The sequence below is a fragment of the Podarcis melisellensis genome, assembly GCF_964234715.1.
Source record: "Podarcis melisellensis genome assembly, chromosome: 17".
In the NCBI taxonomy this organism is placed as follows: Eukaryota; Metazoa; Chordata; class Lepidosauria; order Squamata; family Lacertidae; genus Podarcis; species Podarcis melisellensis.
In genome coordinates, this window is record NC_138534.1 from 9,808,433 (window position 1) to 9,930,977 (window position 122,545).

Here is a 122,545-nt window from a genome sequence, read left to right on the forward strand (position 1 = left end):
TTTCCCCTCCAAAAATGAAGGGGAAATGTGTGTGCGTCCTATGGGGCGAATGCAGGCTTTCGCTGAAGCCTGGAGAGCGAGAGGGGTCGGTGCGCACCGACCCCTCTCGATCTTCAGGCTTCGCGGACTTCTCCGCAAGCAGCGGGAGCCAGCTCTGGGCTCCCACGGCTTGCAGAGAGCTGCCTGTTTGGGGGCTGGGGTCGGGGGAAGCTCGGGCCTCCCCCACCCCAGCCCCGTGCCTGGGGGAAAAATAATTTTTCCCCCTTTATTTCCCCCCAAAAAACTAGGTGCGCCTTATGGGACGGTGCGTCCTATAGGGCGAAAAATACGGTATATCCCGCCCTCCCCAGCTGAAGCCGGGCTCAGAGCGGCTAACAACAGTAAAATAACACAGCTTGCATAAAATCACAATCAATTAATTGAAATACATTCTAAAATCAATTCATTCTAATGACCTACTTCCCTGGGTTTTTCTTTGGAAACCAATGAGAATGGCTTTTTAAAAAATCACAAGACGCTCGCAAGTGGCTGCACATATAACATCCGTGTTACAACAAAACCAACCTGATAACGGAAAAGCGCACAAAATGAATATTATGAGCAATTGCCATCCCCCATGATTGGGCTATCCTATATGTAACAAATGGAGGCAAAATCCATAGGTTTAGCTGCACCCCAAGAGACCCTTCATTTATAAGTCGATTTTTTCCAGAAATAAGACCATCATTTTATGGAACTTTGTATTTAAAGAAAAACCCAAGGACACGCTTACACGCTTAAGTGTGCAAGGACAAAAGAAGTAATTATAATTTAACAGTTTTCATGTTACTCTATTTTATCAAAGCAACTAGAAAAAAATATTATGTTGGGAAGATCTCACACAGGTGAAGGGAAGCAGTGGGGAGGAGGGAAGGGTTAGGTTGAATTTGGGAAATAAAATAATATATGGGACAGCAAAGCATATAACAAATTCTTATAGAATAGTAATATATTGTAACCAGAATATAAATTTAAAAGGGGACGTAAATGTACTTTTAGTATTTTCATTATTGTAACAGTTGTTATTATTTCTTATCGGTAGAAGGCAATGTTAATTTAGGCTTCTTCGTTTTGCTGTCTGTATAATTTTGTTTTTTATGCCAATAAAAAAAATTAGAAAAAGAAAAACCCAAGGACTCCTTCCAGCCCAATGATATGGTCAAATGAGCTGCTATTAACAGAAAAAAATGGATGGCTGTATGGCAGCCATTTCTCCATACTTCTCATGTCCACACCTTAAGGAAGAAGATGAAGAAATGGCTGTCGTACAGCCATCCAAACACAGATCTTCCAACTGCGCTACCCAAAGCAAAGCAAATGCACCAGGCCTGTCGTTTTTCTTCTGTCAACCTGGGCACCCTGCCTGCAGTCCATTGGAAAACAGCTTTTCTGTCCCTCCCTCCCTCTTCCAGGGCCGGCCCTACTCTTAGGCAGGGCAAGGCAGGGGTCTCAGGCGGCAGATGCTGGGGGACTGGCACAGTGTGTTGGAAGAGGTGGGTGCACTTTCCTGCTGCCCTCAGGGGCAGTGGAGGGCACTGAAGGATTCAGCTGCCCTATATATAAACCAAAGGGGCCATCTTGCCCTCCACCGCAGGCAACAAAATGCCTTGAGCTGACCCTGACGTCTTCTTTTCTTCCAATTCTCCATGCAATTAATGTCCCAGAGAGACTGCCTACCTGGAAGTCACCCTTCTGATCTGGCAGGCCTGCAATGTACACTTAATAATAATAAAATTTTATTTATATCCCGCCCTCCCCAGCCGAAGCCGGGCTTAGAGCGGCTAACAACAATAAAAGTAACCCAGCGTTCTAAAATCAATTCATTCTAAAATCAATTCAAAATCAAATTAATGGCAACCATTGGGCTAGAATTCTATGAGGATTACCACAGTCAGACTGTGCCTTGGCCAAGGGTGCCCTTTGCACATGATCAGAGGAACTTATGCATGTTACCACCACGTCAAATATTCCAGGGCTTAGCCTGAGCACTGAGGACAGGCGAGATGCCAGAAGGAGCATAGAACGCATGGGCCTTGAATTTCAGTTCCCCTCGTATAAAGTTAGCAATAAATGTTGGAAATGCAAAGAAAAAGAGGGAACATTTTATCATATGTGGTGGGAATGTAAAAAGGTGAAAAACCTTTGGGAGATGATATATAATGAGATGAAAAAAATGTTGAAATATACATTTATTAAGAAACCAGAAGCATTTTTACTTGGCATTGTAGGAGATGATATAAACAGAAAGGATTGTAAGTTGTTTTTATATGCAATGACGGCAGCAAGAATATTATTGGCACAAAAATGGAAGCAAGAAGAATTACCGACAAAAGAAGAATGGAGGATGAAATTGATGGTCTATGCAGAATTGGATAAACTAACTGGAAGAATTCGAAACCTGCGGGACCAGAGATTCACAGAAGACTGCTGTAAATTTACGGACTATTTGAAAAGTAATTGTGATGACCAGATTACGTTTGTAGGTTTGCAAGAGGTTTTGTGAGGTAAATTATTTGAATTATTGCAAAAATGGTTAAAGAGGTGGATTGTGAGTTAAGATAATTAAAGGCAATAGGAATTTAAGAAATGCAGAAGAAATGATAAAAATGGTGGATCATCAGAGGTGCTGATGGAAGTCCAAAAAGTTTGTAAGAAGATGTGCAGTTCTGTGGAATGCATAAGTGGTATGTTGAAATTAATAAAAAGTATAGATGTAAAAAGAATTTCAGTCTCCCTCTGTGTAATGGCGGTAGAAATACACCCTTATTCCGGCAGTGCATCCTCAAAGAAGGAGGATTTCAGGAGAAACATCCAGGGAGGCGGATCCCTGACTTCCCAGCTTCTGCTCAGAGTTGCTGCTTTTGCTGCTGCTGCTTCTGTTGCTGCCGCCGCCACACAGTAGAGCCCACCCTTTATCTGCATCCTCCAGCCGGGAGCAAGGCAAGGGGTAAGCAGCTCTGACAACCAGATGCAGATTCGCAGAGCAGGTGGAAGGACACTTTTGGCGGGGAGACTCTCCTTCGGCCGTGCAAGCATGGAGCGAGGCTGGAGACACGCCGCTGCCCTCTGGGTCCTGGTTCTCTGGGCCTCCGGCTCGTCTCACAAGGGGCTTGGAAACCTGGGCGCCAGCTTCGACAGCAAAGGTACCATGCTTGAAGATAGGGCTGGCCACCTGGGCCCTGTCAAAGTGGGGGTGGGGATGGGGGTCAAAGGGGATAAGAGAGAGCAATTGCCAAGGTGGGGAGCTGGGAGACAAGGAGTGAAGAGAACTCAGGGAGAAGCTAAGAAACTGCCTGTGAATGTACTGTGTGTGCCCAACATGCAACTGGTCAGACAGAGTCTCTTTCCAGTACAGTGGTACCTCGGGTTACATACGCTTCAGCTTACACACTCTGCTAACCCAGAAATAGTGCTTCAGGTTAAGAACTTTGCTTCAGGATAAGAACAGAAATCGGGCTCCGGCGGTGCAGCAGTAGCAGGAGGCCCCATTACCTAAAGTGGTGCTTCAGGTTAAGAACAGTTTCAGGTTAAGAACAGACCTCCGGAACGAACTAAGTACTTAACCTGAGGTACCACTGTACTCTGGATTGCACCATATGGCAGTGGCGCGATAATAATAAAATATGAGGCAACCTCCGCAAAATCGATCTGATCTGATCTTGCCTAGTTTGTGTACTTCATCTGCTCCTCGCGGTTCTCATGTAAACTTTCTCTCTCTCTTCCTGAGCTTTAAGTGCGATGAAACACTGTTCTCAGCCGCGTTGAAAGCAGAAATTTTGCAGCTTGGCAGACATTGCTCCTTTAAAGAAAAAAGGAGATCTGAGGGGTTTAACTCATGGAGCAGGTCCTTGTAAGGCCTGGTGGATTCTTCTTGTAAATTTGAAGTCTCTCGGCTTAAAAAGAAAGAAAGAAAAAGGATCCATCCTTTAACTGTGGACACCAGTGTTGGGGTAACCTGGAAGGGGAGCAGGTTGAGGCAAACCGGGGGGTGAGAATTATTGGGTCTATTTCTGTTGAAGGTAGGAGGTGGCCAATTCAGAGATCAATGAAATAAGGCACCAATAAGACACCCCCAAAGTTTGAGGTTCTAAAGCTGCAGTATGTTTGTTTTCCTGTGGGAAAAAATATGTTTGTGGACAACCCTTGGTGCAGTCCTGGCCACACATCCCTCGCAAGTAGACCTGAGGGTGTATTAACAAAGCAGATGCAAAATTTCAGAGTGCACAATTTCCAATGTGGCAATTTTGACATCCCTGTTCCCCTCAGACAGCTGAAGTTCAGTAGTTAAAGCTCACAGGGTGAGGAAATACATTGTTGTTTCCTGACTTCACCCATGTAGTCATTAGATTTGTAAACCCAGTAGTTAGATGTGTGGGATTTACAATGGCGGCAGATGCTCTCTTGGAAAGTTGCAGACCCATCTACCCAAATGGGAAAAGTAGAAAAATAAAATGTGAAATGCAGATTTGCTTCCACTGGGAAGATTGAAATATGTGAGCAAGAAACTACTTTGACCCTGTTATTATTATTATTATTATTATTATTATTATTATTATTATTATTATTATTATTATTATTTTCTGGTGGGATTCCACATCCATAACGTGTGTGTTCCTACTTTGTTTAAACATTACTTGCCTAAATATTAAGATACTTGGTAATGAATGGCTGCTGTCTAGACTATAAAACACATGTGATTTAACAAGTCTGCCTGTGCTTGGCTTGTTTGCCTAGGGGAGTCCAATATAGTTCGTTCAGTTTACTTAAGGTCAATTCAATGCTTGCTCATTATTTTATGACTGCAGCATCTAGTGAGAACTCACCCTATAAAAATGAGTTTTTTTGAATGGTTCTTATTTGACTTGTGTCAAATTAAGGAAGCTTTGATTCTACCCTAGACCCCTGTTCAGTTTTGAGCTGCAAATTGCCAAGTGCAGAAAAATCAAGTCATGTACCATTGGGTGGGGGTCAGTCCTTCCACTTAAGACACTTTCCAATCCTATGCCTAAATCCAACAAGAGGAAATTTACCTGTTGCCTCCGTTTCTGAATGCAACTTTTCAACAAGGGAAGTGTAGGAGTGCAAAGGGCATTTGTTTGCCTGGGCTTTTACATCAAAGCCCTGACCAGATAGCTCAGTCCGTAGAGCGTGAGACTCTTAATCTCAGGGCTGCGGGTTCAAGCTCCACACTGGGCAAAAGATTCCTGCATTGCAGCGAGTTGGACTAGATGACCCATGTGGTCTCTCCTATGAATCTATAAGCTGTATTGCCGTAAGGGAAAACAACAAGACCCCTCCCCACAAGGTCCAGAGGCAGATTCTAGAACCCCAAGGGTTCTAGACTCTACTGGTTTTGGAAGTTCTTCCTGATGTCTAAAATCTAAAACCTCCCAGCCAGCTGCCGCTACACCATCTCTTCAGGTAATACGGTTTCTTTTGATCTGGGCTGAACCTATTTGGTTTTTGCAGCTTTGTGCATTTTCCACATTCAGGGACACACCAATCTCTACATTCTTGGAATAAGCAAGCAGCCATCCCACATCTTGTAGTTTCAGCAGAAGCAGATTTCATTTGCTTTTGTCCTCCCATTCCTGCAGCCTCCATTTCGATAACAAAAGAAGTGCAAACCTAGCCAACAACTTAACAACTGCTGTTCTCTGTTGTTGACAGTTTCCCAAGGGAAGCTGTTTCTGTAGTGCGGAAAACTGGGGATGGAGGAATAGGAGAAATAAGGAATTGTATTAACTCTGCTTCTGTTGCTCATCTTGAATCACCCCCCCCCCCCCATTTTGTCCAGCCCAGACCTTGTCTCCACGTGGCTAACTAAAAACCATTGGTCTGACCCCAATGGGTGAGGCTAAGGATTCCTGGCAGACCCATATAAAAAGTGGGTGGGTGGGAGAAACAAATGGCTGCCCCCTCCTCTTTCCTGTACTTTCTCCCGCGGCCTAGACTCTACTGGGACTGAGGGTGTGCAGCCAGCTCTTATCTCGGGGAAACAGATGCCAGAAGGAGGTGGCTGTAAAGCTTCTGTGTTTGTGTGCGTAACGTAAGGAAGAGAGCTGGGTCATAAAATACATAGCTGCCGATCATGTGACTTTGCATATGACAGTTTGTACTGTTTCCCTTAAAACAACAACAACAACAGTCCAACAAAATCTGGATTCTATGGCGGTAATGAAGTTGCTTTCATTAGCAGAAGCCTATCTGAAGGCATTTAAAGTAAGAAGAGCAAAGACAAGGATATCTTTGAGAGTACACAGAGTGCTGTCCCTTTGCTGCTGCTGCTGATTTATTCATTTATTACTGCATTTCATGCATTTGTAAGCCCCTTTCTCTGCAAAAAGGGCACGGAAAGTGGCATGCAATAAAGACAGCATGAAACGGCTGGGCAAGATTAAGAAAGGAATTAAAAACGGGATTTCTGTGCAGAAAATGCAGAAAGTTGCTGGGACCAGAATTCAGCTTCCTAAAGTTCAAACGTTCCATTATGAGCAGCATGTGGCTGTCACTAAACGGAACCTCATTTCTGTGAGCCCCAGGTGATGCTTAGCTAAAGATGGTAGGATAATATTGTACGAGAAAGTTCCCCTGCCCCTCCTACCCTTTCTGGGCTGAAACCTTTGAGGGGCGGAAGAACTTGGAGCAGAACAGCAACTCATCATTCATCTCCTTGAACAAAAATTTTGTAGAATCACAGGAAGGAGACAGAGGAAGGTGGCAGACCAACTTGTTCTTCATCCCTCATTTGGGTCTGAGAACCTCCTCAGATTTCATTTTTTTCATTAATATTTTTTTTAATAGCCTACATCTATGTTTCATATATGAAATTTAAAAAGAGTATGACAACCTGTAGTAACCCCCCCCCCCACAAAACTCCACACTGATAAAGGAACTGTACACCCAGGAATATTGCTTAGAAACCTCCCCCCCCCCAAGTAGTTAGACATCAGATATGGATTAAATTCCACTCTCACAAAATGTATTAAGTTGCTTTTACATTTTAAAGCTGTTTTAAGAAACTTTATGGGCAGGTGACCCACAAAATGGAAGAAACAAACAAAACGAAATCAGTGGTCACAAGGGATCCTACAGAATTTCAATTTTAAAAGCAAACAAGGTTCTAGTCCTTAAGGTCAGGGATGGGCGCTCCCTCTGCACTTCGGAGGCTTCGCGTTGCTATCGCTGAAGCCAAGGAGCCTGCATTCGCTCCATAGGACGCACACACATTTCTCCTTAATTTTTGGAGGGGAAAAAGTGTGTCCTATAGAGCGAAAAATACGGTATGTTTTTATATATGTTGGAAGACGCCCAGAGTAGCTGCGGCAACCCAGTCAGATGGATGGGACGTTGTTGTTGTTGTTGTTGTTGAATAGGACGTCCCTATTTTCTTTGGAGAAATGTTGGAGGGTATTTGGTAACGTTATGCCTGTCTGTCTGCTTTGCACCTAGCTGCGTATCTGTTGACGGAGGACCGTTCGGACCTCAAGTGTTTCACCCAGCAGCTGGAAGACCTGGCCTGCTTCTGGGAGACATTTGTACCCCCGAAGGAGCAAAACAACCAGAGCGTGTACAGCTTTGGATACAAATATGAGTAAGTGTGTGTATAAGCTGCACCAGAGCCAGCCAGTCTCAGAGGCTCAGCCTGATCTAGTCTACAGATCCTCTAAGAGCCTGAGGATGTTATGGGGGTTTCACCTAAGACTCTCTGCATTGTTTTCATTTTATGTTATATTTATATAGTGCCTTACCTCTTAGGCACTCAAAGCAGCAGCGTATATAGAATCATAGAGAGTTGGAAGGGACCCCAGGGTCATCTAGTCCAACCCCCTGCAATGCAGGGATCTCAGCTAAAGCATCCGTGACAGACAGCCGTCCAACCAACCTCTGCTTAAACACCTCCAAGGAAGGAGACTTCACCACCTTCCATTATATTCCCTCCATGAGGGCTACCATTCCAGTCTGACATAATCATTAGTAACAAATAGTTCCAACGTATGAGAGTATGCAGAATTAACTACACAATATATTTCAGGGACATTCAGGCTTAACATATTTTATCTTATTAAAATTTATCCTTATTAATTATTATGAAAAATATATATAAAAAAGGAGAAGCTAGTATTACAGTTTCGGTGCTAACAAGATGCCAAGGGAAGCTATACTTATATCGACAATCTGAAAACCTGGTCTGGTTTTTCATTATTGTTCCTGTACTATTGCAAAACCTAATACATAGCTTCCGTTTATTTTCGAAGGCTTCTTTGTATTTTGATGCATCTGTGCACAATACAGGTTTCCTTTTGGCAATATCTCTGACCTTTCCTAAATCTAGGATGCGTTACTCCCAAATTCTTCCCTCCCACATCTCTCTTTTGTTTTGAAGGACTCCTGGGAGATGCATCAAAGTGGTGTTAGCAGATCCAGCTGTGTAAAATATATACAGAAGTGCCAAAATAGGAAAGAGTCGGGTCAGAATGAGGGTCAAACCTGTAGTATTAGTCAAATAGGTTTCTGTATCCCAAAAGTCCCAGGAGCTTGTATTTTACCCTGACATTCCCCAGATGTTAGAAAACTGATTTTTATGTTGCATAAAACAATAGATCTTGAAATGTACTAAAGGATTCTGACAGTAAGTGCTGTTTGACAGTGGAATGGACTCTCTTGAAAGCTGGTGGACTCTCGTTCCTTGGAGGTTTTTAAGCAATGGTTGGAGGGCCACCTGTTACGGATGCTTCAGTTGAGATTCCTGCATTTCAGGGGTTTGGACTCGGGGTCCCTTCCAGCCTTTCAGTTCTACGATTCTATGATAAACATGCCTAAGATTGCTCTGTGAGTGTAACTACTCTGCGTGCAATTATCTTGAGTGGGCTCCTTTGGAAACATGGGAAGTAGAAAGAGGAGGCTGAGGTGGTGGAGGAGAGAGAATGGGCAGAGAAGAAAAGGCACAGAAATAGGAGCTGCTGAAACGAGGAAGGTTGACGTTCACATATTGATTTGTGAGAGACACATCGTCTCTCTACTTCACGAAGAAATTGTATGCCTCAAAGGTAACGTGACGAGGCCATTCAAAGGATGGATGAACCAAAACAACTTTAATGCAAGTGCTTTATGGAGAAGAAAGCTAGTTCCACAGCAGGCTGTTTCTTCAAATGTAGAACAGGAATTCATGTGCCTGAGAGCTGACTTGTATGGCAGGCCAGGAGAGCCAATACAGTACAGTTCAGTATGTAAAATTTAGTCTTATGCTGACTAGCATTGACAATGAGCTTTACAGGTCAAAACTGCCCTAAGGGACATTGGCCTTGACCTCGCGCTCCCCCCCCCCTAAATTCCCATCTTCTTCCTTCAACCCTCCTGGGCACAATGCTTGCAACAGAAGCTGCTTCCCAAACTTTAAATAATAATACAGTATTTCCCGCCTGCTTTCATTCAGGGATGACGACTCTTTGAAATGGTGTAACTTGACTGTGGAGTACACACCCCGGAATACAACACGATACACTTGCTTCTTTCCGAGGCAAGATGTTTCAGCCTTTTCCCCTCTTGAGATCAAGGTCTTTGATGGGCGCTCCCCCAAGAGCACTCTGTACAACAGAACGATCTTTGTGGAAAAACTACGTAAGTTCCCAATGCGCGCGGGGGGGGGGGGTGGATGGGCCTTGCAAGAAATGACCTCCAAGTCTTCCTAGAGTGGGTGAGTAGGTGGGAACCTGGAAGCAAGAAGAATGTAGATCAGGATAATAGAATCATAGATCCTGAGGATTTTACCCTGCAATGCAGAAATATGTGCAGTGGTACCTCTCAAGACGAAATTAATTCGTTCTGCGAGTTTTTTCGTCTTGCGATTTTTTCATCTTGCGAAGCACGGATTCCCTGGGTATTAACGGTTTTAAGAAAAAGGAAACAAACTCGCAAGACGTTTTCGTCTTGCGAAGCAAGCCCATAGGGAAATTCGTCTTGCGAAGCAGCTCAAAAAACGAAAAACTCTTTCGTCTTGCGAGTTTTTCGTCTTACGAGGCATTCGTCTTGCGAGGTACCACTGTAGTGGTCCCTTACGGGGATCAAACCTGCAACCGTGGCGGTAGAACTCTGGGTTATTTGCTATAGGTCAGCAAAGGTTTCTGACTCCCAGGGGATTAACGATCGCAGCAGCAAAACGATCCCTTTCCACATGAATTAGGCTATCAAAACGAAGAAAGCGCAAGAGGAATAGACTTTTGTGCAACAGAACGGTGAGCTCGGTTCTGTAAGGAAAAGAAAACAAGTTCAGAATGTGCTCAGAGGCACCCTAACCCACACCACACACTTAAACCAATTTAACAGCTGTGACTTCCCTCAAAGAATCCTGGGAACTATAGAATGCTAAGGGTGCTTAGAGACGTCCCACAGAGCTTCATTTCTCAAAATGCTCAACAAACCGCAGCACTTCCTCCCCACTAGTATAATCCAGGTTCCAGACTACCTGAGTCTAAGGAAGACTTGTGTTTGTGTGGGGAGGACTAGTAATGTTTTGTACTACAAGCCCCATCAGCCCCAGCCTGCTTGGCCAAAGGTCAAAGGTGATGAGAGTTGTATTATAACAACATCTGCTGGGTACCAGGTTGGTGAAGGCTACCTGCTGTGGGTTAAACCACAGAGCCTAGAACTTGCCGATCAGAAGGTTGGCAGTTCGAATCCCTGTGACAGGGTGAGCTCCCGTTGCTCTGTCCCTGCTCCTGCCAACCTAGCAGTTTGAAAGCATGTCAAAGTACAAGTAGATAAATAGGTACCACTCCGGCGGGAAGGTAAACGGGGTTTCCATGCGCTGCTCTGGTTAGCCAGAATCGGCTTAGTCATGCTGGTCACATGACCCGGAAGCTGTACGCCGGCTCCCTCGGCCAATAAAGCGAGATGAGCGACGCAACCCCAGAGTCGGTCACGACTGGACCTAATGGTCAGGGGTCCTTTACCTTATCTATACGTTTACAGTGGTACCTCAGGTTATAGGCGCTTCAGGTTACAGACTCTGCTAACCCAGAAATAGTACCTCAGTTTAAGAACTTTGCTTCAGGGTAAGAAAAGAAATCGTGCAGCCAGCAGCAGGAGGCCCCATTAGCTAAAGTGGCACCTCAGGTTAAGAACAGTTTCAGGTTAAGAATGGACCTCCAGAACGAATTAAGTTCTTAACCCGAGGTACCACTGTGCTACAATAGAGGCAGAAACTGGAAAGGTGAAGCTTTCTGATCTCCATTTTAAAACCTGTTCAATTCCTATATGTTTTACAGCTGTTAAAGTCACAGAAACATTGTTCAGAGTGAGTCGTAGTGGTCAGTACTTTTTCTGGGGCTTAAGGGCGCTTAGAGTGCTTTTCTTTTAAATGTGCTTGTGCACATTTGCTCACAAGATCACACTGAGTTCAATGGAGCTTACTTAGGGTTGCCATGTGTCCTCTTTTTCCAGGAAATGTCCTCTTTTTCAGGGGTAAAATTTCTGCCCAGGTGGATTTTTAAAAAATTGGCCAAAATGTCTCTGGCTATACTTTCTGGATGTGACATAGACATAACTGGTGGTTGCTTCTCTTCTTGTGCCCACCCCCACCCCATAGCGATAGATCACAGCTTCTATAGCCTACATACAGTAGGGGTATTTAAAATGAGAGTCGTTATAGTGTGCTCTTTTTTGCTATTCAAAATATGGTAACCCTAAGCTTACTCCCAAATAAACATAGCCTGTAGTGCCCAGCCAGCCAGTAGATCAGCTGCACTCTTTGCGACCATAAACTAGTTGGGTTTTTTTTTGCGGGGGGGGGGGGAACAAAGGCTAGCAGTGCAGTCAACTGGAGGAGGCAAGATAACATGAGATTGCTAGATAGGAAAGAGGGAGCAGTTGATGTAGGCTTGGCCAAACCAGTAGGCTTGGTCTTTACTCAAGATTGTCACGACAGGACTCCCACCTGCCACCAGGTGAAACAAGATGGAAGCCCCAAACAAAAGAGAACCCAAACTTTTATTAGCTGCTAATCTCCATGGTTTACCCCACCCAAACTACATCACTAGTACATCATGGTTACATCATGAAAGGGGAGGTCTGGTGGCAGTAATCTGAGCATCCTGGACCCTGCCCCATGGTTCCCCTTGCCCTCCACCAAACACCCATCAAGTGTAACAAAAGAGATATTTACATTTCCCTGTTTCCCAGCCAAGTTAATCACACCCTTTTGTCTTCATCTGAGTTTGGTATTTCTGGAATGGCTACCTGCTTGGCACTCAGGTATCAGGATGCCAGGAATTATCGCTCAGGCAGAGGGGCTGCTGAGTAGCTGAGCTCACACATCTATATGAATTTCTGAAGTTTTCCCAGTGAGGCAGTACATAGGTACATTTATCAGTGGATTGTTACATTTGGTATTGTGCAGCAGAGGCCCTTTGAGTAGATAGGAAGAAACTGTGATGAAATGTTTTGTGGGGACAAATCACAAGAGTCACAAAAGTGATTGTGCTGATTTTCGTAGTGGGCTGCATGTGCATGATATCTGCTGGAGGGGCAACCCCTCCCAACCTATACATAAATTCCTGCAACAGTGTAAAAAGAAAGAAAGACCTCTGTTCTGTCGCCAGTGGGCTGCTCTCACATCCTGCTCCTTTCCTCTTCCAGTTTTCCTGGACCCCCCCTCTAACCTGGCAGTGCAGCTGTTGGGACCTCCGGGACAGCTGAATGTGAGTTGGCAGCCCCCCATTCAATACATGGACAATAGCATCCGCTATGAGATGGCCATCTTCCATAAGGGTAGCATAGTCCAGCGGGTAAGTCGCTTTTGTCCTTTGTTATGTTGTTAACAAAAATCTGCCCTTTTCCCCCATGGGGTATCCAAGAGCCCATATAGAATCCTTACATAGGCTCCCTATTGGTAGGAGAAAATAACAGGCCAACCAGAGAATATTGAGAAGCAAAGCAGCTAGTAAGCCTGATCTTTATTGATCTGTTGCAACAGGGTCCTCACTCACCACACGCAGGAAGGAGGAGGAACCCAGAACAAAAGTGTGCCTGCCCTTATATAGACATTTTAATTTCCCTCCCTGGAGTCCAAGACCATCCCTAGAAACATCATATATACACCACAGAAGGGGTGTAGCTCAAGACCACCACCCCCCAGACACATCATACCTACATCACAGAAAGGGCGGTCTACAGCAGAAATCTTGATTGCGTTGTTTACCTCCTGTCTGCCAGGTTATCTGTTAATGCTTACTTGATTGGATACCCTGAGGAGCCTGGCCAGTGTTTTGTAATGATAAATACTTAGTTCCTGAGCCAGGTCACAGGCTCACACCCTTTGTTGTTGTTTAGTCGTTTAGTCGTGTCCGACTCTTCGTGACCCCATGGACCAGAACACGCCAGGCACTCCTGTCTTCCACTACCTCCCACAGTTTGGTCAAACTCATGCTGGTAGCTTTGAGAACACTGTCCAACCATCTCGTCCTCTGTCATCCCCTTCTCCTTCTGCCCTCCACCTTTCCCAACATCAGGGTCTTTTCCAGGGAGTCTTCTCTTCTCATGAGGTGGTCAAAGTATTGGAGCCTCAGCTTCAGGATCTGTCCTTCCAGTGAGCACTCAGGGCTGATTTCCTTCAGAATGGATCGGTTTGATCTTCTTGCAGTTCATGGGACTCTCAAGAGTTTCCTCCAGCACCATAATTCAAAAGCATCAATTCTTCGGCGATCAGCCTTCTTTATGGTCCAGCTCTCACTTCCATACATCACTACTGGGAAAACCATAGCTTTAACTATACGGACCTTTGTTGGCAAGGTGATGTCTTAAATGTGCCCTTAAGACAGGATTTGTGAAGGAAAAGACAATGGGGAGGCTTTTCCATTTTCCTTTGACCTTGCAGAGGAAACATTTGATCAGTTTGGGAATCAAAAATAGCTTCAGGTTGGTCTTCCTGTGCTGATCTATGTATGTGCTTGGTTGGTACACTTATGAACATTTAACATATATCTAAGACCTCAAAATTCCTATCACAGTTACCTAGCTTTCTAAACTCCCTCCTTCCCTCCCTCTGACCTCTGCTTTCCCCCCTTCTGCCTCCAGGTGGAGATTTCGAATGGGCAGACATATTACCTCCGGAATCTCAAAGGAGGAACCCGCTACACATTGGCTGTGCGGGCCAAGCCAAACGGAGTCAGCTTTGATGGCTTCTGGAGTGGATGGTCGCAGACGGCGTCAGCGATGATACCCAGCGGTAAGTGGTCTTCAGGCAATTTTGGCCGCAGCCATGGCGCAAGGCTGGTTGAAAATAGCCACCTAATTAGCATGGAGCGATGCTCATAAAACCATGAGAAGACGAGAAGCTGCTTTTAAGGAAAAATGAAACAAAAACCAAAGCAGCATTAAAATAAAATAAAATAGTGGGCACCTTATGAGAACCCCACCCCAAAATCAACAAGAACAAAAGCCTCAATAACACTGGAACCAAAACCCCAAGCCTAAGGAATCCAAAACAGAACACAATTCACTTTACATCTGTCCAGCACGTCCGTTTGAAGAGAATACGACCTATGCAAAAAGATAGGAGAATTCTCCCACCACTTTTCAATTCCCAACCTTGGCTTCTTCCAGAGAGCTATTTTCTGCCCAGATGGTGCATAAACCGGTGGTACTGATGGAAGACAGGCGATTGCTGTTGCATGTGTGTGTGTGTGTGTTAGATAGAACCACTGTAGATGGAAGAAAGTCCCTATTTCCCCTGTGTTTTTAGAAGACAATGGCAGCCTGCAATTCTTTTTCTTTGAGGAGATATCTGATTGCCCTGGCCCAACCAATAACAAAACTCAGATATCAGTGGGGACAAAAAAACCCCAGCTTGTTAAGCTTGTGGGAGTATTGTTGGGGGTGAACCAGGATCTGAAGTATCCAAAGCCATTTTGGTTCCCTAATACAACCCCGAATCAGGGAGAAATATAGACCACTTTGGAAACTGGTCTCTCCCGGAAATTTATGTTATAACAGTTAAAATAGTAAAAAATGAAACAGACATAGGGTTGCCGTATTTTGAAGCTATGACGACTCATTTTAAATACCCTGACTATATGTAGGCTACAGAACAGGCATCCCCAACATTTGGCCCTCCAGATGTTTTGGACTACAATTCCCATCATCCCTGACCACTGGTCCTGTTTGCTAGGAATCATGGGAGTTGTAGGCCAAAACATCTGGAGGGCCGCAGGTTGGGGATTCCTGCTATAGAAGCTGTGATATATCGCTGAGGGGGGCAGGAGAAGAGAAGAGGAAAACAAGTCTTCAACCACCGGTTATGTCTATGTCTCATCCAGAAAGGATAGCCAGAAACATTTTGGCAAATATAAAAAATCCACCCAGACAGAAATTTTACCCCTGAAGAAGAGGACGTGTCCTGGAAAAAGAAGACACATGGCAACCCTATCAAGAGTGCCCCTCCAGTCTCACTTCCACCCTGCTTGTGAGAGCCTTGCAGGGCTTTTAATGGGCAATGATGTGCGCGCGCACACACACACTCCACCAACTCGCCATAGTATTTCATAAGGTAAAGGTAAAGGGACCCCTGACCATTAAGTCCAGTCGTGACCGACTCTGGGGTTGCGGCACTCATCTCGCTTTATTGGCCAAGGGAGCCGGTGTACAGCTTCCGGGTCATGTGGCCAGCATGACGAAGCCGCTTCTGGCCAACCAGAGCAGCACACAGAAACGCTGTTTACCTTCCCACCGGAGTAGTACCTATTTATCTACTTGCACTTTGACGTGCTTTCAAACTGCTAGGTTGGCAGGAGCTGGGACAGAGCAACGGGAGCTCATCCCGTCGCGGGGATTCGAACCGCCGACCTTCTGATCGGCAAGTCCTGGGCTCTGTGGTTTAACCCACAGTGCCACCCGCGTCCCAGTATTTCATAGTTAGGGTTAAATTGAAGATCATAAACTATTGGTGCTGCTTGTCATTTTGCTAGACTCTGCTTGTACTTATATTTACCCCATATTCTTAGTAAATTTGCTATGACGTTATCCTTGTTTAAACTGGTTTCCAATATTTCATTAATAAAACTTGTAGATTAAATTGTCTTAAGAATGGTTCAGTTTTAACCCCAGTCATCTCTAGATTGTGTATCCATTCTGTTAACCATTTAAAGGCATTGGCAATATAAATATAACTTGGAAATTATATGCCACCCTTTTTTCTTGTCCAGCAATACAACCTATTTAATTAATTCTTGGCTGCTTCCTGTTCCATATAAATTGCACAACTAGGCTTTACCACATTTTAAATTAAGATTCATTTACTTATCTTGCCAAAGCCTGAAAAATCACATTTAATTGGGGCAAGATTATACTTTTAGCCATGTGGTCAAATCAATACGTTTAAGCTATTCCATTGTTCTGCTTTGGAACTTCTTTTCTTATATAATCTTCCCAAAATTATCTTCATAGAAATGCTTTCACTTTTTCTTAATATTAAACATATATCACACAGATCATTGGTGATCTAATTTTGTTCTTTTTTTAAACATCACTTTGTATATGTAAATATATATTGATTATTTCTGTTTTGTCCTTGTTAATTTTAAGGCAAACAAGAAGACCAATATTGAAAAAAGAATCTTCTCCAGCTACAGATAAAATTTACAGTCTCTATTATTGTTTAGGCATTGCTGTGAAGACAGTTACATACCAGCTATTTTTCTGTGTGCAGTTCCTTTGTTTTCTGCATCTATTACCACACCAATGTTTCTTATGCTTCTTAAAGGTTCCAAATGGAGAACAAATAATGAAAATGACAGGACATATGTGTCTTTTTCCAGTACTCAGAATGAATTTGATACTGTATTTGGTCATCAACCCCTATCCTTGCAGTTGGGCTGTTATTAATAATGTTAATCAAAGTAAATATTTTTTTCTCTAAAGTAAGCTTTTAATGTTTTAAAAAAGAAAATACCGTTATGTTATCAAAAGCTTTTTCTGCATCAAAACCATTAATAAAGGCTGTGATTTTACTTTCTTTACATGCATAATTGTGTTTATATTTTTCCATACATTATCCTTCAAATATCAGTTGGATATAGACCCCGTTAATCTCCTATTCCACTTCTCATCTGTTATTTGTTCTCATTTTTGCAATCTTTCATATTTCCCATTCTTCCCCCAAAATAGATTTTTCTTCCAGTCTATTGCCATTCATTTCTGCATTTCCTCCTGTTTGCCTTTTGGAGTCTCTGTTTCTCACTTTTGATATACAAAATGCTTTATCTTTTTAATATCACCCATTCTCAAAAAATATTTTTCATGCTTAACAACAAAAAACATCCAAAAGTATGGCCCTTTAATCCAGATGCTAATATTTCACTTTCTGCTTCACAATCAATATTGCATTTTACTTTGGGCATCAAACATTGCACCTTAAACAAGAATTATAATTTACCCACCACCAGTTTATTACATTCAGCCGGATAGCAGCTGTGAGAGTTTTACCTAATGGCTGCTTTTGTACAATACTCCAGTGAAAAATAATTCTATTATAAATACAACAGCAGATACTACCCAGAAAGTGCAGTACTATTTCACTATAAGCTCAGCCACAGATATTGCAGCATGTAGTTTAGTAATTTAGTACTTGCCAGTGAGAGAAATATAACTACTAAACACCTGGGATAGCTCAGTAGAGCATAAGACTCTGAATCTCACGTTTGTGGGTTCAAGCCCAATTTTTGCAAAAAAAAAGTACTACATTGCAGGGGGTTGGACTAGACCAGTGTTTCCCAACCTTGTGCCTCCAGCTGTTTTTGGACTACAATTCCCATCATCCCTTGCCACTGGTCTTGCTAGTCAGGGATGATGGGAGTTGTAGTTCAAAAACAGCTGGAGGACCAAGGTTGGGAAACACTGGACTAGATGACACTCATGGTCCCTTCCAACTCTATGATAATTATCTACTATGCATAATTACTATGTTTCTATGTTCTTGACAAGTTCGTTTATTGTTCAGCCCAAAAGATAATGGCCTTTATTAGTTAACAGCTCCACAGGATTTAGTTCATTAAAAGGTCCGGTATTATTTTATTGGAAAAGTAGAACTTCAGCAATTTGGCAATACTAAGTTCCATTGTTGTTAATGCACATATTTCTAGTCCAGGACTAGGCAACCTGTAGCCCTCCAGTTGGTCATCTCTGTCTATTGACCATGCTGGCCAGGCATGATGAAGCTGGAATCTACCTACATCTGGAGGGCCACAGGTTCTCCACTAGCTTCCTCTTCCATCCACCTTTTTCTATTTTCTTTGAGCAGTCTATTTACTTTTTTCAGTTATTTGGGTTAATCAGTAGCAACCCTGTATGGTGGGGGTGGATTCACCCTCCCCAAACCGGTGCCACTGCAACCTACCTGGACAGGCAGGACATGGTTGTGATGAGGTCAGGGCTGCATGGTTTGCTGGTGTGCCTCTATTGTCACCCAGCCATGCCTCAGCTCATTCATCTACAGTGACCCTGACATCAGGCTGAGTGGTTCCATCATATCACAGGGACCTAATGTTGAAAGAGCTCATTTTTCTCCACCTTCAGTCCCCAGTGTCTTCCACAAGCTACATCTGCAGCCTCTCCTTTGCTGTCTTCAAATGCCATCACCAAGCACAAACTGGACACCATTGCCGCATTGTTATGGGGTGGAAGCCTCCCTCAGTTGTTGTGGTTTCTTGCCCTTCCAACTCCCGGCTGGAGCAATAGCTTACCTTGCTCAAAGGTGGTTGCTGAAGGCAGGTGCAGCTCATAGTGCTTTGACAATTCTCACTGCACTACCTCTCCAGATAATATTTTCTAATCTTCATTATCTGGGCCAGGAATGGAGGGGTGGCCATAGAATGGTGGGAGACCTAGTGGTCAAGAAGAATGCATGTTAGAGCGCTCAGTTGACTAGATGATGTGATGTAATGACCACAGTTGGCCTACTCAGGAGATTTCAACATGGTGTTCTGGCCTTGTATGTCCTCTGAAGTATTTAACAGTCATGATTCACTATCTTTAAAAAAAAAAATTAACTGGCCAATCACATCAAATTAAATCACATCACATAAATTCCGAATTACAAAGCCAAATTTTAAATTTTGTTGGGGGGACCCATACTTCAAGATCCAAAGGGGGATTCTAATCATCTTCTTGCTACTGCGTTAATGTCCAAATCAGTCCCAATCAGTCCAAACAGAGTTCATAATTCTATCCAGTCTTATCTTGCTGTTTCCACATCATATCTTGTTCATATAATTTCTTTTTTTTCTTTATGATCTCTTCTGATAGTCTCCTTAAGCCGATAAACACAAATATAATAATCCTGTGTGAATTTCCCGTTCTTCCAATCCAAGTCCAGATGGTTTCCATATATCATCTCCTTCATAGATAACATCGCTCTTTCCACCATAATTTTCTTAAGTCCCACTGAGGAGTTTAATCCATGATATATAAACAGCTTTGTTTCACTCTTTCTCCTCCCAGACTCAAGACCTCCGACAGAGCTTCCCAAAATGGCGACGGCATTTTTAACTGCGTCATTCCAAAACTCTTATGCCTTCCAGATTCGTCTTGAAACATTGCTTTGGTTCGAAGGTTTATCTCCACACAGCCTTAAATCCACAGCTTAAGTCCTTAAAACGACATTTCTGACTCATTAGGGGAGGGGATTCTTGTTTAATCACATAAAAAGAAAGGAAAGCTTTCCCCCCTCCCCCCTCAGTCATTTGCTGTACCGTATCTTGACGTATCTTCTCATGTTTTATTCTTGTCTTATGTTATCAGAGATCTCTTTTGTCAGCAGTCTTTACTCCCCCTCCTTCCTTGAAGTATGTGCAATTCATCTCGTCCAAATTGTTTCTTTTGAAGTTCTTGCAGCTAGTGGCGCGGATCAGAGACGGCGTCCACGAGTGCCGAAATCCCACAGGAGGGCTTTGTGCCTAGTGCCCCCATCCCCACAAATTTGGGGGTGGTATAGGGCACAGCAGGCAAGAGCTGTCCCCCCCACAATCCTGGGGGGTTAAGGAGGCTAATTATCCCCATCATAGCCTCCAAATTACCTCGTGTGGGTCGGAGAGATGTTATTGTCAGCCATCTTCTGATGCGCCCCCTAGTGGCCCCGCCAGTCATGATTCACTATCTACCAGGACATTTGAAAAGAACCAGGTAGTAAGCTGAAATCCAGGCAAGAGCATATCACTGATTCATCCTACCATGTCCACTGCCAGAAGAATGTGCTTTCTCCATGTAGTGACTATGTAACAGAAGGTTGTTTGAAGGAGACTTGGGTACCAACCAAAGGGTTTTTATGAAGTGCCTCTCGCTAGGCTAACCTGTTCTTCTGACTTGCAGAACTGGACCCCCTCATCCTGACGCTGTCTGTCGTTCTGGCGCTGATCGTTCTGCTGTTGGCTTTCCTCACCCTGATGTTTAACCGAAGGTAATGCCCAGTTCATTTATTTTCCAACCCTCCTACCCACCAAAGGGTGGGTGGCCTTCTTGAGTACCGGGACCTTGGCCATCAGGTCTGGAGGGACTATAAGAGCATTTTCAATCGCAGCAGTTAGAGCCATGAGGAAATGCCCTAAATTGAGGAGTGGGACACCTGTGGCCCTCTCAGTGTTGCCGAACCACAATCAACACCACCGCTGGCCATTGGCCAAAGTAACTGGGGCTGATGGGAGTTGAAACATCTGGAAGGCTACAGGTGCCCCATCCCTGCCCTGGTTAGTTTTCATTACTAAGGTCAGTGCTTTTTTTCTTTTAAAAAATGTTTAGGGGTACTCTCATTTTCCTACTCATATTGAAATACTGTCCCTCAATGAGGCCAAACTCAGATTCACAAAATGTTTAGGGGTATGCGTACCCCTGTGTACCCCCAGAAAAAAGCACTGACTAAGGCAGGGGTTGTCAACCTGGTCCCTACCACCTACTAGTGGGCGTTTCAGGATTCTATGTGGGCGGTAGGGGGTTCTACGGCACAAGGTGAATCCTCCTTCCATCGAGCTCTGGTAGGCGGTAAGGAATCTTTACCATCAAGAAAGATGCATTAGTGAGTGGTAGGTGTAAAAAGGTTGACTACCCCTGGACTAAGGTGGTGATGGAGTGGGAATGACTTGTTATGCACACTCTTACTAAAGTCTGTTCTCGCCTATTATCTTCCACCAGGTTTTTGAAGAAGAAGATCTGGCCTGCAATCCCCACCCCAGAGCGTGAATTCAAGGACCTTTTCACAATTTACAAGGGGAACTTCCAGGTATTACACTGGCTGTAGTTCCTTGTCTTCATATGACTTCTCCCTCGGCTTCCTGTATTATGCTGTTGCAAAGCCTGGGGTGCTGAGGGTCCTATGTTTCGTCAGCTGTTTTGCAGTTGTTGTTTTTACAATCGATTTGTGTATACCGTATTTTTCGCTCTATAAGACGCACCTTTTCCCTCCTAAAAAGTAAGGGGAAATGTGTGTGCGTCTTATGGAGCAAATGCAGGCTGCGCAGCTATCCCAGAAGCCAGAACAGCAAGAAGGATTGCTGCACAGCGATCCCTCTTGCTGTTCTGGCTTCTGGGATAGCCGCGTGAAGCCTCTTCAGGGCAGGGGGAGCGTTCTTCCCTCTGCCCTGAAGAGGCTTTGTGTTGCATTCACTGAAGCCAGAACAGCAAGAGGGTTCGCTGAACAGCGATCCCTCTTGCTGTTCTGGCTTCTGGGATTCAGAATATTTTTTTTCTTGTTTTCCTCCTCCAAAAACTAGGTGTGTCTTATGGTCTGGGTGCATCTTATATTATGAAAAACACGGTGAATTTTATGAAATTAGTACCGTATTCCTCGCTCTATAAGACGCACCAGACCGTTAGACACACCTAGTTTTGGGAGGAGGAAAACAAGGAAAAAAATATTCTGAATCCCAGAAGCCAGAGCAGCAAGAGGGAGCACTGCGCAGCAATCCCTCTTGCTATTCAGGCTTCAGCAATAGGTGCACAGCCTGCATTCACTCCATAAGACGCACACACATTTCCCCTTACTTTTTAGGAGGGGAAAAAGTGTGTCTTATAGAGCGAAAAATACGGTAAATAAAAGGAGTGTAAAGAAGAGAGAAATATATAGTTTCTGAAAACAGGGTTAAAGGGAGCCAGGTGTGGCCTTCCTCACCTCCCACCCCTTGATGCTGATATTCCCCCTCTCTTTGCAGCTATGGCTGGGGCATCAGAGCACCTATCTGTGGTGGAGCCAGAACTCTCCTTACCTGGAGGAGCAGCCGTTTTTGGTGGAAATCCTGTCTGAATGCGATGTTCGCAAGGTGGATGGCCCTCCCGTTCCTCCGCTCCTTCCCCCCAAGGCACGTGGCGTGGGGGAATTCCCTCGCAACCCAGAAGTCTCCCAAGATGATTACCTGATACTGGATGAAGACTTGGTGCCCTGCTGCTTAGGAGGGGATGCTTCCCTGCTCTTGCTGGCCAGCAACAGCAGCGAGGGCACAGATCCGGCCCTCGACGCAGGAGTAGGGACACCAGACAACAGCCAGGCCTCTTCTAGCTTCGAGTACACTGTGTTTGACCCCAGCTCAAAGAGTCTGTCCCCACAACATCGCCACATCGAGCCGCAGCTCAAGAGCAGTTACCAGATGGTGTCTGACTCTGGGATCTCTGCCGACTATAGCCTGGTGGAGTCCAACGCTGGCCAGATGAGCTTATACACCAACCTCTGTGATGGAGGGCCACAACCATTCCTGCCCACCTACATTGTGTGCTCGTAGCAGCAGTGATCAGCAGGAGAACTGAGGCAGCGAGGTGCTATCCCAGGAGCCTGGCACCTCCCACTTCCTTCCTGGTTCTAGCAAAACGCCAGGGGAAGCCAGTGGACACAGCTGTGGTGCTCCAAAGCTCCAGTTGGGCCCAAGTCGCTCTTGGAGGAGGAAGAGAGGTTTGCAAAATGCACGGAAAGGTGATGAAGGACGTAAGAAGAACTCTGCTGGATCAGGCCCATCTAGACCAGCATCCTGTTCTCACAGTGGCCAACTGGATGTCTCAACAGGAAACCGTTGAGCAGAAGACGAAGCAGAACATGAGCACCACAGCACTCTCCCATCCCCTGGTTTCCAGCAACTGGTGTTCAGAAACATTTCTACCTCGCAACTGTGGAGGTAGTGCATAGCCAACCCGGCTAATAGCCCTTGATAGCCCTCTCCTCCATGAATTTGCCGGATCCCTTTTTTAAAAAGCCGTCCTATTTTGAATGAGGAAGGGGCAGGAGGCCCACGAAAGAGACTTGCTGTCCCCACAACAACCCTTTGAAGCAGTCCTTTCTATCATTAAATGTGCTGTGGCATCTTTCTTTCATTTGAACTCACCCCCAGGCAAGTGCGTTCTACAAGGCTGCGGATCGGGGACTTGGCCAAAAGCACACCTAGAGTTCTGGTGTGGCACATCAGGTTTGCAAGTAGCAGCGCAGACTTAAGGCTTGAGGTGTTTGTAGACTGATGTGTGGACTATTGTGGGCACTTGCTTGCTAGCCAGGTAGCTAACCTTCTCTTCTGATGAAACTCCTTCCCCTCTGACCCTGCTCTGTTCCTTTAACTACCAAGCTTTTTGGCCAGACATATTTGCCCATTATACTATGTGCCTAATGATTGCAAAAATATGTATGTCCAAATGTCAGAGTTGGAACTGGTGTCTTTTGGGAGTTGAGGGGGTACGACATGGAAGAGTGCAGAATGAAGGAGTCTCATTTCTGCTACAATGCACTGTGTGGTCTTTGCTTACCTTCCTGTAAAATGGGCAGGGCTTTTTTTCCCCCCAGCTGGAGCTCAGTCCTGGCACCTCTCAGGTGGGTGCCATTGCCATTATAAGAGAACGAGGGAGGTGTTCCCAGTGAGTCCCTGCACCTCTTTTTCTAGAAAAATAACACTGAAAATGGGGATTTACAAAACTAGGCGAACAAAATACCAATTGAAATGTTAAAAGGGACTGTCTTTCGATTTTGGCTTGAATAAGCGCAGTAACCCAAAAACTCAAAGAGAATTGCATGGCTATTCTGCCAGCTGTTTACTGCCATAGGGCTTGCATGTGGGGCAGAGAAAGGTGTGGGGACTGTACATGCCCTGTTTAGAATATTACTGTTATTTTCCTTGTGTCCGAACTATCCTTCGAAGGCACAGATCAGCATCAGGTGCTGGTGCTGGGAGGACTGTATAATATCTGAACTCTCACAGGTATGGCCACAAAGATTTTGTAATTATCCTCTTGAATTTGTGTATCAAAACAGAAACTGGATATATTTTTATATACTTTATATACTCCAAAGTGGTTTTTTAAAATAAAAATAAAAATATAAAAACAGTGTTTTTGCTCATTCTGACTCCCTTGTCCTTGTGGGAAACAAGATGATACCTTAACGTTCACCCAAATGTTTTCCCCATTCCCTTCTCTTCTTTCCTTTGTTGCCCGGAACTACTTTCCCCATTTCACGAGCACCAAATCAGACCTCCGAGTTAGGAGGATACAGGTGTGGGGGTGTGGAGTCTCACAGCAACTGGGGTGCTCCTGAAAAAGACTCCAGCTAGCCTGGAAGGAAGGGACGCGGGTGGCACTGTGGGTTAAACCACAGAGCCTAGGACTTGCCGATCAGAAGGTTGGTAGTTTGAATCCCCGCGACGGGGTGAGCTCCCATTGCTCGGTCCCTGCTCCTGCCAACCTAGCAGTTCGAAAGTACATCAAAGTGCAAGTAGACAAATAGGTACCGCTCAGGCGGGAAGGTAAACGGCGTTTCCGTGCACTGCTCTGGTTCGCCAGAAGTGGCTTAGTCATGCTGGCCACATGACCCGGAAGCTGTACGCCGGCTCCCTCGGCCTATAGAGCGAGATGAGCGCCGCAACCTCAGAGTCGGCCACAGCTGGACCTAATGGTCAGGGTAGGGCAGGAGAAGGGAAAGGCCATTCTCCATCCCCTCTGAAAACATCCCGTTGCCCTACAGATCACTGACAGTTCCACTGATGTTAGTCATACTCAGAATAGACTCAAGTTTCCTCAGCTCGTTGATTTCAATGGGTCTACCTCAGCACATGCCCTAGTTGGATATCACCCACTGGGTTCAATAGGATTTGCTCCCATGTGTGTATAGGATTGCAACAACAAAAAACTGGGTTTGGGGGCTAACTACAAGCCCTGAAGCTAAATAAAGAATTTGCCAAATAACAGGAAGTTTTTGAAGAAGGTGGAGCTTCTGATCTCCCCCATTCTCCCTCTCCCGAAACCTCCCTGTACACCGTAGGTAGGATTTTTAACCTTGTGGTAAACTGTTGGGAGATGAGAGAGCAATCAGGGGCTTAGACCAGGCAGGCAGCTGCTTGTCAACACTCAAGAAAAACGTTATGCCCAACCCTTACGCCCTCTGAAAAGAGCCCACCAGCACAGCAGGCCCAGCCCTGGCCTTGCTGCTGTGATAGGGCTTATCAGAGTGCCAGCAAGCACCTCTGTAACCGTTATCAGGGACGCAGCTTGCAAAAAGGGGCAGGAGACCAACCCACCGCTTGCTGATGTTGGGCAAGCTCCAGAACAGAACCAGCATAGGCCCTTGTTTCTGGGAGAGGGGAGGCCGTTTCCCTGAGATGCTTTTGGGGGGCTCATTGCAATGGTCCCCTGTGGCTCTGCTTTGAGCTGGTTCATGAGTCATGTCCAAACAGGCAGCTTAAGCCCAGCTGTGGTCTGTTGCAGCTCAGGCCTCACCTTCCAATAAGGTTTCCCTGGCCACCCCAATATTTTGCCAGAACTGCCTTTAGAACCGCAGGCCCTTTGAGAAAAGAAAATGGCTTGGAGCCAATGGTCTGTTGAGGAAGTGGAGCACACCGCAGGCAGCATGTTGTTTCTGGGAAAGCTATGGGGCTGCATCTGGTGAAGAGGGGTGTGAAACCTACAACAGTCCCCCTTCCTGTGTCTGTGGTTCCAGTGCAATGGGACACAGGTGGCACTGTGGTCTAAACCACTGAGCCTCTTGGGCTTGCTGAACAGAAGGTCGGCTTTTTGAATCCCCGTGACAGGGTGAGCTCCCATTGCTCTGTCCCAGCTCCTGCCAACCTAGCAGTTTGAAAGCACGCCAGTGCAGGTAGATAAATAGGAACCACTGCGGTGGGAGGATAAACAGTGTTTCCCTGCGCTCTGGTTTCCATCACAGTGTTCCGTTGCACCAGAAGCAGTTTAGTCATGCTGGCTGCATGACCCAGGAAGCTGTCTGTGGACAAACGCCGGCTCCCTCGGCCTGAAAGCGAGATGAGCACTACAACCCTATAGTCGCCTTAGTGGTACAAGTTTTGCTCCAAAGCCAACCGAGCTCTGGTTAGTGTAACCAACCGCGCCTGCCATGTGCAAACATGGCTTCTTTTGCAGCTTGCATTGCCTCCTGCTACCTTTGAAGGTGACCCAGAAACTACAACTAATCCAGAATGTGGCAGCTAGACTGGTGACTGGGAGTGGCCGCCGAAACCATATAACACTGGTCTTGAAAGGGCTCCCAATATGTTTCCAAGCACAATTCAAAGTGTTGGTGCTGACCTTTAAAGCCCTAAACAGCCTTGTCCCAGTATACCTGAAGAAACATCTCCACCCCCAACGTTCAGCTTGGACACTGAGGTCCAGCTCCAAGGGCCTTCTGGCGGTTCCCTCACTGCGAGAGGCAAAGTTACAGGGAACCAGGCAGAGGGCCTTCTTGGTAGTGGCAGCTGCCCTGTGGAACACTTTCCCAACAGATGTCAAGGAAATAAACAACTATCTAACTTTTAAAAGACATCTGAAGGCAACGCTGTTTAGGGAAGTTTTGAATGTTTGGTGTTTTCTTGTGTTTTTAATATGCTGTTGAGAGCTACCCAGAGTGGCTGGGGAAACCCAGCCAGATGGGCGCGGTACAAATAATGAATTATTATTATTATAGCTAGTTGGCAGTTATTTTGGGTGGTGTGGCTTACTGAGTCATGGTGAATGCCGCCCTGGAACTGTTCCCTGCTGCCTTGAAAGAGGTGATGGAGCTGCCACTCCTAAAGGAACTGGTCCTGGACATCTTAGACTGGGATAACTACTGACCAGTCACAAATACCTTTGGCTGAGAGAAGGTGGTGGGGAGACTAGTGGCTGGGCAGCTGCCAGCATGTGGCAAATTGATCCTGCAGATGGTGCTGCTCTACCCTGAAACACAGTGGCACTGAAACCATGAAGACAGGCACCGGGACCAGTGCAGGGCAGCAATATGAGCGGTGTACCCAAATCAAGCCCCATGTGATATATTTCACCCCAGGGGAGCACATTTACAAGAGCGAACAAACCCAGAGCGAACACAAGAGGGATTTCTCACATCGTGGTGCACTGAATGTGTGCCATGCACTAGGTCACAACTCCCTAGGAAGAGCATGTGCTTTGTGTACGCTTTTGACTATTCTGGGAAGCAAACATGAGACATGACAAACATACAGACAACACCGCACCACTTGTGTGCAATTGACTTGCACACAACTGCACATATGTGCCTTGCCAGGAAATAACTAATTCAATACTAACCTGGAATAGTGGGAGAGTCCTAGTGACTCACAAGGAGACCCTCCCCAGAGTCCAAAGTCCAGGGGAAAAAATGCTCCAAGGGCTCCAAAAAGGTGTGCAGGAGCTATCACTGCAACAGCTGCTGGGCAGGAAACTGTACTTACCCTGCTTATGTGCATTTCGCTTATGTGCATTGATGCTCAGAATGTAAGCCCCGCATAAGTGGGGAATCGCCTGTATGTGAAAGACCCAACACCACTTTCCCTATCTGCTGTAGTGTAACCAACATAAAATAGGTCAACGGGGGGATAGAGATCTCTCTCTCTCTTTATTTGCTCAAGGTAACACAGTGGGAAGAATCCAAGGGGCACTTTTGCTCACCCATTCCATAGGCAACTGTCCACATCTTCCCCCCAGGTCACGCTCTGAAAACCATTTCCCTCACACCGTACAACTGGATTTTTAAAAGACGAAAAAACAAACAAATCCAGAAGTGTAAGATTTAATCTCTTGGTGTTCTGTTTGCCGAGTCTTAGGGCCCTGTTTCCTTCCAGGGCTTTTCTCTGCAACTAGGAAAGCGAAAAAGGTACATTTCATGTTTGCGATCGGAGGTGCAGCCAGTCTCCGGTGTAAGCAGAGCAGATGGGGAAGCTGAAATGACTCTATAGGAACTTAGAGCATTGGAACTTGCTGCTCGCCAAAAAAAGGCAACCTCTCAGCCCAAAGCTGGGAGGAAAGAAACAACAAACTGGAGTAAGAAAGATGTTATCACCTGGGATGTGAATGTATGCGTTTGAGTCAGAGGTAGTTGGTTACCTGAACACAAAAATGACTCAACTAAGGACCACCAGAGGCCTAAGATTGGGAGCCGAGAAAAGGATGGGCTTAAGTCTCAGGGGGTCGATTGCTCTTTGAAGCTGTGCACCCATCAACTTCCCCTTCGCACGGAAGTAGAGAAATCCTCATGTCCCCTTGTGGATCGAATCTCACCAGCCATTCTTGGTCCTTAGTGCCCGGCTGGGAGAGACGTGCTCTAATCAGCTTGGTGATGCCCAGGCTACCTGAACCAGCAATCTCCTCTGTGCTCGGATGCAACCAGCACTGGGCTGGGAAGTAGCGCTCAATTGCCGAGAAATACTCCGCTTGTTCCCCAGCTTCTCCAGAAAGCCTCATGGAAACGACGAGCTTGCAGCCTGCAGCAGACTCCACGGGGAGCTTCTGGCTGAAATGGTTCGCCGTGTCCAGCAGCAAGGCCACAAGCTGAGCTGCCATCGCTGGGCTGGAGCAGCTGCCCAAGTATTCCTCCAAGCCATCCAGAACGACTAGGGAGAGGGAGCAGGAAAAAGTTTCATGTAGGGAGGCCACCAGCTGAAGAAGCTCCCAGAACGATGGCGGGTACAGGAAGTGGATTCTCTAGGGAAGGAAAGGGAAGAGTGTTAATGGCCAATTTGTAGGAATGAATAAGCCACACTACAGGCCAGGGCAGTGGTCGCCTCACTTGCATATTACTTTGGTAATATGGCCATAAAAAGGTAAAGGGACCACTGACCATTAGGTCCAGTCGTGACCGACTCTGGGGTTGCAGCGCTCATCTCACTTTATTGGCCGAGGGAGCCGGCGTTTGTCCACAGACAGCTTTCCAGGTCATGTGGCCAGCATGACTAAATCGCTTCTGGCAAACCAAGAGCAGCACACAGAAACACTGTTTACCTTACCATTGGAGTGGTGCCTATTTATCTACTTGCACTTTAACGTGCTTTTGAACTGCTAGGTTGGCAGGAGCAGGGAGCGAGCAATGGGAGCTCACCCCGTCGCTGGGATTCGAACCACCGACCTTCTGATCAGCAAGTCTTAGGGCTCTGTGGTTTAACCCACAGCGCCACCCGCATCCCTAATATGGCCATAGCTGTCAACTTTTTCCTTTTTTTAAAGGGCAATTCCCTTATTTCAAATAGGATTCCACACAAGAAAAGGGAAACGTTGACAGCTATGAATATGGCGCCCTGAGCAAGGACCAAATTTGGTGCTCCCCCCCCCATATTATTATTTTGCATTCCCTTGACTCCGTGCCCGGGGGGGGACCACCTGCACCCCCATAGCACAGAGTTGAGGGGATGCAAAATAATATTGGGGGGGCACCAAATTTTGTCCTTGCTCAGGGCACCATATTACCATATTTGTCCCCTGGTGCAGCAGTGGACTTCGGCCTTTCAAATTTCAATGGCACCTTGAATGAGGACAAAATGTGACACCCACCCCAAAAAATTTTTCTTATTTTCACAATAATTCACTTTGGTACAGCTGCTTTTTATTATTATTAATCTCAGTAGGGACCCACATAAATCCTGTATAGGTATTTTTGTTGTTGTTATTCACTCCCTCAGCTGATCGCCCCTCACCGCGCCCGCCCCGCCCTAAATCCGGTCCCGCAATCTGGCCTCACGGGTGGGCTGCTGGTCCACCTACCCACTCGCCCACCCACCTGGATGGCTCCGGCTCCGGCTGCATCTGCGCCTCCAGCCGGCAGGCGCTCCAGAGGCCGCGGCGCCAAGAAGAGCGCGCGAGCCCGCGAGGAGGAAGCAGCGCCCAGCAGCGCCGCGCGGAAGGAGAGCGCCGAGCGCCCCGAGCCAGCGGGACCCAGCAGCAGCAGCGCCGGCCGCGGCAGGAGGACGAGGAGGAGGCTAGCCGGGTCGGCGCCCGGAACCGGCTGCTGCTGCTGCTGCAGCGCCGACATGGCCGGAACCGGCGACCGGGTGGCGCGCGCGCGCCTTTGCCGAGGGGAAGCCGCAGAGAGTGGGCGCGGCGGAGGCGGCGACAGCCAATCGGAGGCGCAGCGGGTGTGGATTGCTCCGCTTTGGTGGCTGGGCTGGCTTCGCAGCCGCGTGGGAACGTCCCCTAGATGCTAGAGGCAGCTGGATTCGGGGGATCGGGGGTGGGTTTTTTTTGTTTGTCTCGTGCAACTGATCCTTCCTGAACGGGGTGGGGGGAGAGTTGTTGTTGTTTAGTCGTTTAGTCGTGTCCGACTCTTCGTGACCCCATGGACCAGGCACTCCTGTCTTCCACTGCCTCCCGCAGTTTGGTCAAACTCATGCTGGTAACCTCGAAAACACTATCCAACCATCTCGTCCTCTGTCGTTCCCTTCTCCTTGTGCCCTCCATCTTTCCCAACATCAGGGTCTTTTCCAGGGAGTCTTCTCTTCTCATGAGGTGGCCAAAGTATTGGAGCCTCAGCTTCACGATCTGTCCTGCCAGTGAGCACTCAGGGCTGATTTCCTTCAGAATGAATAGGTTGGATCTTCTTGCAGTCCATGGGACTCTCAAGAGTCTCCTCCAGCACCATAATTCAAAAGCATCAATTCTTCGGCCATCAGCCTTCTTTATGTTTCAGTTACAGATAGGTAGCCGTGTTGGTCTGCCATAGTCAAAACAACAACAAAAAAATTCCTTCCAGTAGCACCTTAAAGACCAACTATCTGAAGAAGTGTGCATGCACACGAAAGCTCATACCAAGAACTAACTTAGTTGGTCTTTAAGGTGCTACTGGAAGGATTTTTTGTTGTTGTTGTTTAGCCTTCTTTATGGTCCAGCTCTCACTTCCATACATCACTACTGGGAAAACCATAGCTTTAACTATACGAACCTTTGTTGGCAAGGTGCGGGGAGAGACAGGTCGCCAAATCGGGACATCGGCACCGCGCTCCTTTTACGCACGACCCGCCTCTCTTTGGATTGGGGTCTCTCTTTTTGGCACAACGGCGATCTCGCTGCTGCCCGCCCTTAAGGAGCTCCAACTTTGCTAATATGGCGCCCTGGGCGAGGCCAAAATTGGCGCCCTCACAATAATTCATTTTGGTACGGTAGCTTTTCTTTACGTATAAATATAGGGTGTTTGTTTGTTTTTAGTAGTAGAATTAGTAATAGTATTTTGCACCTGCTCGGCTTGGCACCCTGTGCAGGGAACCGCCCACACTGCCCTCAATCCGGCGCTGCCATTATTTTTGTTTATTCAGCTCCTAGCTGGTCTCACCAAGAATTCGGAGCAGGTAGTGGTTAGCTGCTAATACCAGGTCACCAAACCGAACCCCTATTTGGAGTAGCGTGTTGCGGCACCCGCAAGAGTTGCGCAGGGTCAAGGTCTGGTGAGCAGATGGTGCCTAGCTAGAGTTGGTCAGGTTCGCCCCCGGGACATGGGTGCAAAAATCGCACCTCTCCACTGGTTCATGCCTGGGCGGCGGGGCAAGGCGCACAGGCTTCGCGTGGGCAGTCGCAGCAGCCCTAGGGGACCCCCTTCCCAGTCAAGCCACAGCGCTATTTATTAGAAGTGCGACTTTTTTCGAGTTTCTGCACCATGGACTGTCCCAGACTTTCGCTGAGAGGTTTGGAGGCTAACTGATTGACGGCTTCCTAACGGCTCCCAAGGCAGGAGGAAAATACTGGAGATTGCTTCTGGCTTTCTATTCGTTTCTTTAAGGTGATATTCCATTTTCTCCATAAGAGATTAGTTGCTGTGAAAGTCTGCAGCAAAACTAACCCATTATTGTGGTGGGAATACAAGGCACAAGGGAGTGAAAGGCAAACCCGGATTTGAGGAATGTTGTCTGCTTTTCAGGTGCATTTATATATCTGCTTAAGTTATATTAAAGATGGTTGAAATGAGCTTGTAATGATTGTATGTATACTTGGTTGTTGTTGTTGTTGTTTTTAAAAACCTTGCTTATCTAATGGATAAATAATAAAGTTATAAACTACCATGTTCAGTATTGTTGAAATGAGCTTGTCACAATCTATGCACCCTCAAATAAAAAAAGAAATCTAAGAAATCCCAGCGGGAGGAGGTTGACCACAAACTTGACATGAGCCAACAGTGTTACGCAGCAGCTAAAAAAGCCAATGCAATTCTGGGATGCATCAATAGGAGTATAGCATCTAGATCAAGGGAAGTAATAGTGCCACTGTAGTCTGCTCTGGTCAGACCTCACCTGGAGTACTGTGTCCAGTTCTGGGCACCACAGTTCAAGAAGGACACTGACAAACTGGAACGTGTCCAGAGGAGGGCAACCAAAATGGTCAAAGGCCTGGAAACGATGCCTTATGAGGAACGGCTAAGGGAGCTGGGCATGTTTAGCCTGGAGAAGAGGAGGTTAAGGGGTCATATGATAGCCATGTTCAAATATATAAAAGGAAGGAGAAAGGTTGTTTTCTGCTGCTCCAGAGAAGCGGACACGGAGCAATGGATCCAAACTACAAGAAAGAAGATTCCACCTAAACATTAGGAAGAACTTCCTGACAGTAAGAGCTGTTCGACAGTGGAATTTGCTGCCAAGGAGTGTGGTGGAGTCTCCTTCTTTGGAGGTCTTTAAGCAGAGGCTTGACAACCATATGTCAGGAGTGCTCTGATGGTGTTTCCTGCTTGGCAGGGGGTTGGACTCGATGGCCCTTGTGGTCTCTTCCAATTCTATGATTCTAAGAACAAATTGAAAAGGAAGATTTGACTGGTTTCTTGACAGTAGAATTTTCCAAATTCTGGGGAATAAAGGAGGACGAAGACTTCAAAATAACAACGGCATTTAGATTGGGAAGTGTCACCAGGAAGGACAGACCAAGAGACTGCTTGATTATCCTAAGGACCAAACAGGAGAGAGACAAAATACTTGACCTTCATTTTAATAAATCACTTGAGATCCAGGATAGAAGAGCGGAAATTTATAAGGATATACCAAAACAATTACTGGATCTCAGGGCCATTTATACTGACCTAGCAAGACTTTTGAGAGGCAACGGAATACCCTATAGGTGGGAGTTCCCACAAGGCCTATCTTTTAAATACAAAGGAAAGAAGGTTAGAATCAAGACAAAAGAGGACAACCAGAAGTTCCTGCACGACCACGGAGAGGATCTTCAGAAGGGAACAGCAGTTCCTTGGCCTCCGCCACAGCCTGGATTGGAACCAATACCATCTCCCTCGGACCCAGATAAAAAGGAGGACACCCCATAGAGAGCAACAACAGATTGATACAGGATGTCTCTGCAGCTGTACAGTTGGAATATTAACGGCGCAAATTCCCCGGAAAAACGAAAAAGGATTTTTCATATTTTGAAAAAGGAAAATTTGGATGTAATTTGCTTGCAAGAAACGCACGTGACTAGGCTCCACAGGAAAGTACTAATTAACAAAAGATTAGGCCAAGAATTTGTTTCGTCAGACAAAGTAAAAAAGAGAGGCCTGGTGATCTACGTAAAGGAGAACCTAGCACCGAAATTTCTGTTTAAAGATGAGCAAGGGAGAATCTTGGCAATTGAAATACAATCCCAAGGAGAAAAAGTTTTGATATTAGGAATTTATGCACCAAATGAGGGGAAAGCAGAATTTTATAAGAAGCTGCACGAGACATTACTGGACTATCTGGACTATTCGAACATCATTATGATGGGAGACATGAATGGGGTAGTCTCCACTTTGATGGATAAGTCACAGAGCCAAAACTTAACTAAGGATGGCAGACTACCGAAAACCTTTTTTGAACTGACAGACAATATGGATTTGATCGACATTTGGCGGACAAGGAACCCCCTAGGTAGAGAAGGAACTTTCTTTTCTGAGGCCCACTTGTCATGGACGAGAATCGACCAAATCTGGACAACTAGAGGGCTGGCACCGAAGACTATAAGAGTGGAAATCTGCCCAAAGACTTGCTCCGACCATAACGCCCTGAAAATGGAATTGAGACTTACGCCAGCCGGATCCTTCAGATGGAAAATGAATGACACCCTCTTTAGAGATCAAGAGTTTGTAAAGAAGGCCCAAAAAACATTAAGGGACTATTTTGAAATCAACTTGAACACTTCAGTGGAAAAAAGAACAGTCTGGGACGCTAGCAAAGCTGTAATGAGGGGGTTTCTGATACAACAAAACACAATTAAGAAAAAACTCTGGAATGGGAAAAAGGATAAAATACTAGAGAAGATAAGAGATGGAGAGAAAAGATTGAGATCTAAACCAAAATCCAAAGAGATCTTGCGAGAGATCAAATTCTATCAGGCACAATATTTGAAATTGATAAACCAAGAAGTGGAATGGAAAATTAAACAAATGAGACAAAGATCCTTTGAGTCAGCAAACAAATGTGGAAAACTGCTGGCATGGCAGTTGAAAAAAAGACAGAAATTTAATTATGTTACCAATCTAGAGGTGGAAGGGAAAAATATCCAGAAACCAGGTGAAATTAGAAAGTGTTTCCAGAAATACTTCAAAAAGTTGTATACACAAGGGCCTGAGGAAGTGTCTGAGATGGAACGATTTTTGAAACTCAATGGTCTACCAGAACTATCCCAGGAGAAGAGATCAATCTTGAACTGTAAAATAACACAACAGGAAATTGAGGGTGCCATTCAGAATATGCAGTTGGGCAAATCTCCAGGCCCAGATGGGCTCACCTCCAAGTATTATAAGATATTAAAAGACTACTTAACTCTTCCATTAATGGAGGTTTGCAATCAGATTATGGGGGGAGGAAGGGCACCGGAAACGTGGAAAGAAGCTTTCATCACATTGATACCCAAAGTGGAAACTGAAAAGAATCAACTTAGAAACTACCGTCCCATCTCACTCCTAAATGTGGATTACAAAATATTTGCAGACATTTTGGCAAGTAGATTGAAAAAGGTTTTAAATGAAGTAATTCATAAGGACCAAGCAGGCTTTCTTCCTGGTAGGCATTTGTTTGACAATACTAGGAACATTATTGATATCCTGGAACTTTTACAAACAAATATTAACACTAAAGCAGTGTTAATTTTTATTGATGCTGAGAAGGCCTTTGACAATATCTCTTGGAAATTTATGAAGAAGAACTTGGAAGGGATGGGAGTGGGACGGGGGTTTGAAAATGGCTTAGAAGCAATTTATTCAGAACAAAAAGCTAAGTTGATAGTGAACAATGTGGTGACAGAGGAGTTCCATATTGAAAAAGGAACACGCCAGGGGTGCCCCCTATCCCCACTATTATTTATATCAGTCCTGGAGGTTTTGTTGAACATGATTAGGAGGGACCGGCAAATACAGGGGATTACGGTCGGAGTGAAACAATATAAATTGAAAGCATTTGCAGATGACTTAGTAATAACATTACAGGAGCCAGAATCTAGTACAAAAAGAGTTCTGGAATTGATACAAGAATTTGGTCGGGTGGCAGGATTTAAGTTGAACAAACAGAAAACTAAAGTTTTGGGGAAAAACTTGACGCCTTTAGAAATAGAGGGGTTTCAGAAGGAAACAGAGTTAACTGTGGTCAAGAAAGTGAAATACCTGGGGGTAAACTTGACGCCTAAAAACTTGAACTTGTTTAAGGACAATTATGAGAAATGCTGGTCAGAGGTTAAGAAGGATTTGGAAACTTGGTCGAGACTGAAGCTTTCCTTGCTGGGCCGAATTGTTGCTGTTAAGATGAATGTTTTGCCAAAAATGTTGTTTCTATTTCAAACCTTGCAGGTCGTGGACAGAGTGGAATGTTTTGGAAAGTGGCAGAGGGATATATCAAAGTTTGTCTGGCAGGGCAAAAAGCCCCGAATAAAGTTTAAAATACTAACTGATGCAAAAGAAAGAGGGGGGTTTGCCCTGCCGGACTTAAGGTTATACTATGAGGCGGCAGCCCTCTGCTGGTTGAAAGATTGGATTTTATTAGAGAATACAGATGTCCTAGACCTGGAAGGTTTTAACAATTCGTTAGGATGGCATGCGTATTTGTGGTACGGCAAGGTAAAAACACATGGAATGTTCAAAAACCATATTGTCAGGAAAGCAATCTTTATGGTCTGGATGAAATATAAAGACTTATTGGAAAGTAAGACTCCGAGGTGGCTATCACCAGTGGAGGCCAAGGCGCGGAAAAAACCCAATATGGAGGTCGGTTGGCCGAAATATTGGGAATTAATAGAAAAAATTGACGACAATTGGAGGTTGCGGAGCTTTGAAAATTTAAAAGATAAGGTGCAAGATTGATTTCACTATGCCCAAATTAACGAAGTTGTTAAGCTAGATAAAAAAACAGGATTCCAGGTGGAAAAATCGAAACTTGAGACAGAGCTGTTAGAACCAAAGACCAAGGTATTATCGAGAATGTATAACTTGCTGCTTAAATGGAATACACAGGATGAGACAGTTAAATCAGCCATGATAAAGTGGGCTCAAGACATTGGTTATAATATCATGTTTGAAGACTGGGAAAGGTTATGGACCACCGGTATGAAATTTACGGCATGTAATGCCTTGAAAGAAAACATCATGAAAATGATATACAGGTGGTACATGACCCCAGTCAAGCTTGCTAAGATATACCATTTGTCTGATAACAAATGTTGGAAGTGTAAGGAAGCTGAAGGAACATTTTTTCACCTTTGGTGGACTTGCCCAAGAGTGAAGGCCTTCTGGGAAATGATCTATAACGAGTTAAAAAAGGTGTTTAAGTACACCTTCTCTAAAAAACCGGAGGCCTTCCTCTTGGGTATTGTCGGCCAAGGGGTGTTAAAGAAGGATAGAACGTTTTTTATGTATGCCACCACGGCAGCAAGAATTCTGATCGCCAAATATTGGAAGACTCAAGATTTGCCCACACTGGAAGAGTGGCAAACGCAACTGATTGACTATATGGAGCTGGCCGAAATGACTGCCAGAATCCGAGATCTGGGAGAAGAAGCAATGGAGGAGGACTGGAAAAAATTTAAGAATTACCTGCAAAAATTTTATAAGCTATATGAACTATAAAATGACGCATAATTTGAAATGCTAGCCCCAGTAATGAGTGTGCAACATTTATGAAATTGGATAACATTATTGAAAGAATCCAAGTTTAAATGTTAAAAATGATAATATGTTTTGTTTATAGAGTAAACGAGCAGTAAGGGATTTAAACTTAAACTGCAATTGAAAGTACAAAAGAAATACATGAAACAAGGTTATAATTTGCTGATAAATTTATTGTTAAGAATGCATTGAGCGGGAGATGTGGGGAAGCTCGATAGAAAGTTGAAATAGGTTGTTGAAGGGTTATGAATTTTCTATCTTCTTTTGGTCTATTTCTTGTTTTTTCTGTGCTTCTTTTTTCTTCCTTTTTTGTATACGTCTGAAAAAACACAATAAAAATTATTTAAAAAAAAAATAAATTTAAAATTGTAGAATGCTTATACATTGCATTGATCACAACCTTTCTTTTTTGCTCTGAACATCGCAGGGGGAGGGGTTGTTGAACCCACCCACCCACCCACCCACATGTACCCTTCATAGGAAGGAGCCTTGTCATATGGCAAGCAATGCAGGGGGGGGGGTATCTCTTGCCCAACAGGGTCCTAGAAGAGAACACACTCTTTTCGCACGCATCCCTATGATGATTTGGGTGGAGGCGTAAGTCACAAAACAGGCCCATCATATTTATTTAACGCCAGGACTTAGTTTTGGGATGTATAAAATAGATTTATCAGGATCAAATGAAGCTGCCTTAGACTGAGTCAGTTCACTTCTAATTTGATAGGCAGCTGTTCTTCAGGCAGAGAGAGCAGGTGCAGAATTCAGTGGCCAGATTGATTGGGGCAGGGTGGTCCAAACACCAGTTCTGGCATGACTGCACTGGTTACTAGTTAGTTTCTGGGCTCAGTTCAAATGCTGGTTTTGTCCTAAAGCCATATGTAACCCCAATACCTTCCACTGTAAGTGGATTCAGTGGCATTTATGTCCTGGTTCTGCAGGTAGTAAATAGCTCACGGGGCTGGTAGCCATCGTTGGGCCTTACCTAATCCAGCCTTTCTCAACCTGGGGTCCCCAAATGGACTACAGCTCCCATCATCCCTAGTTAGCAGGACCAGTGGTCAAGGATCATGGAAGTTGTAGTCCAACATCATCTGGGGACCCAGGATTGAGAAAGGGTGGTCTAATCTAATCTCAGTAGATTTTCCGAAGTTGGTGACCATCATGGTATCTTTTTTATTTTATTTATTATATTCATCTCCCAAGCAGCTCAGGTTATTGAACATAGTTCTCCTTACCATTTATCCCCAGAAGAATATTGCGAGGTAGACTAGGGCTAGTAGCTGGCCCAAGATCACCCAGTGAGCTTCCTGCCTCAGTGGGGATTTGAACTCTGGTCTCGCAAGTCTTAGTCTGTTGCACCACACTGGCTCTCAATAAATCAGCTTATGTGCTATATAGAAAAAGTGCTTATTTTTATCTCTCCCTGAATCTTTTACCATTCAGCTTCAGTGGATGGTGCCAGGTTCCAGTACAGTGGTACCTTGGGTTACAGACGCTTCAGGTTACAAACCCCGCTAACACAGAAATAGTACCTCCGGTTAAGAACTTTGCTTCCGGATGAGAACGGGAATCGCGCGGCGGTAGCGGGAGGCCCCATTAGCTAAAGTGGTACTTCAGGTTAAGAACAGTTTCCATTTAAGAACGGACTTCCAGAACGAATTAAGTTCTTAACCTGAGGTACCACTGTATTACAGGAGAGGGAGAAAAACACTCAATTTTCTCCATGCCACAAAAAATCTTCATGCATCTTAATCATGTCCAGTTACCTTTTTTAACGAACTAAGAAGCCACAAATGCTGTAACCAGGTTTTCCCCCCCAGCTGGAACTCACGGGAACTCAGTTCTGGCACCTCTCATGTGGGCATCATTGCCATTATAAGAGAACAAGGGAGGCATTCAAGGTGAGTTCTAGCACCTCTTTTTTCTTAGAAAAAAAAGCACCGGCTGTAACTCTCTTCTCACTGGGGAGTTGCCCTCGAGTCTGCAATTCCTTGGGATTTCTCCTTGCCCCTCTCCAGGCATGCAGGCTTCCCTCCTGCACAGATACATAGTTCACCTGTCTTCATTCTGACTTTGTGTTTCAGAGGTCATTTTGAGACATGAGGGGCAGGCAACAAGGGGCTTAATTAAAACATTTAGCAGTTACTAAATGCTGGTGCTTTCAGCAGACTGGTGCCACCATCTGCTGCATGCTTGGCAGTGCTGAGGCATGGAGATGCATGCAAACCCTCACCATCTGTCGAGTGCGAAAGGCGTGCATGAGGACGGGGAGGGAGGGCTGAGGTTCCTCCCGCGCACGGCAAGGTAGGAGCTGGATTCTTCTTGGTGCTTGACTTAAAGGCAGGTGTGATGGCCTGGGAATCTGATTCAGAAGCTGAATCTGAGGAGTCCCAGCCTGCACAGGAATCCCCACCTCCAGGGCCGGCTGAGCCGGGGCAGGGTCTTGAACCTGAAGGGCCTTCACCTGTGCTGGATCCTCAGGAGCAGACACCAGCTGAATCCGCTCTAGCTCCGGAGGTGATCAAGGACCCGTTGCCTGCAGGTGCGCCTCTCGCAGCCCTGTCAGGGGAAGGTGAAGCTGCCCCTGGGTCCAGTAACCCTCCAGTCTCTCCTGAGCTGCAGAGGCTCAGGGCAGAGAGGCGGAGGGAACTGGGTTCTCTCAGGAGCAGTGCTCGCCTTAAGGCCAGGAGAGGCGGGTCACCTGTGGGCCAGTCAGCCCAGATAAAGGCCAGTCAGCCCAGTCCCAGGTTGCGGGAGCAACCACGTTGGAAACCTGTTTCTGCCAGCACCCAGACCTGTTTCTCCGGAGTTCCTGACTACGCCCGGCTTCTTGCTTTGGACCCCACTTCCCCCTTAGTGGCAGTCTCCAGACCCTCGGCCCAGGACCGGACTTTGACCATGCCTCACGGTAAACTCCCCCAGGACCAGCACAGCAGGTGGGGGAAGAGTCAGGTCTTCTTGCGTTAGATACTGTCCTGCTAGATCCTAGGTACAGAGGAGCCATCTGAGATGTCAGCAGCAGCTACCGCCATATGATGGTAGCTCCGCTATGAGCGAAAGTTTGGGGGCTTTTTAGTTGAAGAAGGAGAAGAGTTTGGACTTGATATCCCGCCTTTCACTCCCCTTAAGGAGTCTCAAAGCAGCTAACAATCTCCTTTTCCCTTCCGTGGTGGGAGTGAGGCTGAGAGACTTCAGAGAAGTGTGACTAGCCCAAGGTCACCCAGCAGCTGCATGTGGAGGAGCGGGGAAGCGAACCCGGTTCACCAGATTACGAGTCCACGCCTCTTAACCATTACACCATGCTGGCTCTTGAGAAAGAGAAGCAAGTAAGGGAGGCAGAAGACAAAATAAGCAGCCCTTTGATCCAAATTCTCAACTTACCAAGACCCAAGAGTTCAGTTGGGTCCAACTTTCTTGCAAGTGCTGAGGTTCTTCTCTGCACACGAGTATTTTACTAAATTGTTTTAAGTGTGCACTACATTATTTTAGGGACGCGGGTCATGCTGTGGGTTAAACCACAGAGCCTAGGACTTGCCGATCAGAATGTTGGCGGTTCGAATCCCCACGACGGGGTGAGCTCCCGTTACTCTGTCCCTGCTCCTGCTAACCTAGCAGTTCGAAAGCACGTCAAAGTGCAAGTGGATAAATAGGTAGCGCTCTGGCGGGAAGGTAAACGGCGTTTCCGTGTGGTTCACCAGAAGCGGCTTAATCATGATAGCCACATGACCTGGAAGCTGTACGCCAGCTCCCTCGGCCAATAAAGCAAGATGAGTGCCGCAACTCCAGAGTCGGTCCCAACCGGACCTAATGGCCAGGGGTCCCTTTACATTATTTTAAGTGTGCAATGTGCTACAATGTAAACCTAAAGGTGCAATACGGATGTCTACAAACACACATATCATATAAGTCTGCTTGGTTAGGGAGTGAGGATTGATGGACAGGGACAGATCTAGGTTTGCCCTGTGAAATCACCCTTGGAACAAAAGGTCTGACCAAGTCACAAAAGCTTCTGAATCAACATCTCACAGCAATGGGGTCGGCAGGCATATTGTCAACTCCCAGAAACTGTGGTTGCCCAGATAACATTTCCAGCTATTAAAAAGGTATGTGGGGGCGGGACCCAGGAAATGGGCATCATGTGCTATATGTGTGATTACCAGAGAAATGTCCTGGGTGTTGTGTCTATGACAGCAGCACTGCTGTCTTTACCAGGGCTGCCATACATTTGGGTTTTCCTGGACATATCAGGGAATCAGACTGCAAAATAAATAAATAAATAAAAAATCTAGGCGGGTTTTTGCTTAATCAGCGAAATGTCCAGGAAAACTTGGACGTATGGCAAGTAGGGAGATTTTTAAAAACATCTCTGGGGAGATGTTCCCAAATAAAGCTCAACAACTCCCCACCCCCAAAAGGCTCAACAGTTTTGTGCAGATTTTCACTATTGGGAATATGGCAACCCTACCTTTACTGACTTTGCAACGGGTGCAAACAGCAGCCGTTTGAAACAGCTGCAAAACTGTGGAAGCTTCTTCCAGAAGAGGCATGGAAACCTATCTCTTTGTTGAATTTTTGAAAAGCATTCTACAACTTACCTTTTAAAAAAGAAAGCTTCGATTGAAGTGCTATTTCCATGGCTACACAAGTGATTCATATTCTGTTTGATACGTGTGTGTGTGTGTGTGTGTGTGTGTGTGTGTGTCTTTCTCTCTGTGTCAGAGAGAGTGTGTGTGTGTGTTTGTTCTGATGTAATCTGCTTTGAAAGTTTGGGGAAAGCAGTATGCAGGTATTCAAATAAAGGGATAAAATGAAGGAATTGGAGGCAAGTGAGAGGCGAAGAGGCATTAAGTGGAAAATAGTTTGTATAAGACATCCTTCGTGTTGCTAGATGCACTTTCAGACTCTACAGAATCAGCCCAGGGAGCAGTTTAAAGCACAAAAACCTTTTAAATTGCTCATATCTTCAGAACACTGCGCAGTCTTATCCAACTGATGGCCCCTCATTGCAGGAGGCTGGTGGACTCCTAAAAAGGACAAAACATTTTAAAGACTGTTTTGTATTCTATAGCTTTCCTATTTACTTTATATTTACCCAAACAATATTTTATGTTATTGTACAGTGCATTTGGCTTTGCTATGCCTTTGGTGGAAATGGCTGGATGATAATTTTTTTTAAAAAAAATAATAATAATAATTTTGCAACACAGCACTCAAAAGTATTTCAGTGATTGTCCTGAAAGAGATAATATTTCCAAGGAGGAGGCGGCAATTGTTTCCTCCCCTGAAGATTTCTCACTTTTCCCATTTCAGTCCCCCCCCCCGGGAGTGAATAATATTGCCACTTTCCCACTCTGAATTTCCAGTTCCCTCTCTCCCGCCGCCAGCCCTTCAAATCTTTTATCACTTCATTGTGACCAAGACACGCATCAGATTATTTTGATGGACATGTCATTAACTAACAAAATGCTTTCACCTACCCACACAGGCGAGTCCCTTTGCTCCACCCCCTCCACTCACAGCTGCAAGTGAGAGAGACCAACATCTGGTTTCCGTTCAGGGTGGGGGCTATGATGTAGCAAAGTGCTGCGGCTTCCTTGGTGGGGGTGGGGCAGGTCAAGTGCAGTTTTCTAGCCTTGCCTGTCAGAGCTGCCAATCACCTTTAGTGCTGCCCAGCAACCACGTTGCCTAGTGACTGCCGATCTGGTTGCCAGGTTACGCAGAGAACTCCTTTCAGGGTTCTGATGGATAGACTTTTATAGTTAGGAAACCAGCACCCCACCCCCAACCACCACCCAATTCCTATCATCAACCCACTTAAAAGGTTATATTATCCCTTAATTATATTTTTTCTGCAAATATAGATGCCACAGCTCAGAGGCAACCAGTAGGATAGAAAGCGAAGCTGTGTGCCTCTTAGGGTTTCTGGGTGGGAAATATAGTGACATAATTCCACTTTCCTGAGAAACGTATTCATTCCACAACACTCCTCTCCCCATCACTCTGTGTGTGTGCTCGTGTGTGTGTGTACATGTATAAAAGAGGTAAAGGTAAAGGACCCCTGGACAGTTGAGTCCAGTCAAAGACGACTATGGTGTTGCGGCACTCATCTCGCTTTCAGGCCGAGGGAGACAGCTTTCCAGGTCATGTGGCCAGCATGACTAAACTGCTTCCGGCGCAATGGAACACAGCGATGGAAACCAGAGCACACGGAAACGCTGTTTACTTTCCCACCACAGTGGTACCTATTTGTCTACTTGCACTGGTGTGCTTTCAAACTGCTAGGTTGGCAGGAGCTGGGACAGAACAACAGGAGCTCACCCTGTCATGGGGATTTGAACTGCCAACCTTCTGATCGGCAAGCCCAAGAGGCTTGGTGGTTTAGACCACAGCGCCACTCGCGTCCCACTGTATGTGTATACACAGAGCTCACACCACAGACTGAAGACACATGAATGGCACCAAATCTATCTGGACATGAGCAAACACTCCCATGTCATTTCCTAATATGAGCACCCACTAGAGTAGTCAATCAATGATCAATCTATCTCTAGATAAAATACAGTGGTACCTCGCAAGACGAATGCCTCGTAAGACGAAAAACTCGCAAGACGAAAGAGTTTTTTGTTTTTTGATTTGCTTCGCAAGACGAATTTCCCTATGGGCTTGCTTCGCAAGACGAAAACGTCTTGCAAGTTTGTTTCCTTTTTCTTAAAAAATGCATTCCTATGGGAATCTGTGCTTCGCAAGACGAAAAATTCGCAAGACGAAAAAACTCGCAGAACGAATTAATTTCGTCTTGCGAGGTACCACTGTATAAAGTAGCCCTGATTTTGCTGTCAGATGTGTATGGTATCTTTTGAAGAGTACAGCTCCAAAGCTGGCAAGTGTGGAAGGGATGACATTGGACTCAGAAGGTGTATAATCTGCCTCAGATTCTATAAAGAGTAAGGTTACCATAACTTCCGTCATAGAGCTTCAGTATGCTAATGACAATGTAGTGTTTGCACACTCAGAGGATGACTTCCAGAGCATCCTAAATATCTTCGCAGAAGCTTACAAAAAGCTTGGCCTATCACTCAACATCCAAAGTGCTGCACCAACAAGCACAAAGCAACCCCTCTGCAGCGCCACAAATCCAACTCAATGGTGTATCATTGGAAAGTGTTGGTCACTTCTCCTACCTGGGCAGTTATCTTTCCACAAGGGCTGACATTGATGCCAAAATCCAGCATTGCCTGAGCTCTGTGAGTGCAGCTTTCTCTCAATTGAAGTGCAGAGTGTTTGAGGACTGGGACATTCACAGGGAAACCAAAATGCTTGTTTCCAAAGCTATTGTACTACCAGCCTAACTGTATGCTTGCGAAACATGGATCACTTATAAACACCATCTCCAATTCATCAAAAGAGTCCATCAATGGTATCTCCGAAAATTTATACATATCACTTGGGAAGACAGGAGAACTAATGCCAGTGTACTGGAAGAAGCAAAGATCACCAGTGTTGAAGCCATGACTCTTCAACATTAACTTTGCTGGACTGGTCATGTTGTGTTGTAGCACCTCTGCTTGTGGTTAACGCTTAGCTGGAATGAAATATTCAACGCAGCAATAGAGAAATTAAAATAATAATTTATTTGTCAGACAAATAAATGAGAGGCACAGTGGTATATGGTTACCAAGCTCTGGCCTGCTCTCCTGCCATCCTGGCCAGCCCTTATATTCCCTTAATCCAGCCCCCTTTGCTCCTCCTGTGGCTGCCTCTGTCCAATCAGCCTGGTTGAAATTCCTATTGGCTGTTTGCTAGAACCAATCACAATAGATACACCCATATCCTCCTGTCCTTATAAGGAACACAAAGAGCTATATATTGTTACATCTATAAATGACAAATAAGTAATAATATATCTTACATGGAATCTTAATTACCAGCTCACCTCTTGCCCTCCTTGCCCTATTGCCTTCTAAAACAAATGGTTAATCTTAAATTTTTATCTTAAACATATGTCAAGGATATTGAGTTCACATCAACATTGAAAGATCTTCTTCATTAAAGGTTTCTAAACAAATGCCTGACAACTATATATCAGGACTGCTTGGATGGCGTCTTCTGTCTGGCAGGGGGGCTAGGCTCATTTGCCCTCTGGTCTCCTACAGCAATATGACTCTATGAAATAAGAATTAAACTTTTCTTTCTTTCTAGATCCTTTGCATAATTACATTTACATTATCATAGGTAGCCTTTTAAAAGAAAAAAGCTTCTCAAAGTAGAAAGGAAGGAACTCAGTAAAACACAGCTTTTAAAAGAAGCCTCTTCAATTTACACCCCTCCTTTCACCCCCCTTTCCAGCCTAAAAATAAAATAGGAAGAAGCTTCTTCTTCTCTAGCCAAGCCAATTGCCTTTCCCAACATTTATTGCCCTTTTTAACTCTCTCAGAAACAGCTTTAGAAAAGACTTTTCAAAAATGCTCTCTTTTCTGTCAGCTAAATGTTTTAAAAGATTTCCCAAAAATACTCTCATTCTTCCAGCCAAGTCAGTTGTCTTTTTCACTGCTCTTGGCCTTTCAACGTTAGGAAGAAGATATGGCTCATTTTACTGGGAGGGACATTGGTATTATTTTACTATTTACTCATTCCTAATTGTGTTTTCTCAGCCTTTTTTATGTTCCGTAACATGCAGGATCAGTGTCCTTGCTCTCAGTCTGTAATTTCCTCTTTTTTTTTAACGACTTTGAGAATTGTTTTTCCTGCTATAAATCAGGGGGCCACTTATCTAGGAGGATAGCCAAGGTTTTCTGCCTGGCATGAAACATTTGAAAATCCTTTTTTTAAGCTCATTTTAAAATACAAGCCTTGATTGAAATATATAAGCTTTGATAAAAATGCAGGCTTATAATTAGATGCCTCAGTGTGGATGCCTGATTATCATCTTCCAAAGCAACTACTCTATTCCAAACTTAAAAATGGAAAGTGTAATGCTGGCGGTCAACAAAAGAGGTTTAAAGACTCCCTCAAGGCAGAACTTTTAAAAATGTAGTATAAACGCTGACAACTGAGAAACACTGGCCTGCAAGCGCTCCAATTGGAGAACAGCCTTTACCAAAGGTACAGTGGACTTTCAAGAAGCACAAACTCAGGACAAAAGGGGAAAACGTGCTAAGAAGAAGGCATGTTTGGCAAACTTCTGCCCGGAAACCTATGTCCCCACTGTGGAAGGACATGTGGATCCAGAATTGGCCTCCACAGTCACTTACGGACTTACTGTTAAGACCATGTTCATGGAAGACAATCTTACTCAGCTATGAGTGATCGCCAAAGAAGAAGAATCTGCCTCAGAATCTAAGATTCATATTTTATAGATAGTATATTTCTAGTCCTCAGCATTCCAGGCAGGCTTCCTGGGGCTCAGTGAGAAACAGGGCTTTTTCCCCAAAGTTCCTCTATTCTGGCAAGGGCACAAAACAAAAAGACACACAGATGTGGTGATCATTATGCTTGATAGAGTCTGCATACTTGCCCTTATTCTGAAGTTATATCTGCATAGGAAGTCCTCCCCATTTGAACAAGCTGCCACATAAGCAGCCTGTTAACATTTATTCCCCCTTCCTCTTGTTAACTTTGTTTTCATCCACTGTACCTGTGCATCTGTGTGCACGTACAATTCAACAGCATCTATCAAACATGAGTTCACTCTCTGCATTTATTGAAATTGGCTTCTCCCCTATGAAAGCTGTAACAATTCTCCCAGTTTCCAGCAGAGCAGGAAAACACCAAGCCTGGTTTGCTCCTGTGTTTATGACAACATCTTGATATGCAAGAATTAGCAGGTGATGCTTTTTGAGGCCTGGGGATAAACAGGAGCACTGATTAATGCCTGCAGACCCAGCTGTGATTAAAAGCACATAAATGCGAGAGTCAGTAAAAACTTGGCAACTCCACAGGGTCAACCAAACTTTCCCCTTTCTCTCTCTCCTTTTCTTGCTGTCATTTCATGATAACTGAGAAGCAACTCAAAGCTACTTGTGGTTACAGGCTGGTCTTCATCTGAGCCAGATTCCACTCCATCACTTCATTTGAGTGACACAGTCAGCTTTGAAACACAGAGAGCTCCTGAAGCACACACAATCTTCCCTTAGCCGCTAAGTAACAACAATAGGGACGCGGGTGGCGCTGTGGGTTAAAGCCTCAGCGCCTAGGGCTTGCCGATCGAAAGGTCGGCGGTTCGAATCCCCGCGGCGGGGTGCGCTCCCGCTGCTCGGTCCCAGCGCCTGCCAACCTAGCAGTTCGAAAGCACCTCCGGGTGCAAGTAGATAAATAGGGACCGCTTTCTAGCGGGAAGGTAAACGGCGTTTCCGTGTGCAGCTCTGGCTCGCCAGAGCAGCGATGTCACGCTGGCCACGTGACCCGGAAGTGTCTTCGGACAGCGCTGGCCCCTGGCCTCTTGAGTGAGATGGGCGCACAACCCCAGAGTCTGGCAAGACTGGCCCGTACGGGCAGGGGTACCTTTACCTTTACCTAACAACAGCCAAGTTCAGCTGTTTCCAAGCAAGTTGAAGCTTTCCTCTGCAGCGTGTCTTAAGAAATGGACTGCTGGTCATTGGGTCATGCTCGGGCCAGGGGGCTTCTGTAGCAAAATACCCCCTTTTTAAAATAAAGGTTTTTATTATTATTTTTTAAATCAAAAGCAAAGACAAGCAAAAAACGTTGCATAGTACATGAGCAGTGCAAAGGTTGCCTTTTCCAAACAAACAGGGAGCTGTTGATGTAGAGAAATAAAAGCAGCAAAACACAACATGAAAACCAAATTTCACCAAATTTCCCCATTTGGTGGGGGAAGAGAGTTTCTGAATTTCATATATGAGAGTTTCATATTTCTGAATAGGATGCATCAGAAATTAAATGCTCTGTGTCTTCCTTGCTCTTAGAAACACATTCTTGGTGAGTTATTTAATCTGTGATAGCCAGAGTTCACATCTTCTTGTACCACAGCAAATTGTTTTGGTCCTGTAGTGCCTTCCATTTCTGAAAATGTAATTTAATGAACCAGATATTGGTTGAAAATGGCTCCGAGCGTTTGAACCAGCAAAAACAAAATCAAAGGTAATTTGGAGAAACGTCTTGCATATCCTCCTCAGACCATTAGTGATCTGGAACTGGATGTTGTGAGGAGCAGAGAGGGATTGAACAGAATGGGTGATTCAATTACAGTGCATTTGGCTGGGGCAGATTGCTCTTCATTCTCAGATCATGTTGTTTTTTGTTTTTAAATGGAATGGGAAAGAAAACAAGCATGGAAGCAAAATAAAAATCTCAATGATGGATTTCCTTTGTTGACTGACGTGTGCCCACAGCATTACCACCGCCAGTCCCATTGCAATAACACACCAGTTCACTCTGCCTTCCCAGGGTGGGATCCTGTCTCTTACCTGTTTTCCTATCATATGCAGGGAGCCAGTGGGAATTCTGGGACCGCTCTGCTGCAGCCCCATTGTTGGGGTCGATGGCTTGGGTCTCTTATCACAGGGTTGACAGACCCGCCAACATTTCTCCGATGAAAACAGGGAAGCCCTAAGGAAAAGTGGGACATTCCAGGATCAAACCACCAAGTGGGATGGCTTCTGTAAATCTGAGACTGTCCCTGGAAAATAGGGACACTTGGAGGGTCTGTCCTGGCATCAGAGCAAGAGACTGAGCGTCTAAGAATGCCACTATTTGGACCAGAGGTGTGCTCTAGCCAGTTTCGCAAGGACAATGAATTCCAGACAGGGGCGGAGGAAATAGGTGTGGTCCGTCCTGGGGGTCACCACTGAGGGGGGTGACAAAATGTCGGGCAGCACTCACCGGGGGAGCTGCAGCGCCCCTGAACCACACGTCTCTCCTGTGAGAGATGTGGCGGCTTGCGCGCGCAGGCTCTGCGCTGCCCAAGCAGTCTGTCCGCTGCCACCCCCCAGCTATAGGGTGGCTGAGTGGGAGGAGGCAGGCAGACTCTGGCGGCCCTGCATTTCACCCACAGGCACCCAAGTGGCTTCCTCCACCGCTGACTCCAGAGTTGAAAAAGCACCCAGCTGCATTACTAATTTGGAAGCATCAAGCCAGTAAGAGCACAGGAGCATTAATGAAGCGCTGCTGGAACAGATCAACGGCGGTGACGTAGCAAGGGGGGTGAGGTGGGTGCAGACCGCCCCGGGTGTCATCACTGAGGGGGGTGACAAAATGGCAAAAATATGTGTTTTTAAAATAAAATTTAAAAAATTGGGCTCACAACACTTTTTTTCGAAAATAATAATATTACAGTGGACGCTTGGGTCGTGAACGTGATCCATGCAGGAGGCACGTTCGCAACCCACAGCATCCGCAACCTGCAGCACCGTGTCTGTGCATGCGCGGGGTTGTGATCTGGCGCTTCTGTGCATGCGCAAAGTGCAATTTAGTGTTTCTGCACAGGCGCGAGCACCGAAACCTGGAAGTAACCCGTTCCGGTACTTCTGGGTTTCGGCACATCCATAATCCGAAAACACACAACCTGAAGCGTTTGTAACCCGAGGTATGACTGTATTCAAAACGAGTTTAATAACTTCGTCTGACAATTAATTAACCTCAAGTCAACATAATATGTATTGCAACTTTTTAGTTCAGTCAACAAACACAATAAAACACGTCTGATCAACAGTTCAACGAGCCCAGTGTTGTGTTTCCCACCCAGGCCAGACACCTGACTCTAGAAGATCTACAAGCAGGGCATGAAGGTAATAGCTCTGCTGCAATTAGAGGCATACTGCCCTTTGAACATTCCAGATATGTAGCCATATGTGAGACCTTTCCTCTGCACATTAGTGGAGATCATTATGAGGATAAAAACTTCGGGTGCAGGGTCCCTCTCTGGAGGGTAGGACCTGAACCAATGGCTTCAAGCTACAAGAAAGGAGATTACACCTAAACATCAGGAAGAACTTTTTGAAATAGTGCCGATTGGGACTGGGGCAGCAGTCGCTGTTTCCTTACATCCCTATGCAAGGCATTCCTCTCCACCCCTAGTGATGCCTTCTTGATGCCAACTCCTACCATCCTTGATCACTGGCATTGCTGGCTGGGATTCATGGGAGTCCAGAACATGTCTGGGGCACCATGTTGCCTGTCTCTGATGTAGACAATACTGAACTAGGTTGATCAGTAATGCCACTCAATATCAGGCAGTTTCATGTGTTTTTCAAAGGATGGATGTTACCTTTTACCCAGAGGTGGCCATGGGGCCATTGGCTCTCAAGAATCACCATTGAGTCCAGATTGGGGGTGGATGGCTTTTGAGTATGGCACCCGGGAACCAGATGGCTGGTCTCCAGCTCCCCAGAAGGCCAATGCAATGCATCTGCTCAAAGACAGAGAAACCTCCTTTTAGTGGCTCAGATGATCTGCCTCTGTAAGGAAACAGACATGCCCTGGAAGTCTGGTGTCCTGCCAGAACTGAGTCATTATCAGACCAGGCTGGAAAACAGTGGAGCCTGGTGGAAGTTAAATTCTCTGTTAACAGCCAACAGTTGCTGATACAGTCTTTCCCATTGATGGCACAGTCCCTGAACTCCACCCACTACAATCAGTCCTCCTATGAGTCTCCCTGAGCTTTTTGCCCCATGCCCTTTTAGAGCCTGCCCAATATTCAGGCCTACATTTCCATGCGCAAAAACAACCACCTAGTTCAGGGGCGCCATCTGGGGCTAAGCAGCCATGGCCCCCCCATAACAATTTTTTCATGTATGCGACAATGGCCGCAAGAGTTCTGGTAGTACAAGGATGGAAGACTGAAGAAACCCCAACTAAAGAATCATGGTAAGAAAAATTGATGGACTATGCAGAACTGGCAAAACTGACATATAAGCTACGGGACAAGGATAACTGTGACTTTAAGGATGAATGGGAACCCTTTACAAAGTATCTGAAGACGCAACAAAGCGAAGTGGGCTCCTTGGAAGGTTTTGAATAAACATTCACAAACTTTTTATTGATAATAATCAGCTAAATAGTTTGAGGATCTATACAACTTTGTAACATGCAGAAAACAGCAGTCTCAGAGAAACCAAAGACTGGAACTGAGGGAAGTCGGGGGGTGGGGGTGGGTGGGTTCTGGGGGGGGGAGGAAAAATGGGGAGGGAACAAGGATGATATGTTTTTGGATAATATGTCTTGTTATAATTTTGAATTTAAAAAAATACTTTAAATAAATATAAAACAACTGAAAACAACAACAACATTTTTTTCAAGGAGGGGGCTAGGCCTCCTCAAAATTCTGTGGTGGCCATGCGTGAACACCGTGCGGCATGCTCACCTCATTCCCGCACGCCACCCAACATGCTGACATCACTTGTGCATGCCGCAGGGTGCTCGCGAAATGTCAGCACATCGCATGGGGTGCCCAAGTGACACCAGCATGTTGAATGCTGTGCATGAGTGACATTAGCATGTTGCACAGCATGCGCACACAGCGTCAGTGTGGCACATGGTGCCGGCCCTCTCAATCATGGGGGTGAGTCAGCACTCTTGATCTAGCTAGAAGGAAGGCCGTCACATACCTAAGTCATGCTGCCTGCCTGCCGCCTTTAGTTCACACACCCCTTTCTTGTTCTGGCACTAGTGGCAGCTGGGTGGGTCACTGAGGTCAGGGGCACACTTTCAATTTTCAGTGTGGCACCCTGCAGGAGGCCAAAATTCACCACCCTCTACCTCTCACCTTCTGTTCTACCCAGTGGTGTAGCGTGGGTTGCCAGTGCCCAGGGCAGGGTGGGAGGGAGGAAAACAGATGGAGTACTTGTGCACATTCTATTGCCTAATGGTGTCTGCATCACCCAGGAGATCATAGCAGCAGAGATAAGATAAGCAGAGTCGTTCCATTGTCCGGAGTGGTCACTTCCTGTTTCACAGGAAGCCATTTTCAACAGGGCCCAAAAACGGAAGCACACAGCTGTATTGAGGCAGCACTGGGTGTTGAAATTTTGTGCCCTGAACAATTTTGTGCCCGGGGCAACCACCCCGTGGGGCTCTCCCATCATGCTATGCCACTGGTTCTTTCCAACTTGCTACATAGTACAGTGGTACCTCAGGTTACAGACACTTCAGGTTACAGACTCCGCTAACCCAGAAATAATACCTCTGGTTAAGAACTTTGCTTCAGGGTGAGAACAGAAATCGCACGGCGGCAGCGGGAGGCCGCATTAGCTAAAGTAGTACCTCAGGTTAAGAACAGTTTCAGGTTAAGAAGAATGGACCTCCAGAATGAATTAAGTTCTTAACCTGAGGTACCACTGTAGTTGCGGAACCCTGCGGTGCCCCTAGGCTTGGTATCCATTGCAGTGGAACTGATTGCTCTACCCTAAATTGCCTTCGCTGTGGTGGGGCAGATTAAATGGTGAGTGGGTCACAGCTTGGCAAGACTTGCAGGACTGCCAGGGAGTCACTGCCTTGCACAACTGCAGCAGTTGTGCAAGTGTGCGATCAACGAGAAGGGACTTGCCTGATCAAGAGGCTCTGTGGACCAGAGACTGAAGTACAGTAGCTGGATCACTGCCTTTATGAATGTCAAAGGACAAAGAAATTTCCTGGACCTGGACCTCTCCTGTAAAGAACCAAACACACATGTACACACAATGCTATTTTCAAATTTAGCCTTTTAAAAAAACGATTCTGCAAAAGGTTCTCAAATTTACAACAAGGTTCTTCAAAAGATTCACCCTTCAGTACAAATCCTGAATCAAAGGCTCCCCACACAGTTTTCTATTCTTCAGTATGATCAAGTCAGTCTCCCACAGAGTAAGTGTCTGTTATCTGACAGTGTTCTACCTGCCTGCATGTTTAAACCATATATATTTTATATAGACGAGGTGGGTCTTAAGCTATCTGTCTTTTCTTCATCACCCCCCACTCTTCCATTGGTGAGACTGGGAGTTGGTGAGAATGAGCAGATGAACCAGATCTGCTCATCTGCAGCGAGTGAAAAATCTCTTCTAGGTGACTAAGCTGGGAAGCCCTGCAGCAGGTTCCTCACACCATTCCTTTCACACTAAAAGGGATATATTTGGTCAGGTGTGCTAGTAATTATTTTTGTGGGCTAGTGGTTCTTGTGGACTGATTCACATCCTGGGAATTTGAAGCTGTGAGCTTCTTTCACCAGGAAATGAATACTGAAGCCCTACAGTCTGTTAAACCTCACCAATGGTTCCCTGGCACCTGTCCCTGCCTGGGGGACTTTACTGAAGATCTGGCAGAGTGTGTGGGTAACCAGGAAGAGAGCCATTGGGTAACTAAGTTTGCCATACAGTACTATACAGTATATGCCACTTGGGAGTAAGTCCCTTGAATGCATCGAGACTTAATTATGATGAAACCTTTGCAGGGTTCATCTATAAGGCTAAAGTCCAGTTGCTCCAGCAGTGCAGAGATGTAGGCGCTGTGGTCTAAACCACTGAACCTCTTGCCGATCAGAAGGTCGGCGGTTCGAATCCCCACGACAGGGTGAGCTCCTGTTGCTCTGTCCCAGCTCCTGCCAACCTAGCAGTTCCTGCCAACCTTTAGCAGCGGGAGGCCCCATTAGCTAAAGTGGTACCTCAGGTTAAGAACAGTTTCAGGTTAAGAATGGACCTCCAGAAAGAATTAAGTTCTAACCTGAAGTAGCACTGTACCTGATAACAACTGCATCTTACTTAAAGTCACTCTTACGTATGAGGTCATCAAGCCACACATAAGAATATGCTAATAGGTCCCCACCCCCCACCCCATTGCAGGGGTGAGACTGCCCCGCATAATCAAAATCTTTCCAGGGAGTGATTTGTCCATGACACCTGAGTAAGATGGAACCCAGCCTATTGTTGGATCTTTCCCAAACCACTCTGTAGCAAAACCAGATTAAACAGAAGATCTGCCACATATTTTGGGCTCACAATGCACTGAGATAACCTCATTGTTGTCCTGGTGGCCATGAAATTCTGAGGTCTCCCAACATAGATAGTGAAGTCCTCCAATACGATCTTCAAGACTACCCCAACACCAATAGGGTAGACAGTGCACCAGGAAAACTACTGTTCTGTTTCTCTGACCCAACACCAGGCACAAACCCTTAAATCCTGCTCCCAAGAAGATTGGTTGCCTCGTGAAAAGATGGAATTTCCATGGATTACGGAGAAAAAGCCAAAAAGAACCCAGCCAGCCTTCTGACGTGTGTTGATGCAGCAGCAAAGATCAAGGCAGACAAATCTGGCTCACCCAGCTCATCCACCCAGGTCTTAGTAATTCACAACAGGTCAGCCCCTTCAACCACAACCAGATTCTGTTTTTATTATGGGCTGCGCTAGCACCCGAAAACAACAGCACCAAGTGGGAAAACCAACAGGCATGGCAACCCAAATCACATGCAGGAAATGGGGCAGTGGGCTTTAAATATCTGTGGCCCCTTCCACTACCCAGCCCCATACATCCTTCTGCACCGAAACCTTGTTAATAGTTCCACCCGCTGAACCCCACTCCACAGACCCCACAGTTCTTCATTTCAAAGGCCGCAAATGAACAGAAAATGCAAAATACTAGGGCTCCAGTAATGCAACCGCAATCCAAAATACAGTGCTACAGTGCTTTTAAGTGGCCAGAGAACCAGAGCCTTCAGTTCTCATCAAGACAGCAATAGTTCGTAATACAGTTGTGCTTGCATACATAAATAGCTTACCTCACAAGAAAGTGCTACTGTAGTCAAAATCAAACCCCTCATTGCATGAATTTCCACAGGGCACAGTATACACATAGCCCTTCTCCCAAATGATAGGTGGCTCTCAGCTCTTATGTTTGTGTATCTCAACCACCTACCCAACACTCACATAGGGCAGTTCTCTCGGCTAAGAGATTCCACCCTCTCAGACCCAGACTCTCACCTAGGATTGAAGTCCTCTCAACCTATTCCCAACCATCAAGTGGGCGGTGCTCCTGCCATTGAGTAAATCCCTTTGGTGATTGCCCTTTGGGGTCAATGCACTGAGGGTGATCTGCTGTGTGCCTTGGAGTTGACCTATATCCACCCCATCATGGAAGATGGATAGCACAGGATGGGGCATACCCTACCATGAAACTAGCCTGAAGGGTCTTAGAATGAAGGGCATTAGGTAAAGGTAAAGGGACCCCTGACCATTAGGTCCAGTTGTGACCGACTCTGGGGTTGCGGCGCTCATCTCGCTTTATTGGCCGAGGGAGCCGGCGTACATCTTCCGGGTCATGTGGCCAGCATGACTAAGCCACTTCTGGTGCACGGAAACGCCATTTACCTTCCCACCGGAGTGGTACCTATTCATCTACTTGCACTTTGACGTGCTTTCGAACAGCTTGGTTGGCAGGAGCAGGGACCGAGCAATGGGAGCTCACCCCGTCGCAGGGTTTCGAACCGCCAACCTTCTGTTCAGAAAGTCCTAAGCTCTGTGGTTTAACCCACCGCGCCACCCACGTCCCTATAGAATGAAGGGCGTTACCAGACAGTTATTAGCCCAGTTCTGCTGAAAATAGCTTCCTGTCCCCAACAAAGGGAGGTACCAGATGCTTCTGAACATACCTGCTCAGCTTGCAAAAGGCCATGGAGACTCCAGAGCCAGCTAGCCAGGTGAGCCATGCCATGAAGCTGTGTTACAAAGTCAACTTTGAAGACGGCTCGGAAACTTCAGCTAGTGCAGAATTCAGGTTGCTCACCGGAGCAAGACGGTTTGAGCACATTACACCAATCCTGGTTTGACTGCACTGGCTACCAATTTGTTTCTGGGCCCAATTCAAAGTGCTGGTTTTGACCTCTAAAGCCTTAAATAGCTCAGGACCACAATACCTCAAGGTATTCTTTCCATATGAAATCATATGAGATCATCTTCTGAGGCCCTCTTTTGTGTGCCTCCTCCTTGAGAGGTGCGGAGGATGGCAACATGAGAGCAGGGCCTTCTCTGCAGTGGCTCCCCATCTGTGGAATGCTCTCCCCAGGGAAGTTCGCCTGGTGCCTTCATTATACACCTTTGGGCGTCGGGCAAGAATGTTCCTTTTTAACCAGGCCTTTGGTTAACCTGATCAACATCCTATATCCTTTTAAAATGTGGCTCTTTCGGGGAGGATATTATTGGGAATTTATTTTTATTTTTATTTTATATATTGTGATCTTTTTTTGTGAACTGCCCTAAGACCTCTGGGTATAGGACAGTTTATAAATTCAATAAATAATAATAAAATCATAACATTTCACCAGAACAGAGCTATTCACATTCTATCTAAAAGGAACCAACTGGATCGTCTATCTGCCTTTCTGGGGGAAAAGGAACATATGTCTTAAATACCTGGTTGGAGCTTGTATCCTATTCTTAGAATCCTGTAAAGCTTTGAACTTCAGCAAGATATAGAAGCAATGAGTTCTACAGACTAAATATGTCAAGCAGGAACCTGGACAGGAAGTCCAAGGCCTGGGAGAAGATGATCCCAGTGGAGTTTATTTATGTGTAGGCTTTCTTCATCCCATTCGCTTCGTTCAAGGAAGGCTGGAAGACATACTGTGTGCTCTTCTGGAGGCGGAGGAAGCGGAAGAGAAAGGGAGAGGCAGGAAAGCACCTTCCAACAGTTGCGGAGATGAATCAACTTCCCCTCAACTACGCGTATTCTCAAGCAATAACAACGCCATCTGTATTATATACCCAAGAATACCCGTCATTGAAGGGAGCTAGTCAGTCAACTATTCAGCTGGGTCCTCTTCAGCAAAGTCCCACAACGGGAATGGTCTCGAAGGAGGCATCTTGGCCTGTAAAAAAAGAGACAGAAAAAGAAAAGGAAAGGCATCTTCTGTTGGCTAGTTTTAGTTCTGACTAGACAAAGTGCCCTCTTGCTTAACTGGGCACAACTTTCTACCTCTGCTGTCTTAAAAATAATACAGCCATACCTCATGTTGCGTCTGCTTCAGGTTACATATTTTCAAGTTGCGTCCCACGGCAACCTGGAAGTACCAGAACAGTTACTTCCAGGTTTTGCCGCTCACGCATGCGCAGAAGCGCTAAATCATGCTGTGCGCGTGCGCAGACGCAGCGTTTCTGGATATGAATGCTTCGAGTTGCGGACATGCCTCCAGGATGGATTATGTCCGCAACTCGAGGTTCCACTGTACAGTCAAACTTCAGTTATCAAACGTCATCTGTTCCGGAAGCTCGTTCGGCTTCCGAAATGTTCGACAATTGAGGCACAGCTTCTGATTGGCTGCAGGAGCTTCCTGCACACAAGCGGAAGCCACGTCGGACGTTCGGCTTCCGAAAAATGTTCAAAAACCAGAACACTTACTTCCGGGCTTTCGGGAAGCGGTCGGAAGCCGAAACGTTCTAAAATGGAGGTGTTTGGAAACAAAGGTTTGACTGTAATGATAATAATGATGATGATGATGATGGTGATGATAATGATATGCCACCCATCTGACTAGGTTTCCCCAGCCACTCTGGGCAGCTCCCAACAGAATATTAAAAGCACAATAAGACATCAAAAACCTCCCTATACAGGGATGCAATCAATTTGGCACAAGGCCATATCTCTGAATGACAGGCAACAGCCCAGCTCTGCTGATTCTACTGGCCACGATCCCTTTATATTATGTTGTGATGAATCATGAAGATCCCCTAGTTTGGGGACCCACTGGGTAGAGTAACGTTTCAGGCTGTGACTCACACACATTCAGATCCCAGCACTCCTCTCTATATTGGTTCTACTTTTGCTCTTGCCTTCCACAAAAAATCCTGAGAACCGTAGTTTGATGAAACCTGAAACACTATGTAATGGTTCTAGGGGTTGCTCATGCGTAAGTCGTCGCCACACCTGGCTGGGTTACCTGGGTGAACCCTTTCTGTCCGGACAGCCACCCATCCGTGGCTGTCTCAATCGCTGGCAGAATCCGTCAGTGGGCATTTCTTGAACTTCTTCCAGCAAAGAAGTTCTTTGACGCCTAGTCTCCGCCTACTCTCCCTGCGCGGAAGTCTTCTGCGCAGGGAGGGTGTGGGCAGCGGTGGACCCGTGCTCTCCCCGCTGGTCTCCGGCGAGGAGTCCTGGAGCCCCCTCGCCGATTCCCCCATCTGCCCCCCTTCTCCACTGGTGCTACGCTGATTTCCTTCCCCAGCAGATGGGCTGCCTCTCTCCCTACTGGGACCCTCTCCGGCACCCCTCTGGAGCCTTCCCTCCACCTCTGGCTCCGGTGGCAGTTCCCTGACACACTATACAGAACTCCTTGCTGGAAATCTCCTCTCCTCTCACAGAACTACAGTTCCCATGGTCCTCAGAGAAGGTAGCAAGTTAATCCTAAACTAATTTGTCTGTAGCATGTGTGCATCCTTGCAGCCCAATCTTATTCATATTTATTAACAATTGCATCACCGTGTATGTGGGTAGAGTGGTTTCAAATGTTCAAAGTGCTTTGTAACAGCCCTGTCAGAGATATTTACTCACAGTTTAGTCAGGGTTTTTTTGTCCCCCATATTCAGTGCTTTCTTTCAAGATAAATAGGTGCCAGAACTCACCATGAAATTGTTACAATAAATTGCCGGGTGACTTGGGGCAGCCCTGACAGATGCTGGTTTGACAACAGTCACATTGACTGCCCACAGAGGTGTTAAAAACTATGGCAAGCCATCTCCCTAGCTCGTTTGGGGGTCGCCGCTGGTTCTGGTGCAGGTCAAATAAATGCACCCCCTCATTCTCTTAGATTCAGGCAGATGGCTAGGGCAGCTCAGAAGGGTCCCTGTGCAGGTAGAGACCTGGATGGAAAGGTTAAAACTTGCTTCCACTACAAATGAGACTGTAATGGCCTGGGAATTGGATTCAGAGGCTGAACCTGAGGATTCCCAGCCTGCACAGGAGTCCCCGCCTCCAGGGCTGGCTGAGCTGGGGCTGGGGCATGAGCTTGAAGGGCCCTCACCTGTGCCAGATCCTCAGAAACAGATGCCAGCTGAATCCGCTATGGCTCCAGAGGTGATCGAGGACCCATTGCCTACAGGTGCTCCTCTCCCAGCCCTGTCAGGGGAAGGTGAGGTTGCCTCTGGGTCCAGTAACCCTCCAGCCTCTCCAGAGCTGCAGAGGCTCAGGGCAGAGAGGTGGAGGGAACTAAGTTCTCTCAGGAGGAGTGCTTGCCTGAAGGCCAGGAGAGGCGAGTCACCTGTGGGCCGGGACCGCCCTAGGCCTCAGAGGAGATAAAGGCCAGTCAGCCCAGTCCCAGGTTGCGGGAGCAACATTGTTGGAAACCTGTTCCTGCCAGCACCTTGACCTGCTCTTCCGGAGTTCCTGACCATGCCCGGCTCCTTGCCTTGGACCCCGCTTCGCCCTTGACGGACAGCCTCCAGACCCTCGACCCAGGACCGGACTCAGACCACGCCGCACGGTAACCCCACCCCCCGGGACCAGCACAGAGACAGATTGAAGAAAAGGAAATACAAACTTGCCCTGCCCCATAGCTTGACCAATTATGGCTAGGAGCAGCTAGGAGCTAAGTAGAGACACAGAGCTAAAAAGAACTGTAGACTTGTACACACTGGTCAGCTTTCATTTGGCCTTGAAAAGACTGGCCAGCTTCCATATTGACTTGGAAAGCTTGTTTTGGGCTTCTCAGAAGTATGTCAAGGTAAGAAGCGGGCAGGGGGAGCGCCGGCCCACAATGGTGTCCGCCTGAGATGTGCCAGAACTGCACTCTGGCATCCTCCAGCTGAAAAAAACCCCACTACTACCCATATTGCAGATGGAGGGCTGAGACTGAGAGACTGTGGCTTGCTGAAGGCCACACCAGGAAGAAGCGAATTTAGAGGAGCACAACCAGTTCAGCTGGGCACGGAGCCCTGGGGATGCTGGGGTTCAGGTCAAAGTTGCTGAGCTTTTTTTAGGGGGGAAAGTCCCTTTTTAGGGGGTTCAGGTAAACTGAGGAAAGGGGAAAGGGGAAAAGTCACACCCCCATTAAAATTGCTAATAAAACTATCTGCCTCACAGCGAAAACTCGACCAGTTGGACACCCCTGCTGTAGAGGATGCTGCAACTATTATTTAGAATGCATCACGAGAGGCAGGGAGCACCAAATTTTGGTGTCAGACAGGGCACCGCTGAAATTTGAGACTCCAAGCTCCGACCCTGCACCAGGTACTTCCTGAGTCACAGTTGCTTTGGCCCTGTGTTGCACCAACGTATCAAGGAGTAAGTCCCACTCATTTCAGTGGGACTTACTCTCAAGTGTGAGTGCACAGGATTGCAGCATTATGAGATAACTACATGTTCAGCTGGGACACGGGTGGCGCTGTGGGTTAAACCACAGAGCCTAGGGCTTGCCAATCAGAAGGTCAGCGGTTCGAATCCCTGCGACGGGGTGAGCTCCCGTTGCTCGGTCCCTGCTCCTCCCAACCTTGCAGTTCGAAAGCACATCAAAGTGCAAGTAGATAAATAGGTACCGCTCTGGCGGGAAGGTAAACAGCGTTTCCGTGCACTACTCTGTTTTGCCAGAAGCGGCTTAGTCATGCTGGCCACATGACCCGGAAGCTGTACGCCGGCTCCCTTGGCCAATAAAGCGAGATGAGTGCCGCAACCCCAGAGTTGGTCAAGACTGGACCTAGTGGTCAGGGGTCCCTTTACCTTTACCCTTACATGTTCAGCCACAGGTCAAGGGTTGGGACCCATGTTCTTACCAAGTGGCAGGGGAGGTTTAACACAAGTGTAGATGAAAGAGGCTTAGTCCTTTCTCCACCCACTGCAACCACTTGCACCTTGTCCCTTTCCCTTACTCAGAAGTCGCTGGTTATGGATGAGCCTGCAAGGGAAAAGCAGCAGGTGGGGGCAGGGTTAAGTTCCTCCTGCCAGCTGCTTCTCCACAACAACTGGTCCTCTCTCTCTGCTGATGTACAGCTGCTGAAAGGAGACCTGGATCTCCAGACCTAATGTGTATTCCTAGCATTAGCCTAGTTGTTGAGAAATGCTCTGAGGGCAGCTGGACTGGTGACTAGGAGTGGCCGCTGAGACCATAAAACACTGGTCCTGAAAGACCTACATTGGCTCCCAGTATATTTCCGAGCACAATTCACAGTGTTGGTGCTGGCCTTTAAAGTCCTAAACAGCCTTGGACCAGTATACCTGAAGGAGCATCTCCACCCCCATTGTTCAGCCCAGACACTGAGGTCCAGCTCCGAGGGCCTTCTTGTGGTTCCCTCATTGCGAGAAGTGAGGTTACAAGGAACCAGGCAGAGAGCCTTCTTGATAGTGGCACCCGCCCTGTGGAACACCCTCCCATCAGATGTCAAGGAAATAAACAACTCTGTGACTTTTAGAAGACACCTGAAGGCAGCCCTGTTTAGGGAAGTTTTTAATGTTTGATGTTTTGTTGTGTTTTTAATATTCTTTTGGGAGCTGTCCAGAGTGGCTGGGGAAACCCAGCCAGATGGGCGGGAAATAAATAAATTATTATTATTATTATTATTATTATTATTATTATTATTATTATTGGTGCTAATAATGGCACCTGCCTGCTGTGTAGGTGATATTAGCATGTTGATATGAGCCATCCAGAGTGGCTGGGGAAACCCAGCCAGATAGGCAGGGTATAAATAATTTATTATTATTATTATTATTATTATTATTATTATTATTATTATTATTATTATTATTTATTATCCACACTTCAGCTTGGGTCTGAGAGGTTTTGCCTTTGCCCAGCTGCTTCCCCCCAGAAAACCCACTCTTTAGCGCTAAATTGGAGCAAGCAGCAATTTAGAGAAAACACAATTGGTGTTTGCTCTGATTCACCGATAAACATTGGGTTTCCCCGGTGGAAAGTGTTGGGGCAAAGTGGAAGTGTGAATGAGCCCTGTCTTTCCTTCTTAATTCCCATTTATAGCTATATATAACAGCTGAAAGGATGAACGCTTAATTCTAGTTTTATCAACTGCCCATTCATCCATTGGTTTTTTCCATCCATTTGGGCTCAATGGAGTGACACACACATTTTCGTTGACTTTGGGGTGTGAAGCTGGAGTATCTGGCACATTTATTTATTATCCCACTGGATGGCTAAGTTGGTTAGGCTGTGGTTCTAATAATACCAAGATTGCAGGTTCGATCCCCATATGGGACAGCTGCATATTCCTGCACTGCAGGGGGTTGGACAAGATGATCCGCAGGGTCCCTTCCAACTCTATGGTTCTATTTATTGCATTTATGTTCTGTCAAGCCACCTAACCCAGTTTACAATTAAAAATAACAGCATAAACAAATGCTACAGCAATATCCTGAGCTGATTGCGCAAGCTCCTTGCCCTGGGCTTCCTTGCATTTCCAACATGTAGTCTGTTGGAAGTTAGGGCTCATCCACACAGACCTTTTGCCCTGTGCTTCCTAGGCACAACTCCACGCTTTCCTGATTGGTGTCTGAGTGCCCTTTTTTGCCTCGTTGCTTTGCTGGGAAAACCTGCTCTTTAATGCTGAATCAGAACAATTTGCAATTGGGGTTCTCTGTAGATTGCTGTTTGCTCCAATTCACTGGTAAAGAGCGGAATTTTGTGGGGAAAGTGAGGGGCCCAAAACTAAACCAAAAACCAAAAAACACACACATGTGCTTGGACAGGGAATTTTAAAGCACAAATCTGTGCCTAGATTGTTTGCTCCCCCCCCAGTTGTCCCATTCATGGTGCAGCCCTATACCCACTTAAATGGGAGTAATCCCAGTCAAAATCAATGAGACTAACTTCTGAGTAGGATTATGTATAGGATTGCACTATCACCAGTTTTCCAGGTATGAAAACTGGAAAATCCCCTCTGCCTCCCCTTCCTCCTCCTTGGCTTTTTAGCAGATCATAGAACTGGAACTACTCTGAAACATATTTATTCAGGGCAAGAGGAATGGAGTGGATATCAACATTTGTATAGTACCAGTCACACAATCCCCACAAATGACAAAAGTGGCTCTCATTACAAAGCTGTGGTGTAATGTTATTTTCTCTCAGCACATTCTCCTCATTTTTGCTCAGACCTCCAAAACGTATAGTGGCTCTTTGACCCATTTCCTTGCCCAGGTGCAAGTCTCTTTTAGACTGAGCTATATATATATAGACTAGAGTTCCCACTATGACACTGAGACAGTCAGGGCCTTCCACAGCCAACACTGAGCATCAGCCTAGACCAGGGCTTCTTTACTGACAGCCCAATCCTACTAGTGGAAGGAATCAGACACAAGGACTGCAAGGATGCTAGCACAACTTCATCACTTGTGGCATCATGCCAGCTTGGAGCTTTGCTGGTGGAAGAGCACAATCTGATATTACTTGGGTTGGTACAACAACCTCTAAATATGGTCCTAATTCAGCACAGAAAAGTTAGAGAAGAGAGGATAGAGGGTTGGAGGAAGACTGGGGCCAGAGATGGCTCACACTCCACCCCAAGTGGCCTTTCTGTCACCTTTGACCTCTTACAGGAATTCCTTACACTGTGCTTTCAACTGACAAGCATCAGAGCAAACCAACATAGCCTTCAGTTGACTCATAAAGGTAAAGGTAAAGGTACCCCTGCCCGTACGGGCCAGTCTTGACAGACTCTGGGGTTGTGCGCCCATCTCACTTAAGAGGCCAGGGGCCAGCGCTGTCCGGAGACACTTCCGGGTCACATGGCCAGTGTGACATCGCTGCTCTGGCGAGCCAGAGCTGCACACGGAAACGCCGTTTACCTTCCCGCTGGTAAGCGGTCCCTATTTATCTACTTGCACCCGGGGGTGCTTTCGAACTGCTAGGTTGGCAGGCGCTGGGACCGAGCAGCGGGAGCGCACCCCGCAGCAGGGATTCGAACCGCTGACCTTTCGATCAGCAAGTCCTAGGCGCTGAGGCTTTAACCCACAGCGCCACCTGTGTCCCGTTGACTCATAGGGGATGCCAGAAATGCAAGGATCCCAGTGAACTTGCTGAATACTGCAGATGGTTGTGCAAGGGTGCACAGGATCAGAGACAACCTGGTACAGTGGTACCTCGGGTTACAGACGCTTCAGGTTACAAACGCTTCAGGTTACAGACTCTGCTAACCCAGAAATAGTACCTCGGGTTAAGAACTTTGCTTCAGGCTGAGAACAGAAATCGTGCGGGGGCGGCGCAATGGCAGCTGGAGGTTCCATTAGCTAAAGTGGTGCCTCAGGTTAAGAACAGTTTCAGGTTAAGAACGGACCTCCGGAACGAATTATTTTCTTAACCCGAGGTACCACTGTACCTGATAACAACTGCATCTTACTTAGAGTCACTCTTACGTATGAGGTCACCAAGCCACACATAAGAATGTGCTAATAGGTCCACACCCCCCACACCCCATTGCAAGGGTGAGACTGCCCCGCATAATCAAAATCTTTCCAGGGAGTGATTTGGCCATGACACCTGAGTAAGATGGAACCCAGCCTATTTTTGGATCTTTCCCAAACCACTCTGTAGCAAAACCAGATTAAACAGAAGAACTGCCACCTATTTTGGGCTCACAATGCACTGAGATAACCTCATTGTTGTCCTGGTGGCCATGAAATTCTGAGGTCTCCCAACATAGATAGTGAAGTCCTCCGACACGATCTTCAAGACTACCCCAACACCATATAGTGGGGGTGGGTGGGTGTATGTACACACACACACACACACACACACATTTGGGAGTACCAGCCCTACCTTTAAGTAAAGTGAGGTTACCTCAGGCAGTGCATGCTAGGAAATACTGGTGCTATCAGAACTGTTTGGGCCTGTGCCCTGTATCTTAAAAAAAGGTAAAGGACCCCTTGATGGTTAAGTCCGAATTAAGCTCTTAACCTGATGTACCACTGTAATGTCATCTGGGCTTGGAGACATGCAGGCCAAGGCTAAAAGGAAGAAGCAAGAGCACGTGGGGGTGGGAAGGAGAAATAGCACAAGGTTTGCCTCTCTCAGCCCCCTCTCCCAATTTTTAGTCCTACAAAGTGTTTGGTGCATAGTACAGAGGCAATGTACTATGCACCAAACAGTTTGTAGGACTAAAAATTGGGGGAGGGGGCTGAGAGAGGCAATTGGGACGCGGGTGGTGCTGTGGGTTAAACCACAGAGCCTAGGACTTGCCAATCAGAAGGTCGGCGGTTCGAATCCCCATGACGGGGTGAGCTCCCGTTGCTTGGTTCCTGCTCCTGCCAACCTAGCAGTTTGAAAGCATGTCAAAGTTCAAGTAGATAAATAGGTACCACTCCGGCGGGAAGGTAAACGGCGTTTCCGTGTGCTGCTCTGGTTCACCAGAAGCGGCTTAGTCATGCTGGCCACATGACCCGGAAGCTGTACACCTGCTCCCTCAGCCAATAAAGCGAGATGAGCTCCGCAACCCCAGTCTTGACTGGACCTAATGGTCAGGGGTCCCTTTACCTTTACCTTTACAGAGGCAATGGTTTGTTCGGTGCTAGACAATGGTTTGGACTTAAGGGAGGACCCCCACTGAGTCTCCATGGTGTGACCTATCCCACACTTTTAGATCTAGTGCCCTAACAAAGGCAGTCACTAGCCAAACACAGAACACCAATTACAAAACGGCTTTCTAGAGTATGTACAGAACTGTATGGTAAACCAGTCATTTGGAGGGGAGAATTTTACTACTCCCTTTACTTCACCAGATTTCTGATCCAGGATGCAGATCTGTAGCAAAATGCCCCTCAGTACAATGTTACAGACTTAAAATTACTATGTGTGCCATATGTTCACCTGTCAGCTGGTAAATTGCCCACTATTCCTACCACTTCTATAGATGAAGAGATGGAGGCAAAATAAGTGTTTGGAACCCAGATCTCCGAAAATGATTGTATGCATCAGGCCTTCTCTCTTTTCTTGGATGACAAAAAAAGGGAACTGTGGGGAGGAAGGAAGGTGTCTATGTTTTATGGGGAGTGGGAAAAGCTTGGGAATAAGGACTGATGGGTTTTGGGGCTTCTCCGAAGGGAAATAGTTTCCTCTTGTTGTTTATTCCTCTCCCCCCTCCCACACACACTTCAGCCCACCTACTTTCCAAACCTCTGTTGCCAGGCACCCTGAAAGCAAAACCTTCATAGTATTCTGCTTGTTGGCTGAAGTTTCCTTAGGTTGTTGAAGCAGCAATCTGTGTTGGCCCAAGAGCTTTTGCTTCCTGTAAAGGTAAAGGTAAAGGGACCCCTGACCATTAGGTCCAGTCGTGACTGACTCTGGGGTTGCGGCGCTCATCTCGCTTTATTGGCTGAGGGAGCCAGCGTACAGCTTCCGGGTCATGTGGCCAGCATGACTAAGCCGCTTCTGGCGAACCAGAGCAACGCACGGAAACGCCGTTTACCTTCCCGCCGGAGTGGTACCTATTTATCTACTTGCACTTTTGACATGATTTCGAACTGCTAGGTTGGCAGGAGCAGGGACCGAGCAACGGGAGCTCACCCCATCGCAGGGATTCAAACCACCGACCTTCTGATCGGCAAGTCCTAGGCTCTGTGGTTTAACCCACAGTGCCACCTTACTGGACCCCAAATGGTGCCTTCCTGCTTTGGCCAACACTTTTTAAAAGTCTTGCTACAACTTTCAGAATCAAGCCTCCAGCCTCCCCACCCTGATGTGGGTTGCTTCACTCTGGTGCATGGCAGGGTCAGCCCTAGCAATACTGGACCATGTTAAATTCAGGCCAAGCTATTTTCTACTCCGCTGCATGCTTGCTACAGCCCTCAAGTGCCGCTGAATTCCAGCACCAAGGCCAGCTCCCATCTGCCCACTCTGCTTTGAAAACCAAACCAAACCCCACACTAATAATTGCTGAGAGCCTGGTTGAAATGCTAGAGGCTCTGGCAATGAATCCCATTGATGGACGACTCCAGATCACACCTCTAACATCCAGTCTGTTGCACTGGTATCTGACGAGGGCCATTTGCACCAGGCAACGTGAGATGCAATCCAGGGGGAATTGGAGATACTGGAACCATCTGGCAACTGGGTTCGCTCAGCCTTGGATCCATATAGCCCCAGGCGGAAGGATAAGCTTTAGTTAACTTCTCTCGCTCTCTCTCCCCCTCTCCCTCCTCCCCACATGCACACTGACTGCCGATCAGAAAGAAGGCATGTTTTTGCTCTGGTGATAGGAAATGGAAGGTGAAAGGTTTGGATGGAGGAAACCAGACCAGCTCTTTCTGCCTTATATCATATGGCCTCCCTGTTCCCTTAAGGCTTTAATAAGGGCTTTTCTATAAGTGACTTAAGATGCAACTTTGAATGCAAACATTTCTGAAGATCAATATCTTCCCAAGACAAATCAAGCCATTTCTAGCGCTGGATTTTCAGAAGAGTATTTTTTGTTACTCAGTTTTTCCTTAGTAATCCCATCCCCCCCCCCAAATCCAGAGATTCCATTGGGAAACTGTATGGATAAGTAGATTTAGGAAGAGTGCATTTTAAACATAAAAATAAATAAAGCATTTTAAAATGTTAAGTTCACAAAGGAGCATGAAGCCAATCATTTCTTTAAAAAAAAACACCAAAAAAAAAAAAAACCAGAACAACACTGCTGTCATTTTTAATGTTTTTGTCTGGCCTTTTGGCCCAACAGAAGCCTCCAGGGTCGTTCTTTAGATAGAGAAATTGAGAAGGTAATTTTAAAAAATAATAATCCAAAAACATTAAGAACCTCATATCAAGATATTGGAAATGTTGGGAATACCTTTAAACCATTCTTAAAGATGGAAAGAATAGGAGTACATTCTTGCTTCCTAATTAAATTCATACAAAAATGCATACATATATACCTCCCACAATTTCATGGTCGTGAAGCAGGTTACAGAAATGACATTTCAATCCCTCTCCTTCTTCTCACAAGAGTGTCAGTTGGGAAAGCTGGTGGAGGAATTATTAACTCCCCCCCCCGGGAGTGGGGGCTAAGAAAGTCAGGTGGGGGGGAATTAATAAAGCGGCAGCACAACACCACAACACACACACGGGATAGGATTTAGCCATGGGAACAGAGGGAAATACGAAGGTGTTTTAAAAAATAATTGGAGCGGGGTGGGGGGTGGGTGGGAGTTCAAAGCAGCCCTCTTTCCTCTCCCCCTGCCACACCTTAGCAATAATGCCATCTTCCCGGAGCAGCTGAAATACACCAGGAGACCTGTCCAGTCTAGAACACGCAAGAGCAGAAACGTGGGGCGGGCGGGGGGGAAGAGAAGACAAATCGGGGTTGCCTTGAAATCTGGAGGCTTCAAGCAGAGATTCCGCCCTGATCGAAACCGAGAAAGAGACAAGACAGACAGATGAGCCCCCGACTCACCCGTGTGGGTCTTTCCCCCGTTTCCTTTTTTGGCCTCTCCAGTACTGATGGGAGTTTCCCAAAGGCTGCCTCAGCCTCTTCCACCCTCTTCTCTTCTCCGCGGTCCATTCCCAGCTGAGGAAAGCCCTGGATTTCTGATGGAATCCCATCCTGGTGTGAGCATGGAGATTACGCCCTCCTCCTTCCCTCTCTCCCTCCCTCCCTCCCACCTCCTTCTCCTCCCTCCTCTCTCTACGATCCCTGCCGATGCTTCCCCTCCCTCGTCCAGAAACCTCCATGTTTCTGGGAGGGGAGGGGAAAACACACCACCCATCCTAGTCTCTTCCTGGCTCCCGACCCCACATCCCGGAGTACAAAAACGGGGGAGCGAAAAAACCAGCCCTCCTGCGCCCTGATGGACGCGCGCACACAGAGGCGCAGCCCTGGCCTAAAGCGCAGAGAGATGCCTGAGAACCACCCCACCCAGCTTAAAACACAATCTACCTTGGCAGACATGGGGGGCGGGGGCGGGAAACGCACCCCATGGAAACGGGAGGTGTGACCCCCCTTGCCAAAAGCGACTTCAAGCCCAGAAAAGGGCTGGGCTCAGCTGCCATCTAGCCTGGTGCCACTTTCCCCAGGAGCCCAAATGCCCCGGGGGTGGGGGTGGGGGAGTGTGGAGATGTCAGGAGGGATGGAAACTTAGCTGGGCACGTGGGTGCCGCCTCCCCCCCCTCTCTGAATTTGGAGTGGGCTGAGGCAGCGTTGGCAGCTGCTGGCAGGCAATTCTGGGAGGATGCAAACATTTTCTTTTCAAAAATGGGTTTCTTTGCAGGGGTGGCGGAGATAGAAGTATGTTTTCTTTCTGACTGGGATGTAGCAGGCAGGCAGGTGGGCCCTGCAAAGGGGGGGGGGACATGTGCCAAGTGTAGAGGAGGCAACTGAGTTGTGTACTGGGCTTGCCATGAGGCGAGGCACCCTTAAGAGCTGGTGAATTGGGGGCAAGGCAAACAGACCCGGCCCATCGCATGGGCAACCAGCCACTTAAGGAAGTTCTCCTGAACAAGCTTCATAGAAACCAGCTTGAGGTGCAGAGAAGTAGGAGCAGAGTCACTCAGAGGATCAGGAACGTGGTGAAGCTGCAAGAAAACCCAGCAAAAATGTGACATTTGGCAACCTTCTCCAGTTTTGTCACTCAGTTATTGAACATGAATTTTTATTCTGGGAAATGGAATGGTTTCTCTGTTTTTCGTTTCTCCATTTTGGCAGGTAAGCAAAACATCTCAAAAGCTGTCAGCTATCCTGTACTCTATAGTTGTTGTTTTAATGTTGAAAGTCAAGAGATGTCAGCCATCTAAACAACTCATGTTTTAAAGTTTAAACCTCCCATTAAACCTTTCAAATGTCACCTTTCAAAAGTCTCAATAGTGGCATATTAGGTCCTGGCCAATTTTCAGATCTTTGCAGCTGCTCATTTCAGCTCCAGTGCAGAACTAGGCACTATAGGGCAGGCCAAGATGTCAACTCCACTCTAATCAGCCTGTGGGGAAGGTTCCCTGAACACAACTCCCAATCCCTATTGGGATTGAAGTTGTGCAAGAACTTGGGCCCTGTTCTTTTCAGGGCGCCTCTGTAGGTTGCCTTGTGTATTCTGTCCCCCAGCGGTGTATTCTGCTTTCTCTTCTGTTGTCCTTAAGGTTGCCCAGACCAACTTTACACTTAGGCTCCTAGGAGGACCTACAGTCAATATCCCACCAAGTTTGGCCTTTCAGCTGTTAAATAGCCCTGCTTCTTCACCCCTTGCTTGCCAGATTTCCCCAAACAGAGCATGTTGCAGGCAAGCCACTCCCATTGATTGCACTTAGATCAACGGTGACCATGCACGTTCCATGTGCCCAAAGATGTTCGCAGCTAGCCAACACATTTGCTTCACCAAAGCTATTTCGCACGCCTAAAGCTCTGGTTGGTTGGTTAACGAATCTGGAAATAACAGAGGGAAAGAAGAAGGCAGGAAGGAGACTAGACGTCTCTTCAGAGGAAAAAGAGTCACTTCATGTTACAAGATTTTCTTCTTCTTCATGGATGCAGGAACAAAACACCTGTGAGATCCCTTTTTACACCAACACCCACCCACATGTGAGATGATCATGCTACAATTGTCCATGGGTCAACACAGGAATGGGGCCCAGTCCACAAAGGGGAGCTAAGTGTGCAAAATTACAGAACTGTGTAAAAGCCACTGCTGGTACTTCTGGGAGAGATGCAGTATTGGAGAGGCAGCTTATAATTATACAGCTTTCCAAAGACATCTGATGGCAACCCTGTATCAGGAAGTTGTAAAGGTTTGAAGTTTGCTAAGTTTTTTAAAAAATAATAATGTTGGAAGCTGTTCAGAGTGGCTGGGGCAACCCAGTCAGACAGGCGGGGTAGGTTGTTGTTGTTGTCATCACCATCATCAACTGGGCAATGCTCTCTTGTATTCTAGGGGATGCAAACAAGATCCATCAGTTGTCCACCCAGAGTATAGACTCAGTCCATGCAATGGTAAAAGGAAGGATGGGAAGGAGAGAAGCAGCAGTCATTAAAAATGTCTTAATGTCTTATTGTTATGTTGCCCAGTGTATGATAAGATACAGGGACATTATTGAGGTTCACCAAGAGTAGCAAAATAAAATAATAATAATAATAATAGAAAACCTGGGGCTCACCCTGTTGCAGGTAAAAACCTGTAGGTGCTTAGCGCACACACACACACACACACACACACACACACAGACATGAAGTGAAATAGGCACATACATGATCTTCCTAGATGATCATGTACTGCAAACAGATGCAAGTTTTTGCTGCAGTCTTTCACACCCACATATGAGGAATGCCACGTGTAGAGTGGCCCTTTGCCCAGACCAAGACAAGGGCACAATAACACTACCAGACACAAATAAATGCTCAGAGAGAGATACATGCAAGCATTTCTCTTCCCCTTACCCTTCTCTCTGCAGAAAGGCACACATCACCATTAGAGATAGTACAGTGGTACCTCGGGTTAAGAACTTAATTCGTTCTGGAGGTCCGTTCTTAACCTGAAGCTGTTCTTAACCTGAGGTACCACTTTAGCTAAAGGGGCCTCCTGCTGCTGCCACACTGCCGGAGCACGATTTCTGTTCTCATCCTGAAGCAAAGTTCTTAACCCGAGGTACTATTTCTGGGTTAGCGGAGTCTGTAACCTGAAGTGTCTGTAACCTGAAGCGTCTGTAACCCAAGGTACCACTGTAATGCATTTGTTCTCATGCCACCCACATGCCCAAGGGGCGGCATGAGAACATCTGAAGAGGGTTGTTTTCTTTGCTTGTCTTGCTGTGCCATGCTCACCCTCCACCCCCCAATCCATGCTTCCGAGCACCCCCCCCCGCCCAAAATCACCTGACCGGGCATTTGCAGGCAGCAACCCACCCTGCCTGTCTCCACCTAGGATGATGGACTGGCTTTAAAAGGCGAGCCCCTGGGAAGGCAGTGATTGAATCATGGTCTTCCCAGGTGATCCATCTCATGTACCCACTCTCAGCTAATGGGAGATTAATGGGGGGAAATGTCTGCCCGGAGGGTGCTCTGAAATATTTATTGAGATGGTGTGGATAAGGTGGAGCACCTGCACCTTATCAGAGGGCTGACAAGACTGGTTCCTTTCTATGACAACCAGGGAGGAGCAAAGGTCATGTTAGGGAGAAAGAAAGAGCTGGTAGGAGAAGGTTTGGAAAGGTAACAAAGCTGAGTGTGCTACAGTTCTCCCAAGGACTGGGGGAAAACTAGAAGACTCACCTCTCTCTATCACAGGGCAGAGCACTGAACTTCCCTGATTCAGAGAGCAAGCATCTCCCCAAAGAGCAAGCCCTCCACCTCACGATCAGGATTGTGGCAAAATGTTATTAATGTATTCCTTCCTACACCAGGGTGGAGGAGCTGTCCAGGCACCAGTTATTTGATTTTTCAAAGAACACAGTTGCTAATTTTGTGAAAGGTGTCACGTCTGGTCTAGCCCACAAGGGAAAGCCATGGAGTTTCTAAAAGTCAAGAGAGAAGACCTGAGTGTTGCTTCCCAGCTGGCCATAACTCCCCTCTGGCTATAACTGAATCAGGATCTCCTGGCTGAGATCAGAACACACAGAACTCTTAAACTGGCTACCTTGGATCAGCAGTCCAGGGATCCTCAAACTTTTTCAGCAGGGGGCTGGTCCACTTTTCCTCAGACTTTGTGGAGGGCTGGACTAGATTTTGATCAAACAAAAAAATAATGGATGAGGGGCAATGAGCGGCGCGTGAAAGGGCTCCGGAGAGGGGCTGCTTTAAATGGTGGCCACTCAAGAGGGGCGCTCAGCCAACTGCGGCTCCTGTGTCTTGCGAGCGGCAGGGGCTGGTGGCGGCGGTGGGGTGAAGGGATGATGAGTGGCACACGAAAGGGCTCTGAAGAGGGGCTGACACCAACAAAGCCCAGCCCCCTTCCTCCTCTAGGCAGGACAGGGAGAAGCCAGGAGGAGGGAGGGAGGGAGGAGGTGGCGTTGCCACCGTGTAAGGGAGAGGAAAGGTAGTAATATTTTCAGCATTTTCAACATAGCCACTGCTATGCATTTCATAAGCAAAGTAGAATTGTGTCACTGCCTTCAATGTTGCATTGGGCTCAGGTAAGTGAGCGTCATACTGCAGCCTTAAATCCTTAAACAGGAGTCAGTGCTTTACACTGATGACAGCCAGAAATGTACTCTCAAGGAGTAATATGTGCTTTGATACAAGGATGAAGTGGGGAACCCCAAATCCCTTCACCAAATAGAGCTCCCTGTTCTCTCCCTGCCTGCTACCGTATTTTTCGCTCTATAAGACGCAGCAGACCACAAGACGAACCTAGTTTTTAGAAGAGGAAAACAAGAAAAAAAATATTCTGACTCTCAAAAGCCAGAACAGCAAGAGGGATCGCTGCGCAGTGAAAGCAGTAATCCCTCTTGCTGTTCTGGCTTCTGGGATAGCTGCGCAGCCTGCATTCACTCCATAAGATGCACACACATTTCCCCTTACTTTTTAGGAGGGAAAAAGTGAGTCCTATAGAGCAAAAAATACGGTAACTTTTGAAAATCCTAAGCATGGAGGTGAAGGCAGCACAGCACCCCACTTTCCCGCAAAACCCACTGTTTAATAATACAGTGGCACCTCGGGTTACATACGCTTCAGGTTACATGCGCTTCAGGTTACAGACTCCGCTAACCCAGAAATATTACCTTGGGTTAAGAACTTTGCTTCAGGATGAGAACAGAAATCGTGCTCCGGTGGCGCGGCGGCAGCGGGAGGTTCCATTAGCTAAAATGGTGCTTCAGGTTAAGAACAGTTTCAGGTTAAGAACGGACCTCCGGAATGAATTAAGTACTTAACCCAAGGTATAATAATAATAATAATAATAATAATAATAATAATAATAATACAATTTTTTTTTATACTCCGCCCCCGCCCCCCAGCCAGAACTGGGCTCAAGGCGGCTAACACCAATAAAATTACAATAAAACATAATTGGGGGGGACAGACAAAAAAATGCATAAAGAAATGAAAAACAAGACAATCAGAGTAAATATTTTAATATTTGCATTCATTTCCCATTGTTGTCAGGGTCCAGGGAAGACCTAAATGTGAACCCACTGAGACCAACTCTGATCTCTCCAACAGGAAAGCGGGGAAGGAAGAGATTCCTTTTGCCTCAGCAACGTCATGTGAAAGAATCTGATGGAAAACAGTCTGCAGCGAGTTTGATTTCTGACCGACCCCATAACTCAGGTGTCCAAATGCAGAGGAAGACTCAGCAGGGTTCCTGTATTTTATTTTACAGTGGTACCACGTGTTACAAACACTTCAGGTTACAGATGCTGCAGGTTACAGACTCTGCTAACCCAGAAATAGTACCTCGGGTTAAGAACTTTGCTTCAGGATGAGAACAGAAATCGTGCTCTGGCGGCACAGTGGCAGCGGGAGGCCCCATTAGCTAAAGTGGTGCCTCAGGTTAAGAACAGTTTCAGGTTAAGAACGGACCTCCGGAACAAATTAAGTTCTTAACCTGAGGTACCACTGTATTTTTGTACTGTGAGGAAGAAGGAATTTCAGTACAGTATCTGCAGTTTTCCTTGTCCCTATGTGACAAGCTACACCTGACAACATCAACTTTAACTTTGCCTGGTCTTCCACTGCATCGAGTTAGCCTGCCCAAAACTTGATAGAAACTGGGAGAACCTGCTGATCAATTTCCTCTGAATAAAGTTAATTCAACAGGGATTGATGGGTTGACCAATCTCCCAAAGGATTTATTTGAACTATTAAGAGAACTTATTGCAATGTTGAATTTTTGAGCAAGAAATCCACCCACACAATAAAATTATCAAAGAAGCAATGTTATTACTAGTAGCTGTTAATGGAAGATACTTAAATGTTGTGGTGCCAGATTCCAGCGCAACTCAACATGGGTAAACAAACAGGGCTCCCTGAAGACATTTTGCTGCCCAAGGGAAAGGACAAGATATACGGTATATAACATAGTGCAACTGACTTTCAGGGTTGGTGTGTTGTGCAACAAGCTCACAGAGTGCAATGAGACTGAGTGTTTTGGGGGGGGAGGCTTGGTTAATTTCATTGTACACAGGTTGTACATTGACAATAAAGGTATCATTATCATTATCATTAAAGATGGCACACACAAATTCCACTAGAGAGAGAATCTGACGAGAGTAGAAGCTGAATCTTGTTTCAAAATTGGTGATGTTCCACCATACCTGAAGGAGGGCACCAAGCAAGCTTAGCTTCAGGCCCAATGTGGGGCACGAATCCACGACCCTGAGATTAAGCGTCTCATGCTCTTCAATGTCTAAAATCCCTGGTAGAGGACAAGGATCCTGAGATCATGTTCAGGGTAGCCAAATTCTGTGTGATTGCCATAAAACCTGGGGAACAAGCTGTGCTATCATAATGATTAAGGTTTTAAATGATAATTTTAGGTTATATGTTAGTGACTAAGTTTTAATTTATATATATTTTAACTGTTGCTCTATCTGTATTGTCCCTGTTATGCCTAATTGCAAATTCAAATGTATCCCTATTGTGTTTTATGACTTCCTTGATATTGTATGTGGGCTGGAACTGGTCTGTGACCGAAATAATAAAATTCAGCTTAGCTTCAGCAAGGAGGACAGGATGGCAAGAGGAGGAGCTGCTGCTGCCTGGGGTTTCTGCTTAACTCTTCTTAGAATTTTATTTTTATTGTTCACAGGTATGAGTGCCTATCTCCTTCATCCCATCTGCCAACAATAAGCATGAAGTACGTTATATTTATCTTATTGTCTGTTTTGTTCCATAGCCATGGGAGGATTTGTTAAGGAATCTCTGATCTAACAAGATCTATAGTCCAAAAGAGCTTAAAACCAGTTCCATTTTAGATGGGATACTTAACCCAAGTGAATCACCATTCAGTGAGATCCTCCCTTCTTTGTTCATTAACATATATTATGTATCTAAGTGACAGTGCTGCAAATTCATCTTCAGAATTTTTGTTTATTCATGCTCTTAATTGTTTAGTAGGGTTTTCGGCAAATGCTTGCTTGGACCACTTCCAAAATGTTATTTATTTCAGAAATCTAGTGCTTTTCGCTGTCTTGCTGCATCCTGAAGGTATGTCACTATTTCTATAAAAGGTAGCGATCAGTTTTGCTTTCTGGACAATAACAACAGGGCAAGTTCCAGAGATGGTTGTTGTTGTTTAGTCGTTTAGTCGTGTCTGACTCTTCTTGACCCCATGGACCAGAGCACGCCAGGCACTCCTGTCTTCCACTGCCTCCCGCAGTTTAGTCAAACTCATGCGGTAGCTTTGAGAACACTGTCCAACCATCTCATCCTCTGTCATCCCCTTCTCCTTGTGCCCTCCATCTTTCCCAACATCAGGGTCTTTTCCAGGGAGTCTTCTCTTCTCATGAGGTGGCCAAAGTATTGGAGCCTCAGCTTCAGGATCTGTTCTTCCAGTGAGCACTCAGGGCTGATTTCCTTAAGAATGGAGAGGTTTGATCTTCTTGCAGTCCATGGGACTCTCAAGAATCTCCTCCAGCACCATAATTCAAAAGCATCCATTCTTTGGCGATCAGCCTTCTGAGATGGTTGTACATTGTGCCAAATTACATTACCAGGTTCAGCAAAGACCTTTGTCTCCAAAAAATTGCACAGTGAGGCAAGTCCACCACATGTGGAGGAATGTACCTTTATTACTGCAACCTCTCCAACAGACAATTTAATTGGGGAATGATACCAGTGGAGGACTGGTTTTAAAGAGGACTTTCTAACTTTTGCCGAGACCATCTTAAAAAGTCTTCCCTGCTCTCTGAGGGCTTGCCAATTTTCTTTACCTATTGATTCCCCAATGCCTGGTTCCCATATCAATGTTAAGCCTACTGTTCCCAAGCTAAACAAACCCTGCAATTTATATAATGTTGAGACCATACCTTTACTATTTGGCAAATATGTGTCAGTAATAAGATTTTCAGATAATGGCCATGTCATGTCTGTCTTGGATGAGGTACAAGAAGCAATATTTGATGTATGGCTAAGAAGCAATATTTGATGTATGGCTAACTAACTTACTCTGGCTTTTCTCAGTTGTTATTTATGTTGTTCCCTGATTTTAGGGGTTACTCTCATATTCGATAGAGGTGTTTCTGTTCCTCCATAAACTGCTTTTTCTTATCATCAAAATGGGATGGTAAACAGATGGTGTTAAGAAAAATTGTGTTAGCAGATGGTGTTAAATCAATCAATGACAGTTTTCCACATGTACTGGATTTCTTTAGATGGAATGAGAAATTCCCAGTTATGGAAAATAACGAGCAAAACTTTTAACTATCTTTATAGGCAATAAATGCCATGGGTGATATCCAACTAAGTCAGAAAAGACCCTTTGAAATCAATCAACTTAAGTACTTAAGTTGTGCCAGGGACATAGTGACAAGCCTCCTTAAGTTCCTTGGCCACAGCCTTAAAAAAACCAAAAAAACCAAATGGGCTAGATTTCTAAGAAGAGAAATACAGCTCATCACAATCGAAACATGAAACACAACTGGGAATGGGGAGAGGATAAGAATGCTAACTAATACCTAAAGTTATAGGGAAGTCAAATTTAATTTTTCTAAGAATTCTCCACAGTCAAGGAAGAAAGAAAGTCCTGTCATTTGCCAGAGATCATGTATATCCATTGCAACACAAAACAGGTGTTCTGTTCCAGGTCAGGCATATACAAAGGTGTCTCCTCATTAAAGGGAGATTACTGGCAGGAAGACCCGATCCTGGAAGAGGCCTACCAATACTGCTGTTGTTTTTGAAACTGTGGAGCCTAATCAGGGAGGAAAGAGGTAGGGGAAACTAACTTGGAACGAAGTTTCTCCCATGCCCCCTTACATTATCATCAAAACTCTGTCTTGTCCCCCTGCAAGTCATTTAATATTTTATTTATTTTTAAAATATTTTATTTTTCCAATTTTTCATTTTACAATGTTTCTACCAAGAAAAAATCTAATCTAAACAAAAACCAACATTTTCTTCGACTTGCTTCTCCTCCTCTCTGCTGTTCCTTATTTTATATCACAATCTTACTGCATCACCAATTCCAACCTATTTATAAATTTAATCTTTTTACTCTCTATGTTGTTGTTTTTTTACTGCTCCTGTTTATGTCAACCCTGCTAACGTTTTTAATTGTTTACAATTTGTCTTCATAAATTCAACAAATTCACATTCTGTTATTGAAAAAGTCTCTCGTCTGGATCTCTTATTCTTCTGGCAAGTTTCACCATCTCTTCATATTCCATCAGTTTTAATTGCCGATCTTCTTTCATTGGGACTGTTTCTTCTTTCCACCTTTGGGCATATACCATTCGCAAATCATTTATTTTTTACACTGACCCTGCACCCAGGACACTTTAGATCAAGACCTTTTCAGCCTGGAGGCCATATTCTCCCTTATGGGACTCCAGGCCAGAGGTCAGGATCTGCCCAAGCCATTTTGCTACCTGGGGCAAAGGGAAAGGAAGTGAATTCCCCATTTTTTGCACAAAATTTGACTAGACAGCTGATTCTTACTTCAGCACTGGTGATGGAATAGACTGGGACAACCCAGTCAGATGGGTGGGGTACAAATAATGAAAATAATAATAATAATAATAATAATAATAATAATAATAATAATGTCTTCCACCACATCCTTAGGGCAGCGAGCTAGTTTAGGGGCTGTAGGACAGACCACATGGCACATTTCTAGCCACCTTTCCTCCCCCAGAATTTGCTGTCTGAGGCAGTTGCCTCTCTCCTTCTGCCTTATGGAAGGACACCTGAAACAACAATACGCAGATTAATGGATGTGGCACAGTAGGCTCTATTCCAGCCACTCAGAAAGTCAGAGGTTTAGACACACCCATCCATCCACTCCATTCTCCATCCAGCCAAACAAGAGGCATTATGACAGTTCAAGGAGACCAGGCAAAAGCACTCAAGAAGAGCATGAAGGAAGGCTAAAATTGCAAACTGATGTGGAGATTGGAAAAATGAGAAACCAACAGTGACCCCTCCATATTTGATCCACAGTGAACTGGGCATCCCCAAGTTCCACTCAAACCACCACAACCCTTTCTCAAATGAATGACTCGCCTGAACAAGAGAGATTGTTAAAACATTAGTTTATTCAATTCATTCTGGAAACGTGTGGGTGTTCCATTGCTCCAAGCATAGTAGCAGCAGCCCAGACCCTCTGGTGCTCTCTGAAGCATCCCTCTGCCCCCAGGATGTATCCAAAATATGCCCAGTGGTTATGCTGCATTGGCACAGCAGCGGTTGTCGGCACCAGGGCGAGGTGCTGGCTTGGCTGGGAGTTGGGGGTCTCTCAAATGTCTGGGCAGAGAGGCCCAGGGCAGTGCTTCTTCCCAGAAGCTGGGGGGTTACCCACAGTAGGCAGGCAGAATGTTGTGAGGACAGCACTGTCTGCCAAGATGCTTGCAACTGAAATATCTGGAAGAGTGGGGTTGCTGCTGGTGGGCGAAAGAGGTGTGACGGGGACAATGAAGCTATCTATGTCATGCATGTAAGCTAATGTTATTCCTGACCTGGCTTCGACCACAGTGGGAATGGGAATTGAGAGAAGTTGCTTCAACTCTTGTATCAGTAGTGAGAGCAGGCCCCTAAGAGACAACAGGGTTGGAGGGTCTGTCCTAAGTCACCCTAGAATACCCACATGCAAACGGCTCCAAGCCCAATGGGGGATGTGACTACAGGGAACTGGTCTAATGGGCCATTGAAGGTTCAGGGTTCAAGGGACTCTATATGCTTAGAGTCATGCTAACGCAGAGCTCCGGGAGCCCTTTCTAGAGCACAGCAGCTGGTCCTGGTCCATACTCGGAAAGGCTCCATTTGAGCCACAGCAGAAAGTGATTGGAACATTTGCAGAATGCCACATAACCTGGTTCTATGAGCATGTGGAGGCTGTATGTTTCAGGTCATTGGTCTGCCTAGACCAGAATCATGTCTATTCTGACCAGCAATGGTTTTTCCAAGGTCTCAGGCAGAGGTTCTTCTCTGCTGATTGAGATTGAGATCCTGACACAACTGCTCTTTCTTAAAATGACCACCAGTTTTGGGGGCCACCAGAAGGTGCCAAGATCAGCTGCTGCACATAGAAACAGAGCCCACCACAGACGCCTTCCTGAAATGCTTCCAACCCATCATTCCCCATGTCCCTCCCCTTCCCCAGGGTGTACAGAGGCTGGTATGCAAACAGCACTTGTTAAGTGATGGGCATTTGGAGGCCTTTGTCTTTTCTGGTGGACCGACTGATGCCGGCCTGTAAGTCGCTAAGCTGGTGTTCCATAAATGCCTCCCTCTAGTCTGCATTGCTGAACACTAGAAGGAAACACTTCCTATCCTTGTCCCCAGCTCTGGAGGTCAACAGCCTCCCAAACAATGCTATAGTAGCCCCTGGGTTTAGTCATTCTGTCCTCCCTGCCTGGGTTTCTGTTCCTTTGTTCCCCAACCAAATCCTCAGACGTTGGCCATTGGCCTTGTCTTTGGACAAAACTCCACCCAGCTCATTCCTGGTTGAATATAACTGAGAACCTGCTTCCTTTGGGCTCAAAGGGTATGGGATGTCATTCCATGTAGACAAAGCTATTTCTTGGAAACAGCACTGAACCCCATTGCAAAAGAGAAAAAAGCAGCTGTGGAAAGGATGGGGGTGCCAAGTCGGTCAGTGTGCATCCCAGTTTCCTTAAAGAGGCACAAAAGGCCACAGCAAGAAGGAAGTGGTGAGGAGTCTTAACTCTTAAAGTCCCAGTAGGTTCAGTCTCCCAGAAGACACACAACTAGCAGCAAGATCGAGCCCCTGCAAACAGCCCCAGGCTCCCTGGAAAACGTAGAAGGTTTCATTCTTACTCTCCCTGCCCCCAAGCTATGTTGCACACTCGCATCAGATAATCTGAAGTATGTCATGACAATCAACGAACCTGGTCCCAGGAAAGGCCAAGGAGGAGGTTGGGAAATTGAGAGTGTGAGAAGTTAGACGCCCCCACCCCCCTGAAAAAAAGGCCCAGTCCCACAGTAAGGAGACCAGGAGTGCCTCCATTGGTCAGACTTCGCTTGTGACTGACCGGGAGGGAATGAGGACATCTGGGGTGGTGGGGAAAAGACACAGCTGAGGATCAGGTGACCTCTGAGAACACAACTCCGTGATTCTGGAACAGAAAGAGGGAGAGGCAAAAGAAAGATAGTCAGTTCTGCCTTCAGAAACAGTAACAAATTGTTAGAGAGGTCTGAGTTTGATCAGAACCTTCAGCTGGGACCTACTAGAACCAAAACGGCAGGGTCATGACTGTGGTGCAACACCCAAGGTAATATATCAAGTGGAATGTAGTACCACATTTACTCAAATGTAATGGGCCATCAAATCTAATGCACACCTCAATTTTCTAAACCTTGAAACCAAAAAAGTATTTGCTGGAAAATGTAAATGTGCCATCAAACATAATGCGCACCTGAATTTTCGTGACATAATTCGGCCAAAAAAGGTGCGCATTACATTCGAGTAAATCCAGTAATTTTAAAGCTTTCCTCATATTGTTGATGTGTGTGCATTTTAAAGAAGCACACTCCTAGACCTTGTGGCTATAAGATGGTGTTTTTAAGTGGAAGGGAGGATTTTCCGCTTATAGGTTTGGAAAATTCAGAGGAAAAGTTGACCTAGTCTTTACTTATAGCCCTGCCATATGAGACTTCACCCCCCCCCCCGTCTTCTGGTTGTTGCAAAAATGTCTCAAACAACAACAAAAAGTTTATTTTGGTGTGAACAACACATATATATATAAAAGGCAAAGCAGCACAGCAACAAAGAAAACCAAGACTTGCAGCACAGTTCTGTGCCTACTTACTCAAGAGTAAGTTCCACTGTCTTCAGTGGGGCTTATACCCCTGTAAGTGGGCATAGGATTGCGACCTATGTGTGTGGATTAGGTTGGCTATGTAAATTTATCTAGCTGGAATAGTTTATTCTTGTCTCAGAATTTTTCTAGTTGCGGAATTTGGAGTATCTAGCACAGAACCACACACACACACACAAATACACACACACACATAAACACAACATTGCTGCTGGTTTCCTTTGAAGGATGTGCCTGCAAGCGTTTGTTTCTCGAGGGTCATATGATCTGCAGCAGATATGATACGAAGTGCATTCAACGCTCTGTTTTCAGCCTGTCTTTGACCCATCAGCGCTGCTGGGAAGGGAGCCTGAGACCCAGTGGAGCTAGTTACCCCCAGACATGAGTCCCTTGCTCTCCTGAACTGCCACCCCATCCCTGCTGCTCTTCAGAGAGAGGTGCTGTCTTCCTCCAGTGCTCAAAACCAAAGCAGAAGCATGGTGTGGCAGTCACATTCTCAAGGAAGCCAGCTGCTGGGTTGTACCCCACCTGCCCAAGCAGGCTAACCCTCAGGACTTTGCTCACTATGTTGAGGTCACTTCCTGCTGTTCTGCAAAGCATCAGAGAAAGCATGGCACAGCCAGAGCAAGCGGGTTATTAATGCTCAAGCTCAGGGAAGCAGGGGGCGGGGGAAAAGGCTGGTGCATGTTGCCTGCAGGATGGGCAATGGGCATCCACAGATAAGCTGTCCATGCAAACACACCTCCAAGGGCATTTGTTAACCTACTCCGCCATGTTGCCAGGCCTCCTGTTGCACACAGAATTGTCAGAATAAGGATCTCGCCCAAGGATGACTCTCCCCTTCCCTTAAAATGAAGAGAGCTCTCTGCGATTTAGGGTGATGCTCCCCCCTCACTGAGGGGCAGATGGGGCTCGTCAACCTGGAAAGGGACCCATCTAGGAGTAGGAAAACTCTGGTCCTAAACGTCTGCCCCCTTGCAGGATATCTTCGGGAGAAGAAAAGGCTAAGGAGTAAACCCTACACAAATCCAGAGTCGAGTTCCTAAGACAGTTGCATGGTGCCTTGTACATCTTGCTCTGCTTTCCTTTGGACCACATCAGCAAGGCCAAGAGGGGGGCGGGTTTTATCATCTGGGCAGCCCAGGACCTCCATACACCCTGCCCAGGTGGATAGGAATCTTCTTGCTTCCTTCAATGCTTCCTTTCCGCCTGAAGGGTCTCCTCAAACCACCAAAGCATCTGACCCAACTCCCTTGACATCTTCATGTCTGTCTCTCTGGACCCATCCATTCCCACAGCCCTCTCTTCTCAACTCTTGCAGCCCTCAACTTTCTTGACCTCTAGTTATTCCCTACGCTGACGCCCTGCCCCAAATATTATTCTCCCTCAATGAGTGTTCCGCCTTGAGCAAGCAGTGGGGATGGCATCTTGCAGGGGGCTGAGTCTGACCCAAAGGCAGTTCCCTCCCCCTTCCTCCAGATCAGTCACTTACTCGTAGGGGCGGGCCATTGCTGCGTTTCCAGGCGCCGCCAAGCGGAGAGATCGCGCTAGCTGCCTTTCCAGGCCTCTTGAGAGTAGTGTAGAAAACTCCTGTTCTTCTGGGGGGTCCCTCACCTGCTACATCCCCACCCCACCCCAAGGGGGGCGGGCAGGCAGCACCATAGCAGGGGAGTGGGGGAGCACACATGGATGGTTGGGAGAGAATGACACAGAGATTGAAACAATTAGCTGCTTGGTCAACACACACTTGCTTGGATTGGGGAAAGAAATGGAAGTTTTGGGTTATTTTCAAGGTGTGGAGAATGGCGAGGGCTTGGGGAGAAGGTGGCTCATGCCACACAAAGAAGGACTCGCTAATCCCAAAAGTTCCAGAATTCGTGGCATGGATAGATTCACAAAAACTCACTCTGTTTATGTGTAAAGCCTCTCCTCTTCCCAGAGGGGAGGTGTTGTGAGCAGGAATTGCTTCCCGCGGCCGCAGGGGGGCGTGGCCAGGCCCCCTGTGTCATTGGAGTCCTGGGCCCGTGTCACACACTCCAGCCAGCCAATCTGGGGGCTGATGGGTGTGGTTTTGCTGTTTAAAAAGGCCACAGGCCCCACAAGCTCCTCCTTCTTGTTCCCGGCTTCCTCAGATCACCCGCCCTCCCTCCCTTTAGGCTTTGCCTCAGCACCTGACCTTGCAATGGACCTCGGTTGGTCGCCTTGGTTGCCAAAGGGCCCTGGTAGTAATTTTTTTCCACTTGGCAGATTGGGTCCAGCCACTTGGTTTTTTGCCTACCTTGTAGCAAATCATCACAACTTTGTAAGGTTTGGCTGTTAGGCATTGGAAATGCATTGTGTGTCGGAGGGGAGGTTGTGATCATCACCTACCCCTCTCCTTGAAGGGTATTCCATTAAAGGAATCTGGTGGTTGTGGTTCCTGTCCGATGCCCAGGTGGCAGCTAGGGCCATGGCTCAACCCCTGGTGACTCTAGGGGAAAGCTTCCAGTTGATTTGCATCAACAAGTTCCCCCTACAAGTTGTTAACCCTCGGGTGACTCCCTGCAGAGTGGGCAGGAGTCAAGTATAGTCTGTTCGGATCCCAATGCCTAAGCCAATACCACTCACATTCTGTAACCAATAAAGTTGTGGCCTTTTTTAGCCCATTAACCTAAACTACTTGTGTCCGTGTGTCTTATTTCACCACAAAGCAGGGCCTTGACTCACAACTACGTAAACTCATGCCTTCTGTGTAGAAGGGCCACTTTCTCCTTGCCTGCCTGCAGCATTTGGTTGGGGCAGAGGACCAAACAGGTCCATAATCAGTCCCACAATTCCATCACAGGGGTTGTGTCTAAAGCAGGGATGGAGACTAGGTGGCCCTTCAGATGTTGTTGTTTGAAAGTGTTGGGACTGCAACTCAGCTTGTACTGGAGACTGATGTGTCTGCATCAGCCCCAGCTAGTATGGACAATAGCCAGGGGTGAGGTAGTTCACCAACATCTGGAGGACCCACAGGTCCCCTACCCATGCCCTACACTGCCAATCCCACCCAACCATGCTGAAGGTGAGACTTTGCTTGAACAGGAGTCGCTCTGGGCTTACAGATATGTGAGCAGAGAAGGGAAGGGTGGACTGAGCAGGCTCTGAGATAAGCAAATTGCAAGGAGATTGGGAATTCAAGAGAGTTGGCTGGCAGGTGGCTTCCTCCCATGTGGTCCAAGCATCATTGTGGCAGTTAGCATTCCCACATCCAGGGAGGCAGCTAGAGTTAGGGGCTCAAGAACTAAGGGGAGTAGCTAGCCTGACACACTTCCCTGTTAAGGTTAGAGCTGGCAAGATATTGGCCGTGTCTTGCTGCCCCCTGCTTCCTCCTCCTTTTCATCACCCTAAAGATCCACCTTTCCAAGTTCTGCAACTGTTTACCTTCTGTTTCCTGGCCTTCCCTTATGCTAATCTTCCCCTCTCAAACAGTTCAGAATAGCTCAGCCAAGAAGAGCCTTTTTCCTTCTGACAAATGAAGCCACCCTACTCAATTTTTTGGCACTGCTCCATTTTATTCTTGGCATCAAGTCCAGGCATCTCTAAAAGCTCTCTGCATTCAGACTGTGAGCCAATGGATCAAGCACTTTTCGCATGGTGGATTATTTTTTCCTGTGGTTATTTGTTTAGACAGCAAGGCACTTTTTAAAAAAGCACCTGTGTATTCTGTTTGCTTTTTTATGGAAGAAAGCAAGACATTAGCAGGAGAAAGAGGACTCCTAGCAAGTAGAGAAGGAAAGGACAGGGCAAGAAACCGAAGTCCTTGTCAGGAGAGGGAGCAAAGAGTGGACGGTGCAACATAGCGAGCGATCGGAAACTGCAAGTGCAAAGAGGCGAAAGGTCTTTCCAGGATGTTGAAGCAGGAAGCAAAAGTGTCTCTGGAAGATAATAGGGAGCCAGTCCAGTAAGCAGTAAAGAGGAATGACATGATCAAAGCACCGCCATGCAGTATGGATTATTCAGCAAGCAGAACTTGGAAGAGAAATGAAACATTTAAGGTGGGAGAGAGCCAGACAGAAAACAAAACATGACGGGAATCCCAGATGAGAAACAATCAGAGCCCGAAGCAACGATTTAGCAACTGATTATAGAAAGGGATGGATTCTGGCAATATTAAAAGGAAATACGTGGCATGATCTACATAGAGAGAGAGAATTTGATGAGGTGGGTGGGTGGGTGAGAAAAAGTTACACAAACACACACCCCTGACACACACACCTCACCAAGGCTACATACTTGGATAGGGAATTGAAGACCCAAATCCTTATCGAGATAGAAACGAGTGGGGGGAAAAGGTGGTTTAGAATAGAGGGGGAAACTCAATGCTATGCATATAGATTATTAGTGAGTGAAAGCTTTGGTGCTGAAAATAACGAATAAAGAGAACAATTGTAAGTGTAAAAGAGGCCAAAAGAATAGTTGGGGTGTGTCACAATTCACGTGTAAAGGTTGGCAATCTAAACAGATCTTGTGAATAACTGAAAGCTTGGAGATACACCAATGAATGTTTATAGTCACCTTGGTTTGGCTGTTGCCATTCATTCGTACATTTCTAAAACTGGGGAAACATATACTCTACTTTCAGACAATCATGAAATTCATCTGTGATGGTGGGTACTCATGTGTGAATGATGATATTCACCAGGTTTCAGATATCCCTGTAAGAAGGGCAATTCTCGGAAACCATGTCAAAACAGCTGCCCAGTTGTTCATCAAGGCAACAGCTAGTCAGTCCTCCCTTTGACCACTCCTGAAGTGGAGCAAAGAGATGAGAAGATGGCTACAGGACAGCTTAGGTACCATGTGGTGGACAGCCAGACATGTCCCATCACACAAAAGAGGTTGCTTTATGTGAACTTGTTCTATAGCTCTGCCCTCCCCTCTTCCTCAACCCCTGCCCCCTTCCCTCTGCCCAAATTCACCTGCTCTCCAGTCTTCAACACTCACTTTGGAGCCTTTTGCTAAGCTGCTCCCTACATCGGAGACAACCTGTTTTTCATCTTTGCCTTCCCTCTTAAAACTCATTTCTTCCACCCAAACATTTCCTGGATTACCATAACCTCCTTTCTTGCTTCCTGATTACTCCCTCCAGCTATCATCTCTCATTTTTCACTAGACACATTATGTCTTCTCCCAGTTTTGTCCTTTCCATCACACCAAGATTATATGGGCCTCTAAGCAACAGAGACTTTTGAGTTCTCCTTGTTTGGTCTATTAAGGTACATCCCACTTTCATGGTGGAACTCAGGTAGTCATACATGGAATTCCCCATAGAATATCTCTTCTAAATTACTGCATCGAGCCCAGAACTTCATGTTGAGGACAACACAAGGCACCAGGAATGAAATGTATGATTGTGGGAAGCTACTTATGGACTATCTGAAGCTAACACAACAGAGCATTTCCTAACTCACTCCTTCCAGTGCTCAAACTTTTAAATTGCCACTTTCCATCCCTCAGTGCCACCCCCTCCTCACTCTACTTAAACCCTTTGCATTCTTTAAAATCACCGCTTTCCCCTTCTCTTTTTCCTTTAGTCCAACCTATGCTGCTGTTTAAAAGCGGCATTTTACAACCTGCTTTTGCTGCCCTTCCCCACCCTAACTTCATGCAAACTCAGGGTTGTGATGAGAAATTCTCCAAGTAGGACTGAATGATGATAGCCTTACATGTATATCAGAAGATATACCGTATTTTTCGCCCCATAGGATGCACTTTTTCCCCTCCAAAAAATGAAGGGGAAATGTGTGTGCGTCCTATGGGGTGAATGCAGGCTTTCGCTGAAGCCTGGAGAGCGCGAGGAGTCGGTGCTCACCGACCCCTCTCGCTCTCCAGGCTTCAGGAGAGCCGCAGTGCCAGTCCCACAAGGTAGGGGGACAGCGGGGAGGCGGAACGGCGGCATCCCGCTGTCTCCCGATGTGCTTTGGAGGCTGAGGGCGGGGAGACGCGTGCTTCCCCCTGCCGCCAGCCCCGCAAGCTCCGGGGACAGTGGGGAGGCGCAGCGCGTCTTCCTGCTGTTTCCAGACCTGGTCTGCAGGCGGGCAGCGGGGAGAAGAGCGCTTCTCCCCGCTGCCTGCCCCGCAAGCTCCGGGGACAGCTGGGAGGCACAATGCATCTTCCCGCTGTCCCCGGACCTGGTCTGCAGGTGGGCGGCGGGGAGAAGAGCGCTTCTCCCCGCTGCCGGCTCCACAAGCGCCTGGGGGGGGAAATAATTTTTTTTTCATTATTTCCCCCCAAAAAACTTGGTGCGTCCTATGGGCTGGTGCGTCCTACGGGGCGAAAAATACGGTATCTATTTATCTATCTATCAGACCCAGCACTCCAAGCAACTGGGTCTAGCATCTAAACTGGAGGAATTTCCCATAATGCCCCAACATAGTGTTCCTCTGGGGTGCTGTATGGGATTTAAGTGGTGGCTAAAGCCAGTTGATCAGAGAGCTCTAGTTGCTCCCCACTTCTGCTCCCACTGTGCCATGTAGGCCTGTCATGGCCCACTGACTGAGGAGGGAGCCCAATGGAGGGCCACATTTTGCCCACAGCCCACCCCCAAACCTGGAGCCAACTGTGTGTCTGTGCATAAGCTGTACAGATGTTTCAGGACGTCACAGAGCAGGAGGCAGGCAAGGGTTGCTGGGCGGGATGCCGCTTACCTGAGCCACACTCAACTTTTCTAGGGAACTGTCCACACAGGGCAAGCCCATGACAGGGACACTGGGCAAGCTGCTTTCAGTTGGGGTTGTTTTCTTGGCCGTAGGTGGGCTGCTCTGGAAATTGTTGACCACGCAAGTCACCTGCCAGCAGAAGAAGGTAGGAGCATAAAAACCCTCTTCACCTGATCCCGAACAATACAGTGAAATAAAAGAATATTGAGAGTCCCATGGACTGCAAGAATATCAAACCTATCCATTCTTAAGGAAATCAGCCCTGAGTGCTCACTGGAAGGACAGATCCTGAAGCTGAGGCTCCAATACTTTGGCCACCTCATGAGAAGAGAAGACTCTCAAAGCTACAAACATGAGTCTGACCAAACTGCAGGAGGCAGTGGAAGACAGGAGTGCCTGGCGTGCTCTGGTCCATGGGGTCACGAAGAGTCGGACACGACTAAACGACTAAACAACAACAACAACTAAACTTTCTGCCCAATTTTTGTTCTTCTACTTTAGTTCTTCACTTTCTGCTCATGCTAGCCTTCCTTGACTCCATGCACATGGCTATAGGCCAAGCTCCCCAAGCCCTTTCCTTTACTTTTTTCCTTTTTGTGTATATTTTTTATTAAATTTCCTGTTTTACACTTTAGAAAATGAATTTAAACAACCTTAAAACATCAATGACTTCCCCTCTTCTCTTTCCATGGTTCATTTTGCATAACATAAATCCTTGCATATTTTACATAAACTAAACCATTCAGTATTCCATTATTACATCCATCAAACCTTGTTTGCATTGTTGAATTTATCTTAATGCTGCCCATGTTTTCGAGTGTACACAATCCCCCCCCAATATATGCAATAAACATCTTCAAATCTTCTTTAAATGTACGTTCTTATTGTTCTCTTATTCTATATGTTAGGTCCACAAGCTGTGCATATTCCATCAGTTTAAGTTGCCATTCTTCTTTGGTTGGGACATCGCTCATTTTCCATTTTTGGGCTAACAAAACACGGGCCACAGTGGCGGCATACATAAATAACCTTTTTTGACACCTGGGAATTTCCGGCTGAATTATTCTCAACAAAAAGGACTCTGGAAAAGTACTTATAAACATTTTCTTCAATTCATTATGAATTATTACCCAATACTCTTTTACCCTTTTACCGGTCCACCACATATGGCACTTTCTGCTAATGCTAGCCTTCCTTGACTCCGTGCCAAAGGCTATTGGCCAAGCTCCTTGACTCCTTTCCATATATGGGGAAAGCCCTGCTGGGTCAGACCAAAGGGGGCCCAAGCAGTCACACATTATTTTCCCACAATGGGGAAAGAGTACCCTAGCCACACAATGAGCCACACAATTTGTTTGGGGCTGCAGGACTCAGTTCTATGTGCACTACAGTACCTAGGGAAGGTATGAGTATCATCGGGCCTCCTGAAGTTCTTGGACTACAATTCCAATAACCCCCTGCTGTGTCATGTTAAGTTGTTCCTGGTGTTTCTTGAGGTCCCTTACAGCAGTTAATTTGAGGTCCCCTGCAGCAATACCACCACCTGCTGGCATTTAAACAAACACACTTCCGTGCTCATAAATGAACTCAAATGAAACCCTGGTAAGGTCCTGTTAAAAGGCACCACCAAACCTGATCAGATTCAGATATTCTTGGAGGACATTGGTTTTCTGGATCCATATCAACCGAGGGTTAGGTGTGCTTTTGTCACTACATTGGGTTGCCCTGTGCTAGGAAGGAGACAGTAGAAATGTGATCCTCTTGGTTCTTCTAGCCATTTTTTCTCAACCTTTGGGTCCCCAGATGTTGTTGAACTACAACTCCCATCACCCCTAGCTAGCAAGGCCAGAGCTCAGGGATGATGGGAGTGTAGTCCAACAACATCTGGGGACCCACAGGTTGAGAACCGCTCTAACCATTTTTGGCACCATCTACCATGGTACGTGTCAGGGAACTGCCATCGGAGCCAGAGGGAGAGGGAGGGCTCCAGAGGGATTCAGGAGAGCGTCCCGGGAGGGAGAGAAGCAGCCCATCTGCTGGGGAAGGAATTCAGCATAGCACCAGTGGAGAAGGGGGGCAGATGGGGGAATCGGCGAGGTGGCTCCATGACTCCTCGCCAGAGACCAGCGAGGAGAGCACGGGTCCTCCGCTGCCCACACCCTCCCTGCACAGAAGGCTCCCGCGCAGGGAGAGTAGGTGGCGACTAGGCGTCAAAGAGCTTCTTTGCTGGAAGAAGTTCAAGAAATGCCCACTGATGGATTCTGCCAGCGATTGAGACAGCCACGGGTGAGAGGCTGTCCAGACAGAAAGGGTTCACCCAGGTAACCTAGCCAGGTGTGGTGTCGATTTACGCACAAGCAACCCCTAGAACCATTACAGCACGCTTCTGGGATGGCTGACCTAGTTAGGGGTTGTGGCTCCACAGGGTTCAATCTCATCCCCTATGCTATTTAATATCTACAGTACATTAAACTGCCAAGTGGGGCATTCTGGAATGCATTATCAACTTTTCAGATGGACACACAAACATGTTTCTCCTTTTCATCTCTTCTGGGTGTGGATGTGCTGGGCGTAGCAATGGACTGGATGAGAGCAACAAAATTAGGCTAAATCCAAACAAGACAGAGGGGCTGTTTGAGGATGGCTTCTTGGTCCAGAGAAGTGGTACCCAGCCAGTTCTGGAGGAGGTTGTACTCTTCCTGAAGGAGACTGGGAACATTCCTACATCCATGGTTACCACTGAAGGCACAGACGTTCCCTGTGGTGTGGACTGCTGGTGGCACAACTGTGACCCTGTCTTGGATGGAGATAGCCTAGCATTAGTGACCTATGCTCTGGTAACCTCCCTCTAGATTAATGCAGGAGGCTGCCATTGAAGTTGGTTCAGAAACTTCAGTTGGTGGAGAAATTGGCAGCACGGTGACTTACTAGAATCAGATGTTCTGAGGATATTACACAGGTGGGTGCCAGATGTTTGTGGGGCCAATTCAAAGTGTTGGCATTAACTTTTAAAGCCTTATGCAGCTTAGGAACCTGGTACCTGAACTCCTCCTAGATGAGCCTACCTTAACTTTGCAATTGTCAGTGGGGGCTCTCTTCAAGATTATGTCTCCACTGGAAGTATAGAGAGTGGCATCAAGTTGGGAATTACAGTGGTGCCCCGCAAGACGAATGCCTCGCAAGACGAAAAACCCGCTAGACGAAAGGGTTTTCCGTTTTTCGATGCGCTTCGCAAGACGAATTTCCCTATGGGCTTGCTTTGCAAGACGAAAACGTCTTGCGATTTTTTTCGTTTTCCCCCCCTTTTTCTAAGCCGCTAAGCCACTAATAGCCTTTTAGCTGCTAAGCCGCTAAGCCTTTAATAGCTGCTAAGCCGCTAATAGCGCTAATCCGCTAATAGGGTTGCTTCGCAAGACGAAAAAACTGCTAGACGAAGAGACTTGCGGAACGGATTATTTTCGTCTTGCGAGGCACCACTGTATAGGGACAGAACTACCCAAACTGTATAGAAATTTATTCATGTATGCAACTACAGCAGCAAGAATGTTACTCGCCCAAAAGTGGAAAGAAGAAGAAGTCCCAGCAAAGGAAGAATGGATACAAAAACTTCTGGAATACACAGAAATGGTGAAACTTACTGGAGGAATAAGAAATCAAGATAACAAACTTTTTATAAAAGAATGGAAACGGTTTGTTGAATATTTACAAATAAATTGCAAACAGATAAGAACAATGGCAGGATTATTGTAATAACCTGCAGTTTTATAAGAGTATATATTTAAAGTAGATAATTAAATGAGCAAATTAAATGAATTTGGATATTCAGAATATATTTTTTAAAACTGTAGAAAGAGGGGGAAGGAAGTCAAATTTTGAAATGTTAAATTGATTGTGAAAAGTATAAACTTGAAAAGTATAATTAAAACAAAAATACATCAAAAACTGAAATGTTAAAATGATTGAAAAATTACTGAAATGTATAAAATTGGAAATTACAACAAACAAACAAACAAACACAAGAGTGGCGTCAGGAGACAGGACTTTTTTGGTGATGGCACCCTTCCCATAGAACACTTTCCCCAGGGAAGATCACCTGATGCCTTCTGTGCCATCTTTTCAGTGCCAGGCAAAGCTATGCCCCACCCCACGAGTTTGTTCATTTTTCCGTAGTCCTTGGCAATTTTGTCAACTTTAACAGTGGTAGGATTTTTAGGGCTTTAGAATTAACATCTCATCCCTGCTGTTGGTTTGTAACATTATTTACGGAGGCTGTTATTTTGGAGAGGCAAGCTTCTTACACGTAGTTTTGTACAATGCTTGCCAATGTTTCCATGTAATTGCATTTCCTACTTTGTATGTTGTACGGCACCTAGAGGCTTCGGTGTAGGTGAAGTACTAATCTGATAATAATACTAATAATCTGGTGAGGAGGCTCCTGTAACCGCTGTGCAGACACTTATTAAATTAGGCTTCTTTCGTCTTCCAAAGCAACTACTCTATTCCCAGCTTAAGAATAGAAAGCGAAATACCGGTGGACAACAAAAGAGGTTTAAAGATGCTCTCAAAGCAAATCTGAAAAAATATAGTATAAACACTGATAACTGGGAAACACTGTCCTGCGAGTGCTCCAATTGGAGAACAGCCTTTACCAAAGGTGTCATGGGCATTGAAGACACTCGAATTCAGGACGAAAGGGAGAAACGTGCTAAGAGGAAGGCACGCTTTGCAAACCCTCACTGTGATCAACTCCCGCGGGTGCGGACACGGAGCAATGGATCCAAACTACAAGAAAGAAGATTCCACCTAAACATTAGGAAGAACTTCCTGACATTAAGAGCTGTTCGACAGTGGAATTTGCTGCCAAGGAGTGTAGTGGAGTCTCCTTCTTTGGAGGTCTTTAAGCAGAGGCTTGACAACCATATGTCAGGAGTGCTCTGATGGTGTTTCCTGCTTGGCAGGGGGTTGGCCCTTGTGGTCTCTTCCAACTCTATGATTCTATGATTCCCACCAGGAAACCTATGTCCCCATTGTGGAAGGACATGTGGATCCAGAATTGGCCTCCACAGTCACTTATGGACGCACTGTTAAAACCGTGTTTATGGAAGACAATCTTCTTACCTCTCTTGCCCTGACCTAGCCACTATGATCCATGTGACGGTCACCTGCAGACTTGATTATTGTAACTCACTCTACGTGGGCTGCCCTTGAAACTCCAGCAGGTTCAGAATGCCGCGACAAGACTCCTTATGGGGTTCTCGCTGCGGGATCACATTCACCCGGTGCTATACCGTGGCCCCGATCTGGTGGAATGCTCTGTCACAAGAGACTAGAGCCCTGCGGGACTTGACATCTTTCCACAGGGCCTGCAAGACGGAGCTGTTCCACCAGGCCTTTGGCCAAGGCACAATCTGACCTCCTCTCTCCTTCTGTAATCCTCATAGAACTCTAGCCCAATGGTTGCCATTAATTTGACTCTGAATTGATTTTAGAATGAATTGATTTTAGAATGTATTTCAATTAACTGATTGTGATTTTATGTAAACTGTGTTATTTTTACTGTTAGCTGCTCTGAGCCCGGCTTTGGCTGGGGAGGGCGGGATATAAATAAAATTTTATTATTATTCTTATTATTAAAAGATAAAGGGACCCCTGACCATTAGGTCCAGTCGTGGCTGACTCTGGGGTTGCGGTGCTCATCTCGCTTTATTGGCCGAGGGAGCCGGTGTACAGCTTCTGGATCCTGTGGCCAGCATGACTAACCCACTTCTGGTGAACCAGAGCAGCACATGGAAACGCCATTTACCTTCCTGCCTATTTATTTACTTGCACTTTGACATGCTTTCGAACTGCTAGGTGGACAGGAGCTGGGACCGAGCAATGGGAACCTACCCCGTGGTGGGGATTCGAACCGCCGACCTTCTGATCAGCAAGTCCTAGGCTCTGTGGTTTAACCCACAGCGCCACCTTCGTCCCAATTATTATTATTAAATGCCAAAGAAAAAAGAATGAAGAGAGCAGAACAGAACATTAGCCTACTGCTCACGAAGTCCCCCCCCTTCCCCCCTTGAAGGCCCACGTGGCACAACTCCTGAGCATCTAGGCCATTTCCCTGTATCTCAAGGTCTTGCACCAGATAACATCCTGCATCTGCAGATGGGTGGCCCGAGCTCTCTCTTCCCCATGTCCTGTGCGGAAGCCCCACCTCCCCCTGTCTGCCTTCAGTCTTGCCCACGACAGACACACCATCACTTACCAGGAAGGCAGCAATGGCCCCACCGGTGAGGAACCCCGCCAGCACATCGGACCAGTGGTTTCGATACTCTGCAACGCGAACCACACCCACCAGGAAAGCAGGACACAAGAGAGCCAGGCACAGGGAGGGCTTGGCCAGGCGAGAGCCCTTCAGCCGGAAGACCAGGGTCACGTACATCTGCAGAGGGAGGGAGGAGCAACAGAGGGTCATAGTCCGAGGCTGGCAATGGGGGCAGTTGCTTAGTCTTCCTTGGAGGGCGTTAGGAGCAGTGGGAATTGCAGGATGCGCAGCTATTATGTTGTGGTCTTTTAAAAATGTAAATAAAGAAGGCGGGTTTACAGTTCTTATTGCGAATATTCTGTATTGTGGAGCTTCCAGAGAGGTAGCAGTCAACTGCAGAGTCCTGAATCATTCCTCGCCTGCCCCCTGCAACTTCCCACTGAAATGGGCCTTAGAGCAACCAGCAATTTCCTACATTCCTGTAGCTGCTGCCACCACATTTCCCCAAGACCTGTGACCAAGTGCAACAGCTAGTGGGGGCCAAGATACTTTGCCCCTCCCAAAGCTCTTAAGGAGGGAGCCAGGCCCCCCTGTCACATCAGCGCTTTGCACTACGTGGCGCGTGCGAAACCAGCACATTGCATGATGTGTCGTGTGACATCAGACATTGGATCCCTCAATAGTGGGGGCAAGTCAGCATCCCTGCCCCTGACCACTGTGCCTCCTCCCTAATTCTCATTCTCTCTCTCTCTCTCTCTCTCTCTCACTCACACACACACACACACACACACACACCAATGGAAAGCTCAGTACACACAGCACTGCTTTAACCCCAATTGAAACAGTGTGCCCCATATCGGTTCTCCTGTGGGAAGGCTCCTTTTCTTCATTCTCAGGGGGGCTGACCAGCCCACATATCTGGGGTCGGGAAAGGTTCTCTGCCAAGTCTGGCCAGCGGTGCCTCTGTGCATGTGTGTCTTTCTTCCTGCAAGACTCGGCTGCTTTGTTCTCTAGAGCTGGTTGTTCAGCTTATTAATCATGCTAATAATGAAAATCTTAATAATGAAAATCTTAATAATAATAAATCTTAATAATGTAAATCTTAATCATGAAACCAGCGAGTGCACAAAGCTAATAAATAAGCAAGCACCTTTCGGCAGCGCTGCATGGTCTGAATTGCACTGTGTTTCATATGCAGGAAGAAGCCTAATGGGGAAGCTGGCTCTGCAGCCCAGAAAAGAGGCTGCTCTAATCATCTTTTGGTCTCTTCCAGTTCTTTGATATGATGAGTTTCTCCCTCGTTTGCGGCTGACATCCACTGCTTGCCCCAAGACATTTTGCTGCCCAGGGCACAGCCCATGTATCTTCTTTCTCCCTCTTTCTCTCTCTTACACACACATACAAACAAACATAGGCAAAGACATTGAAAAGTCTTGTTCGACATGCAGGTATTAAGGGCTCAGCCACACTTCTGCTTGTCCCTTGCCTAGAAAACACAGATCTGGGCGGTTTTCTGGTCCGAGCAATTTTGCCTCTGCTCTGTCACTTTCCCTGGAAATCCTCTCTGTGGAACAAGCAGCATTCTGCAGAAAACCAATTGCCATTGGTTCCAATTCAGCAGTGGAGCAAATGGAAGTTTGGATGAGCCTTTATTCTCGCCTTTATGTCTTCCCACCCCATAGCAGATTCCTGCCACCACCCCAGCTAAAGTCTTTCTTGCTGATCCTGGGCGTCCCCCAGATGTTGTTGGAGAGGCAAAGGGAAATTATTTAGGAACATAGGAACAAACTCGCCGGCTGGATCAGGCCAATGACCCATCTAGTCCAGCACCCTGTTCTCACAGTGGCCAACCAGATACGTCTTGTGGGGAACCAGCGAGGAGAACATGAGCACGAGAGCCCTCTTCCCTCCAGTGGTTTCCAGCTACAAGAAGAAGAAGAGTTTGGATTTGATATCCTGCCTTTCACTCCCTTTAAGGAGTCTCAAAGAGGCTAACATTCTCCTTTCCCTTCCTCCCCACAACAAACACTCTGTGAGGTGAGTGGGGCTGAGAGACTTCAAAGAAGTGTGACTAGCCCAAGGTCACCCAGCAGCTGCATGTGGAGGAGCGGAGATGTGAATCCGGTTCCCCAGATTACGAGACTACCGCTCTTAACCACTACACCACACTGGCTCTCAGCATGGTTGCCTCCAACTGTGGAGGTAGACCATTCAATCTTCTCCATCTGGAAAGAGGATAGGTTCTCTGCTCAGATCAGGCAACACTTTGTGACACTGCTGAGCCACCAAACTCATTTATTTTCTGAGCCTTGATAGCAAAAAGCCCACTTTCCTCCCCTCTTTTTCTCTTCATGCCCATCAGAAGGCACCCCAGGCCTCCTAAGGAACCCACTTTGGGGTGGAGCAACCAAAACTCAGAGCTGGCCGACATGCCTTGCGATCGTAGGTCAGGGATTCCCCAGGGCTACCATACATCCAGATTTCCCCAGATATTATCAGGATTCCGAAGGCAGAAATGACGTTTGGGAAGGAATTTCCAAAATGTGACGCTTTGTCCTGGATTTTAGGCAAGTCAATCGAATGTGTTTGGGGGGGGGCATTTTTGTTATTAAAAACAACAACAACTCTACAGCTTTTGAGTTTTCCTAAAAAAAACACACAACTCAACAATGTTGGGGTCTTCCTAACTTTCAGGGTGTCCTGGTTTTTCCTTTTCGAAATATGGCAACCCTAGATCTCCCAAATTTGAGTCTCCAGCTGTTTTGGGGCTACAGCTCTCATCATCCCTAGCTAGCAGGAGCAGTGGCCAGGGATGATGGGAACTGTAGTCCAAAACCAGCTGGAGACCCAGGTTTGGGGAAATTTGGTGTAGGTGGCCTCTGAAAGGTCGGGCCCAGCAGTCACCTCCACCACATCTGGCATGTCCTTGTGGGAAGAGATAGGCGCTTTTTGCTTACCCCAGCCACTTCAGCCCCCTCCTCACTCCGACACCCATTTCCCTGGCCCCTCCACCCACCAGAGCCTCGTACCACAGTATAGGCTACAGCGTAGGCACTGAGAGCAGCATCCTTGGAGGGGAAGGCCTTGCGGGCGGCAGTGACCAGGGCGGGGTTGCCCGAGCAGGCAGCCTTGTCCGTGACGTAGATGGTGCCTGGGGGCGCCTGGCAGCCGAGGGCAGTGTAGTTGGGTCGACACACCGACAGGAAGTGTGGAGTCTGGTTTCCGGTAACCACCTGGCCAGCGTTGGCAAAGATAGTGGTAGTGAAGAGGCCAAAGGAATAAATGCCTGTGGGAAAGTAAAGGGGAAGAAATGGGCTGAAAGGAAGGAGATGAGCAGCTGGAGGTGGCGAAGCTGGGGTTTGTAAAAGATATATCGTTCAAAACTGGTTTGAAGTCCATATCGTGATATCGGTGTCATAATTTGTCACCTGGCAGCAGTGCTGGATTTATGTATAAGCTAAACAAGCTGTAGCTTAGGGCCCCACTCTCTTGGGGCCCCCCAAAAACCCTGGATGTACATTTCCAAAATATAAGATAAAAAACAAGTACCGTAAATTAAAACCTATATGCAACAACGGTGTTTTGTAGGCTCCTATGATGTAAGTCTTGGGCCCCGCCTGCTAGCCTGCTCCCTAAAATATCACTGGTTTGCTCATTGCTATATATAGGGTGCCTACATTCTGCTATTTATAATTATTACTAATTTGCATCATATATTTACACCTATTATTATTTCATGTTATAGCAAGTTTATAGAGACTAGATTATAAGTCTTTGTAAATTGTGTTTCTAAAGGAACTCTTGTTATTGCCAAATGCCAGGGTGTTTGCATTATTAAGTTTGTTATGAATAAAAAACCATTTTAAGTTAGCGCTTAACAATTATTTCACTATTAATATACTTCTTCTTAATTGTATTTCAGTTCAACAATTACTTTGATAAAATACATATTTTGTTATGGGCAAATGGCTTTAGATAATTTATGGCTTTAGGTCCATACCATATAGCATATATTCAACACAAAAAACAGCGACAATTTGTTGTTGACAAAGGAGAGCTGGACATATAAAGGGCCCTATTACCTTCAGTAGCCGAGGGCCTCATCAAACCTAAATCCGGCCCTGCCGGGCAGTATATCGTGAATCATCATGTATGTGTGTGCTATGCAAAAATCACAATGTGGGCAAAACCATGAAGCCAGCCAATGTGTTTCTCGATTCCTGCATCTCCCATTAACTTTGCTGGCTCAGCTCTCCTCTGCCTCAAGCAGGGGGCAATGAATCACAAGAGCAAAATTAACGATGCAGGAAAAACTGTGAGGCCAGCCAATGCCTCTACTTAGCTCTCTCCTAATTTCAGACACCATGATATATCTGTGTATCACGATGTTTAGCTGGCAATATACTGCGATGTTGAAAACCAGATATCGCCCAGTCCAGAATGTCTGCTTTGCGGAGAACTGTGGCAAGTGCAAAAAAAGGTGCTATTGAAGCTAAAGATGCCACAAGAGGATGGAAACTTTGGGGCCATCCACACTTTCATTTGGGAACGCGGGTGGCGCTGTGGGTTAAACCACAGAGCCTAGGACTTGCCGATCAGAAGATTGGCTGTTTGAATCCCCGCGACGGGGTGAGCTCCCATTGCTCAGTCCCTGCTCCTGCCAACCTAGCAGTTCAAAAGCCGGTCAAAAGTGCAAGTAGATAAATAGGTACCGCTCCAGCGGGAAGGTAAACAGTGTTTCCATGCACTGCTCTGGTTCGCCAGAAGCGACTTAGTCCTGCTGGCCACATGACCCGGAAGCTATACGCTGGCTCCCTTGGCCAATAAAGCGAGATGAGCGCAGCAACCCCAGAGTCGGTCACGACTGGACCTAATGGTCAGGGGTCCCTTTATCTTTACCTTACACTTTCATTTGTCCCATGATTTCATGTCAAAGGTCCAAGAGGAATATATTTTTTGTCCTGCTGCTTTCCCCACAAAACTTTGTTGTTTACTGTCAAACTGGAACAAACGCCAATGGGGTTTTCTGTTCCAATTCAGCAGTAAACAGCTCCTTTTCCTGGGGAAAGGGGTGGGACCAAAAAAAACCCCAACCTCTCAGATCTGTGATTTGAAAACACTTGAAATCATGGGCTGAACAGAAGTGCAGATAGGCCTTTTGCTTCAGTATTTATGTTAACTGATGACTGGGAGACTGGGCTTCTCTTAGAAACAGCCGACACATTGCCAGATAACTTGCTTATTTGTGTCTCTCTCTGGGACCAGAGAGAGAACAGTCCTTAGGTAAGAACTTAAAGAAAACTGGACTGCATTGCTGGTTGTTTAAAAGCAATGAGCTGATTTGTATTTTAGTCGGTTACCTTTTTTTTGTAACCAGTTTAAAGATGGTTTGCAGTAAAACTTTGGAACTCTATTTTTCTCGGCGTGGAGAGCTTATTGATCCATATTCTGCACAAGGTCCAGATCAGGGAATTCTGCTCACATAACTCTTAACAGGGTGGAGCTGAAAATTAGGAGGGAATCTTGGGAGTGACTTTGAGGCAATTGAAGGAGGCAGGGTGGTAAAGTCATCTTTCACTTACCCAGAAAACGAATGATGCGCCGTAGAAGGGGGTTGAAATAGCAACACTCTCCTGAGATGATTGTCTTCTCCTCGCGTCTCTCAGGCTGGAGGAAAAAGGCAGCCAGTTCTCCAACAAGAATCTAAGGCAGGCAGGTGATGGGTAAGAGACAGAGAGAATATAAGCTTTGGCCAAGTCAAGCCCAATTCATTAACCAGTGAAGTGAGAAGGAATCTGTTTCTTTGAAAGTGCTTCTGACACAGTGATTTTATACCACTTGTGGGTCCAACACACTTATTTAGCAGGACGGGACCTCACTCTTTGTCAGGGTATCCATTTCTGTGACCATAAATGGCTGAGACAAATATATGGGCACTTGCTGCAGAAAAAGATGTGACTACCTAATTCTGCTCTTTGAGCCTGGTACCCAGCCGAGTCCAATTTAAGTCTGCTCCTGTCTGCAGATAAGGGACGCGGGTGGCGCTGTGGGTTAAACCACAGAGCCTAGGACTTGCCGATCAGAAGGTTGGCAGTTCGAATCCCCGCAACGGGGTGAGCTCCCGTTGGTGGTCCCTGCTCCTGCCAACCTAGCAGTTCGAAAGCATGTCAAAATGCAAGTAGATAAATAGGTACAGCTCCAGCGGGAAGGTAAACAGCGTTTCCTTGCGCTGCTCTGGTTCGCCATGCTGGCCAAATGACCCGGAAGCTGTATGCCGGCTCCCTCGGCCAATAAACTGAGATGAGCGCCGCAACCCCAGAGTCGGCCACGACTGGACCTAATGGTCAGGGGTCCCTTTACCTTTACCTGTCTGCAGAGATACTGTTACTGTTATTGCTATTGTTATTGGCCTTTATTGGCATAAGTTTAAGCAATAAAATCATACAATGTCATCCAAATACATTAACAATCGAAAACACACACAATATATAAAAGACTAGATAGCCACCATTGAGTAAATCAGGCAACTTTAGATTTAGCTTAAAAAATCTCGGCTAAATACCCTGAAACAATCTCGGTAGTTTCAGGAGTATCGTCCCTCAATAAATATTGGATTATAGACTCTTTGTAAATTGATATTTTAGGATGTAAGGAAAGCACAAGGAGATCTCTGCCAAGAGTGCAGTCCAAAATTATGTGCTGTATCTGGTGTTTTCTTATTACAGGAGCAGAATCTGTTCTGGAAGGGGGTTTTTGGAAACCTTCCGAACAAAACAGATGAGGGGAATGCATTTAGACGAGTAGAAATAAAAGGTCTGTGATGCAATATCTAGATTATAAAGGTAATTAGGCATTACTCCATGGTAGGGCTGCAATCTTAAGTAAGCAGATGAACATACAAAAGGCATACAAAGAGGTAGAGTTTTGGGATTTCATGGTCTAGCAGTCTCTGCTTGATGAGAGAGAAGATTTGTGACTTATCCGATAGAAGAAGGGAATCTATTGCAATCCCTATTTGCCTGAGTTTGAGGGTAATATCAGAAAACCATGTAAAATTATGTGTATCTCTGCTACTAATCCTGACATTTCTTACTTAGGATTTCTCCAGACATTCTTTTTTAATCTTCAGTTACGCTCATGGTGGTATCGGTATAGTTATATGTGATTCTGCTTTCCATACTGTAAAGTGACTACGAGAGGGTCTATTATCTCATTTCAAAAATAAAAATTTAAATAAATTAAATTGAATTGAATAATAATAAATCCACATTTCCTCCCCCCCCTTAAATAAAATACAGTTGTACCTTGGTTCATGAATGCCTTGCGACTTGAATGTTTTGGCTCCTGAACACTGCAAACAGGGAAGTGAGTGTTCCGGTTTGTGAACGTTCTTTGGAACCTGAATGTCTGATGCAGCTTCCGATTGGCTGCAGGAAGCTCCTGCAGCCAATCGGAAGCTGCGCCTTGGTTCCCGAACGTTTTGGAAGTCAAACAGACTTCCAAAATAAATTCTGTTTGACTTCCGAGGTACCACTGTATATGAAATGTAGTCACTACACAGATATATAACCTCAAAAAAATTACACACCCACCCAACTAAAGAATAGTTCTTTTGGAAAAACTGGAGGTGTCCTTTAGCTTCTCTTAGTTTCGTTTGTTTAAGCTTTTTACATTTCTGGCAATATTGTGTGTACAGTGGACGCTCAGGTTGCGAACGTGATCTGTGTGCATCTGCGCACTCATGGGTTTGCGATTCGGCACTTCTGTGCATGTGCAAAGCGTGATTTAGCGCTTCTGCGCATGCGCGAACGCCAAAACCCAGAAGTAACCCGTTCCGGTACTTCCGGGTTTTGGAGGTCCGTAACTCGAAAAAACGCAAGCTGAAGCGTCTGTAACCCGAGGTATGACTGTATATAGATTAATTATGCACAGGCATTTATTTATTTTTAGTTCCATATATTAAATTTGTATACCAGCCTTTATCTGAAGATCTCAGGGCAGTTCACAACTTAAAAACACAAAATTTCCCGAATTTCAGCATAGACTTTCATGGACCACAGACTACTTTGGGGGTGGGGGACCTGCTCATCTTTTCTCCACATTTCACATGTTGGTATGCCAAAGGTGTGGTTTAAATGTTGTGGGAAACCCAGGGTATACAGTCACACAATGTACCAGCCAAGAGGACTATTTTGGGGGATGAGCAGGAATATTTAATCTTTCTTTCAGACATTTCTGAACAGTCTGCTTGGCAAAGAGTTCTTTGCAACAGCCTATGGCCCATTCACCCATCTGCAGGGTTTTAGCCCAAGAAGAGACACAATTTCACTTAATATTTCACTTCCCCAGTCAGTTAGTAGGGAGCTACAGTGGTAACTGGGCTTACGAACTTAATCCGTTCCGGAATTCTGTTCTTAAACCAAAACCATTCTTAAACTGAGGCGCGCTTTCCCTATCTATATCAATTCCCCACTAGATGGTACCGTGGTTGTGGGGTGGGCAGCAGCACTGAGATGCCCTATGGATTGGACCATCAGAGGGAGCTGGGCCTGTGAGGAGAGACATGCCCCATCTCCCCAACCCCAAGGGAGCAGAAGGTGCCATAAAGAGAAGCAGACAGACTGCAGCAGCAGAGAAGCCACAGATGCAGGCATAGAAATGGCTGGAGGGGTGTCAAATCACAGCTGCTGCCTTCCCTATTCTTTCCCTCTTCCTGGGATGAAAGCGGGGGAGAAACAGCATCCACGGGAGGGAAAGGGTAAAATTATTTCAAGAAAAAAATAGAAAATATATATACTCCCTCTCTAGAAGCAGGTCTGCCTCCCTCGTTACTGAGATTTAGGCATAGTTTGCAGGTGTAATCCAAGCTTTTGGGATTGAGTAGGGTCTTCACCATTGAGACGCAGGTGGCGCTGTGGGTTAAACCACAGAGCCTAGGACTTGCTGATCGGAAGGTCGGCGGTTCAAATCCCCACGACGGGGTGAGCTCCCATTGCTCGGTCCCAGCTCCTGCCAACCTAGCAGTCCGAAAGCACGTCAAAGTACAAGTAGATAAATAGATACCACTCCAGCGGGAAGGTGAACTGCGTTTCTGTGCGCTGCTCTGGTTCGCCAGAAGCAGCTTAGTCATGCTGGCCACATGACCCGGAAGCTGTACGCCGGCTCCCTTGGCCAATAAAGCGAGATGAGCGCCACAACCCCAGAGTTGGCCACGACTGGACCTAATGGTCAGGGGTCCCTTTACCTTTACCTAGGGTTTTCACCATGGTTATGTGGTTTTTCCCCATCAGTTGGACTGAGGTGACGCTATGGTTTAAAGTCTAAGGCTTTTCTAATTGCGCTAACTATTATTTAATTATCATTGTCTCCACTGTATATACTCGGAACTACACGATGATGAAACACAGCTCAAAAATGGGAGGGAAGGGCGAAGAAAATAAGTAAACAAATTAGATCAATATTTAAAAATAGGATTGGAGGGTCTTTATTTGTCTGCTTTTGCTGCCAAAATCTCATGACGCTGATATAAAAACTCTGCACATACAGTAAGACAAAGGCATGAAAGATCATTATCCCCTCTTCTTTCCTCCCACCCCCTCCCAGTTTCTCTCCCCCCACATCTCACAAGGTCTATGACAGCAGAGTTTCATGCCGAATGTAACAGACCTGTAGAAAGGACCCTGTGAATTGAAAACAGAGATGTTAAATGTATCCTTGTTAATGATGAAAATCCTTCAATAAAACAAATGATTGCAGAGCAACAGAAGGCTTGCAAAGGAATGGCCAAAGGCTGTGAATCACTTGGAGTGTCAGAAGCTCCATTATGGATTTTTGGACATTTCCACAATTTTGGGGGGTACTATTTCACATTCTCCCAGGCAGGATGAAGGCCAACAGAAATCATTGAAGGAGTCTATTTTCCCCAGGCAACTGACCGAAGGGGGGGGGGGGGAGAAAGGATTTGATCATCTGGAAGCATCCCCTAATGATAACAGCAGTATGTCGATGGAACGCATTACCTTGAGGAAGTAGCACATTTTCCTTTTCTGGATTTTTCATTTCCACTTAGGAAAAGACCTGACAGGAATCTGACAGTGCTGGGATGGAAGTCTAGATAGGGTTTGCCATACGTCTGGATTTTTCAGTATATGGAATTCTGTAGTCGGTAGGGAAATCAGGAAAATGTCTGTGAAAATCCGGACGTATGGCAGCCCATGTCGACAGTGCTGTTTTCCCATAAAAATAGCTCAAAAATTGCATTTTTAAAAGCGATGTTGCCAAAAAAAGCTTGACAACTTTTCTGTCTGGATTTTCACAGTTTGAAATATGGCAATCCTAGTCTAGCAGGGTTATCCATTCTTATCCTATCCATTCTGAAGGAATTCAGCCCTGAGTACTCACTAGAAGGACAGATCCTGAAGCTGAGGCTCCAATACTTTGGCCACATCATGAGAAGAGAAGACTCCTTGGAAAAGACCCTGATGTTGGGAAAGATGGAGGGCACAAGGAGAAGGAGACGACGGAGGACGAGATGGTTGGACAGTGTTCTCGAAGCTACTAACATGAGTTTGACCAAACTGTGGGAGGCAGTGGAAGACAGGAGGGCCTGGCGTGCTCTGGTCCATGGGGTCACCAAGAGTCGGACACTAAACGACTAAACAACAACAGCAAGTCTAGCAGGACAAGCCTTAGCAGGAAGCAACAATGAGAATCCAGTCCAGGCTTTCTAGAGCAGAACAATAACTTACTGCATTCTAAAGGGCTTCCAGTCCACAAATGCTTTTGAACCCACATGGCAAGAATGCATCATGACAGGGCCAGCCCACCCATAAGGCAAGGTGAGACAACCACCTGAGGCAGCAGGATCCACATGGGCAGCAGATCTCAGTGTAGATCTTTATTCCTTCCTTGTTCTGATGTAGATCTTCACTCCCCTCTTATTCCCTGGCAGCGTTAGGCTTCATTTTGGGGTTTACCTTCGGTGCCCAAATGTCTTGGGCTTGCCCTGACTAAAGATGACAACAACATTTGGTAGACTTCGGATAAAAATAGGATGTTGTGCAGAAACATTTCCTGAGTTGAACCTTTGTGCACCATCAGAGGTAGTAGGCCTCTGAATACCAGTTGGTAGGAATTGCAGGTGCGGAGAGTGCCGTTGCAATGATATTTTGCTTGTGGGTGTCCTAGTGACGTGGGTGGTGCTGTTTGAATCCCCACGACAGGGTGAGCTCCTGTTGCTCGGTCCCTGCTCCTGCCAACCTAGCAGTTCAAAAGCACGCCAGTGCAAGTAGATAAATAGGTACCACTGCGGCGGGAAGGTAAACAGCGTTTCTTTGCGCTCTGGCACTTGTCACAGTCCTCCATGCACCAGAAGCGGTTTAGTCATGCTGGCCACATGACCCGGAAAGCTGTCTGTGGACAAACACTGGCTCCCTTGGCCTGAAAGCGAGATGAGCGCCGCAACCCCATAGTCGCCTTTGACTGGCTTAATCGTCATGGGGTCCTTTACCTTTTCTTTTTACTGTGGGCATCCTGTAGGCATCTGGTTGTCTACTGTGAAAACAGGATGCTGGACTAGATAGGCGCTGGATCTGATCCTTCAAGCTCTTCTTATGTCCTTACCCTGTTCTTTCGGTCACCCTTCAACAAACACCCAACACCCAAATGGTCTGCATTTCCTGCAAGGACACTTGCATCTATAGTAGTGGTTCTCAACCTGTGGGTCCTCAGATGTTGTTGGACTACAACTCCCATCATCTACTAAATTGTAGACCTTGTTAACACAAGTTGGAAAGGATATAATCAAACAATATATCCTCTCCTGCATCCCTAAACATTCCCACAAAAACTTGTCTTTTTTTAGACAAGCTTTTTAAGTTAGGGCATTATATTTTTTAATTAATAGGTGATTGGGAGGTTGTTACCCAAAAAAACTGTGTTGTTGATTTAAATGTTGCGTCTGTACTTTGGTTATCCCACAGACACAAGTCTGAAAATAGATAAAATGATGGTAAGATGATTGTTTTGAAAAAACTGGTTTAAGATTGGGTTGGTCGGGATATCATTAACCGGTGACCTTCTTGCAATGTGGGTCACTGTCCTTCCTCCAAGGGAACTGTTGTCCAGACACTGACAAGATATGGCATCTGAATTAAAGGAGGGCACTGGGATAGCAGCAGCGAGAATAGAGTTAGACATTCAGCTTGCATGCTTAACAGAACGGTAGGGTAATATTAACTCTAAATGTGTGCTGTGAAGACAGTCCCAGTAAGCTTGGCTCAGTCCTACTGTTTGCACATAGGACTGCAATTTCTCCTGCATATTAATTCATGATGCACTTAAGATGAGATCCAGTATGATGGACTGGCAAACAGGTTTGACTGTGGGTGTAGGGAGAACTGGGTTCAAATACCTGCTCAGTGCTCTTAGGCCAATCCCTGTCTCCCACTCTCTCCCACTTCACCAAGATGAGGATACATGGGAAGAGGGCGGGAGATCTGCACATGCTTCCTTGAGCTTCTTACAGGAAGGGTGGGATTAAAATGTAACAATAGATTAGATTAATAAATTTGAGGTGGAGCATTGTAAATTCTCAACATACACAAGAGTAAGGATGGAAGAACATTTCAGTTCTGGTTCTCTCAGTTTCTCATTTTTCCATAGTTCTGCGAATTTCTCCTAATTAACATATTTTATATGTAGTTTCAACAAACATTTGTGTCAAACATACAATGCTATTGTATGTTATTTTCAGTAATATCTTCATTTTTATGCACCCTTCCCCCTAATACATGCCTTTTTGTAAACATTGGTTGGTTAGAGAACTGCATTGCAAAGTTCAGAGACGTGTGAATTTCAAAGGATAACTGTGTTTTGGTTTGCATATTGTTCTAGAAAATGTGGATTTCATGGATTCAGCTTTAAATGAAATCCAAATTTAATTTCTCCTCTATCCCTACATGTGAGTGTCTTGCTCAGACTTTCTTTGCGTGTAGCGGCAGTTCTTGAAGAATTCATACATTAGAAATTCCTATACAAAGTGGCCTGACAAGAACCTTCTGGGCGAACGCAAAGCTTGAAATGTGTGCCTCCAAAGTTTGTGGTGTAGTGTTCAGCTAATAAAATGTACCAAAATGCATAATTTAGGGTTGTGTGTATGTGTTTTCTCAGAAAATGCATTCCAAAATACTATTTAAGTTCACATTTAAATATGCATTTTTGTAAGGACTTTATTCATAATTGCAGGTTAATGCAGAAATGGGACTGAAATGAATGAGCGCATGTCAAATTCATGCGCCCGAAATGGATGAATCTGCCCGACTTTGGTGGGTAGTCACAGCACACCTATATCTCAAGCACATATATCTGCATGTGTGCATTAGGCACAGTTGATCTACAAGCCGGAATGGTTATTGAATTCTAGTACAAAAGAAAATGACTGAACAATTCCACACCATTTTTCCGGAGGAGCTTCAAAGTTCTTTGCAAAGAAAGAGCTAGCTCTACCTCTGCTTCCTTGAGGCACCTTGACTTTGATATCTGAAACCACGCTCCCTGGTGATCTTACCCCCAGAGGGAACATGTGGCCCCAAATCTCACAACAGAAGCAGAGGGGTTGTCACCCCTTCCACACCCACCCACCCACCACGTGCCCTGCTGGGCTCTTACCGTTATGGTGGGCACAGCAGTGACGAGAGAGTAGACGAGGACGGGAGGTGCTCGGCTTGTGTCTTCGGGGCCAGGGTAGGGCTTTGCGTAGGCACTGTCGTAGCAGAAGAAGCCTTGGAGGTGGACCGGGAAAGTGTTCGTGTATTCGAAGTGGTACGCCAGCACCACAGTGCCCGCCATAATCACCAGCTGGAAGTAGAACATGGCACATCAGGCAGGGAAGCGGCGCTGAGGACTGAATGGGAGACGGACGCAGCCAGGAGAGCCGGGTCCCTGGAGTAGCTGGAGCTTGGCAGCCCCCACCCCACCCTCTGCCTGCTCCTCCGTGCAAGATTCCTCGTGTACTCCTTTTCACGCTTGGGTGCCTGCTGTAGCTGTGCATCACATCACGGCTGGCAGGAGAGGCACCGAGCCTGCCTGACTCAAAGTCAGGCAGACAGTTGCCTCCTTCTGATGCAACCCCTCCTTATCCTTCTCCTGCCCCCCTCCTCCTGAGCACCCAATAACTCCCCGGGCTCCGTTCCATATCCTGGCGATTTACTGCAGATGATCGCAGGGAGAGGGCTGGTGTCTGAGACCACATGTAGGTGGCCGCATTTTCAGGGGCTTGGGAGCGGAAGGGCTGAGCTGTGATGGCCTGGGACTCGGGCTCGGACTCAGAACCGGAGGAGTCTCAGTCCACACCGGATCCTCTTCCTCAGGCGGCATCTGAACCAGGTCTGGGGCCTGACCCTGAAGAATTCCAGTCTGCACAGGTTCCCCTACAACAAACACCAGCTGGGCCGAGTCAGGGGCCTGAGCCTGCCCTGGCTCCAGATGCGGGGATTACCTTGTTGCCCTCTGCTGGGCCATCACTTACAGCTGCTCCCCTACCAGTTGGGTCAGGAGAGGTTGAGGTGGTCTCTGGATCTAGTAACCCACTGACATCTTCCGAGCTGCAGAGACTCAGGTCTGAGAGCAGGGGACCCCTGAGTACTCACAGGAGGAGTGCTTGCCTTTGGGCGAGACAGGGAGGTGAGTCGCCGGGGGATCAGGACCAGCTGTTACCCCGACAAAGATAAAAGGCTGTCGGGCCCCACCCCAGGGTGTGGGAGCAACATTGCTGCTTGCTAGAACCTGCCTGAGACCCTGTGCCTGACCTAGCGTGTGACCTAGCCTTGTGACTTGCCTTGGCTCTGTTGGAGTGACCTCCTTGGATTCGGAACCGGACCTGGACCGTGTTGCTCGGGTTAACTCCCGGGCCCAGCACAAGAGCTCTCGTACACCTGCCCATTTTATTTCCCATCCCTGCCTGCCTGCCATGGCCAGGCAACTTTTCAAATTGCACCCCATGTGTGTGGTGCATGCTAGGGAGCTCTATGCAAGGAAGGGGCAGTGGTGTCTCACTGCTGACACTGCCCCAGAGATGTATACCTCCTTGCCAGCCTCCCTCCCAGGGCTCCTCTAGGTTGCTTGGGGAGGTCTGGAGTGGGGAAGTCTATGTCTGCATGCCCCTCTTCAGACGTCCATACTCAATATCTCCCAGAGCTGCTCCTGGCTCCATGGGGTGGGTGTGGAAAGAGAGGCCCTTGGAAAATTAGCAAGGAACCATAGAATTGTTGACTTGGAAGGGACCTCAAGGATAATCTAGGCCAACCCCCTGCAATATAAGAAACACCGCTAAAGAATCTCAGACAGGTGGCCATCCAACACCTGCTTAAAAACCCCCAAGGAAGGAGACTTCACCACTTTCCAAGCGAGTCCATTCCACAGTCGAATGGCTCTTACCGTCAGAAAATTCCTCCTGATGTTTAGTCAGAATCTCCTCTTTTTATGATGTGAATCCATTGGTTTGGGTCCCAACCTCTGGGGAGGGCAGAGAACAAGCTTGCTCCATCTTCCATGGAATAGCCCTTTAGATCAGGGGTAGGCAAGCTAAGGCCCGGGGGCCGGAGTGGCCCAATCACCTTCTCAATCCAGCCCACGAACTGTCTGGGAATCAGCGTGTTTTTACATGAAAAGAATGTGTCCTTTCATTTAAAAAGCAACTCTGGTTTATTTGTGGGGCATAGGAATTCGTTCATGTTTCCCCCCCAAAATATAGTCTGGCCCCCCACAAGGTCTGAGGGACAGTGGACCAGCCCACGGCTGAAAAAGGTTGCTGACCCCTGCTTTAGATATTTGAAGGTGGCTGTCGTCCCCTCTCGGTCTTCTCCAGGCTAAACATACCCAACTTCCTGAACCATTCATCATGTAGCAGATGCAGCACCAGTCTCTGCACCCTAGCAAAGCAACAGGACCCAGCAACTGAGGAAACAACTGTGTGCAATCACAGTCCCTGTTGATATTCTAAAGGCTGCTGCAGCAAAATTGCTTAGATTGCACTGAGCAGCTGCTCCAGGACTGGCAAAATGCTCTGCGCTGGACATGAATAAAATACTTTTGAACGGCTTCAAAGGACTTGGAAGCACAGTTAATGCGAAACACAGTATGTTCAAGCACACTGCTGAACAATGATTCTTCAACATCAACTTTGTTGGACTGTTCATGTTGTGCGGATGCCTGATTATTGTCTTCCAAAGCAACTACTCTATTCAAAACTTAACAATGAAAAGCGTAATGCTGGTGGTCAACAAAAGAGGTTTGAAGACTCTCTCAAGGCAAACCTTTAAAAAAAAAGTAGTATAAACCCTGACAGTTGGGAAACACTGGCCTGTGAGCGCTCTAATTGGAGAACAGCCTTTACCAAAGGTGTCATGGGCTTTGAAGACGCTTGGACTCAGGACGAAAGAGAGAAACGTGCTGAGAGGAAGGCATGCTTGGCAAATCCACACCGTGATCAACTCTCGCCAAGAGACCTATGTCCCCACTGTGGAAGGACGTGTGGATCCAGAATTGGCCTCCACAGTCACTTACGGACTCGCTGTTAAAGCCGTGTTCATGGAAGACAATCTTACTCAGCTACGAGTGATCGCCAAAGAAGAAGAAACACCCCTTAACTACAGCATTGGGGTTGTCCTTATGCAACTGCGCCCTGGAGGCCTAACTAACCCATGCTGGCTACTCCTTTCTCAGTACCAGGGAAACAGTCACTTGTTCATTCGGCTAAATCCAGTGGCATCCTTACCTCTACAAACACAAAGCAGGGGATGATGGAGATGCTTCTCTTAAGCTCCTGCTTATCACCAGCCATGTCGACAGGGCCTGGATCTCTCCTCAAGGAAAGATGTAAACTACAAAAAGGAGAAACCAAAGCAAGTTGGTCAAGTGGCTTCTGGGCAAGCAAGAATATTGTTACGCGCCATTCCTCTCTCTGAAAAGTGTGGGATTCCAGGCACTTACCCAGGATTCATGTTTCTTTCAGAAATTAGGCACAGAAATTAGGCAAAGACTGTGGTGTCTTTACAATATATGGTTTTATTTACACAACCTGAACCTAGATGGAGGGATTGCAGAGCATTTGCAACCTATGATGGACATGGGTGGTGCTGTGGTCTAAACCACTGAGCCCCTTGGGCTTGCCGATTAGAAGGTCGGTGGTTCAAATCCCTGCGACGGGGTGAGCTCCCATTGCTCTGTCCCAGCTCCTGCCAACCTAGCAGTTCGAAAGCACACCAGTGCAAGCAGATAAATAGCTATCACTCCAGAGGGGAAGTAAACAGCATTTCCGTGCACTCTGGCTTCCATCACGGTGTCCCGTTGCACCAGAAGCGGCTTAGTCCTGCTGGCCACATGACCAGGAAGCTGTATGCCAGCTCCCTTGGCCAATAAAGCGAGATGAGCGCCGCAACCTGAGTCGGCCATGACTGGACCTAATGGTCAGGGGTCCCTTTACCTTTAAAGACCCACCCTGTTAGCTCTGCTGAGCTGGCTTGGCTTCTCAGCCTAACTAAATCCAGGGGGTTTCCGTGTTTAGTAAAGTTTAATCAAACTTTTTTTCTAAGTTTTGCTAAATGCAGGAATTATGGAGAGGATCTTAACACCCAGGCATTTAGGGGAATCTGCCCCCCCCCATCTGATTTGGTCACACACACACACACACGTTTTTCTCCAGTGCATGGTCATAATCTCAACCCTTGAAAGTCACCACTTCATGTTGCCCTGCTTGAAGGATAAGCATGCACCAATTTAAGGATGTTGTTGTTGTTTCAGCTACTCATGCTTTGCAAAGGAAGCTCAGATTTTGTCTAGCAGCTTGGGTTTCCCAAGGCTTATTTCAGCTAGTCTGCGGAGGAGTCAAAGCTGTTTCCGTGCTTTGCTTTGGTTTCGCAAGCTGAGCCCTTGGAAAGCTTTCCTTAACTGCTAAAAATAAATCTGACCTGAAAGTCTGGAGATCAGGCTTCAAACCAGGTGTTTCGAATTCCTACTGGGAGCGGCGATGGTACAGCACATGCGCATGCAAAGTGTTTAATCCTTGACTCGCTGCCACTTCTGCTCAAATGCTTTTTCATGTGACCCTATCAGGAGATGATAAAGAGTTTGCTGCTCCAGCCAGCTCCCACCATGGAGGTCTCTGTAGCCCCACAGGCAAGTTATTGTTCATGGTTCGTATGGGGATTTCCCCTTACCTTGTCACATTTGGACGTTTCCCATTCCACAGAAGTCATATCATAGATGAAGGAACTGGCTGTGACCTTGTATATATAGCTGAACTTTAACTCCCATCATCCCTGACCATTGGCCATGCTGACCGGGACTGATGGGAGTTGGAGTCCAGCAACACCTGGAGGGCCTCAAGTTCACCATCCCTAAGCTACAGGACCAGGGTGGCATTTTGTTTGTAAGTTTGAAATGACTTCTCTTTTGAATAAGGGTGAAATTCATTGTGGAGCTTTTCAGTATAGCCCTAAGCTAAATCTCTCCAGCTCCTGACCATTCCTGCTCCTTGATGGCATTTATTATTTTAGTTGCATTTTCATTTACAGTGGTACCTCGCAAGACGAATGCCTCGCTAGACGAAAAACGCGCAAGACGAAAGGGTTTTTCGTTTCTGGAGACGATTTTCCCTATGGACTTGCTTCGCAAGATGAAAATGTCTTGCGGGTTTGCTTCCTTTTTCTTAAAGCCGGTAATACCCAGGGAATCCGCGCTCCGCAAAACGAAAAAATCGCAAGACGAAGCAACTCGCGGAACGAATTAATTTCATCTTGCGAGGCACCACTGTACAGGCTTCCCCTCCATTTATGCACAATGGACTCTCACACAACTGTGTTTACTAAGGTTACCAGATTGTTTTCAAAGAATCCGGGGACACTTTTTTTTTTTGAAAAATCATTTTCAAAAATAATTAAGAAGTAATATCTTCTCTTCTGGGTCTCTTCTATCACCCAGCCTTCCTCTGGGCCCCAGCCTGATCTTTTGGAGTGCTATCTGCCGTGGAGTAGGCTTGGGTCGGTCCTGGGCTCAGCACATGTCCTTGCCCTCCCGGTGCTGTCCTACCAGTGTGAGTGTAGAGCCAGTGTGTAGAGTGTAGAGCCAGTGTGGTGTAGTGGTTAAGAGTGGTGGACTTGTAATCTGGGGAACCGGGTTCGCTTCCCCGCTCCTCCACATGCAGCTGCTGGGTGACCTTGGGCTAGTCATACTTCTCTGAAGTCTCTCAGCCTCACTCACCTCACACAGTGTTTGTTGTGGGGGAGGAAGGGAAAGGAGATTGTTAGCCGCTTTGAGACTCCTTCGGGTAGTGATAAAGTGGGATATCAAATCCAAACTCCTCCTCCTCCTACCTCTCTTCCTCAGCAGTGGGGGTGGCAGCAATGCAGCAAGGTTGGAGCTCCCCTCTTTTTTCTCCTTCCTCTTTCTCTCTCTTCCTTCTCCTTCTCCTTTCCTCCTTCTCCCTACACCAGCTCCAGGGTTTTTACTGGCCCTGGAGCGCTGCTGGGCAGTTGGCCAGGTGCTCTTGCTCCTGGCTCGATTTGGGTTATGGGGGGATCGGCAGTTCCCCCAGTTGACGCGCCAGGCGTCCCTGGTTCCCTCTCGGCAGCGGCGGTCTCAGCAGCCCGGAGCCAGCCTGGTAGTGCAGTTGGCTCTGGCTGGCTTCAGGAGCTGCTCACTGCCATGGCACCCACCATTTTGCCTCGAAGGAAGTCCCCATATGATGTGTCTTGTGCCGTTGAACCAATAACACAACATTCATCCCCTACAAATAAATCTACAACACTTAAAATATAAATCTGGGGACATTAAATGAAATCCGGGGACGGATTTTGTCAGGGGACAGATTTGTAAATCTGGGGACTGTTCCTGGGAGACGGGGACATCTGGTAACCATAGTGTTTACAAACAGTGCTGGGAAATAAATAAAAGATTTAATTCAAACCCGGGAATGGTGGGAGAGAGGTTGAGAGTCCTTGTGACTCACGAGGAGACCCTCCCCAGAGCCTAAAGAGGACGTCAGTGAGGGAAGAGGAAGCCCCAAATAGACTCAAGGCACAACGGGGCTTTGTTTAGGCAGCTCAGCCTCCCCACCTAATAGCTGATGTGCAGGAAAGTTCAGCAACAACTGCTTTCTTGTGCCTTCTTCAGCCTCCAGCTGGTCCCCAGAGCTTCAACTCTAGATATTTTAGTCTAGATTGGAGAGAGAGCTGGAGAGCAGGAAAAAAGCAGGTGTTCAGGTGCTTTTTAGTGAATGCTCCCCATTTTACATGATTTCAGTTATGGAGGCCAGAACATAACCCCTGCATAGGTGGGGGACGGCGGTGCCTGTATATTGTGCCTTTCCTCCAAGTTTCTCAAGGCTACTTACATAATCCTTGCTTCCATTTTATCCTCACCACAACCACTCCAGGTAGGATTACTCTGAGAAATAGTGACTGGCCCAGGGTGCTGCATAGTTTGAACCATGGTCTTCTAAATCCTCATCTGATGCTCTAACCACTATACTGCACTATGCTACACTGGCTGTTAAATTGATGGTTTCACATACTCTGTAATGGAAAGGATGTTCCAGCATCTAGTTGAAAGAGGGCTATGGCACCTAAATGAATAAAATTAAAACAATAGCATCTTTCATTTTAAAAATGAATAAATGATACTAGGGTGGTTTGTTAAAAAGAGGGAGGATAAAATGAAATCAGTGTTAAGACAAGAAAACAGGACAGAATGGTTAAAAACAGCAGGATGAAAACTAGCCTTTTCTTTTTTCAAACCTCTCTCAGTTTGTATTACTCACACCTAAATATATGTCAGTTTCACTTCTTCTCCTTTCTCCAGTCTTAAATTCGGTTCTCCAAATTTTGCAAACAATTTGTGTGTTTTTTTAAAAAAGAATCCTCATTAAAATTCATCAACATTTGATGAATTTCTAATAAATGTCCCATTTTGACTACTGTAACACATTTTGGCAAGCAATTTCCCCATATGTAATGCATTTTTGGGTGCTATTTTCATGTTTATGCACGCTTTCCCTGAATATATGCATTTTTGTAAATACTGTCTTGTTGATGAACTGCATAGCAATATTCGGCTATGTGCGAATTTCAAATGATACCTGCATTTTGGTTCACAAAGTGCAAATTTGGCTTTAAATTGGTCCTGAGTAGAACTTCTTCACCAACCCCACTTTCACCACCCAAAATTATATTCTGCGATATTTAACACACCTAAGAATGCAATCCACACTTTCTTGCAAGTAGGTACTATTGAATAGTGAGATTTTATGTGAGTCAGACATACATAGAGTCACTTTGTACATCTTGACATATAAAAAATGAAAAGTCACTTTGCTGCTTCATCACATAGCCTGTATTTGATTCTTCTGAGAGGCTGAAGAAGGGGTCAAGTTCTTCAAGAAGATGAACCTAGTGGGAAAATTCTAATGTGTTGAAGGGATCAAGGGAATAGAGTTTGTGTTCAGCAGGCTCAGAAATCCACCCCAGAAATCCAGCCTGCCCATTTTCCTGTTCCCACATATCATCATGGACACATCTGTCAACAGAGGTGCACAAAACTGCATCTGACAGAGAATTTGAACACCTCATAAAGAAATCCAAGTTTCCAGTTCAAAGGAAGCTCCGTTCTAGCTCTCATAGTTGCTACATTGCATTTGAATTTGTGTCAATAGTATCTGGGGAGAAAAACTGTAGTTCAATGTAGTACATAAGCATAGTGAACTGGGGTGTGTGGGCTTCTGTGCAAACTTATATGCAGAGCCATTCCAAGAAATTTTGCTACCTGATGTGAAGGACAATACAGTCGTACCTCCACTTGTGTACCCCTCTGGATACGTAATCTTCGGGATGCGAACGAAGCAAACCCAGAAGTATTTTTCCGGGTTTCACCATGCACATGCACAGAAGCGCTTTACGTGCCGCACACATGCACAGAAGCAGTCCTCTAATTGCAAATTCCTCAGGATGCGGCCGGACCTCGGAACAGATCCTGTTCACAACCAGAGGTAGCAATGTATGGTGTTCCTGTCAGAAGTGGACTGGACTGGCAGTTGACCTGAGGGCAGCAAACTAGGTATAGGGCAAAAGGGACGCAGGTGGCGCTGTGGTCTAAACCACTGAGCCTCTTGGGCTTGCCAGTCAGAAGGTCGGTGGTTTGAATCCCCGCGACGGAGTGAGCTCTGGTTGTTTTGTCCCAGCTCCTGCCAACCTAGCAGTTCAAAAGCACACCAGTGCAAGTAGATAAATAGGTACTGCTGCAGTGGGAAGGTAAACGGCGTTTCCGTGTGCTCTGGCTTCGGTCATGGTGTCCCGTTGCGCCAGAAGCGGTTTAGTCATGCTGGCCACATGACCCGGAAAGCTGTGGACAAACACCAGCTCCCTCGGCCTGAAACCAAGAGGAGTGCCGCACCCCATAGTCGCCTTTGACTGGACTTAACCATCCAGGGGTCCTTTACCTTTTTTAGGGCGCAGGTCCAAACTGTTCTGATAGCACCGGTATCTCCTAGCATGCACTGCCTGAGGTAATCTCACTTTACTTAAAGGTAGGGCTGGTGCTCCCATGTGTGTGTGTGTGTACACCCACATCCACACACTGTATTATACAGTCATACCTCGGGTTAAAGTCGCTTCAGATTGAGTGTTTTCAGGTTGCGCTCCACGGCGACCCGGAAGTAATGGAACATGTTATGTTCCTGGTATGTCCCACAGAGAAATTTACAGTCTGCAAATAAAAACATCCTGAAGATCCCAGGCCACAGAAAGGTTAGGCTGTCCTCAACTAGAGCCAGGGCTTTCTCGGCCGCGGCTCCAATCTGGTGGAACGCTCTGTCACAAGAGACTAGGGCCCTGACATCTTTCCGCAGGGCCTGCAAGACAGAGCTGTTCCACCAGGCCTTTGGTCAGGGCGCAGCCTGACCCCCTCCTCTGGCAATCTGCACAGAATTTTGCTTGATGGTTGCCATTAATTTGATTTTAATTTGATTTAATTAATTTTATAATGAATGTTTTTAGAATGTTGGACTATTTTGACTGTTGTTAGCCGCCCTGACCACAGCTTCGGCTGGGGAGGGCGGGATATAAATAAAAATTATTATTATTATTATTATTATTATTATTGGTTTTGCTGCTCGCACATGCGCAGACCCCAAAAATGATGTCATACGCATGCACAGAAGCGGCGAATTGCAAGCCGTGCACGCGCAGACACGGGTTGAGTTCTACTCAGGATGCGAACGGAGCTCTGAGATGGATCCCGTTTACATCCATAGGTACCACTGTACACACAGATGGGCCAAGTCAATTGGCAGCGGCAACTTCCATGTCCTTTAGGCTGGCATCCTATGCATGTTCACCAGGGAGCAAGAACTCAGCAGCCCTCACAACCAGGCTGATGATGAAGCTGCACCTTTCCTTCAGGGCCCGGATTTTCATTTTAATGGTTTGATGAAAGTTTCTGCCTCACTATAACGTTATAGAACCATTGACCAACTCATGCCAGAAGATCGATTAAAACAATAAACCCCTCGATCTCACGTTTGAGGGGAAAGGGAGGAGCAAACCATGAGTAGAATTGTTATGTTTTTGATCAATTTCTAGAGGACTTAACACGATTTTATTTCAACAAATGTTAACTTTCAGCAGTTTATTTTGGTCTCTGCGTTTTAGCATACAGCAAGAGGGAAACGGTATATAGATTACACTGGCTTCTAGGACCTGGGAGCTGGGTCCAATTGTCTCCGTGTTCCTACCCGGCTGCGCCCTGCAATTGTCTCCCTCCTTCCTTCTCCCTGGTCCTCTATTGCTCCCCTCTTACTTCCTGGCCTCCGCCTCCATGTTTCTCTCCGGCAACAGAATCTGAAAACTCAAAATGCCCTGTTCAGGATAAAGGAGGCACAACTCTGGACGAGGCAAGTGTTTTTTTAGTATACAGTAGTGATTAGCAAGGGTGGTGCTGTGGGTTAAACCACAGAGCCTAGGACTTGCTGATCAGAAGGTTTGCGGTTCGAATCCCCGCAACGGGGTGAGCTCCCATTCCTCGGTCCCAGCTTCTGCCAACCTAGCAGTTCGAAAGCACATCAAAGTGCAAGTAGATCAATAGGTACCGCTCCAGCGGGAAGGTAAATGGTGTTTCCGTGCACTGCTCTGGTTCTCCAGAAGCGGCTTAGTCATACTGGCCACGTGACCGGCTCCCTCGGCCAATAAAGTGAGATGAGCGCCGCAACCCCAGTCGGTCATGACTGGACCTAATGGTCAGGGGTCCCTTTACCTTTACCTAGTGATTAGCAGACCTCATTCTGAGCAAAGAATCAGGTTTCTTTATAGTGCAGGATTTGGATCGGGGAGATTTGCAGCGGAGGATTGCCCCTCTTCTAAATAGTAAGACTCAGAGATGTACGTGAGAACACCCTCAAGTCTTCTATTACGGGCTCAATCAATCCACACTGTCAATCATGATAAATGCACATGGGACACAAGCTCTTTCTCTAGGTCTCTCCCATTATGAAGCAAAGGTTCTGGCTTCAACTGCCCTCCTTCCTTTCTTTTTGCATGACCACCGCACCACCAACGCCCCACCTAAAAGAACTGGAGATGACCCACCCCCAGAGCAGCAGAACCAGTCGCTCCCAACAGATGCCAGCTCAGTGCCACCTGTCCCAACTTTGCTAGCGGTAGGGCCGGGGCCATGAGAATCCAGCTGCAAAAATGCTCCGCTGCCTGCCCCCCTCCTCCTCCTCCTCAGTCCAACATCCCATCGCCAAGAGCAACTCGCCAGCCCCATCAGCCGAGATTAAGAGGCGAAGTCCGCCTGCTCCGTCTTCCTGACAAACCGAATCTGCTTACTGCTGGGCTGCAAAGAGCGAGCGCCAGCAAATCTGCACCCGTGTCTGTGTGTGTATACACACACAGTGACAGACACACCAACAAACACACACACACACACACATATCTTTGCACCACCATCAGAGTGTGTAACTTAGCAACGTGGCCTTTAAAACAGAAATGCAGACATATATATATACATACACAGAGAGAGAGAGAGCCCAGTAATTATCAAAGCTGTGACAATGACTGTATGGATAACTGGGGGTTTGGGGTGGGGGGAGAAAGGAGAAGGAAACAGAAAGAGGCAATTGATGCTTCGAAAACGGAGAGCCCATTTGACACAGGATGACGTGAGACTCTGCCCCCCCAGCCCCCCCCCGCCATCACATCAGCCCCACAGCCCAGCCACTGCTTCTCTCACCTTCTGTATGTCAGCGAGTGTTGTGTATTTTTTAGGCAGCAGCCATGGCTTCCTCGGCCCACATCCAATCTCTTCTCCTCCTCGCTCTCTTCCTCCTCTCCTAAGCAATTTCAACGGTCTGCAGAATCCATGCTGATCATGCCAATATCCCAATTAGAAGCTGGACCGCTGGATTAAAACGTTGTTTTGTGTTAGCAGCTGGAGCCCTTCCAGGGAGAGGAGAGAGGCAAGAGGGGGGAGCGACACACATATACACATGCATGCACGCGCGCACACACACACAGGAGGAGAGAGGGGAGAGGAGAGAGGATATTTCAAGGGGGAGAATTCATTGAAATGCTGCCTGTGTCCGCTCTGGGTCAGAAGGGCAAGAGGCGCAACCTAGACGGCTTCGCTGAAATCCATTCGATTCCCCATGTCTGAAAACCAGCCTGCACTTGCAATCATGTTGGCCTCTTTCGCTCTGCTGTTGAAAAGTAACTCCCAATAGCTACGGGTTGCACTCTTCTCTTGCCCTGAATGGTCGAGCCCTGCTTGGGAATTTCTTCCTATTTTACAGACAGGAAAGTTAAGGCACCAGCTGACCGAGCCTGGCTTACTTACCAGGCGTGTACCAAGAGCAAGTGCCGAATCTTCACGTTGTCAAGCTAGCACATTTGTTTCGAACCAAACAGGAAACTCCAAAAATTAATTACTCCAGAGTGAAAACCATAATTCAGCCAGGCATTGCGAATTAAGTTGGTATGAAAAGCACCTTCATCTTCTGAACTCTCGACAACAAGGCTTTAATAGGGCTTGCTAATCAGAAGGTTGGCGGTTCGAATCCCCGCGACGGAGTGAGCTCCCGTTGCTCGGTCCCTGCTCCTGCCACCCTGGCAGTTCAAAAGCACATCAAAGTGCAAGTAGATAAATAGGTACCGCTCCGGCGGGATGGTAAACAGCATTTCCGTGTGCTGCTCTGGTTCGCCAGAAGCGGCTTAGTCATGCTGGCCACATGACCTGGAAGCTGTACGCCGGCTCCCTCGGCCAATAAAGCGAGATGAGCGCCGCAACCCCAGAGTCGTCCACGACTGGACCTAATGGTCAGGGGTCCCTTTACATTTACCTCATTTTAGCGCTGTAGCAAAAAATAAAAATAAAAAATTCATGCCTCAGAAGCAGGAATCACGCTCTGGATACACCCTCTGGGGCCAGCTGGACTCTGTCTTAGGGAATGTGGTTAAGGATCCAATTCTCTTGACTCCGATCTGGGAAAGTATTTGAGGTTGTTGTTTTTAAGAGCAACACATGGAACCAAGTTAGGGAAAGGTTGCCAGAGGGATCAGTACTGTTTCCTTGGGGATCAGAAGGGCCCATTGGCAGAAGAAAGAAACTAACCCCGGACAGAGAAGAACGGCAAACCAAGTTGATGGTCTATGCCAAAATGGCAAAATTAACTGGGAAGCTCAGAAACTGAGAAGACAAAAACTTTAAGGAGGAATAGGAAGTTTATAATGCATTTACGAGACCACTATAAACAGGTTAAAATGTTAGCAGAACTTTAATCACGCTTATAAAGTAATGGAAAGTATGGATAATTTAGATAGATGATAGATAGATAGATAGATAGATAGATAGATAGATAGATAGATAGATAGGTGATAGGTGATAGATAGATAGATATAGATAGAGAGAGAGAGAGAGAGAGAGAGAGAGAGAGAGAGAGAGAAATGATAGATAGATAGATAGATAGATAGATAGATAGATAGATAGATAGATGATAGAGATAGATATAGATAGATAGATGATAGATAGATAGATAGATAGATAGATAGATAGATAGATAGATAGATAGATAGATGATAGATAGATAGATGATAGATAGATAGATAGATAGATAGATAGATAGATAGATAGATAGATAGATGGGCCCCTTGGCATCCCTACTGCCACTGGGGGACCCTGCCTGGTTGTGCTGCACATTCATTCACACACACACACATTTCCAGGACAGATCCCTGACTGACGTCACCAGCAGAGCTTTGAAATGGGAGGCAAGTTGGTGTGTGACTCCAATGCATGTTGACCAGTCACAACCTCTGACACATTAGTAGCCCCTTTGCTGCATTTCAAGTCACATTTTTATGTTGCTGTACACACCAGAGAGGTGGGAGGTGGAGTCTTTACCTGATGTACATTATTTAATTTGTTCCCCCCCCCAAAAAAACCTCCTCTTCTGCAAGGGAGACGCC

General features: G+C 46.4%; 3 protein-coding genes across 7 annotated transcripts; 1 reads left to right on the top strand and 2 right to left on the bottom strand.

Moving 5' to 3' along the window:
• The first annotated feature begins 2,938 nt into the window (after positions 1-2,938).
• EPOR (erythropoietin receptor) lies at positions 2,939-24,373 on the top strand. The gene is made up of 8 exons (XM_081894385.1): positions 2,939-3,182; positions 7,492-7,633; positions 9,476-9,660; positions 12,676-12,824; positions 14,113-14,263; positions 20,398-20,485; positions 21,214-21,301; positions 22,230-24,373. Exons 1-8 carry the CDS (start codon positions 3,008-3,010, stop codon positions 22,791-22,793), a joined length of 1,542 nt encoding a protein of 513 aa, XP_081750511.1. The 5' UTR covers positions 2,939-3,007; the 3' UTR covers positions 22,794-24,373.
• A 3,497-nt stretch (positions 24,374-27,870) lies between these two features.
• SWSAP1 (SWIM-type zinc finger 7 associated protein 1) lies at positions 27,871-68,771 on the bottom strand. Of its 2 annotated transcripts, none has more exons than XM_081894791.1 (2): positions 68,641-68,771; positions 27,871-28,971 (listed from the first exon to the last, which is right to left on the bottom strand). In XM_081894791.1, exons 1-2 carry the CDS (start codon positions 68,746-68,748, stop codon positions 28,444-28,446), a joined length of 636 nt encoding a protein of 211 aa, XP_081750917.1. In that variant the 5' UTR covers positions 68,749-68,771; the 3' UTR covers positions 27,871-28,443. The 2 variants fall into 2 exon arrangements, with proteins under 2 accessions (XP_081750917.1, XP_081750916.1); XM_081894790.1 differs by lacking the exon at positions 68,641-68,771 and adding an exon at positions 30,041-30,315.
• A 10,567-nt stretch (positions 68,772-79,338) lies between these two features.
• Positions 79,339-121,080, bottom strand: PLPPR2 (phospholipid phosphatase related 2). 4 transcript variants are annotated; one of them, XM_081894573.1, is made up of 10 exons: positions 120,315-121,080; positions 111,811-111,916; positions 108,705-108,893; positions 100,619-100,739; positions 98,066-98,322; positions 95,037-95,213; positions 88,772-88,912; positions 83,593-83,717; positions 82,843-82,887; positions 81,324-81,398 (listed from the first exon to the last, which is right to left on the bottom strand). In XM_081894573.1, exons 2-9 carry the CDS (start codon positions 111,874-111,876, stop codon positions 82,863-82,865), a joined length of 1,101 nt encoding a protein of 366 aa, XP_081750699.1. In that variant the 5' UTR covers positions 111,877-111,916; positions 120,315-121,080; the 3' UTR covers positions 81,324-81,398; positions 82,843-82,862. The 4 variants fall into 4 exon arrangements, with proteins under 4 accessions (XP_081750698.1, XP_081750697.1, XP_081750700.1 ...); XM_081894572.1 differs by lacking the exon at positions 82,843-82,887 and having other exon boundaries at positions 79,339-81,398; positions 83,593-83,714; positions 120,315-121,078; XM_081894571.1 differs by lacking the exon at positions 82,843-82,887 and having other exon boundaries at positions 79,339-81,398; positions 120,315-120,482.
• Positions 121,081-122,545: the final 1,465 nt, after the last annotated feature.

What these genes read in the sequence shown, in the direction of transcription:
- SWSAP1 (XM_081894790.1), bottom strand. Translation starts at nt 30,292, where the DNA reads ATGTCGGCGCTGCAGCAGCAGCAGCAGCCGGTTCCGGGCGCCGACCCG. An exon ending in CCGGAGCCGGAGCCATCCAG is followed by an intron (nt 28,972 to 30,040) that starts GTGGGTGGGCGA and finishes TTCCTTCCCTAG; the next exon opens with AGAATCCACTTCCTGTACCC.
- PLPPR2 (XM_081894571.1), bottom strand. Translation starts at nt 111,876, where the DNA reads ATGGCTGGTGATAAGCAGGAGCTTAAGAGAAGCATCTCCATCATCCCC. An exon ending in CTGCTGTGCCCACCATAACG is followed by an intron (nt 100,740 to 108,704) that starts GTAAGAGCCCAG and finishes TGCCTGCCTTAG; the next exon opens with ATTCTTGTTGGAGAACTGGC. An exon ending in GGGCCATTGCTGCCTTCCTG is followed by an intron (nt 88,913 to 95,036) that starts GTAAGTGATGGT and finishes TTCTGCTGGCAG; the next exon opens with GTGACTTGCGTGGTCAACAA.
- EPOR (XM_081894385.1), top strand. Translation starts at nt 3,008, where the DNA reads ATGCAGATTCGCAGAGCAGGTGGAAGGACACTTTTGGCGGGGAGACTC. An exon ending in CGCCAGCTTCGACAGCAAAG is followed by an intron (nt 3,183 to 7,491) that starts GTACCATGCTTG and finishes CTTTGCACCTAG; the next exon opens with CTGCGTATCTGTTGACGGAG. An exon ending in GATCTTTGTGGAAAAACTAC is followed by an intron (nt 9,661 to 12,675) that starts GTAAGTTCCCAA and finishes TTCCTCTTCCAG; the next exon opens with TTTTCCTGGACCCCCCCTCT.